Source organism: Dipodomys merriami, unplaced genomic scaffold (assembly GCF_024711535.1).
Source record: "Dipodomys merriami isolate MVZ:Mamm:240054 unplaced genomic scaffold, mDipMer1.0.p SCAF_421, whole genome shotgun sequence".
Classification (NCBI taxonomy): Eukaryota; Metazoa; Chordata; class Mammalia; order Rodentia; family Heteromyidae; genus Dipodomys; species Dipodomys merriami.
In genome coordinates, this window is record NW_027205838.1 from 776823 (window position 1) to 895156 (window position 118334).

Here is a 118334-nt window from a genome sequence, read left to right on the forward strand (position 1 = left end):
TCCAGGTGGGGCAATCTCCACAGCAGCCGGGCACGCAGAGTGCCCTCTGCCATGGGTGCTCAGGGCGTCCAGGTGCTGAGGGTTCCCCGGGCACCTGCAGGGAAGGTGTGGCCCGTGGCCTGCACTGTTCCCGCTCAGGCTGCACTTGATATCCACAAGATGGCCCTGTCCTTCAGCCACTCCACGCAGAGAACCTCCCAGGCCCCAGCCTGGCTCAGCTGGCAAACCAGGGCTGCCGAATGGCCTTGCTGTACCGCCAGGCTGCTGGCTCCTCCTGGGAGGGTACTTGGTGTCCAGATGCTCTAGGCCTCTTGGCCTCTGGAGAGAATCAGCCCTCCTTCCCAAGACTCAGTGAGTCTGAAGTGGACCCTGAGATGGGGCCCAAGCTGGTCTGATTCCATTTTGAGCTTTGCCTTTGTTTTAGGGATTTTTGACTCAATGAACCTAGTTCCCAGAATGAAAAAACTGCACCTGGTCCCCCTCCCCTGAACAACCTAACCCACCCCTGATTGTTCAGTTAAAGACTGACCCATAAAACAGGTTGTAATTTGGCTCAAACTGGGACACCACAGTGCTTACAGTAAACCCTGGTTTTTGCACATGCTTACGGGTAAACTCAGCCTTTTTGCCCACCAAAAGGTAGATCTCGCCTTACCTGCTAAATTTGTGTGCCATTGTAAACCAAGGTGATAAGCCAGTTTAAACAGCCATTACAGACAAACTGTAACCTCATTGGCCACCTGCGTGTGGTCTGGTATGACTGTGCAATCTTTTCTGTGTGTTACAATCCCATTGGTCACCTGCATGTGACGAGGCTCGACTTCATGGATTTTGCCTTTAAAAACCAAAGAATGGGGACCACTCAGGGTCACAGTATCAGCTCCCCAGCCTGAGCTGTGGCCCTGGCCAGTTAGTATAGGAACTTTTTCAATAAAGTTTCTTCTTTGTTAACAACTGCTGTGGTGGGCTCTGTCACTCTGGACGACTAGGTGGGCTTGCCTGTCTGAGTAGGAGTCTTTCTTATTACGAGCCTGCCTGTGAAATGGACATGGCTCAATCAACACCTACCTTCCCTCCCTCCTTCCTTCCTTCCTTCCTTCCTTCTCTCCCTCTCTCCCTCCCTCCCTCTCCCTCCCTCCTTCCTTCCTTCGTTCCTTCCCTCCCTCACTCCCTCCCTCCTTCCCTCCCTCCCTCCCTCCTTCCTTCCTTCCTTCCTTCTCTCCCTCCCTCCTTCCTTCCTTCGTTCCTTCCCTCCTTCCCTCCCTCCCTCCCTCCTTCCCTCCCTCCTTCCCTCCCTCCCTCCCTCCCTCCTTCCTTCCTTCCTTCCTTCCCTCTCCTCCTTCCTTCCTTCCCTCCCTTCCTTTCTTCCTTCCTTCCCTCCCTCCCTCCCTCCCTTCTTCCTTCCTTCCCTCCCTCCCTCCCTTCTTCCTTCCTTCCCTCCCTCCCTCCTTCCTTCCTTCCTTCCTTCCCTCTCCTCCTTCCTTCCTTCCTTTCTTTCTTTCTCTATTTTTGTGCCAGTCCTAGGGCTTGAACTCAGGCCTGGGGCATTGTCCTTAAGCTTTTGAACTCAAGGCTGGAGCTCTACTACTTTAAGCCACAGCTCTACTTCTTGGTGGTTCATTTGGAGATAAGACTCTCATAGACTTTCCTTCCCCAGGCTGGCTTTGAACCATGATCCTCAAATCTCAGCCTCCTGAGTAGCTAGGATTACAGACGTGAGCCATGCCATCCAGCCAGCCACAGACATATTAACAACCCCAAGGTTCCAGGCCAGCTGGTCCACATAGCAAGACAGGGTTGGTGTGTGGCTTAGTAGTTATCACTTTTCTGGCAGGCACAAGACCCTGGTTCTAGTCTGGTGTTGGTGGCTCACGCCAAAGCTAGCCCAGACAGCAAAGTCCATGGGACTCATCTCTAATTAACTACCAGAAAACTGGAAGTGACGCTGTAGCACAAGAGTGCTAGCCTTGAGCAAAAAAGCTGAAGGACAGTGCACAGGCCCTGAGTTCAAGACCCATAACCAACAAAAGAAAACAAGCTAAGGGACAATGTCCAGGCCCTGAGTTCAAGCCCCAAGACCAGCATATATACACTTATAAGAAAAAGAAAGAAGCCAGGCGCCGGTGGTTCACGCCTGTAATCCTAGCTACTCAGGAGGCTGAGATCTGAGGATCTCGGTTCAAAGCCAGCCCGGGCAGGAAAGTCCGTGAGACTCTTTTTTTTTTTTTTTAAACTATTTTTTTTCGACTTTTCTTTCTTGCTACTGGGGATCGAACCCAGGACGTTGCACTTGGTAGGTAAGCGCTTTGCCACTGAGCTACATCCCAGCCCATATCCGTGAGACTCTTATCTCAATAAACCACTCAAAAACTAGAAGTGGCTCTGTGGCTCAGCAGTAGAACACTGGCCTTGAGCTGAGGAGCGCAGGGACAGCGCCCAGGCCCAGAGTTCAAACCCATGACCAACCAAAAAAAAAAAAAGAAAGAGGGGCTGGGAAGATGGCTCAGTGGTAGAGCGCTTGCCTTGCATGCATGGGGCCCTGGATTCAATTCCTCAGCACCATATACGCAGAAAAAGCTGGAAGTGGCACTGTGGCTCAAGTGGTAGAGAGCTAGCCTTCAGGCCCCACGACCAACAAAAAGAAAGAAAGAAAGAAAGAAAGAAAGAAAGAAAGAAAGAAAGAAAGAAAGAAAGAAAGAAAGAAAGAAAGAAAGAAAGAGAGAAAGAGAGAAAGAGAAAGAGAGAAAGAGAGAAAGAGAGAAAGAGAGAGAGAAAGAAAGAAAGAAAGAAAAAGAAAGAAAGAAAGAAAGAAAGAAAGAAAGAAAGAAAGAAAGAAAGAAAGAAAGAAAGAGAAAGGAAGGAAGGAAGGAAGGAAGGAAGGAAGGAAGGAAGGAAGGAAGGAAGGAAGGAAAAGAATTTAAAGCCAGGCACTGGTGGCTCACACCTATAATCCCAGCTACTCAGGTGGCTGAGATCTGAGATCTGAGGATCACAGTTTGAAGCCAGCCCAGTCAGGAAAGTCCATGAGACTCTTATCTCCAATTAACCATCAGAAAACCAAAAATGGAGCTGTGGCTCAAGTGGTAGAGCGTCAGCCTTGCACAAAAAAGCTCAAGGACAGCGCCCAGGCCCTGCGATAAAGCCCCAGGACTGTCACACACACACACACACACACACACACAAATTTTTAAGGCTAGTCTAAAGAGACAGAGGGGGTGAGGCTGATACAGAGGGCCTAGATGGAATTCTATCCTGGGGCACCCTCTGAGGCCCTGAATCCCCCAATCCACAGGTTGTACTGGTGGGAGAAATGGAAAACGGGTTAGCTGTAGCAGCAACAGTAGCACCCAGCCAGAGGACCCCATTCCTGGGGTCTGGGGGCCCAGGCTCCAAGCTGCGGCCCCTCCTCTCCCAGCCCTGTGTACACTTCCTGCCACAGTGTTCCTCCCCCATCCCCCGCGGTTGTGACACTGGAGGGGGAGGGTAGAGGCTGACATCCGGTGTTCCAGGTTGTTTGCGGTGTGGTGGGTGGGGGGTGCTCACTTCCTGCCACCCCGTGCCTCAGTTTCCCCAAAGTGGTGTACATCTGAAAAGCAGAGGTGTGTCTGTCAAGCAGAGTCATCTCACAGATTTGACATTGTTCTGGAAGTTTCTAAAGGAACATAAGGGGTCTGAGGTGGGGACACAGGGGAGAAGAGGAGGGTGGGAACAGCCCCTCCATTATGAACTTCCCAAAGTCATTTTTTCGCTTGTGTATTTGTTGCATCAAGAGATTTTACTCTGGTATTTCAGATGTGCAAATACTTTGCTAATAATCTTTTTCTGTGGCTTTCATGCTTCATTTTTTTTTTCTGTGTGTGTGTGGGGGGAAGCTGGGTGCTGTCCCTGAGCTTCTTTCTTCAAGGCTGGTGCTCTACCACTTGAACCCACACCTCTAGTTCTGGCATTTTGGTAGTCTATTGGAGACAAGAGTCTCACAAATTTTCCTGCCCAGGCTGGGTCCCTTGACCCTCAGATCTCAGCCTCCGAAGTAGCTGGAATGACAGGTATGAGCCACTAGCATTCAGCTGCAGGCTGGTTTTGAATTGACGCTCTCAGATCTTACATTTCTCAATAGCTGGGATTACAGGCATGAGCCACTAGCGGTGGCCACATTTTTCTTTTCTGTACTCCGGGAGCAAGCCTGGGGGTTTTGCACATTATCAAGGGGCCACACTACAATATGAAGATGGATTTCAGGGACAGTTTGGCTCCTCTAGGTGCTAGTCTGTCCTCTCCTGTCTCTTAGGGAGAAGTATAGGGGCCCCACTGAGCATCCCTGGGGGCTTCAAGATCCCCCCCCCAGCCTTGCAAGGCCTTATCTCAGGGCTAGAAGGTCAGAAGCAGGAGGAAGAAGCTGTTAGCAGGCCTAGAGACCTCAGTGTGTCCCAGCCAACCGCACACTGCCTGCTTCCTCACTCAGAGCTGAGAAAGCCCTGAGTCTGTCACACAGCGGTGTCTCTGAGCCCAGGGAGGTCCCCGTGGTGGCGCTGTGTCTCCACAACCTCCCTGCCTCCCCTTTGCCCCCTCTTGCCTGTCTTCATACTTTCCCAAGCTCCGCCCTCCCCTCCCCCTAGCCAGAAAAGCCATTAGGAACCTGTCAGATTGGTAGGGGAAATAGAATGGCCATAGACACCCTATTACCCTGTAGAACCTGAACTGTGAAGAGGTTTCTTTAGGGGAGAGTCTTGGGCTTTGTGGGATGTGCAAGAGTTTGGTTGCATCATAAAAAGGAAAAAAAAAAGGGCTGGAATGTGGTTTAGTGGTAGAGTGCTTTGCCTAGTATGCATGAAGCCCTGGGTTCCATTCCTCAGTACCACATAATAGAAAAAGCCAGAAGTGGTGCTGTGGCTCAAATCGTAGAGTGTTATCCTGGAGTAATAGAAGCTCAGGGACAGTATCCAGGCCTTGAGTTCAACCCTCAGGACTGGAAAAAAAGAAAAAAGAAAAAGAAAAAAAAGGAGAAGTAGGGGACAGTCTGGGGCTTTGTGGATGTGCAGGAGTTTGGTTGTGTCTTAAGAAGAAAAGAGAACTTTGGAGGGTGGATGCCTGCTTTGATGAAGTCTGTGGCTTCTCAGTGAGTCATCAAGGGCCAGACCTTGGGAGTTGGCATCTTGGATCCCCGTTAGAATAGCAAAGGAGCCGGCGCTGATGGCTCACGCCTAGAATCCTAGCTAGTCAGGAGGTTGATCTGAGGATCATGGTTCAAAGCCAGCCCAGGCAGGAAAGTCTATGAGATTCTTATCTCCAATAAACCACCAGAAAACCGGAAGTGGCGCTGTGGCTCAAGGGGTAGGGCGCTCAGCTGAAGAGCTCAGGGACAGCGCCCAGGCCCAGAATTCAGGCCCCACGACCGACCAAAAAATAAAATAGCAAAGGGAAAAGGGTTGTGAGCGAGAAAGCGGGGAGACTGCGGTCTGGGAGGACTAAGGGTGACCTTTCAGGTTATGCAGCAGGGCCGGGAGTCAAACCCATTCCCAGGCTCTGGAATCCAGGAGTTGGACTACAATTCCCAGAATGCTGCGGGAGCGCGCGCCTGCGCAGTGCGGGCAGTGATGGAGCGCTGACCGGGGGGCGCGGCGGCGGGCGAAGGCGGTGGCGAGGGCTCAGCGGGGGCCATTGGCTCCCGGGCAGCGGCAAAGGCAGCTTGAGGGGGAACTCCTGAAGCGCGTGGGGCCCGCAGGCCGGGCCGGGGTGACCCAGGCTGCAACCATGGAAGACCAAAGGGTAGGACGGGGTGTGGGCATAGGGTGGGGACCAGGTGATGCCGCAGCCCCCCCCCCGCCATGCTGCGGCGCTCCCCCACCTCAATGCACGGCTCCCCCACCCCCATGCACGGCGCCCTCCCCCGTGCACGGCTCCCCCGTTTGCATGCAGTCACCCTCCCTCTCCTGGGTGCCCCCCCCATCTCTAGGTCCCAGCCCTGACCCCATCCCCCACGCCTACCATCCTAGACTTGAGGACCCCCCGCCCCTCCCCGCGTAATCTGCTCCATTATACTGACCTTAGCGACCTCTTAGTCCTGGGTTGGGGGGGGGGGTCAGGACAGAAGCAGGAATTGCTGGCTGGCCTTCCTTCCTGTCCCTGCAGCCTCCCTTCCCCCTCCCCTCTTACCTGGGCTCTCTGAAGGCTCCTTCTTTTGTCCAGGTTATCTCTTTCTGGTTAATTCCTTTTCTCAGGCTCACCTCAGCTCCTGGGGCCAGGCTCCTTGGCTAGCCTTTAGCCCAGGCTACCCCAGTTCCCCTGTGGGTGTACTGACCACAGGTAGCCCTTTCCCCAGGCTAACCCATTTTCCTTCTGGGAGTTTCTTTGCCCAGGCTAGCCCTTCCAACCAGTTCATGGGCAACCTTCAAGATGTAGGTATTAGGTTGAAGATTTGGTGCTCATGCAGACTTGCTTCTGGTCTGCTCCTCTGTGAAGAGGCTCATCCTGGGCCTCAGTTTCCTCCCATGTAAATTGGGGGTTGCTCACAAGTGGCCACCACCTAAGTGAGTTCTATAGAGAGCCAGAGGGCCCCATAGCTCCTCCCTGAATTCCTGAGGGCAGAGCAGGGGGTCAGGCCACGTGAAGTGTGTGTGTGTGTGTGTGTGTGTGTGTGTGTGTGTGTGATACTTGTGGTCTGGTGGGACAGGAGGCTCTTCGGAAGATCATCACAACGCTAGCGATGAAGAATGAAGAAATCCAGAGCTTTATCTACTCACTCAAGCAAATGCTGCTGAATGTAGAGGTAAGGGAGGTACAGGAGGCGGGGAGTGGAGAGGGGAAGGGGAAAGGGCAGGGGGTGTCTGCCATTGGAACTGGCTTCTTATTGCAAAGCCCAGGAAGTGGCCGGGTCTGGCTGATCGCTTGGCCTCAGTTTCTTCAGCTGGACACAGATGTTAACGCATCCCTGCCATTCCAACCCAGGCAAACTCAACCAAGGTACAGGAGGACTTAGAAGCCGAGTTCCAGTCCTTGCTGTCCGTCCTGGAAGAGCTGAAGGAGGGCATGCTCATGAAGATTAAACAGGACCGTGCCAGCCGCACCTATGAGCTTCAGGTGGGGGGTCAGGTGTCCCCCTCCGCCCGCCTCCAGAGGCAGAGAGCCTAGTGATGGTGGACTCTAACGTCTGCCCCCTAGTCTCTCACCCGTTCCCTATCTCCATCAAACCCCCTTGGACTCCTCCTTGGACTACGGAGCTCAGGAGAAATCAGCCTGGGCACGTGTAGTTTTGGGTTTTCTTGTGTGCCCAAATTAAGGCTTGAACTCAGAGCCCTCTGGATTGGCTTTCTTGGTCACAGCTATCCTCCTATCAACTTGAGCCATGCCTCAGTCTGGCATTTTGCTAGTTAATCAGAGATAGAGTCTCAGGGGGCATGCCTGCCCAGGCTGATTTCAAATCTGGATCTTCCAGAGTGGCTAAGATTACATGCATAAGCCACTGGAGCCTGGCTCTGGGCATGTGTTTTCCAGGGAGGGGTTCCCAGGGGAGGGGGGGTGGGAGGGAAGAGGCTGTGGCCAGGTACTCCAGGCACCAGCCTCCCTTTCCCAGCTGGAGTTCAGAAGGCTGTGGGTCCTGAAGGTGGCGGGCAGATGCCTGGGAGGTGAAGCTGTATGGTGAGCTGTGGATTGATTGGTGCCATGCTCCCCTCAGAACCAACTGGCCGCCTGCACGCGGGCCCTGGAGAGCTCTGAGGAGCTGCTGGAGACGGCCAACCAGACTCTACAGACCATGGACAGCGATGACTTCCCTCAGGTGGGTGTCTCTGGGGCAGGACCCAGGTAGTTTTCAGTGTGTAACCCACTCATGCAACATTAAGCCCAGGTCCTGAATTCAAATCTCAGCACCAGCATGTAAAGGAAAGGAAGAAAGAGAAAGAAAGAAAGAAAGAAAGAAAGAAAGAAAGAAAGAAAGAAAGAAAGAAAGAAAGAAAGAAAGAAAGAAAGAAAGAAAGAAAGAAAGAGAAAGAAAGAAAAAAAGAAAGAAAGAAAGAAGAGAGAAAGAGAGAGAGAGAGAGAGAGAGAAAGCAAGTAAGCTGGACACTGGTAGCTCATGCCTGTAATCCTAGATTACTCAGGAGGCTGAGATCTGAGGATCGTGGTTTGAAGCCAGCCTAATAGGAAAGTGTATGAGATTCTTTTCTCCAATAAACAACTCAGAAAAAAAGCCAGAGGTGGCACTGGAGCTCAAGTGGTAGAGCTCTACCCTTGAGCAAAAAGAAGCTCAGGAACAGTGCCCAGGCCCAAAGTTCAAGTCCTAGAACTGGCAAAAAAAAAAAAAAGATTGGAGCCGAGCACTGGTGGCTCACACCTGTAATCCTAGCTACTCAGAAGGTTGTGATCTAAGGATTGTGGATCCAAGACAACCCAGATAGAGAAGCCTGTGAGACTCTTTTTTTTTTTTTTGTCAGTCGTGGGGCTTGAACTCTGGGCCTGGGCGTTGTCCCTCAGCTCTTCAGCTCAAGGCAAGCGCTCTACCACTTGAGCTACAGCACCACTTCCGGTTTTCTGGTGGTTTATTGGAGATAGGAGTCTCACGGTCTCTCCTGCCCGGGCTGGCTTTGAACCGCGATCCTCAGATCTCAGCCTCCTGAGTAGCTAGGATTACAGGCGTGAGCCACCAGCGCCCGGCTTCTTTTTTCTTTTTTTTTTGTGCTGGTCCTGGGACTTGAATTCAGAGCCTGGGTGTGCTCAAGGCTAGCACTCTACCGCTTTAGCCACAACACCACTTCCAGCTTTTTTCTTGTTTATTGGAGATAAGAGGCTCATGGATGTGTCTGCCCAGGCTGTCTTCAAACCATGAATTCTATTAGAGATGAGCCGATCTCTGAATTCTGTTCCATCCCTCTTTCTAGGCTGCCAAACAAGTCAAAGATGGGTAAGATGCTGGATCCGGTCCCTGCCCTGTGTCTCCCCATGGTGTAATGGTGGGGGACACCCAGGTTTGGGTGCTGGACCCAGAACATTGGGTCTGGGGAGACACCTGCCCCTCCTCACAATCAGGAGCCTGGAAAACCTCCTTCCCTGCAGGGTGACAATGGCCCCTGCCTTCCGGTTGTCACTGAAAGCCAAGGTCAGCGATAACATGAGTCATCTCATGGTGGACTTTGCACAGGAGCGGCAGATGCTGCAGGCCCTGAAGTTCCTGCCTGGTGAGAGGGGGTCTCATTGGAGGGATTTGGGGGAAAACGGTGTAGACTTCGAAACACCTAGAAAGGTCCTGGCGTGAGGCCAACCAACAGGTGCCTGAATCCCAGCAAGGCCCAGAGGGTGGAGTCAATGCAAGCCCCGCCCATATGTAGGTGGAGCACTGGGAAGGCCCGCCTATCTGTGCATGGAGCCTTCCAATGACCTGTCTTGTGCTAGTGGAGCGCTAGGGACTCCCATTTGTGGATGGATGCCTGGAAGCCACGCCCAATGTGGGTGGTGCCAGGGAAGCCACACCCATGCGTGGGTGGGGCCCTGGTTGAGTATCAGGAGGGAGCCCATATGGAACAGACCTAAAGGTGAAGCCTAGAGGAAGTCCCATTCACTAAGCAGTTGGGTTCTGGAAAAACTGTTCCCAGTGTCAGTCCTCTGTGGGCTGAACCCTGAGCCTGCTCTGGCTTCTCTCCTGGCTGGCTGGAAGCCTGAGGGGGCTCCAGCCCCAGGTGGTTTACCCCCAACACAGGCCATCATGCAGTGGACCGGGCTCCCGGGCTCCTGGCACATCCCCTGTGGACACAGAACCCTGATGTCTCCTCTAACTCTGTCCTGCTCAGTACCCAGCGCCCCTGTGATCGACCTGGCCGAGTCTCTGGTGGCAGATAACTGTGTGACCCTGGTGTGGCGCATGCCGGATGAGGACAGCAAGATCGACCACTACGTGCTGGAGTATCGAAGGACCAACTTCGAGGGCCCACCCCGCCTCAAGGAGGACCAGCCCTGGATGGTCATCGAGGGCATCCGACAGACAGAATACACCTTGACAGGTGAGGGGAGCAGGTGAGGGTAATACGCCAGAACTGGTAAAGGAACATACTTGCACAGATAAGAGAGATACCCGGGTAGGTAAGAGAAGCACACCTGGGCAGCTTAGGTAAGGGGACACACCTGGACAGGTAAGGGCAATACATCTGGACAGATGAAGAAACACCTGGACAGGTAAGACACACACACCTGGGTAGGTAAGAGAGCACACTTGGTCAGCTAAGGGTAATAACACCAGGACTGGTAAAAGAACATACTTGGATGGGTAAGGCACACATACACCCTGGACAGGTGAGGGGGGGCTACCTGGACAGGTAAAGGTAATACACCTGGACAAGTAAGAGACATAGATCTGGGCAGCTAAAGTAAGGGGAGCACACCTGGACAGGTAAAGGAGCACACCTGGACAGAGGGAATATACCTGGGAAGGTAAGGGAGTATCCTTGGGCAGCTTAGGTAAGGACTGCACACCTGAATACCTGGACAGGTAAGTCAGTACACCTAGGCAGATAAAGGAGTATACCTGGGGCAAATCATGTCTAGTCCAGTCTAGTTACTTATCTTCCCCGAATACCTCAGCCTCTGCAGGTGTCCATGGAGCTATTAAATCATCCAGAGACTACTGACCTCCTCCAAAGTCCATATATAGCAGGCTGGCCGTGCATCACATCTGACAGGGAAGGGAACTGAGGAACAGGAAGGGAGGCCACCCTGTCGCTCCCCCTTCTCTCTCCAGCAGCCACGGACTGGCGCTCTCATAGATCTAAGTTATCAGCACCCACACCGTGCCAAGATCCCCAAGCCCATTTAGCCTGCTGGAGCTGGGGATTGGGAGAGTTCCTCAGCACTTACAAGAAACAGAAAAGCCAGGGGACCCACCCAGCTGGAGGGGGGGAGGATCAGAAGGCGGGAAATATCGGGGTTCCCTAATGAGTTTTAAAAAGCTGCCTTGAGCGGGGAAGACCTCGTCTGCAGACGTGACATTCACTCCCTCACCCAGGGGCTGTAATCAGCCGCTAGTTATCTGTAATTAGCATACATGCTTAATCATGAGCATGCTAATTGCTATGGAGAGAAGCCACCAGCCAGCCTGGGAGCCTGAGAAGCTATTGGTGTCTCCTCTGCATGGGAATGAAAACAAACACACCGCCTCTTAAAAATAGGCACCCACAGTGCTCACCTCCAGACCGTTCTGCTTTTTATTTTTATTTTATTGTGACTTTCTGTTGTGGAGTAATTACAGATGTACAGCAAGCTGCAAAATAATAATATGATAATGAGATAGTGCTGGGGGGGGGACTTTCCCTGCAGCCGGGGCAGCTTAGGTCAGAAGTGTAGTCCAGTGTCAGACTGGGGAGCTGATGGGGTGTGATTCGGGTAGCCTGACACTGGGTTCCATGTGCTGTACCCCCCAAAAAAACAAAACTAACAGGCCTCATGCCCCTGGGTTCCATTTCTAGCAATGCATGATGATGATGATGACGATGATGATGATGATGATAGCAAGTAGGGGCATTGGTGACTCACATCTGTAATCCTAGCTAGTCAGGAGGATCGAGTTTCAAAGCCAGCCCAGGCAGGAAAGTCCATGAGACTCTTATTTCCAATGAACCACCAGAAAACTGGAAGTGGCGCTGTGGCTCAAAGTGGTAGAGGGCTAACTTTGAGCAAAAGAGCTCGGAGACACTGCCCAGGCCCTGAGTTCAAGCCCCACAACCAATAAAATAAAATTTAATAATAATAATAATAATAATAATAATAATAATAATAATAATAATAATAATAATAATGAGAGAGGCTTAGAAAACAAACCAAGAGATTGTCTGTGAAGGGGGCTCATAGTAACAAAGTTGCAAGGCAGGCTCTGATTGGTCTGGTTGGGTCATGTGCCTATTTCTGAGCCAATCACTGACAAGGGCCATAAAGTCTTTTCATTGGCTGCTCTGGTTTGGAGGTGGGGTCAAGAGTTGGGATACAGAATTGCTTGTAAGGTGTTCCTTATTGTGGCAGCCATGGGATCATGGAGGAGAGTGATAGGTGTTACCAAATACCTCTGATGTCTCTTACATCCATCCAGGTCTCAAGTTTGACATGAAATACATGAACTTTCGGGTGAAGGCCTGTAACAAGGCAGTTGCAGGTGAATTCTCTGAGCCAGTGACCTTGGAGACAGCAGGTGACCAGCTGCCCTCCTCCCCCCATCCCTATCTCTGACTACATACCCCCTCCCTCCCAGTGCTCTGGGGTTGTGTGTCTCAGTCATACTCTAATAATGGGTCTGTGGGCCTTGTTGCCTTGGCCGCTAGGAAGCTCATACCTGAGTCCACAGTGGCATTCTTAGCTTGAATGGATACCATTCTATTCCACTTTTCCTTTTTTTTTTTTTTTTTTTCCTCATGGACTTGCTCAGGTTTTTCACTCCCAGCTGATGCTCTACCAATTGAGCCATGCCTTCAGTTCTAGATTTTTGCAATAAATGTCGAGTCTCCCAGGTTAGCTTTGAGCCATGATTCTTATATCTCAGTCTCCTGAGTAGCTAGGATTATAGGCATAAAATACCAGTGCCCAGCTCAATTAAACAAAAAAGAGAAAGAGAGAGGCTCACTTTTTGCCTGGGCTGAATTTTGTATTGTTTGAGATGGAGTCTGACTAACTTTTTGCCAAAATTGACCTTGAACCATGGATTTCTGTTTCAGCTTCCTGATTAGCTAGGATTACAGGCATGAACCGTGGTGCCTTCTTACCATGCTGTTTTTCTTTTATCTTGGAATATATATATACATACACATGGCCGGGCGCCTGTAATCCTAGCCACTCAGGAGGCTGAGATCAGAGGATCGCTGTTCAAAGCCAGCCCGGGCAGGAGAGACCGTGAGACTCCTATCTCCAATGAACCACCAGAAAACCGGAAGTGGCGCTGTAGCTCAAGTGGTAGAGCGCTCGCCTTGAGCTGAAGAGCTGAGGGACAGCGCCCAGGCCCAGAGTTCAAGCCCCACAACCGACCAAAAAAAAAATTTAAATTTAAATTTATACACACACACACACACACACACACACACACACACACACACACACACACATATACACATATACATATATACACACATATATATATATATGCCTTCAATATCAGATTCACCAGGTCTCCCATGTTGATTTGCATATCTCACTGGGAAGTTCCTTTGCTCTCTCACTTCCGTCCTGCTGTAACTCCACCCCTGTCTTGGAGGTGAAAAATCAGGGAAGAACAATTGTCTTGAAAAAGGCCCTTACTAGGATCAGGGGCATGATTCTAGTGGTAGAGCACCTGCCTAGCAAGGCCAGACCTTGAGTTCAAACCCCAGTATTGAAAAAGAGGGGAAAGAAAGTTCTCATAGACTTTAGAAACAGTTGGGCCGCAACCCCAGACCTCCCTTGGGCTCTTCCCTTGGGTTCTTCCTTTCCTATCTTGTACCTCCTGGTGTCTTTCTGCCTGTCTGCTTGTCTCCTGTCTGTCCCTGTGGCGGTCTGTCTTGGTCACTGCCTGCCCGCCCGTGTCTCTGTGTCTCTCTGGGTTTTCCCGTCTCTGTGACTCCCTGGTCTCCCCGGCCCCAGCATTCATGTTCCGCCTGGACGCCTCCACGTCCCACCAGAACCTGCGGGTGGACAACCTCTCTGTGGAATGGGACGCCATGGGCGGGAAGGTGCAGGACATCAAGGCCCGAGAGAAAGATGGCAAGGGGCGGACAGCTTCTCCTGTCAACTCCCCAGCCAGGTACCTGCCCCTCCTCCCCTCCCGCCCTCCCTCCCCCACTCCCCTTCCCAAGGTGGTGGGGAACACACACACACACACACACACACACACACACACACACACACACACACACACCGCCCAATGGGATCAGGACAGGGAGGAGAAGCAGAAGGCTAGGGAGCAGCTGTGCTGGAGGAAGCCGGCTGCTTCCTTCTACCATGAATGGGGAGGTGGGGGGGTGGGAGGGGAGGAGGGATTATAAGTAGGGTTTGGCTTATGCCTGTCATCCTAGCATCTCAGGAGGCTGAGTGAGATCTGCGGATCGCAGTTCAAAGCCAGCCTGGGCAGGAAAGTCTGGGAGACTCTTTATTTCCAATGAACCACCAGAAAACTGGAAGTGGAGCTGTGGCTCAAGTGTTAGAGTGCTCGCCTTGAGCAAAAAAGCTCAGGGACAGAGCCTGGGCACTGTTCAAGCTCCACAACTGACCAAAAAAATAAAAAATATAAAAAAATGTTTTCTAGCCAGGCGCCAGTGGCTCACACCTGTCATCCTAGCTACTCAGGAGCCTGAGATCTGAGGATCCTGGTTTGGAGCCAGTCTGGGCAGGAAAGTCTTGTCTTCAATTACTAAAAAGTCAGAAGTGGAGCTGTGACTCAAGTGGTAGAGCACTAGCCTTGAGCCCAGTATTATCAGGGACGAATGGAGCAGGCCGTGCCTGGAATGGTCCAGGGAGGCCTCCTGTGTGGAAAGTGAGGCCTGGACCAAGCTTCTCCCCTTTTCCCCAGAGGTACTCCATCTCCAAAGAGGGCGCCCTCCAGCCGTGGGGGCCGGGACCGCTTCACCGCCGAGTCCTACACAGTGCTGGGTAAGAATGGGATCGGGGTCCGGGCAGGACCCTGGTGGTGGTGGTGGTGTGTGTGTGTGGAGCAGGGGACCTGGATGAGATCTGGATTCAGAGATCAACAGGAAGGAGCCTCTGAGTCCAGGGAAGGATCTGGGACAGGAAAAGCAGTGGGATATCCAGACTCCAGGTGGACTGTGGGCCCATGGGGAACTGTGGGCAGGAGCCAGAGTATGGGGAGGAGAGGACCACTTTCTGGGGGGAATTAAGGGACATCTGGACATGAATTGGAGGTAGTTCCTATGGCTTGGCTTTGGTAAGTATGTACAGGATGTTTACCAAGCCTGAGGAGTAGCTGGGACCCTGGGAGTAGCTGGCAGGAGTAGCTGGGACCCTGGGAGTAGCTGGCAGGAGTCGCTAGGACCTTGGAAGTAGCTGGGGCTCCTGTAGAAGTCCACAAGGCCCTGGTTTTACCCAGTGTCCCTCTGTCCTCTCCCCCCCACCCACCCCAGGGGACACGATGATCGATGGCGGGGAGCATTACTGGGAGGTGCGCTATGAGCCAGACAGCAAGGCATTTGGTGTGGGCGTGGCCTACCGCAGCCTGGGCCGCTTTGAGCAGCTGGGCAAGACGGCAGCGTCCTGGTGTCTCCACGTCAACAACTGGCTGCAGGTCAGCTTCACCGCCAAGCACGCCAACAAGGTCAAGGTGCTGGATGCCCCCGTGCCCGACTGCCTGGGTGTGCACTGTGACTTCCATCAAGGTGACCCCAAGACTCCAGCCACCTCTGCCCTCCCACCCCGCCCCCATGCCTGAGCCTCAGCCCGGGACATCACCCACCCCGTGACCCCTCCCGCTGCCCCCTCCTCCCCGCCCAGGTCTCCTGTCTTTCTACAACGCCCGCACTAAACAGTTGCTGCACACGTTCAAGGCCAAGTTCACACAGCCGCTGCTGCCCGCCTTCACGGTGAGCCGCCTTCTGGCTGCCCAGGGGGAGTGCAGGACGGAGAAGGGGGTGGGAAGGGTGGGTGGGTGCAGGGCTCCCCTGATCTCCCTCCTCTCCCCCCCTCCCAGGTGTGGTGTGGCAGCTTCCAGGTGACCACCGGTCTGCAGGTCCCCAGCTCCGTGCGCTGTCTACAGAAGCGGGGCAGTGCCACCAGCAGCTCCAACACCAGTCTTACCTAGAGACACAAACCGGTTGGGTGCTTTGGGGGTGAAGGGGGAAGCTGCCAGAGGCATTGGGTGGTTCAACTGGACCAAGCCCTCTCATGTGCTGCTTGGAGCCTTAACTCTGGATAGTGAGGGGTGGGGGTCCCCAACAAGGTGTGGACACCGGGGTGACCCTCTCCCCTCACTTGCAAATAAAGGTCAAACACTGGCCAGGCTGTGGGGTTGGTTCTTTGGTGTGGCCTCAGGACCTTGAGCTTCTCCCCACCCTAATCGCTATGATATGCACATCTCTGTGGGTCAGGCAAGTAGGCTTGTGGAGTTCAGGTAATGGAGGCAACTGTGCACAAACATTGTGGGGCCCCTGTCCCCCCCCCCCCAGTGTCCCAAGCATGCCAAACACATAAGCCTGCTTTTGTTTTTTGTTTTTTTTTTTTTTTTGTCGGTCATGAGTTTTGAACTCTGGGCCTGGGTGCTGTCCCTCACCTCTTCAGCTCAAGGCTAGCTCTCTATCACTTGAGCCACAGCATCACTTCTGGTTTTCTGGTGGTTTATTGCAGATAAGAGTCTCAAGGACTTTACTGCTCAGGCTGGCTTTGAACCACAATCCTCAGATCTCAGCCTCCTGAGTAGCTAGGATGACAGGTGTGAGCCACCAGTGCGCAGCAAGCCTGCTCTGTGTGTATGTGGGGGAGTCTGTTGAGTTTTAATTCTGGGCAATTGAAGGTCAGCCGCTGGTCCCCAGCATGGCGGTGACTCAGTGCTCCAGTGCTCGTCTCTTCTGCAGCTTCTCCTCCAACTCTGCCGTCACATCCCCTAGCCCTGTGTTGGGGTCAGGACCTCAGCTTCAGATGAGCCAGAAATTCCCCAGTCATGACAACCTCTCCCCCCCAATCTATAGAGTCCCGTGCAGACACAAATGGAAACAGGCTGAAAGGCATCATCCTACCCACAACATGCTCCCTTGTCTTACCTCTCAGAGTAGGGCAAAATTCACCCTGCATCCACCCCCACAGTCCCCTTACTTGTGGCGAGGAAGAGAGCCTGGGCCGAGCTGCCTATAAGCTTCCTGGCAGGGACGCTGTTGATAGCCTTGGGTTCTGGTGGGGTGAGGGGGAGCAGAGGTGGGCTCAGGCCTCAGCCCTCCCAGAGTGCATTGTGGGAGGAAAGCGCTCTAGCTACCTGGCTTGGGGCTGATGGGTGGCTTTGGAGGCTTTACTGGAAGCTTTCCCAGTTTCTTGGGCTTCAGGACGGCTGGCTGGCTACCGGAAATCACTGCATACACAAATATGGGGGTGGTCATGTGACACCATTGCCTTCCTGCACCCCACCCCAGTTTCTGCAGCCCTCACCCACCATCCTGATTGACGTAATCCACAGATGGGGTGTCTTCAATGGGGGTGATGTAGTTCTCATCCTCGATTGGGAGTGGGGGCAGGGGAGGGAGAGGGGGCAGTTTGTCCTGGCTGGACGCAGGCACAGGAGGTGGCAGCTTCGGGACACTTGCAGGGGTTACAGAATCTGATGGAGAAAAGGGGGTTCGCTGTCAAGGCCCAGGTGGTCCTGACACCTCTAGTCTGTCTGTCTGCATACCTGGATACAGCATGGCGCTGTGTACATACAAGGATGCAAGTGTGTTTGTATCCTCAGGTAATAGAGACACACGTGGGCCTGCATTTGCATAATTTGAGTTTATGCAAAACCGCTCATGCATATGCTGTTGTGCCACTTTGGCAGCAGAGGTAGTGTGTGTGCACGTATCTATGAATGACTGCACCATGGAGCAATGAGTTTACATATGTTGGCTGCTTCCGAGGGACACACGTGCCACATAGCATGTAGTCCTGATGGGACAACGCTTGTGTCCTCAGGCTCAGACCTGAGGATTGAGGTTCAGAGCCAGCCCAGGAAGATAAATCCAAGAGACTCTTCTCTCCAATGAACCATCAAAAAAGCTGGAAGTGGAGCAGTGGCTCAAGTAGTAGAGCACCAGTCTTGTGCAAGGAAAAAAAACAAAACAAAAAAAAACCCCACAAAGCTCAGGGACCGTGTCCAGTTCAAACTCCAGGACCAGCCCTAAAGTAAATAGGTAAATAAATTCCTTCCGGGTCGTCAGTAAACACCATATCTCCCATGAACCCTTCTCTGCCTTGTCCCCTTCCTCCCCGATCTAGGGGAACCCTAGACTTAGCCAGCCTACCAGATTTCTTCTCCCGCCCCCCCCCCCAGTCCCACTCTTCTCCCATCCTCTAGGGTCCTAAATCTGGGGTCACTTCTCTTCCTGAGGTCTGGGTATGTGCTAGCTGAGGGGGTGGGTTCAGGGTCCCTCCCTCTCTGCCCCAGCAGCAGCCTCGGGGTGGGGGCGTCACCTGGGCCCGGGGCGGAGGGCGCCACCCACAAACTCTCGCCGTTCTCTTTATCCGCTTCCACGTAGCCTGGAACAGAGAGGGCGACCTGGAGGAGGCGCGGCGGCCAGAGGCTGTCCCTTTCCTCTGGACGATGGGGACATGAGAAGGGGAAGACTGGGCCCCCCTCGGCTCCCCCCGCCCGAAGGCGCACCCACCTAGCACCTTCTCGTAGTCCTCCTCCAGCAGGAAGGGCACCAGCGCCCTCTTGGTGTGCGACACGAAATAGTTGACCACCGCATCCAGCGAGGCGCAGGGGAACTGGGGTGGGGGGGGTGGAGGGGGAATGGGAGACCGCGGTCAGGGAGACGGGGGGAGGGCGCGGACCCCACCACCAGCGCGCATCTCGGGACCCCGGGACCGATGCTCACCGGGTCCTCCACGTCGATCACGTACTTGGCGCCCTCGGGCTTCACCTTGTAGTGCCGGACCACGGGCGCCCTGCGCGGAGAACGCGCTGAGGAACGGGTTCTGCCTGGCTCCGCCCCCGCGAAACCACGCCCCCTCCCCGAGCTGGGCCGGCCCTATTGGAGGATCGCCTCCCACTGACCACGCCTTCCCATGATCCGTCCCTCCCCGGCCCCGCCCTCCGAGTTTGCCTGGGCCCGCCCGATTGGAGGATTACCTCCCAAGTGGCCACGCCCCTAAACAGCCCGCCCCCTCCCTGGCCCCGCCTCCAGGTTTGACTCCACCCTGTGTACTGAGATCTGATTACACCCTTGGAGGGTTCAGGGCGATGCCCAGGCTCTGTCAGCCCTCAGATCGACCCCTGAACGGGACTCCATGACCTCTGCCCCCTGCCCTATCCCGTTCAAAGGCCCATTCTCGCTGGGCTTGACCTTGTTTTTTGTTTTTTGTTTTGGTAGCTCCTCGGGCTTGAACCGGGCCTGGGCGCTGTCCCTGAACGCTTCTGCTTTACTCCCGGTTTTCTAGTGGTTACTGGAGGTAAGTTTCTCGGACTGCCTAGCCCCAGGCTGGCTTTGAACTTCGCTCCTCAGATCTCAGCCTGAGTAGCTAGGATTACGGGCGTGAGCCACCAGCGCCGGGCTTTGATTGACAGGCCTGCCCAGGTCGGCCTGCTCATCTTGACTGGCCGGAGGAGCGCAGTCTAACTCTCAGGCACTGAGCCCCGCGCCGGTGTGCCGCCCCTGCCCCCAAAGCCGGCCCCGCCCCTAGGCGAACTTGATTTCAGGGGTGGCTCCGCCCCAACCTCTGACCCACAACCCTCACCCCCACCGCGGAGGGCTCCGAGTCGCGCATGCGCACCCGTTGAGCATCTGTCTGGTAGTGACAGACACGCCACCTTCTGTGCCATCCCCGCTGGGCCGCAAGAGCAGGTTCCCGCACTCAGGGTAGCGCTCCAGGAGCAGCTGTGCCTCCAGCCGGCTGACCTTCATAAAGCACCTAAAACCAAACCACAGCAACTGGGAACAGCTCCGCCCCCAGGGGGCGCAGGTTCCGCTATTCCTAACATGACCCCGGGGGCGCAGGCCCCGCCCTTCCCGGCATAATCCGCGCCAGGCCCCGCCCCCAACATAGCCACGCCTCAGAGCAGAGGCCATAGCCCCGCCCAGACCAAGGCTCCACCCTTCCAACACATGCCTACCCCACCAAGGCCCCGCCCCTCCACACATAACCCCGCCCCACATCAAGACCCCGCCCTCTCATCATAGCCCCGCCCCAGAGCTCAGGCCACGCCCTCCCCCTATCACCTGCCCCTAGAGTCCTAGCTCTGCTCTGCCCCCTGACCCCCCACCCCTAACAGACCTGCACCCCATGCCGACAGACTCAGCTCGCTGCCCACCATCAGCCACACCTGCTCTGCCCATTCCCACCTTGGAACCCCTGAGCCAGGGGTCCCCAAGACTTACGAGGGCACCTCGCTTGCGCGGCGAGCCTCCTCCTTGGCCAGGACTTCAGCCATCATGTACAGATGTCCAGGCAGCAGGGTCAGGTTGAAGGGGACACGGAGCTGACAGGGGATGGGGGCCCCGGGAAGGCACAGGCGGTGAGGGGACGGCCAGCTATGCCCAGAGCACAGGCAGGCATGGGGGCTCAAACAAACTTATACTTCGGGACAAGGGGCTGGAAAAGTCTCAAGCAGCCCACAAGTGCCAAACAGGGGGAAAACACTTGTAATCTTAGCTACTGGGGAGGCTGAGATCTGAGGATGGAGGTTTGAAGCCAGCCGGGGCAGGAAAAGTCTACGAGATTCTCACCAAAAAGCCAGAACAGGAGATGTGACTCCAGTAGAGAATGCTAGCCTTGAGTGAAAAAGCCAAGCACGAGGCCCGGAGTTCAAGCAGAAATACCCACACAGAAAAAGGAAAAAGGAAGTCATAGGGAAAAGAAGCAGGAAGGTAGACCACTGGGTTTAAGTCATGGCAAGCTAACTTTAGAATTTGAAGCACTATTGGGAACACAGAAGATGGGCCCTGGGTCTCCAGGTCCAGCCCAGTGTGGGGTGGGGGGAAGAGAGGGCGTGAGGGAGGTCTGGGGTCTGGGAGACATGAATAGAAGATGCCCACACTCGAGAGCTGGGAAGGTGGCTTAGTGGTAGAGCGCTTGCCTAGCGTGCATGAAGCCATGGGTTCCATTCCTCAGTAGCACATAAATAGGAAAAGCTGGAAGTGGTGCTGTGCCTCATGTGGTAGAGTGCTAGCCTTGAGCAAAAGAAGCTCAGGGACAGTGCCCTGGCCCTGAGTTCAAGCCCCAGGACTGGCAAAAAGAAAGAAAGAGCCAGGTGCCAGTGGCTCACGACTGTCATCCTAGATACTCAGGAGGCTGAGATCTGAGGATCTCAGTTCAAACCAGCCCCGGGCAAGAAAGTCCGTGAGACTCTTATCTCCAATTTACCAGAAAACCAGAGGTGGCGCTGTGGCTCATGTGGTAGAGCACTTGCCTTGAGCTGGAGAGCTGAGGGACAGCACCCCGGCTCAGCGTTCAAGCCCCACTACTGACCAAAAGAAAGAAAGAAAAAAATGCCCACACTCACCTCCACTACGGTCAAAATAAAGCCTTTCCACATCTCCCGGGACTCCAGGCTCTCTACCTAGGGAGAGAAAGAGGGAAAAGTAAGAGACACTAACTCCAAGAGCAGCTTTGAAGATGGTATTTGGGGGGGTGATCTATGACTTACAAATAAGGGGTTGCTTAACACACCCCAGCCCTTTTTGTGTGTGTGTGTGGGGGGGGGGTTGTGGGGCTTGAACTCAGGGCCTGGTTGCTATCCCTGAGCTCTGTCACTCAAGGCTAGATAGAGCTCTACTACTTTGAGCCACAGCTCTACTTCTGGTTTTCTGTTGTTCGTTGGAGATAAGTCTCACAGACTTTCCTGCCTAGGCTGGCTTTGAACCATGATCCTCAGATCTCAGCCTTCTGAGTAACTAAGATTACAGTCCTGAGCCACCAGCATCCGGCTTTAGTTACTTTTGAGTTTGAGTTTTGGTTTCACCCAGAGTGGCCTAGACCAATATCATATTTAAGCTTACTATTGTAGCTCAGATGACAACCATACACCACCATGCCCAACTGTCCAGCTGAAAGGGTGGGTTACATCCCCTGCACCTCTGATGCTCTAAATTCTTTCATCCCAGCTTCCTTTGGGTAGAAGCTCAATGTATCCCCACAGCCCACATGCCATGCACGACCTGCCTCTTGTCCTCTCTCCTACTCTGCTTTCTTTGCTCCCTCTGGTCCAGCCACACAGGCCTCCGTGCTGTTCCTATAATAATACATCAGGCTCAGACCTGCCCCAGGGCCTTTGCACTGCCTGTGTCTGCTGCAGGCCATCTTAGGGACTACATGTTTGTTTGTTTGTTTGCATGAATGGAAGAGATCTTTCCCATTCACCCCATCCACCTACCTTGAACTTGACCTCTTGGGTCCTGAGGACCAGAGTGAGGTGGATACCAGAATCACGGGAGCTTAGTTGGGGAATGCTGTCTGTGAGCTTCACAAATGTTCTCAGGTCCAGCTTCTCCAGTGGCTATGGCAGAGAACACAAAAACAAGGAGGTGTGACAGCCCCAAGCCTCTTGGAGAATGTAGCTGTTCCTGTGACAGTGGGGCACACTTCCTGTGCATGATCTGTGGGGGTCAAGGGCGGGCTAGGTCCTGCTCCCCATTCTCAGGCTTACCTGGAAGTCTCGATTGCTGTTGTAGAAGCAGATGGTGAGACCCTGGAGGCCTGCCCAGAACTTCTTGTAACCCTAAGAAGTGGAGGGCGAGCAATGAGGAAGTCAACGAGGGAGCTCCAGTAACCTACTTCTGCCCTGATCAGGGCCTTTGCACAGGCTGTTGGTTTCCTAGACCTGGATATGCTTGCCCCACATCTTCACAAAGCTAACTGCTTCGGTTTTCTGGTCAAATATTGTCTTCAGGGAGGTCCCGCTCTATGCATCGTGACTCACATTCTGGGATCTGCTGTTCTCATCAAGAAAGGACAAAAGAAGCCCAGCACTGGTGGCTCACGCCTGTAATCAATCCTAGCTACTCAAGAGGCTGAGATCTGAGGGTCACAGTTCAAAGCCAGCCCGGGCAGGATAGTCCATGAGACTCTTATCTCCAAGTAACCACCAGAAAACTGGAAGTGGCGCTGTGGCTCCAGTGGTAGAGCACTAACCTTGAGCTGAAGAACTGAAGGACAGCGCCCAGGCCCAGAGTTCAAGCCCCGCAACTGATGGGGGGGGAGGGGGGAAGGGCAAAAGAGACCCTTGGGCTTGAGTGTAGCTCTAAGTAGAACCCTTGCCTAACACACCCTAGGTCCTGGGTTCCATTCCAGGCCCTGAAACAACAAACCAAAGCAACTGGACCCATTGCAGCCTCACAATTTGTGGAGGAGGCTCTCTAGGATTAAGAACATCTCACTGCTTCATAGTATGCCGTCCATATCCACCCACCCACCTACCCACCCATTCATCCCCTATCTATTCTTTCATCTGTCTGCCTATCCATCCATCAACCCACCATCCATCAGTTCACCTATCCATCCATTCCTCCATCCATCCATCAACCCATCCGTTGACTCATAATCCATCCATCCATCCATACACCCACCCACCCATCCACCCATCATTCATTTACCCACCAACTCATCCATTCATCCACCTATCCATTCATTCATATTTGCCTCTCCATCCATCAATCCACCATCCACCAATTCACCTATCCATCCATTCATCCACTCATCCATCTACCACCCACCCATCCACCATCCATCCAACAACCTACCCATCCATCAACCCACTCATCCATCCATCCATCCATCCACCCAACCATCCACCTATCTGTTCATCCATCAACCCACCCATCCACCCATCTGTCCATCCATCCATCCATCCATCTATCCATCCATCCACCAACCCATCCACCCATCTGTCCATCCATCCACTCATCCAGCCAGCCACCTACCTGTCTACCCACCCATCCATCCTCCCTGGATCCACACATTTATCTGCCTCGCGCTTAGTGAGGATCTACCATGTGCTAGCTACTCAGAATGGAGCAGTGTATAGTCAAACTCCGTGTGGTATTCGGAGGTTCAGCTGGACGTGACCTCAGCCATCTTGAGTTGTGGTAGCTTTTATTACATTAGTCCATTTTTCCTGCACAAATTCTCAGCAAACTATAAAAGAATAAAAACAACTGGCTACTGGTGATTCATACCTGCAATCCTAGCTACTTAGGAAGAGAATCATGGTTCTAAGTTGGCATAGGCAGATAAATCTGAGAGACTCTTATAGCCAATTAACCACCAAAAATCAGAAGTGGGGCTGTGGCTCAAGTGGTAAAGTGCCAGCCTTCAGGAAAAATGTCAAGGGACAGTGTGTGGGCCCAGAGTTTCAGGCCCCAGTACACACATGATTCATGCACATGAGAGAGAGGGAGAGAGAGAGAGAGGCAGAGAGAGGTGGAGAACAAAACAATTGGAGTACTTGGAACTTCACACCTGGCCCATGGGAGTACTGTACCCAACACTTTGACCTTAGCTTAAGACAAACCAGGTGAACTATGAATTTAGGAGAGCCATTTTTATTTATTCATTTTTTTTGTGCCAGTCCTGGGGCTCGTACTCAGGGCCTGGGCATAGTCCCTGAGCTTTTGCACTCAAGGCTGGATAGGGCTCTACTACTTGAGCCACAGCTCCACTTGTGGCTTTTTGGTGGCTCATTGAAGATCAGAATCTCACAGGCTTTTCTGCTTGGGCTGGCTTTGAACTGCGATCCTCAGATCTCAGCCTCCTGAGTAGCTAGGGTCACAGGTGTGAGCCATCGGTGCCCAGCTCCCTCTACCCCTTTCACTGGAGGTAAAACTGAGGCCCTAGAGGAGTCAGGGACAGCAAGGAGGCTTCCAGTAGGGGTTTGTGCCTGGTTCCCTAAACTCTAGAGGAGTGGGTAGTGGGGAGGTGGAGGGAAGGCCAAGGTCACCTTGAGGAAAACCCCAGGGGCAATGGCAGGGATGCCTGGAGCGAGGAGCAGAGAGGGCTGGCTCAGAGTCTTCATAGGGTGTGTGCGGAGGGAGAGCTGGGGGGCCTCGGGGAAACTGAGGAAGACACAGGTGTGCATGCACACATACAGACATGTCCTGTCCGATATGGCCGGACATCTGCTCTCAATGTCCCTGACTGTCACCTGTCCAGGATTTGACCCCTAAAGCCCCAGTGAGAACAGGCTGGGGAAGAGAGAGGGAAGAAGAGAGGTGTGGGAGTCAGAGGGCTTTTCATTTCCTGGAGGAAGTTCCAGTCTTGTTTGTATCCAAAGGATCAAAAAAGAGACAGATGGAAAGACTGACAGACAAACCCACAGACCGACCGACAGACCGACTGAACGACAGAGACACATAGAGAAAAAGAATCAAGTAGAGAAATACAAGGACAGACAGAGATAGACACAGACAGACACACATACCTAGAACCCTTGACAGCCCCCAGTACCAGTCCAGCCACATTCAGCCACCCCGTGGGGAAACTGAGGCCCCGAAACACAATCCACCTCTGCCCCGGCTCCAGAGCTATGCTGAGCTTCCCATCAACCCTTACCTGATCTCGGGGCCCCTTTTTCTCTAGAAAGCTCTCATAGTAGTGTGAAGGCGCAACTCCTTTGGGCTTGGGGACCCGGGGTGGGCCCAGGGCAGAGGCCATTTGGGGCCCAGGGGGTCCTGGCCCTGCCGCTCCTTCCAGGGGCGTCCCTCCACAGCTGGGCCAGGAAGCTGAGAAACTGGTTCCAGGGGAATTTCCTCTGGCTGTCAGCAATCACCTCCCTCTCCCTGCCCGTACTGGGCGGGGGCTGGGCCGGGGCAGATCCAGGAACCCAGGGCAAGTCCCAGCCTCTCTGGGCTCAAAAGATAGGAGTGTGAGTGAGCATGCGTGGGGTAAGGTGCCATCCAAGGGTCAGGGGAATGGGGGAGGAGAGAGAAGAACGCAGGCACAGGGCAAATGCCCCTTAGACACAACTCCAAGGCTCCTCACAGCCAGCTCCTGTGTTCTCTCTGTGGACAGAATCTCTGGGATTCCGATAGGGACGGCTCTAAGTGTGCTGATCAATTTGGGCCTATTGATCCCATTCTCTTGAGGTGCTGGGGACGGAACTCGGGGCCTTGTGCAGGCTAGGCAAGCACACTACCACTGAGCTAACACCCCAATTCTATATGCGTATAGTTTGTTCACTGCTGTCTAAGCAGTTCACTATCTATCTATCTATCTATCTATCTATCTATCTATCTATCTATCTATCTATCTATCTATCTATCTTATTTGTTTGTTTGTTTATTTGTCGGTTGTGGGGCCTGAACTCTGGGCCTGGGCGCGGTCCCTTAGCTCCTCAGCTCAAGGCTAGCACTCTACCACTTGAGCCACAGCGCCACTTTCGGCTTTTTCTGCTTATGTGGTTCTGAGGAATCGAACCAGGGCCTCATGCATGCAAGGCAAGCGCTCCACCACTGAGCCACCTTCCCAGCCCCAGCAGTTCACTTTTTAAAGTAATCATAAAAGGTGCACTTAAACTGGGCACTGGTGGCTCACACCTGTAAGCCTAGCTATTCAGGAGGCTGAGATCTGAGGACTGTGGTTGGAAGCCAGCCCAGGCAGGAATGTCTGTGAGACTCTTATCTCCGATAAATTACTCAGAAAAAGGCAGAAGTGGCACTGTGGCTCAAGCAAAAGAAGCTTTGGACCAGTGCCCAGGCCCAGAGTTCAAGCCCCAGGACTGGCAATAAGTAAGTAAATAAATAAATGGTACATTTAGTCATTAGTTTATTTTGGTATGTGCTTATCCTGGGGCTTAGATTCAGGACCTAGATACTGTCCCTGAGTTTTTTGTTTTTGTTTTTTCATTCAAAATAGCTCTCTACCACTTGAACCATAGCTCTGCTTCCAACCTTTTCCTGGTTAATTGGAAATCATAGTCTCCTAGATTTTCTTTCCTGGGCTGGCTTTGAACTGTGATGCTTGGATTTCAGCCTCCTGAGTAGCCAAGGTTACAAGCATGAGACACCTGCTTCCTGGAATGGGACCAGGAGACTTGCTCAGCAAATTCTGTGCCACTTAATGATACTCTTGGCTTTTGGACTTCTCTGATTTTTATGTTTTGGTATCAACATAATAACACTAGCTCCATGAACTGAGCTGGGATATGTTCTAACTTCTGATTTCTAGGATAGATTATGCAAATTGGTATTACTTTATTTGTCCCTCTTTTCTTTGAAACGGTTTTTTTTTTTTTGTGAAATTCTACGGGCCTGGATATTTTTTTGTTTTGCATTTAAAAATACTTTTTATTGGGCTGGGATGTAGCTCAGTGGCAAAGCGCTTGCCTAGCAAGTGCAACGTCCTGGGTTCGATCCCCAGTACCAAAAAAGAAAAGACAAAAAAAATACAGTTAAAAAAATACTTTTTATTGTAAAGATACTGTACAGAGGGGTTACAGTTACATGAGTAAGGTGATGAGTACATTTCCTATGGAGCATTGTTACCCCCTCCTTTGTTTTTCCCCTACCATCCCTTCTCTCCCCACTTCCCCAACTTCTCCCTCCCCCCCAAGTTGTAAAGTTCCTTTCCAACATAGTGTCTTGTACATCTCATTGCTACAATAGGTCAATCTGTATCCTTGTTTCAGCATTTTGTTATTTCCCTTCCCCTCCCGAAATTAGAAAAATATGTATATATAAGATGCAAGGTGGGGCTGGGAAGGTGGCTCAGTGGTAGAGCGCTTGCCTTGCATGCCTGAGGCCCTGGGTTTGATTCCTCAGCACCACAGAAGCAAAAAGAAAAAAGCTGGAAGTGGCGCTGTGGCTCAAGTGGTAGGGCGCTAGCCTTGAGCTGAAGAGCTGAGGGACAGCGCCCAGGCCCAGAGTTCAGGCCCCACGACCGGACCCAAAAAAAAAAAAAAAAAAAAAGATGCAAGGCACCAGAATCAAACACAGTGAAAACAGGAGTTATGCCATGGGGAAAGAACATACAAAAGAAACAAAAAATTACATAGTACATTTTAAGTACATTAAAAACAATTGCAACAAAGATAAAACCTCTTGTGGGTTTTTTTTTTTTTTTTTGAGAAATTCTAAAATCACAGATTCAGCTAGGTGCTTGTTGGCACACTCCTGTAATTAATCTTCCTTATTCAGGAGGCTGAGCTCTAAAGATCAAGGTTTCAAGCCAGCCTAAGAAGGAAAGTCCTTGCTGTTGTTGGCAGTGGTTGTGGAGTCTGAACTCTGGGCCTGGGTGCTGTTTCTCAGCAATTCAGCTCAAGGCTAGCGCTTTACCACTTGAGCCACAGGGCCACTTCCGGCTTTTTTTCCCTGTTTATGTGGTGCTGAAGAATCAAACCCAGGGCCTGATGCATACAAGCCAAGCACTCTACCATTGAGCCACCTTCCCAGCCCCTGTGAGACTCTTATCTCCAGTTAACCAGCAAAAAGCCAGAAGTGGATCTGTGGCTCAAGTGATACAGCACCAGCCTTGAGTATAAAAGCTCAGGGACAGCACCCAGGCCCTGAGTTCACATCCAAGTACTGGCATGTATGCATGCATGCACACACACACACAAGTACACACACACAAGAAATTCAGGCTAGTTTGATATTGCTTACTTCGCCTGGAGTTAGAGGAAACCTGGGCCGCAGAGTGGCTCTCTTAAAAGGAGGCCTGGCCTAGAGAATACAACCAGTAATAATAATAATAATAAACATTACATTAATATTTGATAAACACGATAATTTAATCAACATTATTAATAACCTATTAATATATCCATCATTGATGACATTTGATAAGAGTAACTAGCATCGCCTAATGACAACATAATTGTTAATAATAGTCAATGATAAGCATCATAGTTAATAAGCGATAATATCTATCACAGTGTATTAATATTTATTATCATAATACTTGTTATTGTTATCGTTATGATTATTCCAAGAAATCCGGGCCAGGCCCAGTGTCCTTTTCCCTCCCGGCCTGCAAGGCGCGCTCGGAGCGCCTCTCAACTCCACCGCTCTCGGGGAGCCCAGAGTTGGGCCTGGGAGAGAAGGTCCGAAACAGGAACAAAGGACAGACAAAGGGACAAAGGACAGACACAGGGACAAAGGCCGAGGCCGCAAGGTCCGGGCGGGAGCCCAGCTGAGCCCCGCCTCTAAACTCCCGGGCTTCAGCCCCACGGGAGGGGAGAGGGCGCTGCTTTTAACTTAAGAGCTGATTGGTTGCCCGTGAACTAGAGTCGACAATTTTGATTGGATGATTGTAATGATTGACCGCGCCTGTTCCTGGATATGCTCATTGGCTGATTCCGACTTTGAGTGGAACCAGCAGCTTAATCCTGATTGGCTGTCCCGGAATCCTGCAGCGGCTGCTGAGTGGTGGAAGGGGAAAGGTAAGGCTCGGTGGGCGGGCTCTCCTTTAGGTCGAGCGGAGACCGTGCCCCGGGGCGCGGGCGAGTTAACCCTTCGGGGACTGACGCGGCGCTTCGGGCGCTTTCCCTCCGGGTCCCCCCCGGGGCTGCTTCTCCACCTGCCGCCTGAGGGTTTCCCCGGGCCTCAGTTTCTCCTCTGTTCCTAACTACGGAGCGCACTGCGTCCTTGTAGAGCTGGAGGCCGTGGTCCTCAGTTTCCCCGCGGGTTCCAGCAGCCCTGACCACCGTCCCCTCCGCACCCCGCAATCGCCAGGATGCAGCCCCACAGGCCGTGCGGCCACTAGGCAGGTCCGGGGCCTCAGTTTCCTCGGCCGGACGATCACGCTCTCTGGCTTCCGTTTCCCCAAATGATCCGGGAGGATTGATCTTTTTTCCTGACTCTCTCGCGCGCGGCCTCAGTTTCCCCGCCAGTCCGCCGCAGGGGCCCTCCCCCTCCCCTCCGCCCCCCAACCCCGCGGCGGCGGCCCCGGGAGGCGGGGCCGGGTCACGTGCGGGAAGAAAGCGCGGGCGCGGCCATGGCAGGTAGGTGGGCCGGGCTTGGGGCGCGGGGTGTCGGGGCGCGGTGGGGCCGGGCCTCGGGGTGCGGGGCCGCTGCAGCCTGTCGCTGCCCCTCCCCCTCATCCCGCAGCCCCGGAGCCGCTGTCCCCCGCGGGCGGCGCGGGCGAGGAGGCCCCGGATGAGGACGAGGACGAGGCGGAGGCCGAGGACCCCGAGCGGCCGGCGGGGACCGGCGGGGGGCGCGGCGGCGGCGGCGGCGGCGGCGGGGCCGGGCCGGGGGTCTGCGGCGGGCTGGGGGGCGCGCTCACCCGGCGCGCCGTCACGCTGCGGGTGCTGCTCAAAGACGCGCTGCTGGAGCCCGGCGCCGGGGTGCTGTCCATCTACTATCTGGTGAGCGTCCCCAGCCCATCCCTGCTCCTGCACGACGGGGAAACTGAGGCCCAGGACTCCCTGGACGTGCCCGACTGTGGGGGAGGGGAATCGGAGGCAGTAGCCCCCCCCCCCCCAGGAGTAGTATAGTGACATCTAGAATCTAGGAGGATTTTGCTGTCCTTGAATTACTGTAGATACTGCTGAGCTATATATCCCTAGTCCTCTTAGTTTTTCTGTTTGTGCGTTTGATTGCCTTTTTTGGGGGGGAGAGGAGGGGTGGTTGTGTCAGAACTGGGGCTTGAACTCAGGGCCTGTCCTTAACTTTTTCACTCAAGGATGGCCTCTACCACTTGAGCCGTCACACCTCCGCTTCCAGCTTTTAGCGGGTTCTTTGGGGATAGGAGTCTCCTGGAATCCCTGCCAGGGGCTGGCTTCAAATGCCCGATCCTCAGATCTCAGCCTCTTGAGTAGCTGGGATGACAGGCGTGAGCCACCAGCTCCTGGCTGCTTTTTTAAGACAGGATCTTGCCAGGTAGCCTATGTGTGGAAGTGACAACCACAAACTACCATGTCTGGACTCTCTAGGACCTGCTGGGAGCCAGGCTGTGTGTGGTTGTCATGGATACAGCAGTGATGGAGATTGACATTTCCCCTTACCTGTAGGCGCTCTCGCAGTTCAAAGGCAGAGGTTGGCCTGGGAGGGTTCACTGTAGTTAGTGGAGAGTGTCTGGCAAACTCCAGGGAGCATGTGTTTAGGAGGACTTCCATGAGGGACTCTGCTGCCCGCATTCAGCCAACCCGTTTGCTGCTACAGGGGAAGAAGTTCCTGGGGGACTTGCAGCCGGATGGAAGGATCGTGTGGCAAGAAACTGGGCAGGTTTTCAATTCCCCCAGTGCCTGGGCTACCCACTGCAAGAAGCTGGTCAACCCAGCCAAGAAGTCCGGCTGCGGCTGGGCCTCCGTCAAATACAAGGGCCAGAAACTGGACAAGTACAAGGCCACCTGGCTCCGACGACATCAGCTTCACATGGCGGTAGCTGCCGTGGATGAGGTAAAGTCCTTCCCAATGCGCTGTTTGGTGAGGAGGGTTCAAGCTGGGTTAAAGGGAGGGCACCATCAGAGCACGGAACAGAAAGAGAGGGAGCTGGTGCCTGAAAGACTCTGGGACAGACTGTGTTGGAGAAACAGTTAGAAAGGCCCTGTGTGGCAGGAGCAGAGGGATCAAGGAACCGAGAGACCGGGGAGAGGTAGGGAGGGGACAGGGTGGGCTGTGCAGGGCCTTGGGGCAGGACTTGGGGCTTTGACCCTGAGCGAAAGGGATTTCACACTCATGGGTTCCTCTGGTGGATATTGTGGGAGAACAGGCTGTGGGATGTGGGTAGGAGCTGGAGACCCCGCTAAAGCTATTGAAGTGGTCTTGCAAAGTGGAATCTGGCCGCTATCAAGTGGTAGAGTGGGCAAGTTCTGGTTTGTTTGTCTTCCACGAATAGATCTGATAGGATTTATCAATGAGCTGCCCTGGTGTGGGCATTCCATGCCTCTATTCACTCTCGACCCCTAGTGGTCAGTCTAGATAACGACAACTACAGCTACAGTCTGCTGATGGGGAGGGAGGTGGGTGAGGGAGGGGGGCAGTCCATTGACAGGGTCACTCTCCCACACACATTCTGCCAGAGCCCCGCCAGCGAAGGGGAGGAGGAGGAGCTGCTGATGGAAGATGAGGATGAGGAGGTGGTGGCGGGGGTCTCAGTGGAGGATAAGAACCGGAGACCTCAGGGGAAGGGCCTCTCGGAGCCTGCACACTCAGGTGAGGGCAAGCAGAAGCAGGAAATCAGGATGGGGGACGAGACTGGGGTGGGGGTGGGGTGTTGATCTTCCCTAGCACCCCACCACCAGATTTCGCTCTGCCTGAGTTCTGAAGCTCTGATGCTGGATTTGGCAACCTTCTCCCTTATTATGGGTTCCTGAATTCACTTGACTGTGTGTGTGTGTGTGTGTGTGTATACCCAGCCTGGTGCTTGAACTCAGGGCCCTGCAGTCTCACTTGGCTTTACTTCTTTTTCCTTTTTTTGACGCCAAGCTCCTGGGTCTTAGAACGCATGGACTTTGCACTGTCTCTTAAGATTTTTGTCACTCAAGGCTGGTGCTCTACCACTTGAGCCACAGCTCCACTTTTGTCTTTGTGGTTTATTGGAGATAAAAATCTCATGGATTTTCCTTCCCTGGCTGGCTATGAACTGTGATCCTCAGATCTCAGCCTCCTGAGTAGCTAGGATGACAGGCGTGAGCCACCAGTGCCTGGTCTGATTTTAAAAATCTTTATATATTTTTAACAAATCTCACGTGTCTCTGCTACCTTTCTGCCTGATTTTCCAGCCTAGTGCTGTTTGTTTTTTCTTGAGTTGCCCCTTGTTGTATACCCAGACTGGGGTGCAGCGTGGTTGACATTTCTTCTCTCCTGTCTCCAGAGGCCATGCCCCCTGGGAAGCGGGTGGAGAGCAAGCTGCGGGTGCCCGTGCGCTACTGCATGCTGGGCAGTCGTGACTCTGCCAGGTCAGATGCCCCCCCCCCCCCCGGAGGCAGCCCAACCCTCAGCTTACACGGAATCCTTGTTTGGTGTGGGGGAATGCCAGGGCAGGGTGGGCAGGTGAGGGAAAACATGGGCTTCCTGAGACCATGGGACCCTCCTGGCTACTCCAGGAACCCCCACACCCTGGTGGAAGTAACTTCCTTCGCAGCCATCAACAAGTTCCAGCCGTTCAACGTGGCCATTTCCAGCAACGTGCTCTTTCTGCTGGTGTGTGACCAAGCTCCCAACTCATCACTTAGTGAGCAGGGCCAGGGGCTATGGGCCTGGACCAGCCAGGAGGGGAAGGGGTTCAAAATGTCCACTCGAAGACCAGTGTTGTGTTTGCTGCTCATAAACAGTAGGTGCTCAATAAATGTTTGCTACTGGTAATCAGTGAGTGAAAAATAAATGTTTGTTTCTGTAATTAAGAAGTGGGGGAGGGGGTAGTGGGGCTACTCAGGAAGCTGAGATTTGAGGATCACCATTCAAATCCAGCCCAGGCAGGAAAGTCTGTAACATTCTTACCCCCAATAAACCAGAAGTGGCGCTGTGGCTGAGTGGTAGAGCGCTCGCCTTGAGCAAAAGAGCTCAGGAACAGCTCCCAGGCCCTGAGTTCAAGCCCCAAAACCAACACACAAAAAAAATAAAGGGGTGGGGGGAGGTGGCTGGCTCAAGTTGGGGCAGGAGCCCCAGCCTCTGCCTTTCCTCCCAGGACTTCCACAGTCACCTGACACGGAGTGAGGTTGTGGGCTACCTCGGGGGCCGCTGGGACATCAACAACCAAAGTGAGTATTGGGGACCCGGTGGGTAGGGGGCATGGAGACCAGGGTCACTATTTGGGGCTTCCCTGTCACCCCGCAGTGCTTACCGTGCTGAGAGCCTTCCCATGCAGGAGCCGGCTTGGGGACCCTGACACTGCGGCCAGCATTGAAGAGGAGGTGAGGGGATCACTGGGGGGGGGGGGGGGGGGAGGAGAGGAGGGGAGAGACACAGCTGTCCCGGCCTCAGGTTTTGTTTTGGTGCTAGGAGCCCTCTACGGAGCTGCACCCTAACCTTGCTGGGGAAGATTGTCTCCCCCACAAACAGACTTTTTCTCCTATCTGCAAACAGCTTTGTCCTTGTGTTAAATCAAGAGAATGTGGGGTACAGCAGGCCGAGTGTAGATTCTGAGCACTCTTCATTTTTGTGTCAGAGCTTGAACTCTGGGCCTGGCTCTGTCCCTGATTGTCTCCACTCAAGGCTAGCGCTGTACCGCTTTGGCCACAGCTCTACTTGCAGCCTTGTGCTGGTTCATTTGAGACAGGAGTCTCATCCTCAGATCTCAGGCTCCTGAGTAGCTGGGATGACAAGGCGTGAGCCACTGGCCTATTATGGTGGGTGTAGTGAAGGTGTGCCCAGGGCCCCAGGCCTGGCACATAGCAGGCCCTGGCCCCTGAGCTCCCTGGCTTAGCCTTGGCTGTGCCTCTGCCTGCAGATCTACCAGAGCCTGTTTCTGCGGGGGCTGTCGCTGGTGGGCTGGTACCACAGCCACCCGCACAGCCCGGCGCTGCCCACACTGCAGGACATCGATGCGCAGATGGAGTACCAGCTGCGGCTGCAGGGCTCCAGCAATGGCTTCCAGCCCTGCCTGGCCCTGCTCTGCTGTGAGACCTGGGGTGGAGGGTGTGGGGTGTGGGGAGCAGCCTAGACCAACTTACCCAGCACACGCTGTCTCTTCCCCCAGCCCCGTACTATCCAGGCAACCCGGGCCCTGAGTCTAACATCTCCCCCTTCTGGGTGATGCCGCCCCCTGAGGTAGGCTGGCCTCTGGGGGAGGCTGGGGGCCAGGGAGGGAGGTTGTGTGGGTGACAGACAAGCCAGGGCTGAGGTGGGGGCACCGTTTGTCACCTGTTTGTCGCTTCTCTGAAACGGGGACATGATGGCCACTCACTGAGCTTTCAGTGAGCGCTTCCTGAGCCGGGTCTTGTTCCATGCCCCCTCCCACTCCGGGGCAGAGGTCAGAGTCAGTGGGGGCCTCTCTGACCATGCGTGTCCCTCCCAGCAAAGGCCCAGTGACTACGGCATCCCCATGGATGTGGAGATGGCTTATGTCCAGGACAGTTTCCTGACCAATGACATCCTGCATGAGATGGTAAGCTCCCTCCCGGCCCGTGCTGCCGTGTGTGTGTGTGTGTGTGTTGTACATTGGAAAAGTTTGCACTGAAATCCTAGCTCCGTGGGAGCCTGAGATCTGAGGATGGAGGTTTGAAGCCAGCCCAGGCAAATAAATCCGACTCTTTATCTCTAAATAACCAGCCAAGAAGTGGAGTCAAGCATGGCTCACAGGGGAGAGCCCCTGCTGTCAGCAAAAAAGCCAAGTGAAAGCACAAGGCTCTTCTTAATTCAAGCCCTGGTACTCTTTTTTTTAAACGAAAATGCCAAAAGTTGAACGTGGTCCGTCCCAATGGCTCCCATCCCCGCTACTCAGGAAGTGCAGATTAGGAGAGGAGAGGAGGCCAGCCAGGCAAAGTATTAGTGAGATTCCTCAACCTACAAGCAGGGCATGATAGTATATGTCTATCATCCATCCACCCATCCCCACTATGTGGGAAGTGTAAACAGGAACACCAAAGTCCAGGCTTGCTGCAGCAAAAAGAAAAAAAAAAAAAGGAAAAGAAAACCGAGACCCTAACAACAACAAAAAGGGCTGGGGCTGGGGCTCAAGGGGTAGAGCGTCTGCCTTGCAAGTACGAAGCCCTGAGTTCAGAGCCTGTAAAAACCGAAGTGGGAGGTGCTCACCGCCTCTTCCCTGTCACCAGTGCCACTGATGTTAGGAGCCAGGCTCTGGGCTGTCCTGGCTTAGGCAGGCGTGAGTGGCGGTCCAGCCTGGTGCCTGTCCTTCTGTCTGCTGGGTCTGGACTCTCCTTCGTGGTGCCCGAGTTGGGAGGTGGAGGGAGGAAGGCGGGAGGCCCACTGGAGAGAGGCAGGTGCGTGACCTGTCTGCAGATGCTGCTGGTGGAGTTCTACAAGGGCGCCCCGGACCTCGTGAGCTTCCAGGAGCCCTGGAGCCAGGAGCACAGCTACCTGGACAAGCTCAAGGTGAGATGCGCAGAGAAGGCCGGTGCTCTGCTTCAAGGCCCTGAGACCCCTGGGTGGTTGGACATACCACCACTTGGGACGCGGCTGCCTGCTCCCAAGGTGAGCCCAGACTGGGGCTTCTCCAGCCTGTGGGCTTCCTTCCCACCACCTTCTCAGGGCAGCAGGGTGAGGTCCAGCCTGTAAAATGCAATGCAGGCACCCCGGGAGGACCTGGGGACACAGCACCGCCTGAGCAGCCTGCCCTGGGGTTTCAGATCTCCCTGGCCAGCAGGACGCCCAAGGACCAGGGTGTGGGCCACGTGCTGGAGCAGGTCTGCGGTATCCTCAAGCAGGCCGGCTGCCCCTCGTCCCTGTGACTCAGGCTTGGATAATAAAGCGCAAGCAGCTGGCAGCCATGAGCATCGCTTTGGTGTGGGTGGTGTGGGCAGGCCAGCAGCTCCCCACTCCCCTGGCACCCAGTGAATCCCCTGGGGCTTAAATCCTCACCCTCATCTGGCCACAGGCTGAGGTCTCCACCCCCCCACCCCGTGCTCCAAGATGGGGCTGTGTCAGCTCTGTGTGTGTGTGGTAGGGGAGAGGACACGGAGGCTGTAGAAAGACGTTTAATACTTTGTAAAAATGAGGAGTACATGGCTTTGCCTGGACCCGGAGCAAGTTGAACTTCCTGTGGTCAGGGTGCCCCCCAGAGGGGCCGGGCTGGGGGGGACTGCAAACCTGGACCCCGGCCCCCACTCAGCCAGTGCCTTGGTTCAGTGAGGGGAGGAAAAGCTGGGCTGTGGCCCGGCGGCGGGGGGTGGGGGTGCGCACTGGCAGCTGTCTATGGGGGTGATGCAGGGGTCACCACACACAGCGGTGGGGCGGGGCGGCTCAGGCAGGGGACATTCTCTTGGAAGCCTGTGCCTGGTCCCGTGGGAGGGGTGCTCAGCTGGTGGCCGCGGCTTGTGCCAGAGCAACCCCTCGTGTGATCCGCCGAGGCCCGGGCTCAGGCTGGCAGGCGGGTACTGCTGGAGGGGTGAGGACCCCGGCACCCAGCAAGTACCTGGGATGTGTGCAAGATGGGGGTGAGGTGCCCCGAGCCGCCTGGAGTGAGTGGGGGGGGGCAAGGCCCATCGCCAGCAACGGGCGGGAGGGGATTACAAACTGGGGTGTGGAATGGCCAGGGGGCCACACCCAGTTAGGCTGTGGGCTGGGCCTTGTGAGTCAAGGACAGTGGACCTGGGGAAGGGGCTGGAGGGTCCCCTTGGAGTTGCCGCCCGTGGAGGGGCAAGAGGAACGTTAGTGTTTCTAGAGCACCTTAGTGTTAGCCCCACGTGGAAGGAGCTCCACACACCGCCTGCTGCTGCTGAGCCACGGTGCCCACGTAAACAGGAGCTCACCTGCCCGGAGGTGGGAGCTGAGCCGCCTCGTGGAATGCGATCGCCCGGGTGGGGCCGGTGGGGCTGGGCGGCGTCACTGAGGCAGGGGCACGAGCACCTCCACGTAGCTGAGCGGGAAGAAGCCCGACTGGCCGTGCAGCATGCCCTCGTACCAGTTCTCGTCGATCTGGTTGGTGAGCGTGATGAGGTCGCCCTCACGGAAGCCCAGCTCGCCGTCGTTCTCAGGCTCGAAGTCATACAGGGCCTTGCAGCTCGGCTGGTCCAGGGGCGCTGTGGGATGGGGTGCCAGGTGCTTTGCTCTAAAGTCAGCCCCCCCCCCCCGCCCCATGCTATGGCCCTGGCCGCCCCACCCCTTCCTCCAGTGCTCTCTGGAGTCATCACAAGAGGCCACTCACGCATGCTCCTGCTGGGCGTCTGGATGGGCTTCTCGGAAGATCGGAAAGACGATGAAACTCCTGGAGGACAAAGGGGAGTGAGCCTGGCCCAGGACCACAGTGCAGAGGGCGGGTGCCCCCCCCCATGGCTCCCAGGGGTGGCCCGCATCACCTGTGGTCTTGGGCGCGGCGCAGGGGAGGCCCCCGTTGGACTGCTCAGGCTCCCCTAGGTCAAAGGACTCCCGGGGCCTGGGCTTGTACTCACGCCTGGGGCGCGAGGAGGCGTCCCGCACCCTGTGGGGAGTCGAGTGCTGGGCACTGGCCAAGGCACAGCCACACCCACCCAGTGCCTGCCCGGGACCGGTCTGGGGTGGGGAGGGCCTCCGTAGCATGACGTGAGGCACAGGGCACCCACAGGCCCTGGCTGAACCTCAACGAAGGCTCTGGACCAGTGCCCCAGTGTCGGGCACCTCCAGAGGCTGTCCACTGTCCTGTCCCCCCCCACCCCCGTGCACCCACAAGCCACCATGCCCTCACAGGGCTGGGCCCGGCCAGCCAGCAGGAAGGAAGGCACAGAGGTGTCCTGGGCCAGCGGCTGGGGTGACCCCAGCTGAGTCACTGACTGAGGGTGACCGCTGGTTTCCTCTGTGGTCTCCATGGGGTGGGGGTGGAGAGGGAGGATGAATCGAGCAGGCCTTGCTACCTTCAGGGATCCCTCAACACGCCCAGGGCTGAGACAGCATTGGATTCACACCAGGGCTGCCTAGGACGAGTGCAGTGCCTGCTTCCACAGGCAGAGGGCGCAGGCAGCCCGGGAGCCTCTGTGCGTGCATGGTGGGGGGTGGTGGTGGCATCAGGGCTTCAGGAGCAGTGGAGGGGCTTACCGGCGCTTTAGCTTGCTGGCCAGCTCTTCGAGGATCTGCACAGCCTGCCGGTGGTAGTCCAGCTGTGCATCCACCAGTGCTGAGAGCTGGCTCACCTGCTCGATCTGCGGGAGCAGCAAGGCTGAGGCCACCCTGCACAGCCACCCTCTGGAGGTCCAGAGTCCGCCCTCCCCGCCCCCCCCCCCCCCCCCCCGCAGTGGCTAGGCTGCTGCCCCACACACGTCAGTCTCCAGGAGGTTGTGCATGCTGGTCTCTGCCACCTCCTTGGACTCCTCGAACTTCTCCAGAGCCTGGCGCAGCTCCTCGTCTGGGATCTTGCCCTGACGCTTCTTCTTGTAGTCAAAGTCCAGCCGGCGGCCCTCCAGCTTCTTCAGGTGGTGCTGTGGGCAGCGGGGCAAAGTCAGCAAGCGGCCAGGCCCGGTCACCCTGCACTACTGGCCTGGGTGGGGGACAGGGCTGCCGCAGGTGGCACACCTGGATCTCCTTCAGGTCCTTGTCGCACAGGTTCTGCAGCGGGTCGATGAAGTTCTGCTTGACCTCTATGTCCAGGGAGTCCTTCACCTCAGCCAGGCGCTTCATGGACTCTCCTGCGTCCAGCAGGGCATCTCCTGCGGGGAGGGGAGGCTGTCACGGGGGGCTGCCACCCCTGGCGGCGCAGTGCTCCACAGCCCAACACGGAGCAGGTGGGACTAGAAGCCAAGACCCCCCCTGCCTCCCACCTTGCCTTCATGGCACTGGGCTGAGGGATGGCCGGCTGCGCAGCCCCTCTGTCCCCACATGGAAGGTGGTTACTGAGCCCTGTCCTAGGACAGTGCCTGGCAGACAGCAGTGTCCATCTGCACTGGGACACGTGGACCCTGTGGGTCCCCCAGGTCCCCCCGGCCCTGGGATGCCCCGCTCTCACCGAAGTTGGACTCGCCGCCCAGCTCCTTCCCGTGGCGGATCATACACTCGCCCAGCAGCCCCTCTGACTGTGGGTAGCCAGGGTTCTTCACCTGGCCCCGGATCTTGGACACCGTGTTGAGCATCGTCAGCTTGGCCCGGGAGGCTGCGAGGGGAAATGGCGGGTCACACCCACCTCCCAGGGAGGACGGCAGAGGCTCCTTCCTGTCCCTGGTCAAGGTGGGTGGGGGAGTGTTGCCCCAGCGACTGCAGGCCAGCAGAGGAAGTGGTGCTGGCCACACACCGGCACAGCCTCTGGGGCTCTGGTTCAGCCAGGCCTCCAGCCTGCCCATAGTGGGCACGGCAGCTACAGCCCACTCATCCCATTTCAGAAGATTCCTGGGTGACAGGAGGGCAGACCTGGGGGTGGGGGGCAGTCGGGCAGGCTGGCCCCCTACCTGGGTTGGGCTGTAGGTACTCGATGGTTCTGACCAGCACTTCTGTCACCGCCTTGCTGGTGACATCCACCTTCTGTGGAGAGAAGCAGAAGGTGGTGGGGGCTCCGGCCCGACGCCTCTCCCCGTCCCTCGCCCACACTAGACAACATGGGGGAGGGAGGGGCTGTCACTCCTGGAGTCCACTGATGGAACTCCAGCAACCCCCCACACCACTGCGGTCTGTTGGCACATCCACGGATGCCAACTGTGGGCGTGGTGTCTCACAGCTCCGCTGCCTCACCTTCTCCATCTCTTTGAAGTCATCGTCCAGCTTGGTCCCCTCAGCCCCGCCGACCTTCTCGCTGACCAGCTTGAAACAAAAGAGAAAGCTCATTAGCCAACCACATCCGAGTGAAAACCAGCAGTGCGGGTGGGGCCGGGCAGTGCTGTGACACCAAAGCCAGGGACCCACCAAAGGCCCCTGGCGAGGGCCACACAGCCCCGGCGCTACTGAAACACACTGCAGTGGTGGCTCCAGCCTGCTGAGGGACCAACATTAAAAATCCAACTTGCAGCTGGGCACCTGTGGCTCGTGGCTGAGATCTGAGGTTGGCAGTCTCAGGGCAGCCCACAGAGGCATCTCTACCTCTAAGGCACTGTGCTGGGTGTGGTGCGGTGCTGTCATCCAGAAACCATGTGGGGCCAACAAGCAGCCAGTCACTGAATGGCAACCAGGCAGGCGCGAGACAGTGGCTTAAAAATAACCACTGCAGGGGCTGGGAAGGGGCTCAGTGGTAGAGCGCTTGCCTTGCATGCCTGAGGCCCTGAGTTTGATTCCTCAGCACCACATAAGCAGAAAAAGCCGGAAGTGGCGCTATGGCTCAAGGGGTACAGAGCTAACCTTGAGCTGAAGAGCTGAGGGACAGTGCCCAGGCCCAGAGTTCAGGCCCCATGACTGACAAAAAACAAAATAAAAGCCGGGCGCTGGTGGCTCACGCCTGTAATCCTAGCTACTCAGGAGGCTGAGATCTGAGGATCGCGGTTCAAAGCCAGCCCAGGCAGGAAAGACCGTGAGACTCCTATCTCCAATAAACCACCAGAAAACCAGAAGTGGCGCTGTAGCTCAAGTGGCAGAGCGCTCGCCTTGAGCTGAAGAGCTGAGGGACAGCGCCCAGGCCCAGAGTTCAAGCCCCACGACCAACAAAAAAATAAAAAAAATAAATAAATAAAACACTGCAAAAAGGATCGGAGGGGTGGCTCAGCAGTAGAGCCCCTGCCTGATTACTTAAAGGCTAAGTTCAGACCCTGATACTGAAAAGAGGGAAACCAGCGCATTGACACTTAGGCTGGACCGCAGTGCAGAGGCTAGCACAGCCTCCCAGGTGCAGACCAGGGGCACGTCCCTAACCACACGGTTGCAGAGGGCCCTCCACAGGCAGGGACCGTGAGGATGCCCAACAAGGACAGGCACTCAGGGATGGCAATGAATGGGACCCGACCCTCTGGGGACAGAAGGGCCCTGGGAGTGTAGCTGGCACCAGGTGTGGCTGCTCAAGTACCTCCTGCAGGGGACCTGGGGGCTGCCCACCCTTCTTCCTGTGTCTCAATGGTGACCAGTTGTGACTCTTCTAAAATACGCCAGGACTAGAGAAGGGATGACCAGGCCCGCCCATGGGGACGGAAAGGTCAAAAGCACTGAACGGGGCATTTCCAGTGACACCTGCCTAGGCACTGTCTGCCACTGGCTCCACAATGGAGCGGAGACACCCCCAACCAGGAGCGTACAGCTGGGCAGCGCTGCAGTCCTCTATCTCCAGGCTGAGGGGTTCCTAGGCCCCTGATTTCCCCCCATCAAAGGATCTGGCCTCCAGGATGGAGTCTCACCGCCTGCCTGGCCCAGCACTTCCAGATGCATCATCCTGGTCTTGAAGCCAGGAAAGATCTTTCTAGCCATCGGGGTTCATGTGACGTGGTGGTCTGTGCCCCCTGGCCTGGGAGGGTCTTCTGGGCTCCTGGCTCTCAGGCCCTGTCCACTAGGGGTGGCTGTCAGGAAGCTGGCAGTCACGGGGGATACTGAACATCTGGGGTCTGGTCTCACATACGCATGCATGCACGCACGCACGCTTCCGCAGGCTTGAGATCAGAGCAGCAGAAGGCACAGATGGTAACCACACTGGGTCCACTGAGTCTCCTGACTCAACTGCTGTGAGGCGCAGGCTGGGCACTGTGCAGACCCAGAATGCAGGCAGTGCTACACACACAAATGCACAAACATGCACGCATGAGGGGACGGTGAGGGCCTCAGCTCTCAGAGTCATCTCCTTGTCCACGCCCAGCAGAAGTCTGGGCTGGGGACAGGAACAGGAGCCCACACAGGGGAGACCCCGTCTTTCACAGTCTTTCTGTATCAGCTCTGTTCCCAGGGCAGTTTCAGTTCTCTTGGTTGGGTGACAGGATGTCCTGAGAGCCAGGTGACAGGGGGAAATAGGCCAGTAATGTGAGAGCAGTGAAGGCAGGCGGCGGGCCTCGAGGCCACTTCCCCTCCACAGAGCTCCTGGAAGCGAGCCTGCTGATCCCCTGCATGGAGCTGCTGGCCACACACAGGTGGCACTGCGTGATAATGAAGGCTGGGGTGCTGCTCAGCGCCTTATGTGCTGGGCCCTAGATTCCATTCCCAGCACTGCAAACAGAATGAAAAATAACAAAAAGGCCTTGCAAAATGCACACAGTTATAACCCCAGGTACTCACGGAGGTGGAGACTCTATTCAAGGCTCAGCAAAAGCTACATCCCATCTTAGCCAATGAGCTGAGAGTAGAAGTGCGATCCCAGCTACCGGGCAGGCCAGTCCTGGGCCAAAGTTCTACACCTGACCATAAAAATGTGAGCTCTCCGATCATGTAAAATACTTATCAAAATGAACTTTAGGGGCTGGGAAGGTGGCTTAGTAGTAGAGTGCTTGCCTAGCATGCATGAAGCCCTGGGTTCCATTCTTCAGTACCTCATAAATAGAAAAAAGCTGGAAGTGGTGCTGTGGCTCAAGTGGTAGAACACTAGCCTTGAGCAAAAAAAACGCTCAGGGACAATGCCTAGGCCTTGAGTTCAAGCCCAGGACTGGCAGAAACAAACAAAAGAAAAATGAAATAAGTATGTAAGCAAGCCAGGCAGTGGTAGCTCACACCTGTAATCCTAACTACTCAGGAGGCTGAAATCTGAGGATCACAGTTCAAAACCCAGGCAGAGCAGAAAAGTCCTTAAGACTCTAGCAAGGGCTGGGAAGGTGGCTCAGTGGTAGAGCGCTTGTCTTGCATGAATGAGGCCCTGAGTTGGATTCCTCAGAACCACATAAGCAGAAAAAAAAAAAAAAGCCGGAAGTGGTGCTATGGCTCAAGTGGTAGCGTGCTAGCCTTGAGCTGAAGAGCTGAGGGACAGTGCCCAGGCCCAGAGTTCAGGCCCCACGACTGGACCCCTCCCCCCAAAAAAAAGACTCTAGCAAAAAGCCAGACAGGAGGGAGTGGCTCAAGTGGTAGAGTGTCACCCAAGAAAGAAAGCTGAGCTCAAGGCTCTGAGTTCAGACCCAGGTATTGGTAAAAACCAACAATAACAATGAAAGGCAAGGGTATGTTCTTAGTGGCAGAACACCTACTTAGAGTGTGGGGCTTGAGTTCCATGCCACCCCAGTAAAAAGACTTTTTTTTTTTTTTTTAAAGGAGCAAATCAGACAAAGCAACATTCTTTCAAAGGCTGGCATTACCCAGAGTGCTGGACTTGTAGCCACCACATAAGCATGAGGAAGGTGAGGAGGAGGTGCTGGAGACACAGACCCAGCATGTCCGGAAGATGTGCCAGGCCTGATCAGGGGGCTGTGAGGGGCAAGCCAGGTGGGGTGTGGGACTTCTCTCCAGGCAGGTGCCTTTGGTACTCTGCCAGCCGCCTGTGGCGTCCACTTGGCGGTGTCCCAGGGAGCAATTCCAATCCTGCCTGGTTTGGCTAAAACCAGTGGAAAGCCTGGCTACTTAATCATCTTGGCAGGGAAACCCGATCAATAAGACATGGAAAATAAGTGGGCCAGTCTGCGCGCTTGGTGCCAGGGGCAAGTCAGCATCGACGACGAGGAGTTAAGGGAGAGGCACACAGTGGCCAGGAGGCTGGGGTTTGTGAGGAGGCCAGGGCTTCCCAGGGCTCCTGTGGAACCACATAGGGCAAAGATAAGGACAGCACCACGGTGGGTGAGGGGTCCTCCCTCCATCCTCCAGCCTGACTGCTGTCCACAGATGGCCTGCCTCATGTCCACCACAACCATGGGCTGGTACTAGCCCATCTTCATGACTGACTGTGTCCATGGATACCGTGAGCCTCTGTCTTGGCCTTGAGGTTTCCCCTGGGCAGATGGAGGAAAGAACACAAGGCAGAAGAGTGACACGGAAGAGGTGGCAGGGACCATGGCCCTGGATGCACAGGGAAGACAAGAGCACCACCTCAGGGGGGCCATGCAGGGCCCAGGCATTGACTGTGCTACCCGTCATACCTACTTCACCGTGCCCCATTTACAGAAAGATGGGAGAACTCAAAGGGAGCTCCGAACAGCGGCTGACGCCTCTAGCCCCAGCTCTTGGGAGGTGGGGATTGAGAGGATCACAGTTCAAGTCTAAGCCAGGCAAAAAGACCCCATATCTCAACCAACAAGCCAGAGGTGGCGCTGCACACCTGTGATCCCAGTTCTGTGGGAGGCATGACTAGGAGGATCATGGTCCAGGCATAAACTCAAGCCCTTCCATGAAAAATAACTAAAAACCTAAAAGGCTTGGAGGTGTGGCTAAAACAAAACCACCACAAGCGCCCCCAAAGGCCCTAGAGCTCTAGACTGCAGGTGAACAGCCCCCAGGCGTGAGGACGAGAGCTATGCGCACAGGGGAGCTGGGGCATGCAGTAGCACCATCGCAAGGGAGCAGGCATTAGATGGCTAAGCATGGGCATAATGGAGCCGAGCCGAGGGAGGCCCCCAGACCATCCCTGGCGGGGATGAGGGGGTGGGAAGGGAGGAAGGGAGCGTGGATCCATTCCTCGACTCCTGAGTGCTGCCTCCCTACTTCCTATGACAATCATTGCCCGCTGAACACCAAGCCCCAGCAGCGGTCAGCCCTGCTTGTGCCCCAGCTCCTGACTCAAGGACACCGGGCAGGATATCACAGGTGTCCACTGGCGGCGTGCTGGGCTCTCAGAAGGGAGCTGAGCTCTGCTGAGGAGCCTGCCAGTGCCCCCAGTGCCACCCAGAGGATGTGCAGAGCCAGGCCCTCACGTGGGGCTCCACCAGGACATGCCTGCCTCAGGGGCAGCGCTGGCACTGGGTGGCCTTGAGCTTCCACGTGACGGAACTGCAGAGATTCTGGTTGCTGTAGCCTGGAATGTCTCCTAAATGGAGCAGCACCAGGGTGTGTGTGTGTGTGTGTGTGTGTGTGTGTGTGTGTGTGTGTGTGTGTGTGTGTGTGTGTGTGTGTGTGTGTGTGTGTGTGTGTGTGTGTGTGTGTGTGTGTGTGTGTGTGTGTGTGTGTGTGTGTGTGTGTGTGTGTGTGTGTGTGTGTGTGTCTGTGTGTGTGTGTCTGTGTGTGTGTGTCTGTGTGTGTGTGTGTGTGTCTGTGTGTGTGTGTCTGTGTGTGTGTGTGTCTGTGTGTGTCTGTGTGTGTCTGTGTCTGTGTCTGTGTCTGTGTCTGTGTGTCTGTGTCTGTGTGTCTGTGTCTGTGTGTGTGTACAAGGCCCTGGAATACCACGGTGGTGGTGGGTCAGGCTGGAAGCAGGGTGATCAGAACAACTGCGCATCACCAGCTCTTTTAAGTATTTGGGGTGCTGATGCCTGGAGATGCTCCTCTTTTGAAATAGGGGAGGTAATGCCCTGCCAAGATGGAACCCCAGGGCAGGAGCCCACATGTCCCTGATGTGCTGGAGCCCACTGGAGTTCCATTGTGGGGGAATGGAGCTCCTTCCTGTGGGGACTCCTGACCAGGCGCTGCTAGTGCTACTTGGTTAGGTCCCGGGCGAGCCCTCCATGGCTTCTGAAGGTGTCTGTGGACCCAAACACTGGTGGTGAGAGTAGGACAGGACACTGCAGGCCCAGGGTGTTCTCTTGGTGGGAGAGGCAGCAGTCCCCTGGGCCTGGGCTGGCGGCCTACTGGCGTGGGTCCTGAGAGCCTAGGTCCCTCACACCCCCTAGACTGAAAGCACACACCAGCTGTGGAAGCCTGGCACCGCTGGGGCTGATCTCCAGCCTGAGGACATCATCTGCCATGCTGCGGCTTCCTGGTGGGTGCCAGATGGCCTGAAGCTCCTCTCCTGGCTGCTTGGGATCAAGGAGCCTGTCAGGCTGTCTTCCTGCTGCCCGGGCCTCGCCCCACCAGCAGCGACATGGAACAATCCCCCCCGGGGCCCAGTGTCTCAACAGCTTCACCCTTGCCCCCTGACCTCAGACGGCCCTCAGCACTGCTTCTTGGTCTCACCAGCCTTGCACCCCTGCCTCACACCCAGCTCTCTCCTGTGCCCATACTGTGCACTGGGTGGCAGGGCGCCCGTGGCTCTGGTTTCTGCCATCACCTGCACAGTGTAGGCACCCCTCAGGGCCCCAAAGCACCTGGCCCACGGGGTGTTACCTGGCAGTTAAGAGCTGATAGCTGGCAGGGACCAGCTCCCCTTCTTGCTGCCCACAGGAGCAAGCACTGGAGTGAGCCGGACAGGTGTGGCAAGGGCCCTTTCCTGATGGCCAGTCCCTGCCGTAACCAAGCTGGGTGCAGGCACTGGCCAATGCTCCTCCCTTGGAGGTGACTCTGCAGTCCCAGAAATAGGGAGGTGAGGCTGCCCACCCGCCTGGCCTGTCCCCTGTGCTGGTGGAGGATAGGGCAGGCTGAGCAACTCAACCCAGAAGGGGCCCTGGGCAGCTGTCCTCCCAAAGCCCAGGACCTGGTCCATGGGCTGTCCTCACACTGTGCTGGGGTGTGGCATCAGCAGGCCCATGGTTCACTGCTCCTGGGGACTTTTGTGGGGAACCTGCTCCCTATCTACATGAGCTTGGCTGAGGTCCAGCTCCAATGCGAGCCATTCCTGGGGTTTCCACTGAAACCACAGGGATTGCCCAGAAGGCAGAAGTACCAAGCCACAGCAACTCTGGCACTCCTGGCCAGCCAGACACTGGCTCTGAGGGTGCCAGGGCTGGTCCGGCAGACCATGCAAGAGACCGCACTCCTTTCCACCTACAGAAAGGGCCCAGCCCAGGAACACCTATGCTCGCCACACAGGGGAGCAGATTTGCAGGCAGGCGCCGGCCCTCCATCCCTGCACCCCAGGGACACAGGGACAATATCCAGAGGGGCTGCTATGGCAGGGCAGGCCTGGAGCTCCAGTCCCCAGCATGTGGGGCCCACGTGGCAGCTCAGGCCAGCAACAGCACAGGCAGAGGCAGGTCTCACCAGATACCCCCAACCTGGGAAGGTGGCTCGGCCCAGGACACGGCCGGCCAGGTAAAGAGGGCAAAGCTCCGGGTCCTGTGAAGAACACAGGCGCCTCAGCAGAGCTGGCCCTGGCCTCACAGAGACACTGAGGAGACACAGCTCTTGGCCTCAAGACCCAGCTGAGCTTGAGGTGCAGTGGCTGCCAGAGAAGCTTCTCCTAGAAACAAGCTGCATCTGGAATGTTCTCCAGAGCAACAATGCCCAGACAGAAATCAGCTGGGTGCACTTAAGTTTTTCAACCTGGGGTTAAGGCAGGAAGGCTGTGGGTCAAATGCTGGTAAAAAATCAATGTCAGACGAAAAGTTCTAAAAGGAGAAACTGAAGCCACAAACAAATGAAGCCATGAATCCCTGGGGGCCCTGCCAGGCATGAGCGCCGTGAGCACCTGCTGGGGACTGCAAGGTACAATGCTGTCCCCGCATGCGCAGGGAGGATGAGGTGTGTCCCAGAACAGATCTTTCATCGATGGCGGGCTGATGCAGAAGGCTCTTCAGGAGAGCCTGGAAATGGGGCCTGGCCATCCCAGGGGACTGCAGAGCTGGGGAAAGTGCCACCCACACCACCTGCATTAAACCCTGGGAGGAGGCAGACGGGCACAGGTGGGGGGGGGGGTCCCACCAAGGGTCAGGTGCTCCCTTCAGGACTAGAAAGCCAGGTGGCAGATCAAGGCCCAGAGCCCCTCGCCAGTGCGAACACAGATAATACCTCTCCAAGCCTAAGACCCTTCTACCTTTGTGTACGTGTCAGTCCTGGGGCTTGAACTCAAGGCTTGGGCGCTATCCCTGAGCTTCCCTGCTTAAGGCTAGCCCTCAACCACTTGAGTCACAGCTCCACTTCCGGGTTTTTGGTGGTTAGTGGGAGATAAGAGACTCACTGCTGGGCTTGTTTCAAACCTTGAGCCTCAGATTTGAGTCGCCTAAGTAGCTAGGGTTATAGGCTTGAGCCACCAGCGCCCAGCTCCTTCTACTTTTAAAGACCTAATTAAAGAGAAACCTGGTCTGAATCTCTCCTGAATGACTAGCCCCTGCCTCCTCGCTGGAGGAGGGACTTGGCCACTGCTGCACCCCACACACAGTCTTTGCCCTGCGGTTCTGAGAGTGTGACCCCCCTGCTGGGGACTTGTGCCCTGCTCACAGAGGCTGTTCCAGCCCCTGCCCATCTCCCACTGCTGTAATTCCATTCTCAAGTCAGCACAGCCTCCAACGCAAGGAAGCGCTCCCTGAGAACCTAGCACCCAGTGATGATGGGATATCTAGGGGAACGCAATGTACCCCAGCTCTGGGCAGCCCAGAGGACAGGACTCCTCCTCCAAGGCCCCTCCTGTGGGCCCGAGAAGCTGGCTCTAGCTGAGGTCATCTATCCATCACAGTGGGCTGTCACAGCCCCAGGACAGTGTGGGGTAAGAGGAGGGTGAGGGGAGGGAAGTACCCTGCAATCAGCACCACCCCGCCCTGCCCCCACTGGGGTCTGCCATCCAGCCCCAGTCCCTGGACATCGGCCCCAGGCAAAGGGTCATGGTGCTCCCACTAATGCTGCCCTTTAACCTAGTGAGTCAGGCCTGAAAGCCTGGCTGGGGGAAACTCAGAAAGGAGACGCCCTGGGCAGAGGAGGGAGCTAGCTGTGGGCTGCTCTGCCCTTCCACTCACCCTGGGGGTGGCCTTCCTTTCCACAAAGCTGCCCCTTGTGCCCTAGGAGGGATGCCTGCGCACACCAACCCAGGAGGCTCCGGGTGGGCAGGGGCTATTCCCTTCTAAGAGAGCCTTAAAGGCCACAGAGAGAAAGGCACCCCAGGACTTCCTTACCACGGCCAATGTGCATTTGAGTAACACCCACATGGAGCCCACCCGAACGGGTGCTTCCAGCCAGCAGGGTGGGCGCCTGGCAGGGCTGGTGGACATAGCTCCACACCCAGTAAGGGCTCGGGCAAAGCATATTGGTTGGAATCATATTTGTTGAGACAGTAAGTGAACAGCTTTGCCCTTGGGCGGGCTATCAGCAACAGGTCAAAACAGCAGTGTAGCCATGAGGCAAGGGCAGGTGGCAGGCAGGTGGCTGGCCTGGTAGCTCTACCACAGGCTATGCTTGGCACTGCCAGTCAGTCTAAGCAGAGTGCAAACTTGGGGGCAGTAGATCACTTGCCTGGTATGCATGAGGAGGCCCTGGGTTCCAGCCCCAGCATCACATCAACACACACACACACACACACACACACACAAACACTATACAACCCTACCAACTCTGGCCGCTCTCCGCTGAGCTGAGTGTCAGCTGGGGGAGTCTGTCCTGAGGGTAGAGTGAGGAGGGGCTTTAGCCCTGTCACATGGCTGCTGTGAAGAGGCTTCATGGCGACCCTTCTTTCCTTTTTTGCTCACACAGGGCTTTGGCCTCAAGGTCTTGTACACTTGACTGTCTTGCTTGCTGATTGCGGATGCTCCACCATTTAAGCTTTTTGTTGGTTAACTGGAGGCAGTCTCCTCCACTTTGCTTCCCCAGGCTGGCTTCCTAAGTAGCTTAGTTATAGGCATGAGCCAGCACTGCTTGACCCTTCTGTTTCAGGCTGGCTTGGAACTCTTGATCCTCCTGCCTCCTCTGCCTCCCAAGTACAGGCATTACAGGGGTACACGACCCCACCAGCCCCAGGTCAGGGAGTGAAGCTGCCAGAACTCCCAGAACCAGTGCAACACAGCAAGGCTCATGCCCCAGACACATGTGGTGCTGGCTGGGGGAGCACCTGTGAAGTGGCAACAAGGAATGTGCACCAAGACCAGTGGAGGCTGGCAGAAAAGCCCCCCCCCCATCCCGGGCATAAGCAGAGGGCAGCTCGGGCCTCCCCAGGAGCCTGGAGAGATGCCAGGACAGGGTGCGTGCCATCCTGGCGACAGCTCCCTCCTCCTCATTCCTTCCTACATCCATTTCCAGCTGTCCTCCAACGCTGCGTCCTGTGTGTCATCCCGGTGTCCTTCCCACACAGAAGGGCGCCTCCCCCCAGGGCTGTTTGTCATCAGTCTGAGCCATCACCACGCACATCTGGAACAGCTCCTGCCCTGGGCTGACAGTCAGGGTCAAAGTCAGCTGGTCAGGTCCAACCTTCCTTCCTGTTCACGCAACAGCTATTTGTTATTTTTCCATGCCAGGTGAAGGAGAGGAAGAAAGGTGAGTATGTGGAACTTGAGTGTACACATGAATGCCAGGAAGAGTGAGTGCAGGAGGGAGGCCCTGCGTGCTTGCAGGAGGAGGGCAGGGCTGGGGACAGAAAGGCAGGAAAAAGGAAACATGGGGCTGCCCTGGAAGCATGGCTGTACGATTTAACCGGAGTGTGGCTGGGGCCTGTAGGCTCAAGGGTAGGAGAGCATTGTGGAGCTTGGAGGTGCCCACCACCCTTTCCACAGTTTGGGCTTTTAACACAATGGCCAGGACCCTGTTGTAGGGCTTCAGAGCCACAGGGTTACCTGAACATTCTAGTTAAACGGCAATGGCTGAGGGAGTGCTGGGTCTGCTGGTCCCTACGGTGGGACTCCAGGGCCCCTGGGGCCAACTTCTGTGGAGCTGAAGAGCTGAGGGAAGTCAGAGGAAGCACCACTCTTGGCAATGTCACCTACGTTGGTGGTCAGCGCTGGGTCCTAACCTTGCTCACTTTGGCACACACACCACTGCTGGGCTGTGTGGAGTGGCCCCGCGAGGCCTGGGCACTGAGGGGTGGCACTGTCAGGGGGTGGTGAAACATAAAGGGATGGCCCTGGGGAGGCCTTTAGGGTGGACCTGCAAGGGGATGGGGGGCCCCAGCCCTTCTCCTTTTTGTTTGCTCTGCCACACACTGCTGCCGTGGTGAGCAGCCACCCCACAGGTCTGCCACCTGTAGCTCTGTCACCCACCATGGCCTAATGGCCTCAGGTCTTCTGTGACAGAAGCGCAAAGCTGACGCACAGCTGGCCCTCACCCTCGGGGAAGCACAGGGCCAGGGCTCCGTGAGGCTCTGGACACAATGCTTTCATCAGGGGTCAGTACGTGGCCTTGCTCTGTGCATAGGGAAGAACCCCTTTTATTTCCTCACAGAGCAAAGGTTCTCTGATACTTTTTCTCTGTGATGCTAGTCACAGCCTTGGTGCCTTAGGAACACTAGATGGTGCGTGAGTCCCAAACAGCAAAATCACCAACCAAACACACAAGAGTATGAGAAGTGTGGCACTAAATAGACTGCGGAAAAGATGCCCTGGGGTGCAGGTAGGCCCTTGGCCTGGCAAGGTCAAGTCTAACCCTAGCCCTGAAAAAGAAAGGTGCCACCGTATAGCTAGCTCAGAGCTGGGGCAAGCGACCAGCTGCCCTTTCACCCAGGCCCTCGCTGCTGTGAGCTCATGCTGCTGGCACTACAAGTAAATCTCAGAAAGTATTTGCAAGCTGGGCGCTGGTGGTTCATGCCTGCAATCCTAGCTACTCAGGAAGCTGAGACCTAAGGGTTGTGGTTCAAAGCCAGTTTGGGCAGCCTCATAGTTTGTGAGACTTACCTTCTCGTAGGTGGACCTGTGGCTCAAAGTGGCAGAGCACTAATCTTGAGCAAAAAAGCTCAAGGACGGCGCCCAGGCCCTGAGTTCAAGCTCCACGACCAACAACAAAAAAAAGTATTTGCAAATGCTAAGTCCTGGGGAGCCCAGGAGACCTAGGAGGAGAGGATTTTAGGGGACTCAGCCTCTGAGTGAACAAACTGAAAATAGAGGTTCTTGCGGGATTTCACAGGCCAAACTGAGGTCTCAGAGCAGGGAATGGCATGGTTGCCCTCAGTTCCCCCAGATGTGAGGCCACACGGTGCAGACCCTGGCTTCGAACGCCCCCCTACCTTGCTGGCCAGGAGCCCAGGCACAAACAGCACAGGGCAGCTGAAATATCACACCTTACAAGTACCCATACACCTGACACCCCGCAGCTCTGGGGCCAAAGTTTTAGGTCACACAAGTCAGATGAGCTGTATTGTTTCCAGGCTAGGACTCCTAAAGGCCTGCATGGTTACATAAAGGCAGGCAGGCTCTTAACCTGACACAGGCCCCAGGCTCCTCCTCCCGCCCACTGGGGAACGAGGGAAAGCTCTTCTGAGCATCTCCCCCATATCACCCCATATGTGGCTGCAGGAGGAAGGATGCACAGTGGTTGTGCAAGGGCCTGAGAGAAAGCCACAGAGCAGCTAAGTGCACCGGGTCAGAGTGCCACCAACTCAGCCCCTGCAGCCCACCAACAGCACCCAGCCAGAGAAGCAATTCCAAAGAACCAGCCAACCATACAGCCCATTTCAGTGAGGTGCAGACCAGACATAGTACTGCCTCCTTCCTGCTCACAGGGCGGCATGATGCTTGTGGTTCATTTATACTGGGTGGTGGGCACGGACTATGGCTGTCATCCCTTTGGTGCCTCTTGAGGTGGGAAACACCTCATGACACACACTTAGCAAGGAAGGGACATGCCCTTGTGGTATGTGGGCTGAGTGTAACTGGCTCAGTGGAGGGTACTCCCCACACCTGGGGCTCCCAATTCCTCCCAGCACCCTCCAGCTCCACAGCTTCTCCTGGGAACCTACAACGTTCTAGCAGGTGAGCTCCAAAGCTCACAGCCCAGAGTGTGCCAGGATAGAGCTTCCCAGAGGGCCTGGGGAAAACAGCCCTAACACCAGGCAAAAATGACATCAGACCATCATATCAGCCCCACCCAGGGGGGCCCACAGCGACTCCTGTTTCTTCTTGGGGGTGAGACTCAGGGCTGATGGAGTGGCAGGAAGGGGGAAAGCAAGAAGCACTAGACTAACTCAAAGTGTTTTGTTATGATGTCTCCAAATCTTCTTAAAATGACAGCAAGGAAGAGTTTCACCCCCAGGGAAAAGGAAAGATGGGAACCAGGCCAGAGTGGGTCAGGATGGAGAGATTGTACCCAGGGTGTCCCCAAACAGAAAGCACTTGTAAGTAGAAGCCTGGGTGTTAACTGCTATGTGCAGGGTGAGGAGAGGGGCAGGGGGGACATGAGTGGGAAACTGATATGCAGGGTCCTTGTAGGGTCCTCCAGGGAACAAGTTAAGCCCCCCAAAATGACAGAATTGCCCTGCTTAAAGGAAGCAGGACTATTAAGGAATCTATACACACAGAAAAATGAATGCAGGTGGGAAAATATGGGTAAGAATCAATCTTGGGAATGTAAATCAGCGAAGCCACTAATGAAATCAATATGGAAGTTCCCCAAGAAACTAAGCAGAGCCACCACCACATGGTCCTGTTCTGCAGCTCTTGAGTGCACAGCAGAGAAACGTCAGCAACATGCAAGAAGACACTGCACACCATGTTACAGTGGCACTATTCACCACAGTGCACCAACAACCAACAACCAGGTAAAGAAAATGTATTAGCCAAAAAGAAGAATGAAATTACAACTGGAACTGGAGGGTTTGGGGAGGTTTTCTTTTTGACATATTAGAGTTTGAATTCAGGGCCTTGTGCTTGCTTGGGCCAACTCCACCAGCCCAAAGAGGATCATCAAAGTAAGTCAACTTAGCTGGATGCCGCTGGCTCACGCCTGTCATCTTAGCTACTCAGGAGGCTGAGATCTGAGGATCACGTATCAAAATCGGCCCAGGCAACACCACCCAAAAACCAGATGTGGAGCAGTGGTTCAAAGTAGTAGAGTGCTAGCCTTGAGTGAAAAAGCTCAGGGACAGCGCCTAGGCCCTGAGTTCAAGCCCCATGGCTAATAAAAACAAGTAAGATAAACCAAGGTTAGAAAGACGAGCAACCATGTTTCCACTCATATGTGGCATGTAGACCTAAAAAAAAAAATATGGCATGACTGTAAAACAGTACTGGAGTGGGGGGTGGATGGATAGGTGGGGAGGGAGAAAGGAGAGGATAAGAGGAACGTGTGTGAATATTACAGAAGTAAACTACAGCTATAGGTAAGTAAATGTAACATAACCCAGTAAACCTCTTTAGAAGGGTGAGAGGTCAAGAAAGAGCAATAGTGAATTTGATCAAAGCACTTTATATGCTTTGATATCACAGTGAACCCCCTTTGTACAATTAATTACATTAATAAGGAAAAGGCTGGGACTCACAACTATTATATCTTGGGTTTGATCCCCCGTACCATAGAAGACAACACACACACACACACACACACACACACACACACACACACACACACACACACACACACACACACACACACACACACACACACACACACACACACACACACACACACACACAAAACAACCAAACCAACAAGGAGAAAACAGGGCTGGACTGTGGCTTACTAGCCAAAGCCATGGAATAATATATAGGAATATCAGTATGGCAACACCCAGCCAGCCAGGCCTGACTCAAGGTCTCACAGGGATCTGGCTGTCACCAAGTTACCTGACCTACAGCTGTCAGCTGAGGGGAAGCAGTCTGCAGGACCCCCTGATATAGGGTTGGAGTTGACATGGGAAAAGACACACAAAACGCACTGCATATACTGCAGAATGTAAGTTACCCTTACCACAATGATTTTGAAGATGCTTTCAGCCAGGAGAAATGGGGGGTCGGGAGGCCGGATTCCTAACAAGACAATGAGCTCTAGTACAGGATACATCTGAGGACTCAACCTCTGTTTATCCTCTGTTTAGGTCCACTGCTCTTACTGCCCCACTGGCTGTGACTGACAGGGAAGAAGACAAGGCTCTCCCTCTTTGTTTTGTGGGGCTGGGAATCCAGAGACTCATGGCTACTGGGCAGGGTTTTCACCCAATGGCCATAATGCAGCCAGACTTTTCTAAACTGTTTTAGTAGGTGAGCTTATCACAAAGGAAAAGAGCTCACCCATGAGACGTATGGAGTCACAGAGCATGCAGCATGTACCCAAAGTGCTGGCAGTGAGTGATGGCACTGGGTGGACTGCTACCTGCAGGCTGGACAGACACCTGTGAGGTGGGAGCCAGGGGAGTGGAGGCATGTGGACACAGGCTGGAAGGTGGGTATAAAGATGTGGTGGGAAGCAGGAGGCCCACAGACAGGACCCGAGATCCCCAAAGAGAACCAGGACAACAGGCAGGAGGCGTCCACAGAAGGAGTCTGACAGGACCCTGGTGTGGATGCCAGGCTCGGGTGAGGCTCAAGAGAGGGAAGTAGAAGCCAGGCCAACTGGACCTGGGGAGCAGGTTCTGGGGAACAGGGAGTAGTCCGGTTTGGAACAAGTAGGCCAGCCTGTACGTGCAAACCTGGTGTGTTTGAGCCCCTTCGAGGAGAAGGAAATACACCTACTGTGTATCCTGGGCCTGCTATGGCCCTGTGTTAAACTTGGACCCTCGGGCCCTGTCAGTGCACTCCTGGTCATAGCCCCCCAAGGGCTCAAGGCACATCCTAAGCTAAAAGGCCGTCTGGTCTTTGACTTTCTGATCTCCTTTGTAGACCAGTTAGACCTGTTGCAACCAAGTTCTCAAAGGTCTCGTTGGCAACCCAATTCCCTGGACTCCCTGGAGCCCAACTCAGGCAGACCTGATGCCAGCCATCCACAGACCACACTGAGGGGCAGCCCCTCTCACTCTGAGGAAGGTTCCAGAAAGCAGAACTTCTTGTCAGTGTCTCTGTCCCTCCCCTCTCTACCCCCCCTCTTTATGCCCCCCATCCCATGGCTTGAACTCAGGGCCTTGGGTTCTGTCCCTTAACTCTTTTTGTCCAATGTTCTCTACCATTTAAGCCACAGTATATTTTCTGTCTTTTTGGTGGTTAATTGGTAATAAAAGTCTCATGGTAAGACTTTCCTGCCTGGGCTGATTTTGAACTTCAATCCTCAGATCCAGCTTCTTGAGTCACTACCAGCACCTGGTGCACTCACGCTCCCCCACCCCCTCCCTCTCTCCTTTGGTGCCAGTTTTGGGCATGACTTGGGGCCTGGGTACTGTCTCTGAGCTTTTGTGCTCAAGGCTAGTGTTCTACCACTTGAGCCACAGCTTCACTTCCAGTTTTCCTTGTGGTTAACTAGAGAGAAGATTCCATGAACTTTCCTGCTCGGGCTGGCTTTGAACCATGATCCCGAGATCTTAGCCTCCTGAGGATTACAGGCATAAGCCCCCTCCTCCCCCTGTCAGTCCTGGGACTTGACCTCAGGGCCTGCACACTGTCCCTGAGCTTCTTTTGCTCAAGGTTAGCATTCTACAACTGAAAGCCACAACACCACTTCTGGCTTTTTCTATGTGGTACTGAGGAATCCAACCCAGGGCTTCATGAATGCTAGGCAAGCACTCTACCACGAAGCCACATTACCCCCCCCCCCAAGTCAGTCATGGGGCTCAAACTCCGGGCTTAGATGCTGTCTTTCAGCTCTTCAGGCTCTACATGAGCCAAAGCACCACTTCTGGTTTTCTGGTGGTTTATTGGAGATAAGTCTCATGGACTTTCCTACCTGGGGTGGCTTGAATCATGATCCTCAGATCTTGGCCTCCTTGGTAGCTAGTATTACAGGTGTGAGCCACCAGCACCCCATGCCTCTCTCTTTTTGTTTTTGTTTTTTTTTTTTTTTTTGGTTCTGGTCATGTGGCCTGAACTCTGGGGCCTGGGCACTGTCCCTCGGCTCTTCAGCTCAAGGTTAGCTCTCTACCACTTGAGCCACAGCGCCACTTCCAGCTTTTTTCTTTTTGCTTATGTGGTGCTGAGGAATCGAACCCAGGGCCTCAGGCATGCAAGGCAAGCCCTCTACCACTGAGCCACCTTCCCAGCCCCGCCTCTCTCTTTTTAAGACAAGGTCTTATTATGTAGCCTAGGCTGGCCTGGATCTCCTGCCTCTGCCTCTTGAGTGCTGGGACTACAGATGTGTGTCACCAAACTCAGCCTGCCGATATTCTTCTGACCCAGCACGTTGGATGTAAGCCACCAATGCTTAGAGGGTGAAGGACCCACTTTAAGCAGTGGTCCTCCGATGATGCTGAGGACAAAGGAGGAGGCAGGCAGGGAGGTGGGAAGCAGAGAAGACAGGGTTAGGGAGGTAAGAGGCACGGGAAGAACAGAGTACAGGACACGGGAAGGGCCCTGAGCAGAGCAGAACAGAGCAGACTGGTTTGACTTAGGTGCATTACATGTAGGGCCAGGATGGGATTTAAGGGTGGGACCAGGGTTTAGGAACCAAGGATCCTCTCAATGGGGAGGGGAGGGAGGAAGGAGTGCTGGGACTTCCCTCCAGGTGAGGGGGAGGGGGCATTCTTCTCTTCTTCCCGCTAGGGTCTACTTTCACAAGGTCATTGCTATCTGCCTTTCAGGGAGTAGTGGGATGGGTCAAGGACCAGGCTTAACAGATACAGCACTGAATAGAAATACAGTCCCTGATGATGGACATGAATGTGAAACTTTGAGTGGGATATCCACCATTTGGGGGTCCAGGAAGACAGTGGGGTGGAGGCAGAGGTGACAGGGAAGGGCAAGCCCCTACCCTGCCACTCCCTGCCTGGGTACTTAACACTATATGTAGATGTTCGCACCCAAGGTATTAGCACACAGCATGAACCCCCAGTTCACCCCGTAACCACTGTCCAGGGAGTCCTTTCCCAAGTGACCAGCGGCAGTGCTGCATCAGGGCCAGGAAGGAAACAGTGCGTCTGTCTTCCTGCCTCCTGCCCGGCGGGTTGGGAAGTTTGCGTGGCCCCTGCAAGGGGCCTAGTCAGCAGGTTTTTCTAGGAGCTGAATGGAAAAGAAGGAAGAAGCCTGTGGGGGCTGGAGACTGCCCAATGGAAAACAGGAGCAGAAAGGCACCCAAAATGCAGTGCCAGGAACGCGCCTGTGGAACCCAGCCCTGCGGAAGACCAGGGACTGGGGGGAGGGAAGGGGGAGGGAAGGGAGAGAGAGACCAGCTGCTGCTGCGGAAGCTTGTGCATTCTTCCCTCCAGCTTTCCAGGGACAGCTCTGAAAAGGGGCCAGCAGAGCACCCCATACTCCATCAGGCACATGAAAAAGTGACTAAGACTGGACTTGGAGCCCTGGGGCTTCTGCCTGCCCTCCAGCCCAGGAAAGGAGAAACACAGGACCGCCTTCCCTTCCTCCCACCCCCCACCTGGCCAAGGTGGGGAAGTTGGCTACAAGCTCTAAATGAAAACAAACAAACACGAAGTTTCCCCAATGTGGCTGGTTTCAGATATTGGCAACATGGAAGAGGAACACAGGCCTGAGGCACAAAGGAGGAAGGACACAACTGTGCTCCCCATTCCTGGGACAAAGGCCACTGGACACACACACAAAGAACAATGGGAGGGCAGGTCTGCGTTGGACAAGCCAGACCTGAAAGTTGTCCTCTGAGGAATGGGGCGGACCAATGTGTATGACACATACACAGATACTTAGGGGTGCTTGGGCCCCAGATGCAATCCATGCTTCGAGGGTGGCTAAGCTGGAGGGGTAGGGACATTGCTGGGTTTGGTAGTCTCAAAACCAAACCAAAACTAGTGCCCCCAGCTTCTCAAGTGGAACAGGGAGGAACTGTGACCCTCACCCTGCAGGCGGTGATGAGGTGGCACTTGGACTGTAATTAAGCATGGCAGGGCCTGGTACTCACACACCCAGATAAGCAGGGCGATTAGCTCCCACGGAGCCCCAACTGGTCTTTAGAAAACACAGGAGTCTGAGTCAGAAGCGAACTTTTGGCTCTGTGCTTATACATGGCCTAATAATGTACAACAGTCACACGTGGCAGAAATTCGAGAAAGGGGCCAGGGGTGGGGCTCTATGTTGGAGCCCTTGCCCACATTGTGCAAGGCCCTAGGCTCCAGCCCTAGTACTGCAAAGGGAAAGAATCAAGGAAAAACAATACTTGCTCCAGGCACAGTCCTGGTTTACAGAGCAGATGGTACTTGAGGGCCTTCTAAGATGCCAGCCATGTCTCCAGGTACTGCTTACTCTGCCTCCTGCCTTTCCCATGAGATGGGGCCAGGGGTCCCCAGCATCTGATCCTCCCCTATTCCTACTATGCTTCTCATAGGAAGAGTGAGCCTTCTTTCCAAACCCAGAACCTGGACAGGGAAACAGCAGGAGAGGAAGGGAGGCATGGCTCGGTGATAGAGAGCTTGCCTAGCATGCAAGAGGCGCTGGGTTCCATCCCCAGCAACCATTAAAAAAAAGAAAAAGAGAGAGGTGGTGGTTGTGAATTTTCCCCCTCACTCAGGTCTGCCAAGTTTTTCCCTTTCAAACCTTCTCCCTCCTTTCAGGCAAAAAAAGAAAAGAAAAAGGTCAGTTCAGCATTCCAGACAGCTGTCAGTGCTAGCCTTAGTTACTCTTTCCAATCTGCATGTGGTCAGGCCACAAGAGCGATCAGGAAACCAGGCAAGTGGCTGGGGCTGGAAGTCACGTCCCCAAACACACGTGTGCAGTGGGACATAAACTGAGTCTGCATCCTGCTAGGGGGTTTTCTTCGTGTATAAATTTCCTTAGATCCCCCAAAATACTCTCACTCCCACCCCTTCTAGATGGGCACATATCTAGAGTGGATTACAAGGGCATGAGCCAGGGAGGCTGTACCACCAGGCTCTGTACTGAGCTGACTTCCCTGGCCAGGAAGAGAAGTAAAAGCTCACATACTTCCGGCCCTCGTTCCACCTGACAGGCTATGCTGGTGATGGCTGTGTGGAGAGGGTGCAGGCCCATCTCAGGAGGCTGCAGCTCTCCTCTCACAGCCTCACCTGCTGGGATCCAGCTCCCCTCTCCACCTGGCTTGTTTCTCAATTTAGAAGCAACACTTTGGCAAGTCTTTGGAATATAGAGCCTGTCTTAGAGTGGGAATTCTCAAGCTCAGTGGGCAAAACTGCTGATATCTGGGAAGGAAGATGCTTGAGCTAACTAGTGAACTGAAAGGCAGGACCCCTGGCTCTACCATCAGCTCCTTCTCTGTAGCCTGTGACAACCCAACAAGGTCTCAGACTCTGCCGGATGAAGGGTGGATGAGGAGTCAAAGTGAGATGACAGGAAAAGAAAGGGCACAAGCTTCTGCCATTTCAAAAATACCAGAACCATAGGACTGGGAAGGTGGCTCAGGGGTAGAGCGCTTGCCTCGCATGCATGAGGCCCTGAGTTTGATTTCTTAGCACCACATAAGCAGAAAAAGCCAGAAGTAGTATTGTGGCTTAAGTGATAGAGTGCTGGCCCTGAGCTGAAGAGCTGAGGGACAGCGTCCAGGCCCAGAGTTCAAGCCCTATAACCAACAACAACAACAAAAAAAAACCAGGCAGGGGTGGTAACTACTCAGGAGGTTGAGATCTGAAGATCATGGTTCAAGACCAGCCCTGGCAAAAAAAAAAAAATCCAAGAGATTCCATCTCCAATTAACCAGCTAAAAGCCAGACTGGAGGCATGGCTCAAGTGGTAGAATACCAGCCATGTGTAAGAAAGCCAAGTAAAAAGGGAAGGCAAGCATGCAGGCATGAGCACACAAACACACACACTCCCCCCTCACACTGCCACCACTAAAACCAAAAGACCTGACAGAGCAGACACAGAGATCTGGATGTTGAGTTTTACATAGTATCCACCAAGATATATTAGGCTACCTTTGGGTTGGGCACTGGAAGATTCGGGAGCTACCCTAAAAATAGCCCGCCATGATTCTCTGGCTTCTAGTTTAATTATCCTCATTTCCATCAGACCTTAAAGCAGGGACCCTCCCCCCAGCTCCTCGCTGTGGACAGTTGGAGCCAGGTCATTCTTGGGGTGTGGGTCTGCTCTACTCATGGTGATACTCAGCAGTGTTCCTAGCTTCCTTCTACTGCTTACTAGATGCCAGCAGCACCTGCTGAGTTGTGACCAAACATGTCCTTGGGTGCTGTCAAAAAGCCCTGCAGGGCCGAACTGGCCCTGGGTGAGATCACCGTCCTACAGGAAGAGGGAAAATGCCCCTGCGTAAAGAGGGCAGTGCATTTATTGCAGTTGAGTCTACTGGCTGAGTGGCTGGAGAGGGCTGAGGAGAAAAGCCACATGGACATCCTCAGCCAGATGAACAAGTAGGAGGGTGGGGAGTGCACACAGTCTTGTGGAAGGGAATGGAATTCAGCCTGGGTCATTCTCCACAGCTTGGACATCACAGAGTCCATTGGCAGGACCACTGGCAGTCCTTGCCGGGACAGGCCTCGGAATTCAGAAACAGTAAATGGATCCTTACACAAGTAAGTAAGGCCAAGCTGCCCCATGTACACTTCATAGTTCCAACCACAAGCCCAAAGACAGAAGGCTCTGGTGGCTGGCCCACAAGGCTGAGCAGGTGCCTCTGGCAGAGTGCAAGCAATGTGGACCACCAGTAGGCTCTCACAGCTAGGGGTGGGGAGGGGAAGGTCCTCAGACATCACTCTGAGGTGACTTCATGGTGCAGGAATTCTTCTACGATCACCACAATCATCTGCCCTGTGGGAGAGACCTCATTGGACCAGCAAGTCACATTTCTAAGGACTTCCACGGGCACATGGGCTCCTACCTGCTGGCCAAGGCCTTGCCCACTTAATTCCATCCTGCTGGAGCAATGGGGCAGTGCTGTGTTGAACAGCCTTCAAATTCCTCTGTATTAAATCTCTCTTCCTCTACGGTTTAGCAATCACCTGCCATCTAGAGATGACACCTAATCCTTTCTTCTTAGACAACTATTAGTCATTGCTTTTTTTCCTCCAGGGACAAAAGACACCAGCTGTCTGTCGGTGGACATTCATTTCTCTTCCTTCTCATTGGGCCCCTTCAAACTGTGGGGAGACCCTGCTCACCAGCACGGCCCAAACAATTCCCAATGGGTTGCTCATCCTCTGTGGAGTCCATCTGCCCAAACTCCACATCCAATGCTCTTAATCTGCACTGATGCACAGTCCAGCATGAATCAAGGTACTCAGGGCTTCTTGGCTTTGAAATTGTAAACACAACTGTCATCAGGCACAAGTGGCTTATGCTTGCAATCCCAGCTACTTGGGAAGCAGGCAGCAGAAGGGTTGTTGTTCCATCTCAACATATAAGTTGGACATAGTGGCATATGCAACTGTGGTCCCAGCTACGCAGGATACTTAAATAGAAGGGTAATGGTACAGGATGGCTAATGAGAGATACAGACCTTATCTGAAAAAAACAACTGAAGCAAAAAGGGCTGGGGGTGTGGCTCAAGTGATAGTTTCTGTAAGTATAAGGCCCTGAGTGCAAAAAAACAAAAACAAAAACAAAAAAACCAACTACCTGGGTGGCCAATGTCAGGAGGATCACAGTTCCAGGAGAGCCAGGGCAGAAAAGTTCAAGAAACTAGTTTCTGGAAGCAATGAGTGGAGCTATGAAGGGAAGCCTAATGTAGCAGATCATGGCTCAGGCACATGCCTGGGCAAACAGGGAGACCCTATCTCAAAAGTTACCAGGAAGGGGCTGGGAAGGTGTCTCAGTGGTAGAGCACTTGCCTTGCATGCCTAAGGCCCTGGGTTCGATTTCTCAGCACCACATAAGCAAAAAGAAAAAAGCCAGAAGTGGCGCTGTGACTCAAGTGGTAGAGCGCTAGCCTTGAGCTGAAGAGCTGAAGGACAGTGCCCAGGCCCAGAGTTCAGGCCCCACGACTGGACCCAAAAAAAAAAAAAAAAAAAGTTACCAGGAAAAAAACAGGGTTAGAGATGTAAGCCAGCCTACTGAACCACATATATATCCAGCATTTTGCAGAGTAAACTGCAGCTTTGCCCAGATTTAAGAGCAGCAGGTCCTGGACTTTACGAAAGTTCTCTAGACCTGTCACAGGTAAAATGCATGTAGTCTTGAATTTAGTATTCAACTTCTGGGAATTTTTCCTACAAAATCATTCTCACCTGGGTGCCAAGATGTTCACTGGCTATTCACTGTGGTGTAGCAGAAGGTTTCAGAAACAATATGAATATCTATCAAAGATATAAAGCAGGAGCTGGTGGTTCATGCCTGTAACCCTGGAGGAAGCTGAGATCTGAGAATCTACGTTTGAAACCAGCCAGGGCAGAAAAGTCTGTAAGACACTTCTCTCCAATTAACCAGCAAAAAGCTAAAATTGGATCAGTGGCTCACAAATTGTAGAGCACCAGTCTTCAGTGAAAAAGCTCAGGGACAGAGCCCAGGCCCTGAGTTCAAGTCCCAGTACACACACGTACACACACACACGGATTAAAAAAAAAACAAGATGCAAACTAGCACCTGCCTGACAATCTAGCTATTGAGAAACTGAGGCAGTATAACCCCTTGAGCTTAGGAATTTGTGGCCACCTGTCTCAAAAATCAATCAAACAACCCAAGAAACTAGGAGTTTGCTTTAGTGCAGATGGTCTAGAAGGAAGCCTGGTATGTGCCTGTCAGGAGACTACAATTAAACCCAAGAGTTCGAGGCCAGTCTGGCCAACACTATGAGACCCTGCCTCAAAACAAAACAAAATAAAAAGGGATGGGGTGGGGGGGAATCAGAGAAGGGAGGCAAATTCTGCCTTTAGGAGTGACATTACAATGATGTCTAAGGACATTTTGAGTGGTAAGACTGAAGGGCACTGCTGCCATGGAGTGGGTGGAGGCCAGGGACACAGCTACACCATCCTGTAGGGCTCAGGACGCCCACTCCAGAGAACAAACCATTTCCCAGCATCAACAAAGCCCCAGCTGGAGAATTCCACCTCCAGTAGGATCTCCAAGATGCATTTTATAAAACATCTAGGATCATCCAAAATACACTCACGTTATGTGCATGGTTTTTTGAAAACGAAATAAGAATGAAAGGGCTTTTTAAGGAACTGGCAACAATCCCAAAAGCCTGAAGGTTGTGGTTGACGGGGAAGTGGCTTCTGACTACCCTTTCAACTTGGTCCTGTGTCCAAAATGAGAGACTTCTGCAAAGAATCACTCCAAATAGAAAACTTCCTTGCCCAAGGCTGTCTAGCTTGGAGCAAAAGCCTGGGGACTTCATTGCTTCTGCATCTAGAATTTGGGGGAGAAGGTGCCTGGCGCCCCTGAGCCACGAGGCTCAGGCCTGTAATCCTGGCAGTTATTCAGGAGGCTGAGACTCGAGGGTTGTGACTCAAAGCCAGCCTGGACAAGAACAATCTGTGAGACCCTTATCTCCAATGAACCACCCAAAGGCCAGAAGTAGAGCTGTGGCTCCATGGTACAGCGCCAGTCTTGGGGGCGCGCGGGGGGTGAGGGGGAAGCTCAGGAATAGAGAGCCCAGGACATGAGTTCAAGCCCCAGGAGCAGTACACACACACACACACACACACACACACACACACACACACACACACACACACACACACACACACACACACACATTTTTAAGGGGAGGGCTTTTTTTTTTTGTTTTTTTTTGATGGGTGGCACGTTCCGGGTCAGCCTGTCGGGCATCTCTGCTCTTCCGAGGGGCTCAGCCGACCCTTCCCGAGGAGGCTGGAGCTCCCCCAGGGCCCGCCGCACCCACCCCCACCCCCGTCCGTCCGCGGCCCTCCACCCCCCCCACCCGCGGGGACACGCGCCAACGCGGCCACTTTGGTCCCGAGAGTCCCCTCCCGTACTGCGGTGCCCCCCTCTCCCGCTACACACGCACTCCAGGAAGCGGGGACCCCCAACGTCGGCCGGCACACCCCCAAACAAACCCGGCCTGCGCTCACCTGGCTCGCCTTGTAGAACTGTTTCTTCAGCCCCGCCACCGACATGCTGCTGCCCTCCGCAGGCCTGGACCCAGCGAACCGCCCGTCCCGTGCAAACTTACAGGAAGCCGGGCGCTGCTGACCCTCTCTCGCGCCTCAACTGCTTCCCCCCACCCCACCTACCCCCCGAGTCGGCACCGCCTCCGCCACTCGGCGCTCGCCACTTCCACACCCGCCCCGGCGCCGCCTCAGCCACTCGCGCGCTCGCGCGGCCAGGATATTACATGGCAACCACACACTTCCGGTGCCGGCACCCGCCCGCCCGCCAGCGCGCGCGTGCGCGTGCGCGTGTCGGAGGGCGCGCCACAGGCACACGCGTCTGCGCACGCGCGCCCTCTGTCGGCGGCCGAGCGCACGCGCATTCCGTCCGCAGAGGATGGTGGGAGCAGGGTAGACCCGCTCCAACCAACGAGTGTGGTTTTTTTTTTTGTCGTAGCCTAGAGAGGCCATGGTGGCTGCAGCGCCCCTTGGAGAGCAGGAGGTGAAGCTAAGTCTCAAGGAAGTTGCTTATCTATAATCCATTTCGAAAAGGGATCTAGGAAAGGGGAGGGGAAGCTCAGGTTTAACAATTCTTCTAGGCAGACAGGCTCAAGTGGCTTTCGGCAATAAACTCTACTCTGGGAGCTGAGATATGAAGATCACGGTTCAAAACCGTCTGGGCAGGAAAGTCCATGAGACTCTTACTCCAGTTAACCATGATTATATTATTATTTTAGAGTTCTCACCTTCAAGTTTCCCTCCAGTTTGTCATCAGGAAACTCAAATTAAATGGTACACTCCCATCTTCCTAACACTTGCCACAAACGCTGCCCGGGCAAGTCCACTGATGCTTTTCTCTGATCTGGTTTCTTATGAGATGTGTAATCTTACTTGCTCTTTTGAACGTTCTTCCCCAATCTTGTCTCCATCTTTTGAGCCCAACAAGGACTCCTCTTAGAATGCTACCTTGTTCAAGAATCTCCCAAGGTCGATACATTTTAACTAATAGTGAACTTTAAATCAATTGTTCTGGATTTTAAGTGTTCAGAATGAATGGGGAATAAATAATTAACTGAAGAGTAAATGAATAAAAAATAGGAACAAGAAAATGGCTACAACGGAAATGCTTGAAATGAAACATGAGTGATGAAACTGCAGACAGTTTGGGATGATTTTCTGAAGTAGAAAACTGCTGGATGTTTCCTAATGATTCACTAGAAAGTAGTGGAGTAGTTGGTCAAAGGTTTGGTTCATAATACAAACGCCCCAACCTCACTTTTTTTTTTTTTTTTGCCGGTCATGGGGCCTGAACTCTGGGTCTGGGCGTTGTCCCTCAGCTCTTCAGCTCAAGGCTAGCGCTCTACCACTGGAGCCACAGCACCACTTCTGGCTTTTTCTGTTTATGTGGTACTGAGGAATCGAACCCAGGGCCTCATGCTTGCAAGGCATGCACTCTACCGCTGAGCTACCTTCCCAGCCCCCCAACCTACTTTTTAAGATATCAATGTATCTATTATTAATAGTTTGAATTATGAAGTTTTTTCCCCCATTTTTTTTGTGTGTGTACCAGTACTGGGGCTTGAACTCAGAGCCTGGGTGCTGTTCTTGAGTTTGTTATTTTTTTCCTGAAGGCCAGTGTTCTACCACTTGAACTACAGCTCCACTTTGGTTTTTGGTGGTTAACTGGATCTAAGAGTTTCATAGACTTTCCTACCAAGGCTGACTTCCAATCGTGATCCTCAGATCTGAGCCTCCCGAGCTGAGTCACTGGGATTACAGGCATTAGCCACCAGTGCCCGTGATCTACACAACTTCATCAAATTATATTTGTGCATTCACACAAATATTTTTTGAACTTCCTTGGCTCAGTGACTGCCTCAGTAACTGACAGATCCTGGTGATGACTGGTTTTTGTCTTCATGAATGACAAACATAAACTGCCTAGTCATAAGAAAGAAGTGTGCAAATACTTTTTGTCGTTGAAGGTGGAGGAATTTTCTCAATGTCGATTTATCTGAAAATCGGTAGAAATAAAAAACAACAAAAAGCTTCTTGCAGAAGAAATACACATGTCTGAAAGTCTTGAATTTAAAATGTAAGTCTGATTCATTCATTCCCTCTGAATGTATTTAAAGCTCTATCCAGACTAGTGTAGTGGGTCCAGGCAGGGCAATTCACTTCTGCAATCCCAGTTAACCCCCGTGGTAGAGTGCCTACCTAGGAAGAGCTACACTGTCCAATCTCAATACTGCCCAAAGGAATGCATTATTCTGATTGCAATAGTTACATTCAGCCAATATCTAATTAGGAGAAACTCAAAACTTCAAAGTTCTCACCTAAACCAGTTTTGCGTCACTCCTGACGCAAAAAGCATGGCCCTCCTCCCTTTAATCCCACGCGCTCAGCCAATCGCAGTTCCGAACTCTCAGATAAGACATCTTTTACCCCCAATCGGAGGGCTTATCCTCTCAGCCAATGACTAGCCGACGAAAGCCTTTGCTCCCGCCCCCATCCCACCCCCGCCCGCGAAAATATCAATAGAGGAGCCGACGGAGGACTGAAAAGCACAGCTCTCGCGAGGTTGCTTCCGGCGGTACTCTGAACCCGAGACGCGCTGTCACGTGACGCGGCCTCGCCCAATCGGCGCCCGGGCTGCGAGGGTCGCCACGGTTCCCGCCAAATACGAGCGCGGCGGCCGCGGCCACAGCGGCGCGGGCGGGAGGGCGAGCAGCAGCGGCCGCCACAGTGGAGCCCGCGCCTCCGCCGCTTGAGGAGTGCTCGAACCCCCGCCGCAACGATGCTGGAGGAGCCGGAGTGCGGGGCGCCGGGCCCCGGGACAGCGGCCACAGGTCGGTTCCGGCCAGGACTGAAGGGGAAGGGGCGGCGCGGCCTGTGCGGACCCGGGGTGGCGGTTGGGGTTGATCGAGTGTCCGGGCCTGCTGTTCCGTGCCGGGCGTTCCATGCCCGGAGCCAGAGGCTCCGCGCGACCCGCAGGGCCCCCTCCCTGGCGTCATTGTTGTAGCCGCGACCACTTACGCCCAAATGTATGCATATATATGCGTATTTCCTTTTTTTTTAATTCCTGCACATTTGCGTCCCTTCGTTTTTTCCGGAGCTTTCTGGTGGTTGACGGATTGGTGGGGCCGAGAAGGGAAACTGAGTGTTATTTGTGTCCCCAGAGAATCTTGGACCTTGCAGCAGGAGCGGAAACTGTGAAGCCCGAGGTCTCCTGGTCTCAGGGGTCAGGACAAGGCCAAATGAGAGTTTTGGGGGGAGCTGGGGAATGGCCAGGGAGCTAGGACTCCGTATTCTTGTTCCCGTCTGATACACATGGTGTCTTTCTCCTCTCTGCATCTTGCAGGAGAGGGGAGTCTTTTCTAACACCCCTAGAATGTGAGGTGGCGGACCAAAGAAATCCAGACCGTTCCCCATCTTCGACTCCGCATTGTCCGCCCCTTCCCCGTCCCCTTCCTCCCCCACTTCCCCGAGCTTGGCGCATTTTTTGGTACCTACCTAATCATATGTGTGCTGGTTGAGTGGATGGAAGTGACTTCAAAGCATCCAGGCTTCCTCAGTCTCAGCACTACTGACATTTGCGGTTGGATTTGGCCCTTTCGGGTGCTGAGTTGCATCCCTGACCACCACCCTGTCTCCATGCCAGTAGCAACCCCATCCTCTACAGTTGCAATAGACCAAAATGTCCCCCAGATGTGGCCAAGTGTCCCTGGAGGTGGCTGGGGGATACTTGGCCCTCCCCCTTTGAGAACCAATACTTGAGTTTTACAGATATATAATTAATAGAAATAAATCGGGAAGACGTGCTTTCATGGAGCTGGGATACAAGATGTGGAATTAAAAATTAGAAAAGGCAATCACCACTCACTCTGACCATCCAGTCATAAAAAAGAGGTTTTAGTGTTCCTGTTGGGAAGGGTGTGATCTCAGAATGAAGAACACTTGATAATTCTATTCCTACCAGTGTCATATGCACGTAGCTACATACACATACACACATATGTATATATGTGTGTGTGTATATACATGTATATACACATATATACTTTTTACTTCAAGGAGTTCCTTATTTATATCAGATCTGGAGCTCCACTTAGGGTCTCAGGTCTTATCTGTTTCCCTTGTATGAACACCTAGAACCATGCAAATAAGTTCTTGTTGGTTCTGAAGTTGAGTTTTATTATTTTTTTAAAATTTTATTGTCAAGGTGATGTACAGAGGGGTTACAGTTACATACATAAGGTAGTGAGTACATTTCTTGTCAAACATTGTTACCCCCTCCCTCATTTTTCCCCCACATTTCTTCCTCCCAATCCCTCTGAAGATGTTTTTAAATGGCTAAAGCCTACAGAGTAAATGATGATTTTGCCGGGGGGGGGGGGGAATCCTTATTTTTTTATAACTGAAAACTTGGAAATTAAACATCTTCCTTTCATGAAAAGAGTAGAAAGGAAATGTGAACCAAGATTCTTTTCTTACTTTCCAAGCTTGGAGCTGAGGGAGAGGGTAATTTCAGCTACAGACAGCTGAGTTTTATTTTTTTTTTTTAAATGGAAGCTCAAGTCTGATTTTCATGTAGCTTTTAGAAAATATATGCACAATCCTCTTAAAATAACCAACCTAGATTTTTCTAAAACAGATCGCCTAGCAGGTGTGAGCTTCTAAATTTACTCTAACTAAAAAATATTTATCCAAAGATTCGATTCTATTTATGGTCAGCTCTGCATCAACCTTAGTATTATTAGATGCTTTTCTTGAGATTTTTATATTATGGTGCAAGATGATATTCTCCCTTACTATATCTTGACAGCAAGAACCTTAGAGAACAGCTGATGTTATGTGCTTTTCATGCACTTCTTTAAATAAGCAAAATGAATCCTTTTCTGATTTTGTAGATTTGGTGGTAATATATGGGAGGGGATTGAGTTGAAGGAGAGTGTTTTGAGGTGTCTTATTATTTGTGAAAATAGTAATTGGATGTCTTCTCTAAGCTCCACCTTTCCTCATTCCACTTATTGTCCTTGTTACTTACCGTATCACTCATTGGCTTCCTAGTGAATTCCAAAACTTGAGCCTACAGCTCTAAGTACAGTGTGGAGCTACTTGACAAAGAGCTGGCTTTATGGGCCGGGGCACAAGCAACAATAAAAGAAACATTTCAAAGTGAATGCCATAAGGAAAATGAATCAAGGTATGGTTATATTTAGGGGTCAACCTATCAACATTTTTTTTTTTGTCAGTCATGGGGCTTGAACTCTGGGCCTGGGCGCTGTCCCTTAGCTCTTCAGCTCAAGGCAAATGCTCTACCACTTGAGCTACAGCGCCACTTCCGGTTTTCTAGTGGTTTATTGGAGATAGGAGTCTCACGGTCTTTCCTGCCCGGGCTGGCTTTGAACCGCGATTCTCAGATCTCAGCCTCCTGAGTAGCTAGGATTACAGGTGTGAGCCACCGGCGCCCGGCCCTATCAACATTTTTGAGACAAATAGTTCTTTGTGGGGTGGGGTGCTAACCTGTTTACTTCTTCCAACTGGAGATGAGTAGTGTCCCTGGAGCCTCCTGCCATCATGACAACCAAACCAGCAGACATTGCCAGATACTCTTCTTGGGACAGGGAAAGGTGGCAAAATCATTCCTACCTAAGAATCCTGGCAGGTAGTTGGACCTTTATGTAACATTTCTATCCCTTAGTAACTTAACTTTCACATCTTTATTTATAGCCATGGATTGCAAAGACAGACCAACTTTTCCAGTTAAGAAGTTAATACAAGGTAACTTAACTCTCATGTTGTTCCTAACTCATGCCCTTCATTTATTTTCTCCTGTGGGAGTTCTTAGTAGAAGCATTGGGGTTGGGGTGGGGGTGGGGGAGCTTGAAGGGGACAGCCAGAGTGCTTCTGTAGCACTTAAAAAATTTAGCTTTTTTTTTTTTTTTTGTTGGTCATGGGGCTTGAACTCTGGGCCTGGGCGCTGCTCTCAGCTCTTCAGCTCAAGTCAAGCGCTCTACCACTTGAGCTACAGCGCCACTTCCGGTTTTCTGGTGGTTTATTGGAGATAGGAGTCTCAAGGTCTTTCCTGCCCAGGCTGGCTTTGAACCGCAATTCTCCTGAGTAGCTAGGATTACAGGTGTGAGCCACCAGCGCCCAGCTAGCATTTATTTGTTTTTGTTTTGTTTTGTTTTGTTTTGTTTTGTTTTGTTTTCTTTTTTTTTGCTTATGTGGTGCTGAGGAATCGAACCCAGGGCCTCGAGCTTACAAGGCAAGCGCTCTACCACTAGGCCACCTTCCCAGCCCCAGCTAGCATTTATTTGTGTATACAGTACCTTAGAGCTAGAACCTGACTTTAAATGTGAAATTTGTTTATATGTACCCTATCTAACCTGAAGGTAATTTTGTTCTAAACAAAAATTTTTTTGGGGGGGGGGTCCGGTCGTGGGCCTGAACTCTGGGCCTGGGCACTGTCCCTCAGCTCTTCAGCTCAAGGCTAGCACTCTACCACTTGAGCCACAGCGCCACTTCTGGCTTTTTTTTCTTTTTGCTTATGTGGTGCTGAGGAATCGAAACCAGGGCCTCATGCATGCAAGGCAAGTGCTCTATCACTGAGCCACCTTCCCAGCCCCAACAAAAATTTCTTTGTGTTAATACTACAGCTTGAACCCTGCCTGGGTACTACTGTCCCTGATCTTTTTTGCTCAAGGCTGGTTCTCTACCACTTGAGTCAGAGCTCCACTTCTAGCTTTTTGCTGCTTTGATTAGAGATTTGAGGAGTTAGAATTACAGATATGGGCCACCAGTGCCAGGCAAATCTGTATTTGTTGTAGTTTATATATTTGCAGTGCTGGGAATGGAACACAGAGCCTCATACAGGACAGACAACCACAATTGGTTAAGTTTTATTGTTGTTGATGGAGATGGTAGTAGTTTTAATATATTTAGGGGCACTAGAGGTGAAGCATAGAAAGCACTATACTGCTGAGCACACCCCCAGTCTCCTATGGCTCCATTTCAAAGCTGCAAAACCTTTATCCTCAGCCAGTTACTGGTGGCTCATGCTTGTAATCCTAGCTACTCAGGATCATGGTTCAAAGCAAGCCTGGGCAGGAAAGTCTGTGAGATTGGTTTTTTGTTTGTTTGTTTGTTTGTTTTGCTTTGTTTTTGGTCAGTCGTGGGGCTTGAACTCTGCCTGGGCTTGAACTCGGCCTCGGCGCTGTCTCTCAGCTCTTCAGCTCAAGGCTAGCGCTCTAGTGCTTGAGCCACAGTGCCACTTGTAGCTTTTTCTGTTTATGTGGGTCTGAGGAATTGAACCCAGGGCCTCATGCACACAAAGCAAGCACTCTACCACTGAGTCACCTTCCCAGCACATCTGTGAGACTCCTATCTCCAATTAACCACCTGAAAATGAGAAGTGGCATTGTGGCTCAAGTGGTAGAGTACTAGCCTTGAGCAAAAAGAGCTTAGGAACAGGGCTCAAGCCCTGAGTTCAAGCCCCAGAATGAGTGGGGGAAAATAAAATTCCCCCAAAGCCCAACAAAATGGGTAATATCCAGCATACAGATTACTCAATATTATTACTCAATTATTCTCTCACACTTTCACTGAAAAGTCTTTTTTTTCCCTGTTGGATTCAGCCCGCCTGCCATTCAAACGCCTGAATCTTGTGCCCAAGGAGAAAGCCGAGGATGAGCCTGATGACCTAAGACACCCTCAGAGCATTTCTGTGGATGGCAAGGTCCCCCATCTGGAACGCTCCTTGGTTAACTTGGAGAGCGACTGTCATGTGGTTTCTGACCTAGACTTCAGACCCAAACTGGTCAATGGGAAGGGTCCTTTAGATAACTTCTTAAGAAATAGAATCAAAACCAGCATTGCCCAGAATGTGGTCATCATCGATCTGACAGAGGATTCAAATGACCCGACAGACAATGCCATGGATCACAGTAAACTCCCTCCTGAAGCCTCCTTCCCCAAGGAGGCTGTTAATGGGATCAGAGAAGGCAGAGATGAGCAGAGGCCATCAGAGGTAAACGCGCTTTGTGAGGAGGCAGTGTTTCCTGAAAAGCCCCTTTCAGACAGTCCTTGTAAAATAAAGGAGCCTGCTAGACCAGGAGGCCTAGAGGGAAAAGGCAGCTCCCAGGAAGTCTTACTACAGAGCTCAACCAAGCTGACAGAGGATCTGCCACCGTGCCCTCCGCAGGAGTCAGACGGCTGGAGTGAGGCCAAGGGCATCCTGTTCAAGGGGAAGATGCCCCTGGTGATCTTACAGGACATCTTGGCTTTGAAACCTCCTCCATCCACCTCTCCTCCCACTACCCCCCTGGATAAGAGCAGAATCTCAGAGAGTGATGTGTTGGAATCCTGCCCTGAAGACGACTCTGTCCTCAGTCACTCATCTCTGAGCTCGTCCTCTCCCACCAGCTCTCCCGAGGGCCCGGTCGCTCCTGAGAAACAACATGGCATCAGGACCAGTCCTTCCACACCGTCCACCTGCAGAGTAAGTATCCCACAGAACATCCACTCACACACTGATAGGTCTCGGTACCTTCCTTTCTAACCAGGTCGCTCACATGGTCAGTGCACACAGCAGAGCCACAGAGGGATGACTTTGTAACAACACAGATGTCTTTCTGAGGAAGTTGGAGTGTGGCTCAAATGGTAGAGCTCCTGACTTGAATGAAGAGGCCAAGCAAGAGTGTGAGGCCCTGAGTTCAAGCCCCACTACTGGCACACAAAGAGTAAGATACCAGAAGTCTTTCTGAGATCACATGCCATAAAGTAAGCCAGATGTGGTGTTGCACACCTACAGTTCCAGCAGTTGGGAGGTAAAAGCAGAAGGAGCTCTAGTCAGGAGTCAGCCTGAGTTACACATCAAGACCCCATTTCAAAAGCAAGAACTGAGGGCTGGGAAGGTGGCTCAGTGGTAGAGCACTTGCCTTGCATGCCTGAGGCCCTGGGTTTGATTCCTCAGCACCACATAAGCAAAAAGATAAAAGCCGGAAGTGGCACTGTGGCTCAAGTGGTAGTGCACTAGCCTTGAGCTGAAGAGCTGAGGGACAGTGCCCAGGCCCAGAGTTCAGGCCCCACGACCAGATCCAAAAAAAAAAACAAACAAAAGCAAGAACTGAGGACTGGGAATGTGACTTAGAGGTAGAGTGCTTGCCCAGCATGCATGAAATCCTTGGTTCCATTCCTCAGTACCATATAATAAGAAAAAGCTGGAAGTGATGCTGTGGCTCAAATGGTAGAGTGCTAGCCTTGAGCAAGAGAAGCTCAGGGACAGTACCCAGGCCCAGAGTTCAAGCCCCAGGACTGGCAAAAAACCAACAAGAACTGTAAATGCAGTTGTGTGTAGAGTGATGGGGAGGGCCTTGGTTATTCTACAGGGGGCTGAATATCTTCAGGGAGGGATTCTGTAAACTTCATCGACTCCTAATGAATAGTGATTGCCAACATAGCCCTTTGGGAGAATAAGAACTGCCAGCCTGGCCCCGTCACCCTCACTTCACCCGGTGCCTACCCACATCCCCATATAGATGGGTTAGGGAGTCCGTGGTGAAGCAACAACACAGAAGGGTAAAAGGGACTACTGTGTAATTGGCCTTGTATCGTGGCCACCATCTCATAACCTCCCCTGAGGGACTGGAGCAATAGAATGAGAAACCTGGAGCCATTGTAAAAGACCCAAGGAGGCTGACATTTAAATGATGTGCTTTTGGCTGGGTGTGGTGGTACACATGTGTAATCTCAGCATTCTGGAGCCATCATGGGAGAATTGCCAGCCTGAGTGACACAGCAAGGTCCTGGCCCAAAAAGCCAGATGCTGGAGGCTCATGCTCCTCAGGAGGCAGCGATTGCAGGTCAAGCAAAAGCGTTCAACTCAACAGAAAAGGCTGGGCAAGGTGGAGTGCACCTGTCATCCTACCTACAGCAGGAAGTATAAATAGAACACAGTTCAAGCCAGCCGAGACAAAAAGCCAGATAGATCATATCTCAGAAAATAACTGGAGCACCTTGCCCTTGGATGGCTAATATATGCAAACAAATGAAACCAGAGCAAAAGGAGGCAGAATGGTTGCTTCAAGCAGGAGAGTACCTGCCTAGTAAGCACAAAGCCTTGAATTTTTTTTTTAAAAAACTCTTGTACAACCAAGCAACAATAAAATTGTTTCTGTCGTTCTACCAGGATCCCTTAGCCAAAATACTCGGGGACCAGAAGTGTTTAGGATTTTGGAATATTTGTATGTATACAATGAAATATCTTGAAGATAATCTCAAGCCAAAACACATGTTGGGGAATGGGTGTGGGCATACTAGTACTAGAGCTTGAACTGGGATCCTGGACACCATTCATTAGCTAATTCCCTCCTCCATCTCCCCCCACACACACACACCCCAGTCATGGGGCTTGAACTCTGGGCCTGGGTGCTATCCCTGAGCTCCTCAGCTCAAGGTGAGCACTCTACCACTTGAGCCACAGGTACCACTTCTGCTTTTCAGTGGTTAACCGGAGATAAGCGTCTCACAGACTTTCCTTCCCAGCCTGGCTTTGAACTGTGATCCTCAGATCTCAGCCTCCTGAGTAGCTAGGACTCAGGTATGAGCCACCAGCACCCCACCATTCCTTAGATTTTTTTTGGCTCAAGATTAATGCTCTAGGGGCTGGGAAGGTGGGTCAGTGGTAGAGCGCTTGCCTTGCATGCGTGAGGCCCTGGGTTCAATTCTTCAGCACCACTTAAGCAAAAAGAAAAAAGCCAGAAGTGGCGCTGTGGCTCAAGTGGTAGAGCACTGTCCTTGAGCTGAAGAGCTGAGGGACAGCGCCCAGGCCCAGAGTTCAGGCCCCACGACCTGACTCCCCCCCCCCCCCAAAAAAAAAAAAATTAGTGTTCTAACACTTTGTACAACACCATTTCTGGCTTTTTGATAGTTAATTGGAAGTAAAGAGTTTCACAGAATTTCCTGGCAGAGCTGACTGCAAACCTCCATCCTCAGATCTCAGCTTCTTGAGTAGCTATATACTTGCCAGCCACCAACACCCAGCTAAGCACATATGGAGCCACTAGATGCTTCTAGAGCCCAAGTCCTCATATCTGCTAGGCCAGGGCTCACTAGTCCGCCCCAGTGCCTCCTGTACACTGTGTAAACATCACCTGAAGGTAATTTTATACATGCCCACGCACCTGCTCTTTGGCTGAGATCTGTCACGATCAAATGTGGAATCTTCCACTTGTACAATCATCTTGGTTGCTAGAAATTCTCAGATTTTGGACGATTTTATGTTTTTGATGGTGGGTCAACGAAGCTCAGAGTTTGTTGGTAGCTGACCAGCACAGCGGTGAACATCAACTCTCATTTGGCTTTAGGGTCTCATGGGTGAAACTTGAGCAGTCCAGAATCCTAAAGCATATTGTTTGGTTTTATAGGTTCTGTTTGTTCACCTTTAGTTTGTTTTGTATATTTTGGTTTGCAGTTTGGGGAGTTGATCCCAGGAATTTGTGCATATGAAGGGAGTGTTCTGTCTACCACTTAGCCTTTGCTCTGCCCTTGTTCAGGGGTGGGGGGTACCTGTATGTAAACATCAGACCTTGAGGTGGGTCTTTTAATCTGTACTTTTCCTGATTAATCAGATCATAAACCAACAACCTTGATTGTTTTGTGAATTCTAATCTGTTCAGGACTACTTAGTTTTCTCAGTGATTTCTATCTTTTTACCTCCTGGGCTTATTTATAAACTATCAGTCAAGACTAGAAAATCCTCTTCTCCCCTCCCCTTCTGCTTTGCTCTCTTTTCAGAGGTCTCCCACTTTTTTTCCTCCTTAAGACAGGATCTCACTAAAATAGTCCTGCTTCATCCTCTCTGGTGCTGGGATTACAGATGTGCTGTACCACACGGCGCACTTACGAAGTTTAAATACATCAGACTGGGGTATATAATATATATATATTTTTTTTTTTTTTTTTTTTTTTTGTCAGTCTTGGAGCCTGAACTCTGGGCCTGGGCACTGTTCCTCAGCTCTTCAGCTCAAGGCTAGCACTTTACCACTTGAGCCACAGCACCACTTCCGGTTTTCTAGTGGTTATTGGAGATAAGAATCTCACAGAGGGGCTGGGAAGGTGGCTCAGTGGTAGAGCGCTTGCCTTGCATGCCTGAGCCCCTGGGTATGATTCCTCAGCACCACATAAGTAAAAAGAAAAACAAGCTGGAAGTGGTGCTGTGGCTCAAGTGGTAGAGCGCTAGCCTTGAGCTGAAGAGCTGAGGGACAGCGCCCAGGCCCAGAGTTCAGGCCCCACGACCTGGGCTGGCTTTGAACCGTGATCCTCAGATCTCAGCCTCCTGAGTAGCTAGGATTACAGGCGTGAGCCACCGGCGCCCGGCCACCAAATGTTTTAAATTTAGGAAATCTTACATTTAAGGTGGTATGCCTTAATATGAATAAATTCTCAAAGAAGATTTAAGAATGCCCTATAAGGCAATATTATCACAACTCTTTGAGTAACTTACAAATACTGTAGGTGGCTTCAGCACCCCAGAGAGCCTTGGCAGGAAACTACCAGCCACCCAGTAGACCTGGCTGCTAAGGGTGGATGCTCTACCCCCTGATGTTGGGTGTCCCAAAGAATGAGAAGGAAGAAGGAAGTAGTTGCCAGGCTTCTGGATGATGTGGAATCAAGAGCAGGAGAGCCTCTGGTCATGTTCAATCACACACACACCTCTTAAGATGCAGTCATCTTGCAGTATCCTAGATTTTGAAACCACAGGTGTACAAGTCCTTTATATAATATGGTACAGTAGTAGTTCCATGGGGCCCACGTGCGTGCTCCTGAGCATTTAAATCCTTTTTTGAGACACAATATCCAGTGCAGTGTGACTGCTGTGTAAGTCCTTAGATAAGTGGCCTAGGGAATTATGACAGGAAAAAGTTTGTATGGCAGGTGCTGGTGGCTCACGCCTACAATTCTGGCTACTCAGGAGGCACTAAGATCTAAGGATCGCAGTTCAAAGCCAGCTGAGGCTGGAAAGGCTATGACACTCTTTTTTTTTTTTTTGGGTCCGGTCGTGGAGCCTGAACTCTGGGCCTGGGTGCTGTCCCTCAGCTCTTCAGCTCAAGGCTAGCGCTCTACCACTTGAGCCACAGCGCCACTTCCAGCTTGTTTTTCTTTTTACTTAGGTGGTGCTGAGGAATCATACCCAGGGGCTCAGGCATGCAAGGCAAGCGCTCTACCACTGAGCCACCTTCCCAGCCCGGCTATGACACTCTTATCTCTGATTAACCACTGGAAAACCAGAAGTGGCGTTGTGGCTCAAGTGGTAGAGCACACTAGCCTTGAGTAAAAGAGCTCAGGGACAGTGCCCAGGCTCCCAGTTCAAGCCCCATGACCAACAATAACAACAAACAACAAAGTTTGAATAGTACAAACACAGTATTTCTCCCCCCAAATATTTATAACTACCAATGATTAAATTTGAACTTGTGGAACCTGTGGATATGTGTGACCAATGGTATTGAGTGTGTGTGCGTGTGAGCGCGCACTTGTGGGCTTGTGTGTTTGTATGTGTGTACATGAGTGCGCATGCATGCATGCGAAGAATCTCATTGACTTTCCTACCTGAGCTAGCATTGAACCACAATCCTCAGATCTTAACTTCCTGGGTAATTAGGATTACAGGCCTGAATCACCAGTGTCTAGCAATTGTCTTTATTTTATTTTAAAGACAGTCTTTCTATGTAGTTCAGATGGTTGCACGCTTGCAGTCTTCTTCCCTCTGCATCTCAAATGCTGGGATTACATGTGTGCACCACCAGACCTAGCAGTGAAGTTTTTGTTTGTCCACATCATAGTTGGCACCTAACTCTTAATATCTTTCCCAGCCATGGGATCCCCCTTGGGGAATACTTCATTTTTATTCTCTACTTTCCTCCTGTCTGCCTTCTTCCTAGGTAGGGATGTGTTGGACATTGTAGGCTGTGTACATTGGTGAAAGATGTGACACTCACAGGGCTGGTCCTCCTTTGCTTATATCCTCTTTCACTGAGCATCCTTGTGCTTATTGGTGCTCTTGCTTTACTTTTTCTTGTATTACAAGGCAATAGGAGTACTAGGAAGGTGGTTCAGTGGTAGAGCACTTGCCTTGCATGCATGAGGTCCTGGGTTCATTTCCTCAGCACCACATAAGCAGGAAAAAAAAAAAAAAAACGGAAGTGGTGCTATGGCTTAAGTGGTAGGGTGCTAGCCTTGAGCTGAAGAGCTGAGGGACAGCGCCCAGGCCTGGAGTTCAGGCCCCATGACCGGACCCAAAAATACAAGGAAATAGGAGTTTTGTGGTTTGTTTTGTTTTATTAAAAAAAAAAAAAAAAAAGCATGTCCCATGCCAGATACCTGTACCTCACACCTATAATCCTAGCCTCTCAGGAGGCTGAGATCTGAGGAAATGCAGTTTGAAACCAACCCAGACAGAAAAATCCTTAAGACTCATATCTCTAATCAATCACCAAAAAGCCAGAAGTAGAGCTGTGGCTCAAGTGGTAAGAGTACGAGCCTTGAGCAGAAAAGTTTAGGCCTTGCCTTAGTTTAAGCCCCAAGACTGGCACCCAAAAAAAAGCATTTCTTGCCATCCCTTCCCACAGATCTGAGGGCTTGTTTTAATGAAGTTATTGTTTCCCCCTTATCTATTGGTCCACCTGTTTGTAATCAGCCAACCTTGGGTCACAAATAAAGTGTGTCCTGAATACAAACATGTACAGACATTCCCTTAGGTCATTCCCTACAGTGTTACAATGCTGCATGGGGCCTACATTGTATCAGCATTTACATCAGTAGGATTCTGTACAAAAGTCAAATTGGGTGTCTGTGAGAGGTCACATGTTAGCTAATCTATGCTATGTAAACATGAGGACATTTTGTTTATTTTTTTTCAGAGGGAATACAAAGTATTCACATGTTGAAAATAATTGGTTACGGATGTAGCTCTCTGGCTCAAGTGGTAGAGCGCTAGCCTTGAGCTGAAATGCTGAAGGACAGTGCCCAGGCCCAGAGCTCAAGCCCCAGAGGAAAAAAAATAGTTACATAATAAATTAGTTTAAAAAAAAAAGTCAAGTACTGTATTTAAAGTGACAGTGCAATACAGAAAAGCAGTGGTTTTGATGACTAAACTGGGAGAAGAATCACATACAAGAAGCTAGAAGGATTTCTGTTAGGAGTTTATACAGAAGGCTGGACATCCTGCTTCCTCCAGCGTCATATGATGCTGAGGCAGGAGCATATAAACCCAGATGTGTCAGGCTAGCCTGGACATCGTACTGACACGCACACACACACACATCTCGAGGGAGGAAAAAACATGTAAGTTGTTACTCTACCATTTTTTTCCAGGTATAATTTCAGAATTTGAGCTCTAATTCATACCACTTTTTTTTGGGGGGGGGGCGGACATGGGGCCTGCACTCTGGGCCTGGGCGCTGTCCCTCAGCTCTTCAGCTCAAAGCTAGCGCTCTACCACTTGAGCCACAGCGCCACTTCTGGCTTTTTTTCTTTTTGCTTATGTGGTGCTGAGGAATCAAACCCAGAGCCTCAGGCATGCAAGGCAAGCGAGCCACCTTCCCAGCCCCATCTTGAGGGCATTTTAAATAAGACAGGATGAGCATTGTTTGGGTTTTGCTGTCTTATAGGGACCCTGGAGCAGTGCTCTAAGACACTAAGTAATCCTAGCTGCTTTAGGAGGTTGAACTCTAAGGATCACAGTTCAAAGCCAGTCTGCAAAAAAAAAAGTCTGGGACACTCATATCTCCCATTAACCATCAAAAGGCCTAAAGTGGAGCTTTGACTCAAGTGGTAGAGTGCCAGCCTTGAGTGAAAAAATTAAGGGACTGCACCCAGGCCCTGAATTCAAGCCCTAGGACTGGTACACCCGAAAACAATAAATAACAGGGTGCCAGTGGCTCACATCTATTATCCAACCTAGTCAGGGAGCCTGGGATTTGAGAGTTGCAGATCAAAGCTATCCATGAGACTCTTATCTCCAGTTAACCACTAAAAAGCCAGAAGCGGAGCTGTGGCTCAGTGAAAGAGTGCCAGCCTTTTTTTGTGGGGGGGAGAGTCCAGGTGTGGGGCCTGAACTCTGGGCCTGGGCGCTGTCCCTCAGCCTTTCAGCTCAAGGCTAGCTCTCTACCACTTGAACCACAGCGCCACTTCTGGCTTTTTTCTTTTTGCTGAGGAATCGAACCCAGGGCCTCATGCCTGCATCCCACTGAGCCACCTTCCCAGCCCAGGAGTGCCAACCTTGAGCACAAAAGTTGAAGGTCAGCACCTAAGCCCTGAGTTCAAGTCCAAGGACTGGTATAAATAAATATATCAGCTGATTTTTTTTTAAATGTTCTAAGCATAGTGGTATATATCTAGTCTCACCCTCCCTCAGCACTCTAGAGGCTTAGAGCAGAGAAGGATCCTTGAGTCCAGGAGTTTGAGATTAAGACACTAAGTGACACATTTCTTTCTCTTTTTGTTGGTCGTGAGACTTGAACTCTGGGCCTGGGTGCTGTCCCTCAGCTCTTCAGCTCAAGGCTAGCACCCTACCACTTGAGCCACTGCGCCACTTCCGACTTTTTTTCTGCTTATGTGGTGCTGAGGAATCGAACCCAGGGCCTCATGCATGCAAGGCAAGCGCTCTACCACTGAGCCACCTTCCCAGCCCTGCACAACCCCATTTCAAAGATAAAGTAATGAAAGTATTACAACTCCCTTTGGCTCCTTCTGTGTCCCCTGAAAGTACAATCTAATGTTTTCTGCATCTTGGCCTGGGGTATACATTGTATTCTTTTGTTTCTATGCATGTGACATAATTAGATGCAGGTTTCTCCTTCACTCAATGTATCCAGCATTTGGTGTGGGGTTGGGGGATGGGGGTGAAGGACGCTTCTGCTTTAACTGCTCTGCAGCATTCATGTGGCAGGAGGCCCTGCAGCTCGCTTGCTAGTGGGTGTCCTGTTGTCCCCATGCTCCCCCTGACAACATGACAATTGTTGTGCCTGCCTTCTGCAGGCTGACGTGGGCTGTTAGAAGAGCAAGCTCCTCCTGCCTCAAAGAAACATGCATTCATTTCTGCCCCCTCACACTCCAGTAAGGTTGGACCAGTCTCTACTGTTATGTTCTCTCAAGTGAGGCTGCCCTAGCAACCATTCCCCCCTCCCCCCTCCCCTGCGGCTCCCTGCCTAGACTTGGAAATGAGGTACCCTGGGGTTAGAGTCGGAGCCAGCCTGCAGGAATCTCAGTGCCCTGGCACCATGAAGCCCATCTTGCCACCCCACCTGGGGCGGCTGCCTCTTACGTGTGAGCTTCTTCCTGGGCTCCTGGATCTGGCCCTGGGCAGATGGTTGCTGTTTGGCCCTGCTCCAGCTGGCTAAGGTGGATTGCGCATTGGTTTGGGAGCCAGCTCTAAAACTGGGCCCTGTTTCAGACAGATACTATTTCTTAGACAAGGTCACGTGACCATCAGGGAAGTGGTAGCCATGCTGTGATGGGGAAGCCTGGGCGCCTCCTCCGCCTAAAGCTCCAGGGCTCCTGGACCATGGTGAGTCCTGGGTGCAGAGGCAACAGAGACATCATGGAGGGCCTTGCACGGCAGCTGATGCCCAGCAGGTGTGGGCAAACCTGGCCTCTAGGAAATTGCCATCTGGGTCCCGCACAAAGCACAGCAACAGAAAGGGCGTACATATTCTGCCCAGAAGGCCTTCAATGTAGCCATGGCCATTACATCAGGGACTTGGCAGGCACCTTACGGTCCAGGTTCCCCAAACATTTGCCAGCATTTGAGACTGCCTGGGGCTGGCATTGGTGTCACCACGCCCCAGCAGAGATGGAGCAGTGACGATGTGTTCTTGCCAACTCTTGGGGGGGAGCGGGAAGCACAGGGGGCCTTGTTCATGTCTAGGCCTGGCCCCTCCCCTAAAGCTAAGGCTAAGTCCCAAAACTGCTTGGCTTCACGGCTGCCTTTGGGGTGTGGTAATCTGGAAGTTCCATTCGGGCTAAAGACCAGCCCCAAGGGGGCTCGGCACCAGATGAAAACATCTGCAACTTCATCCCCCTCCACAAGACAGGGCCTTTTGCAACTCACGTCCTTCTCAAGTCAGGTCCAGCCCCTCTCTCACAGCCTCTTTCCATCTAAGGGAATGGGGAGCTCTGTTCTTTCAGTTTTCACCTTTTCCCTCATTGTTCTTCACCCAAGCAGTTTGGCTGTCAGGAGTGTAGACTTGCTGGGACGGTAGTTAGGTAACAGTCAATTCCTCTGGGCGTCTTTGCACCTGAGCCCTTCAGGCGACAGGAGCCTGTGGAGCCCCAGGTCCTTGTAGCCTGTGCCTGGTTCAAAGCTAGTCAGCGGAGAACCTGGAGACCCTTATGCCCCAAAACACAGCTTCGCAGCAGCTTTCTGCCCCTGGCAAAGGGGAGCTTTTCTCACTCTCCAAACTCTCAAAAGCAAACAATGGGCTGGGTACAGCTGGCTGGTAAACACTCGCCTAGTCCACAGAAGGCTCTGGGCTCCATCCCCAGTACCACCAAGAAAGGAAAGAAGTGAAGTTGTGGTAGGCAACGTTGACCAGAGACCACAGGGCCCCACCCCAGATACATCTTGTATGACTGACCCTGTGGTACCCCTTATTCCTAGGAACATGGCAAGGTCAGCTGAGGGCCCTGGTTCCTGTCCTAGCACTGTTGCCTCCAGGCAGGCAGGTTGGTCCAGTGCTACAAATCCCACCCTGCCCTGTGACCCTTGGCTTTTAGTCCTGAGCTGACCTGGCTTCTGGAGGGCTTGGCACTGAGCTTCTGTCGTTCTTTATCTGCCTTCCCAGATTCCCTCTTATCTGGGCATATATGTGCACATTTATCAAGTCCCTGGCCCCACTGTGGCATTTGAGTTTGTCTATGGACAAACAAGTTACTGAGAAAGGCTGTAATGTTTCTTGTTTTATAAAGGTGTTCTTTTTGTTTGGGGAATGAATCCAGGGTCTTAGTATGCTAGGCAAGTGCTCATGACTGAGCTGTGTGTGTGTGTGTGTGTGTGTGTGTGTGTGTGTGTGTGTGTGTGTGTGTGTGTGTGTGTGTCTGTCTGTCTGTCTGTCTGTCTGTCTGTCTGTCTGTCTGTCTGTCTGTCTGTCTGTCTGTCTGTCTGTCTGTCTGTGGATCCTAGGGCTTGAAGTCAGCCTGGGCACTATCCCCAAGCTTCTTTTGCTCAAGGCTGGTGTTCTACCCCTTGAACCACAGCTCTACTTCTAGCTTTTTTTGTGTGTGGTTTATTGTCTCATAAACTTTCTTGCCTGGGTTGGCTTCAAACCATGATCCTCAGATCTCAGTCTCCTGAGTATCTGGGATAATAGGTATGAACCACTGGTGCCAGAGACATTCTTAGCAAGCTCCTCCCAGACCTTTCCTCTCCCCTAGGACTTATAGCCCGAATCCCTGGGGAGAAAGTGACTGAAACCATCCACAGTTAAAAATAAATGTCTTGGGGGAAGTGGCCCTGTGGCTCAAGCAGTAGAGCACTCGCCTTGAGCTGAAGAGCACAGGGACAGGGCCCAAGCCCAGAGTTCAAGTCCCACGACTGACACACACACACACCCCCCCAAAAAAAAAAAATACTAAAAATAAATGTCTTAGGGCTGGGAAGGTGGCTCAGTGGTAGAGTGCTTGCCTTGCATGCATGAGGCCCTGGGTTCGATTCTTCAGTATCACATAAGCAGAAAAAGCTAGAAGTGGCTCTGTGATAAAGTGCTAGCCTTGAGCTGAAGAGCTGAGAGAGAGTTCAGGCCCTACAACCGGACAAAAATAAATAAATAGATGTCTTAGCTGGGCACAGGTAGCTCATGCCTGTCAACCTAGCTACTTGGGACCAGCAGGAAAAGCTGTGAAACCCTTACCTCCAATAAACCACCAGAAAACCAGAAGTGGCACTGTGGCTCAAGTGGTAGAGTGCTAGCCTTGAGCTGAAGAGCTGAGGGACAGTGCTCAGGCTCATGGTTCAAAGAAATAAAAAAATAAATGTCTTTCATTTCAGATAACCAAGAAATTCGTCAAGGGCTCTACAGAGAAGAACAAGATGAGACTACAAAGAGTAAGGCGTGTTCACACACACACGCACACATGCACACTCCATGTACTTCTCTTTCTGTAGGGAACAGAGTCCCTGGCCCCTCCCTGCCCATCTCCCCTTTGCCACAGCCACAGCCATGTTCTATATAACAGGGCCACGCAGCTTCAGGGTTGCCTCCTCTGCTTTGCCAAGCCCTCAGGTTTAGCTCAGAGCCTTGTCTAAGCTTTTATTATTAGCAATAGTATTGTTACTACTGCCTCAATGCCCTGGCTTCCCTTAATTTGAAATCGCCTCAGAAAGGGCTGGAGTATTCACCTGCCAACTCCCGAGTTGGGTGTCCAGGAGGGGAAAAGACTCAAGATGGCTACAGTGGTGTGATGTTCATCTTTGCAGCTTCCCGCCCTGCAGCTAAGCCCAGTGCCTCATTATCCTTCAGGCCTGTCCCCTCTCCCCCCCTGCCCTAGGGTGTCTTCCATGTCCAGGAATGACTTGCAACATTTTTGGCAAGATAAAGCAATCGACCAGCCCTCTTTCTCAACACAGTGACCAGAGGTCTGTCAGGGCAGATTTATAATGTTATTTTACACATGGGGCCTGTGGTATCACACCAGATGCCCAAACTGAGTAGTCAGTTCATGGGGTGCCGTTCTGAGGGGCACTGCCATGTGAGAAACACATCAGCAGCGCAGGCAGGTGAGCTCACCTGACACTTAGGATTTGGTAACTCCTGGGACCTAGGTTTTGTTTCATGTCCCATCCCTGCCACATCAGGAACTAAGTGATAAAATGAAAATCACCCACCTCAGAGACATCAAAGAAGCCGTTTTAATGAGACGATGCCAGTACAGCCATTTAGGCGGCTCTTTGACTTCACTTTTTCCAGAGCTGAGGAAACGGTTTTAAAGAGAAATTTTGCCATGTGCTGGTGACTCACACCTGTGATCCCAGTTACTCAGGAAGCTAAGATCAAACAATTGTGGTTTGAAGCCAGCTTGAGCAGAAATGACCATGACACTCTTATCTCTAATTAACCGCCAAAAAGCTGTAGCTTTTGTGGTAGAGCATCAGCCTTGAGCAAAAAGCTTAAGGATAGCATCCAGGTTCTGAGTTCAAACCCCCCTAGGGTTGAAATCAGGATCCATTTGAGACCAGCCTGGGTAAAAGTTCACAAGACCCTATCTTAAGCAGTAGCTGAGAACCGTGGTAAACTCCTGTCATCACAGCTAAGTGAAAAACATAAGTAGGATCACAGTCAAGCTTGGTCCAGGCAAAAAATAAGCCCTATCTCCGAGATACACCAGAGCAAAAAGGACTAGAGATGAAGTTCCATGGAGTAATAGCACCTGTCTAAGAAGTATAAAGCCCCCAGTGCATCTGGGCAAGGTGGCACGTGCCTATAATCCATGGTACATTGCATTGGTAGAGATGAAGGGATCACAGGCCAGCCTGGGCAAAACGTGACTCCATCTCAACCAATGGGTGGGTGTAGTAGCACATGCCTAGTAAGACTTCAGCAGTAAAACAGGATTACAGACAGGCCTTGAAAAAAATCTTGAAAAAAAAAATAACAGAAAAAATACAAGGGGCAGAGCCACCTGTCTAGCAAGCTGGAGGCCTTGAGTTTAATCCCAAGCATTACCACCCCAAAACAACAACAAAAACACCCTAAAAATCTGGTACCAAAAGAAATGGGAAGGGTGAAGGATATCTTGCAACGGTGGGGAGCTGGGGGTGCACCCAGGGCTTCACATACTAGCCACAGGTTACACTCCTTTGGACTTTGCCCAAAGTCTTGTAGAGTTTGCTCCCCTCCATCTGTCTGTGTTGGGTCTGCCCCTGGTGCTTGTGCAAGGCCAGTATTGACTTGTGTCATAGGATAAAGAGCAGTTGAAGGAAGAGAAGGAAAAGCTGAAGGAAGAGGCCCGTCGGGCCAAGGAAGAAGCCAAGAAGAAGAAGGAAGAAGAAAAAGAGCTGAAAGAAAAGGAACGGCGTGAGAAACGGGAGAAGGATGAGAAGGAGAAAGCAGAAAAGCAGCGGATCAAGGAAGAGAGGCGCAAAGAGAGACAGGAAGCTCTGGAGTGAGTTCCCCAAGCCAAGCATGGCCACCGTGCCTCCCCAGCTACTGGGCTTGACCCTTACCTCTTTGCTATTGTACTGAGAAGGCAAAACAGTGGCCTCCAGTCCATTTGCCCTCATGGGCTGCTGGGTGGGGTAATGGTGGGTAAGTTGGGGCTAATGTTGCCCCTGTTCCCGTCCCCATGACAAGCTTCTACAGATCCCTTTTTCAGATTTCCTTCAAATGTGGGTATTGTCTGTGCTGGTGGCTCTCTGGCTAGTTGAGACTTGTTTATTTCGCTGTGTTCCAATTCCCATTAAAATTTTGTATTGAAGCCAGGCACTGGTGGCTCACACCTGCAATCCTAGCTATTTAGGCTGAGTTCTGAAGATTATGGTTTGAAGTCTCTCTAGAGCAGGGAAGTCTGTAAGACTTATTTCCAATTAATCACAGAAAAAGCCACCGGTGGTGCTGTGGCTCAAGTGGTAGATTGCTAGCCTCGAATAAAAGGAGTTTAGGAACAGCGCCCAGGCATTGAGTTCAAGCCTTGGGACTGGCACACACACACAAAAAAAGAATTCATATTGAACTAGACACTGCTGGACTCACTCTTATAATCCTATCTACTTAGGAAGTTGGACTCTTGAGAATCTCTGTTCAAGACCAGCCTACTCAGAAAAGTCTACAAGACTCATTATTTAACCACCAAGAAGCCCAGCTGCAGGCAAGGCTCAAGTGGTAGAGAACTAAGTGAGAGTACAAGGCCCTGAGTTGAAGTCCCAATTGTCCCTCCCCTAGAATAATTCATACTGAGAGGGAGTATAGTGATGCACAACTGTAACCCCAGCATTTTAGAAGGCCAGGACTGGAAGGTTGCAGTTCCAGCCCAGCCTGTGCTCTGTAGTGAAACCCTGTCTCACAAAATTTAACTCTAGCTGGGAGGTGGCATGCATGAGGCCCTGGGTTCGATTCCTCAGCACCACATTTACAGAAAAAGCTGCAGTGGGTGTTGGGGCTCGAGTGGTAGAGCACTAACCTTGAGCTGAAGAGCTGAGAGACAGTGCCCAGGCCCAGAGTTCAGGCCCTACAACCAACCAAAATCAAACAAAACACAAAATTTAATTGTAGCTGGGTGCTGGTGGCTCACACCTTTAATCCTACCTACTCAGGAAACTGAGATCTGAGGATCTTGGTTCAAAGCAAGCCCAGACAGGAAAGTCCGTGAGACTCTTATCTCCAGTTGTAAACCACTAGAAAACCGGAAGTGCCGCTGTGGCTCAAGCAGTAGAGTGCTTGCCTTCAGCTGAAGAGCTGAGGGATAGCGCCCAGGCCAAGAGTTTAAGCCCCACGACCAAAAGAAAACAAATTCTGATTTTCATTTTTCCTTGTTTATACTCATTACATACTTTGAAGGTGGACATCAAGCCAACTTCTAGCCACTGGAGACAGAGCACTGCGTCCCAATCAGCACACCCAACACTTCCTACCAGAACCCCAGCCCAAGGGTGGCTCAAACCTCATTTGCTCTCTCATAGGGCTAAGCTTGAGGAGAAGAGGAAAAAAGAGGAGGAGAAACGGTTACGAGAAGAAGAAAAGGTAAATTGGCTCACTCCCCCACTCCCGAGAGCCGCTGTCCCGAAAGGGTGCTTTTACCTTCTTTGTCACCCCCTATCCTGCCTTGGGGAACCAGGGGACATCCGCAGCAGCTGCCGAGTGCTGGCCCATCACACCTCCCCGGCTGCCCGTGGGATGGCGCTGGCATCCCACCAGCCTCCCTCTAGCCAGTGGCAATGTGTTGCTCGTCCACACTCCTGGGGTTCTCTTTTGGAGGATTAGACTGTGATCGAAAACTGCTCCTGTCTCCCCATCCTCTGCTCTGTCCCAGCGCATCAAGGCTGAGAAGGCTGAAATCACCAGATTCTTCCAGAAACCAAAGACTCCGCAGGCCCCCAAGGTGCGTAGCTTCCCCCTTTCCCTTCCCCCACACCCGATCTGGAGGTTCAATTATTGGTCTTCTCGTTTGTCCCAAAGAGGAAAAGGGGGTCCTTTTGAATGTGCTGTTTTCAGAGGCCGCCTTGGCAGGCCATGCAGGGGTGAAGGGGTGAGAGCCACCACCTGGCCTTACCTAAGAATGCGATACCACTGGGGCCAGCTCCATCCCAGCGTGGGGCCACCCTCGCAGCCCTCACCTCCCAACTGACACTGCTTCCCTCACCCCTCCAGTGCAAGGGTGGCCATGGGTCCTTTGCTGCTCATAGATATCCGCACAGGCTGCTGTTCACATGCAGGCCACTTGGTGGGTCTGTAGTCACTCTTGTTACAACTTGGACTTCGTGTGCTTGGTTCATTTGATCATTCACATAAACTTGGAAACATTGTGGTTCTTGTGTAAAACTACGTGCTTGGACACAGTTGTCTTTTCACTTGACTGAGCTTTTTCACTCAAGACTGTGGTGCTTGCCAGGCACCAGTGGCTCATGCCTATATTCCTAGCTACTCAGAAGGCTAAGATCTGAGGATCACAGTTCAAAGCCAGCCTGGGCAGGAAAATCTGTGGCATTCTCTATCTCCAGTTAACTACCAGAAAACTAGAAGTGGCACTGTGGTTCAAGTGGTAGAGCGCCTAGGTCTAGAGTTCAAGCCCCACAACCACCACTCCCCCACCCCCCGCACCCCAAAAAAAGACTGTGGTACTCTACCACTTTTGAGCCACATCTTTGCTTCTGGCTGTTTGCTTATTAATTAAAGATAAGGGTCTCACAGACTTTCTTGCCTGGGTTGGCTTTGAACCATGATCCTCAGATCTCAGTCTCCTGAGTAGCTAGGATTATAGGTATGAGCCTCTTTGACACTTGTGAGCATGGTTTTGGACTATCGGTGGCCCAAACCCACCTATGCACCCACACATCCTTTCCTTCACCCAGAAGTGACCTTGCTCAGCAGAGGACACCCACATGGGCAGAACTGTTGGCTCCCAGGCCAGGGTGTACACTGTCCCAGGAACCTTCCTACTCAGTTCCTCGTGCCATGGAGCAGCTGGCCTGAGAAACTCAAAAGAAAGGTTTACATTGGCTTCCATCATGGTGGAGCAGAATAGCTCACCTTACAACTAGGGAAAGGGGGGGGGGCGGTGCTGAGGTCTCACCATCCTGTTACACCGCATCCAGTGGCACGTGCTTTCAGGGAGGCTCAGTCTAGACATTAATCCTTTGTGGTGTCCACGGCCAGGGCTTGCACCGTCCTGGGTCTTGCTGAAGGCGAGTACTCTACCACTTGAGCTACAGCACCACTGCCAGCTTTTTCTGCTTATGTGGTGCTAAGGGATCGAACCCAGGGCCTCATGCATGCAAGGCAAGCACTCTACACAAAGCCACCTTCCCAGCCCAGTGTTTTGTTTCTCATGTCACCGTTTTTATTCTTTAACAACAACTGGCTGTGTTCTGTTGTTGTAAATACATTCTCTTAATTTTTTCTATTTTCTTTTTAAAAAAAACAAAACTTAATTTTTGTTTTGACATTTGGCTTGGTATCACCAGAATGTGTGGTACCCGGGGCGTGGCCCTCACCTGTCCACTGTGCTGACCATGTCCCAGGGCCTCTGTCATGAAGACCTCTGCTGGTGCTGGGCTCAGATCCGCTCATTCTGTGGGTGCCTGGCCCCCACCATTTCCCAGGCGTTCTATGGGTATCGCCGCCAATGAGGTCTACTTTTCTCCTGAGCCTGTGTACATCCCAGCAGTGGCCTTTCCTCTTGTCCCCCAGCAGTCTTCCATTGCTTGGTACCACAGCTAATGGGGTCAGAAAGAAGGGTTCAGATCACCCCAACACTGAGGTGAGACTGAGAAATGAGACCTGATGTATAATCATCCTATTTGACCTTGACCACTCTGCTCAGGTCTTTGCTGCACATTCACTCAGCCAGGAGAAATGGAGGAATAATTTATCCATAGCGTCTTCCTGTGCCGTCCAGCCTAGCTCGGGACTCCCGAGCTTCGGCTTTCACTGCTGACTGCTGGGTTGACGAGTGTACGCGCCTGCCCAGTGGAGCCATCGCTATTGACCTCCACGCCTGGCCATGTCTCTGTGCCCTGCCAGGTTCTCCTGGTGCGTCCGGGCCCTTCATGCCCACTCAGCCTTTGTGTTTCAGACCCTGGCTGGCTACTGTGGGAAGTTTGCCCCCTTTGAGATTAAAGAGCACATGATCCTTGCCCCTCGGTGCCGGGCTGCCTTCGACCCGGACCTCTGCGATCGGTTAGACCAGCTCCTCCAGCAGCAGAGCGGAGACTTCTCCTTCCTGAAAGAGCTGAAAGGCCGCCAGCCCCTCAGGTCGGGACCCACTCGAGCCCACAGCCACAACGAGGACTCTGACTCGTTCAGCAGGTTAGAGCCTCTTCCAGAGGAGAGTCAGTCCCAGGGAGCGGAGCTGAGACCCTAACCCTCACCCCACACCTCCCCCATGGCCCAATCCTGGTTCTGCTCTGCTGTTGCCAGACTCTGGCTCATGAATCGTGGGGTTTCCTGCCTCTCCTTGCTGGCCCCGTTCTTCATGCTGCACCCTCACAGCTTGGCTATGTGCCTTATGTAAAAGCCCCCCACCATGCTTTGGGGACAGTGGTGCTTCTGTGTAGGGCACCCCATCCATCCAGCTCTTGCTGCAGCCTGTGGGCAGAGTGGGCAGCAAGGGCAGAGTGGGTGGCGGAGGAGGCACATTCCTGAGCTCAGCTCGCCCTCAGTGATGTCATGATCGTGGAGAGCAGCAAAGTCGATGGTGTGCCTGAGCGAAGCAAGTTTGGCCGAATGAAGCTCCTGCAGTTCTCTGAGAACCACCGGCCAGCGTACTGGGGCACGTGGAATAAGAAGACAGCAGTCATTCGGCCACGGGATCCCTGGGCCCAAGACAAGGTGAGCCCTTGCAGGTCTCTTCCTTTGCCCAGCTTTCCTCACACTCCAGTTCCTTGGACGTGCTGGCTTCACCCTTCCTTTGTAACCCACATTGCACCACTCTTTGCAGAAGCTCCTGGACTATGAGGTGGACAGTGATGATGAGTGGGAGGAGGAGGAGCCCGGGGAGTCCCTGTCCCACAGCGAAGGGGTAAGGATGGGCCACAAGCCCAGGTTCCCACTCTCCTTGTACCCCCAGGCTACACGTGTCTGCTTCTGCCCAACCCTGTGGCCCCATAGGATTCTTGCTGCCCTGTGGCAGTGTCACAGACTGCACCTGCTTCCTTCCTTTCCTTCTGTGCTCTGGCTGGGAACCCAGGGCCTCGCTGGGCAGCTCCTCCGGGGAGCCGCACCCAGCCCAGCACACTCAGATGTGTGTTCATGGTGAAGCCCCCTTTGCCGTTCCCACACATGTTCAGTTACTTCCTTTCCTCTCAAGGATGATGACGATGAAGTGGGCGAAGATGAAGATGAGGATGATGGCTTTTTTGTGCCCCACGGGTACCTGTCTGAAGACGAGGGTGTGACTGAGGTGAGGATGGCAGAGGGCAGAGTACTGACCTGGGAGCGGGTGCTCTGGCCTCTGACCTCTAACCTCCTGACAGTGGTCCTGATCCCCACTGCAGCCCGGGAGAGTGGCAGGATGCACCTAGTAGAAGCTTCTGAGCAAAGAGGTGTATGTGCAGAAAGCGGGGGGTGGGAGGGGAACGCAACATTCTTAGGTGCCATCAACCTGCACTTCAACCTATACACCTCAGTCTTTTTTTTGCTCATGGGGCCTGAACTCTGGGCCTGGGCGCTGCCCCTCAGCTCCAGCTCAAGGCTAGCACTCTACCACTTGAGCCACAGCACCACTTCCAGCTTTTTCTGCTCATGTGGTGCTGAGGAATTGAACCCAAGGCCTCATGCATGCGAGGCAAGCACTACCACTGAACCACCTTCCCAGACCCACAAGACAGTTGCCTCCTTGTTGCTGCACCCAATGACTTTCAAAGCCGTGTCTCTGATACTAGAAAGCAATGGGTGGTGAGACCACTGTGGGACCCAGGGAGTCTTCTGGGGTGATGGGATAGTTTATCTCCAGTGGGAGTTTCACCAACAACAGACATAGCCAATGGTTAACCCCAGCTTGTTAGGAGGCAGAGACAGAAAGACAGAAGTTGGAGGCCAAATCAGGCCCCTCCCTCCCCCCAAAGTTAGTGAGATCCTATCTCAATGAACTCAACAAAGCTGGGTATGGTAGTACATACCTATGATCCTAGCTACTCTGGATGGAGTGGTAGAAGGATCTCCTCACGCCTGGCCCAAGCAAAAATATGAGCTTGTATCTGTGTCTTTTTTGGTGTTGTGTGTTGATCCTGGGGTTTGAACTCAGGGACTGGGCGATGTCCCTGATCTTTTGCTCAAAACTAGTGCTCTATCACTTGCCCCTAATTCTACTTTCCTGAATTCTTACCTGAGAAACAACTAAAACACAAAGGACTGGGGAACTGGTTCAAATGGGCAGAGCATCTGTAGATGCTAATAAGTGCAAGGCCCTGAGTTCAAACCCTAGCACAAAAAAAACAAAATAAAGAAACCTCACATTAGTGGAAGACTGAGGTGTTAGGCTGGGAAGGTGGCTCAGTGGTAGAGTGCTTGCCAGGCCCAGAGGTAAGGCCCCATGAGTGACCAAAAAAAAAAAAAAAAACGTCGTGGGGTCAGATTTAAAGGTCAGAATGTCCTGCTGTGCCCTAGATGGCCCTTGCTTGAAGAGTGGTCCCAAGGTGGCCTTGCTTGGTGGGGTGCATTAGCCAGAGAGGCAGGAAGGGGCTTGAATGGAAATACCTGGTCAGGTGCACACCAGACCGTCTAGAAATGGGGATGCCGGACAAACTTGTCTGCCACCTGCAGGAATGCGCCGACCCGGAGAACCACAAGGTGCGGCAGAAGCTGAAGGCCAAGGAGTGGGACGAGTACCTGGCCAAGGGCAAGCGGTTCCGTGTCCTGCAGCCCGTCAAGGTGGGCTGCGTGTGGGCCGCTGACAGCGCTTGCGCGAGCGCTGAGCTGAAGCTGCTGCAGCAATTCACGGTGTGCCTGCTGGACACCGCGCCCCCCGAGGAAGAGCGGACACCCAAGGTTTCCAAGCGAGAGAAGAGAGACCAGCAGAGTGAGTCAGGCCTCAGGTGTCTGGGGTGGATGGGCAGGCTCACCTGAGCTGACCCGGCCACAGCACTGAGGGTAGGCCCTGCAAATCCCACTCCCGGGCTGGTTTTATATCCTGAGGATGGAACCCAGGGCCTTGGCTGTACTGATAAGCATGGCTACTGCCACTGAGCTGCACCCCAGTCTTAGGAGACAAGGTCTTGCTCTGCAGCCCACCTGGCCTCAGACTTGGATCCTCCCACACGGGGCCTCTGGAGTGTTGGGGTGACCGGCCATGCCACACCCCACTCTTAGTGCGGTCTTGTTCCTGGTGGTTTTCACCACCAACCAGAGTGCTTGCTACAATGAGGGGGTGACACCTCCCTGCCTCACCTCTGAGCTTTTCGAGTGCCCGGCAACTAGTGGCTGAGCAAGAGCCCGCGGTGGTGTTGATGGCAGCTGAGGTGCCTGTGGCAGCTCGCCGGTGCTGGCCGGGGCTGCTGGGCACACATGGCCAACCTGGCTGTGTGACCCCACAGCCTCCAGGCTGGGGCATGTTTTCCCAAGTGTCTCAAGTCCTCCCTGTTCCCCCTGTCCCGCCAGTCCTGGCCCAGCTGCTCCCGCTGCTGCACGGCAACGTAAACGGGAGCAAAGTGATCATCCGGGAGTTCCAGGAGCACTGCCGCCGCGGCCTGCTGAGCCCCGGGAGCGCCCCCAGTCCCCCCAGCCCCACCTCCTCCCGCCCTCCGAGCCCCAGCTCCATCGAGGAGGCCGCCACCGTGCCCTCCAAAGCCCGGCTCAAGCGGCTCATCTCCGAGAACTCGGTGTACGAGAAGAGGCCGGACTTCCGGATGTGCTGGTACGTCCACGCACAGGTGCTGAAGAGCTTCGACCAGGAGCACCTGCCCGTGCCCTGTCAGTGGAGCTACGTCACCATGGAGCCCGCGGCGCCCCGGGAGGACAGTGGCAGCGTCCCGGGCCCGCCTGTGACGCTGAAGCGGAAGTCTGCGGGCAGCATGTGCATCACGCAGTTCATGAAGAAGCGCAGGCATGATGGCCAGGTGAGCCGCCAGGGAGCCTCCACACTGAGCGCACACACCCGCCCTAGTCATCTGAGGTGGAGAAGCAGCACCCACGCAGGTCCTGCCCAGTCACGTGCGCTTCCACCAGAGTTAGGGCTCGCTCTTGGGGCCCAGCTGCATGGTGACCAGCCCTCCGGTGGCCCTGCGGGGCTGCTCGTGCTTGCTGTCCCTTAGCACAGTCAGTGGCAGGGTCCCCGTCTGTGTAGGAAGCGTGTGCACGGGACACCCAAGCGATCACGGCACAGGAGAGGCGCTCAGAGGACGCACCTCTGCTCACCGTGGCCGGGCTCTGCCGTGTGAACACCACCGCCCTACCTGGGCCTGGTGTCCTGTGGCTTTCTAGAAGCCTGCAGGGGGGCAAGATGCACATGCCTCTCCCCACAGGAGTGGGGATAGGAGGCTGTGTGCCGTGTTTACTTGGCAACAGTAGAATTAAGTGCTCCGAGACATGGTGAAGAAATAGTTCCACGGAGGTGCCTGGCACCTTGCTGCTGCCCATGGCACATGGGTTAGGCACCATGAGCCTCCCTGCCACCGGATTTGGAGGAAACCTCTCAAGCTTGGTGACATGAGGTGGACCCCAGCACCTCTGGCCTGTGCACACAGTGTCCCCTAGCTTAAGAACCTTGTTAGCCAGATGCCAGGGTCTCACGCCAGTAATCCTAGCTACTTAGGAGACTAAGATCTGAAGATTACGGCTCAAAGCCAGCCCAGGCAGGAAAATCCATGAGACTCTTACCTCCAATGAACCACCAGAAAACCGTTAGTGGTGCTGTGGCTCAAAAGGACCTCCTCATTAGCATTTCCCCAATCTTAGACTGTGTCCAGCCGTTGCCTGGGTAGGGCTAAGCTAGGGGCCACTCAAAGTCATGATTGTGCTTAGCATTCAAGCAGGGTGTCGCCTTTGCACCCTCAGGCTTGCCCTGGGGCAGGCGCCACTTGTTGGGAGTGATCTAGAGGCCCCTTCTCCTCCCAGGGTGCGGTGAGTGCTGGTAGAGACTGTGAGGTGCTTTCCACCTCTTCCAACCTCCAGGGAAGGAAATTCTGCCACTGCTAGAACAAGTCACCAGCTGGCCTGTGAGGAGTCCAGGCTCGGGTGACAGGGACATGAGGGGTCTCAGATGGGCTTCACAGGGCCCTCAGATGGGCACAGTAGTGCGCAGGGCCTAAGTGAAAGCCACGCGGTGCCCGCCCAGCGTGGGCTCATCTTTGCCCTGGGGCTGGCAATGGTAATGGGCATCAGCAGGACCTGGGGCTGCCACCTGCTTTGTAAAAAGACCCAGCACAGGATTCTGTGCAGAGAAACAAAGCCAGACACTGCACGGACAGCACCGCCACATAGTCCTCGGATGTCCCAGGAGACATCTGTGTCCTGTGCCTTCCTAGAGACCCTGGTCTGAGAATGCCACGCACACCGGCGCTGCCCGCTGTGTAGCCTCTGTCCTCCGCTAGGCGTCCACAGAGATTGTCTCGTGTGCATGTTTGTGGGCTGAGCTTCTCCATTTCTATGTTTTCCTTTACCTCTCAGTCCAGCTTCCAGCCCTGAGGTGCCTCCAGTGATCCCGTGACACACACAGGACCTCAAGGGCAGAGCACCTGACTAGCCAAGCGCAAGACCCCAAGTTCCAGCCCCAGTACCTTGCAAAAAAAGAAAAGGAAAAGGGCAGGCCAGTATAGTGGCAGGCATCTGTGGTCCCAGCCTTCTAGAGGCAAAAGGATTACAGGAGCGTAGGACTTCTGAAGCCAGCCCTGGTAACAGACCGTATGTCAAAAACAAAGGAAGACAACACTAGACATTAGTCCCATTGCTTTCTTGACCACCGTGTTTCTACTTGGGCAGGGACAGTGGTGATGGGGAAGTGACAGTTACAGCCTGTGACTTCAACACAGGGTGCGTACTGCATAAGCGCGCACCGAACCCGGTGCCCAGTGGAGGCAGGACGGTGATTTTCCTCCATCAGAGGAAAATGTCCACTTCCACCAGCTCTTCCTTCGGACACCACAGCAGCTCTTCTACTGGTCTGCCTTGGCCCCTCCAGAATTAGTGGCTGATGGGCACAATGAGACGCTGTGGGCATTGTCCTGGAGGTGGGTGCCTGGAAAAAGGGGGCACCACCTCTTCCCAAGGCAGGGTTGCCTCTACCCAGAGCCGATGTGGGACCGCCCCCTGAGTGCTGACAGGCCACGGGCGGGAAGCCTGCCTGAGAGGCCGGGAAGCCTGTCATTTGTTGGCTATTGCTGATTTTGTTCTTTGTGTTTGTTGTTTGGTGGCACTGGGACTTTAACTCAAGTCCTTGTGCTTTGCCACTTGAACCATGCCCCCAGTCCTGTTTGTCTTAGTTGTTTTTCAGCTAGGGTCTTAAACGTGTGCCTAGTCTGGCCTGGACTGTGGTCTTCCAGCTCAGGCTTCTGACATAACAGGCATGACAGGAGTCACCAGACCCAGTTTTGATTGGTTGAAATGGCTGAGATGTTTGTTTTTACCCGGGCTAGCTTCAAATCTCACATGATTCCAGTGTCTCAGCCTCCCAACGAGCTAAGATTCCAAGCACTCACCACAAGGATCCCCCTCTTAGGCAAACATTTGTGTGGAAGAATTTTAAAAGTGGTCTGAGACCCAGGTGCCCATGGCTCACACCTATAATCCCTTGCTATTCAGGAGGCTGAGACCTGAGGGTCATGGTTCAAAGCCAGCCTAGGCAAGAAAGTGCATGAGACTCTTATCTCCAATTGACCAGAAAAAGCTGGAAGTGGAGCTCTGGATCGAGTGGTAGAGCACCCGTCTTGAGCACAAAAGTTAGGAACAACCCCCACAGTTCAAGTTCTAGGATGAGCAAAAAAAAAAAAGGTCTGAGAGAAAGCTGCCCTCTAGAGTAAGCCTAGCTCTGTCCTTGGATGGTCCTTGCTATGGACTGGTTGCAGAAGCACCGTGATTTCCCTCCTGCCCTGCCACGGATGCATCCCGTCCTTGCTGGGACAGAGGCCGACAATCAGAACTCTGAGACCTCTGCAGTTGCCCTGTGGCACCCCAGGCACAGCTGGTCTGGCCGGAGATCTGGGCAGCGAGCTGGGCCACTAGGGGCTTGCAAAAAGCAGGTGCTGAGAAGATGTTTCATCAGTTCCTCTTCAAGCAGAAACCCAGAACTGTGTCTTTGGAATTCAAAGATTTCGTCTCCTCCTTACCTAGCCTCCAGTTTTGTCCCAGCAACAAGTCCTCAGGTGGTTTTTGTAGTGAGGTGGACAGTGGTGTAAAGGAGAGTTCTGGAAGATGGAAGTATGGCTCGTTTTTTTAGGGGACTTCCCCCCGCCTCCAGGCTTTCCCTGGCCATAGGGCTCACGTATGGAGACTGAACTGTCAAATTGGGCTGAACTGGGTTTTCTGCCCTGTGTGCAAGGAGGGAGAGGAGGCCCCAGCAGGGGTCCACCCTTCCTGTGACGGCCTGTGGTTTCTCTGTGCAGGCAGGAGCTGGGGACATGGATGGGTTCCAGGCAGACACGGAGGAGGAGGAGGAAGAGGACAGCGACTGCATGATAGTGGACATCCCCGATGTTGGTAAGGAGGGCAGAGCCGCAGGTACAGAGGGATCACGAGCTGGGCAGAAGGAATTTCAGGGGCCCAGCCATGGGCACACCCATCAGCTGGTCACCAGAGAGGAGGCAGGGCCGGTGAGTGGGCCCCAGTACCTCCCCCCTCCCACCAGATGCACCCCCAAGAAGGTTCTTCCCCGGGGCGGGGGACCTACCTTGAGGGATACAGCTGCGCAAAGACCCTCCTCTCTGCCTCCCTCAGAAGCCCAACAGCCGTGCAGAGTCACTTCTGGAGCTGAGGGCACCGTGGGGCTGGGCACTGGCGAGAGCCTGCTGCCCGCAAACCCGCTCGGTGCCTCGTGAGGGCCCAGCACCGCTGGGCGCCCCACCGCTGACCGGATACTTGAACTTTCTACTTGGACTCCTGTAAAGAGCACTTTGTCCTGCTTCGCTGGCCTCACCGAGGCCTGGAGAGTTTTTATATAGGATGCTTGATTCCTTTCCTTTAGACACGTGTAAAAATTTCCCAGAAAAGCTGCATATAATCTGTCCTTTAATAAAGCATTATTGCAAGGTGGTGACTCCTCCCGGCCGCCTGCTGCCCCCCACCCTACCCTCAGGCCCTGAGGTACCCGAGAGGGCAGGTGCCGGGGTCAAACGCCTGTAAATGAATTGAAGCAACAGGGATGCTGGGGCCTGGAGGCCAGTGCCTGGACTGATATGGAAGTGTATAAACTTATTCTCTAGCCCTGAACTGTCTTGTGTCAGATGCATCATTTCTTTGGTGAGTTGTCTAGCTGCGGCCCAGTATGGTCTGCTCTGCTGGGAAAGCGTTGCCCCAGGTGTATAGTCCTTAATTCCTCAGCTTCCCCGGCTGCCCTGGCACAGGTGTTTCTGCCGCTCAGTCAAGTGTGTGTTCCTGAGTTCACTCATGCTCCTCCCCCCAACTCTGTGCACATGCCTGGGCACTGCCCTGAGCTTTTTTGCTCAAGGCTGGTACTCTCCCACTTGAGCCACAGCTCCGCTTCCAACTTTTTGCTGGTTCATTGGTGATAAGAGTCTCATGGAACCAGGGTTGGTGACTTACACCTGTAACCCTAGCTATTCAGGAGGCTGAGATCTGAGGATCATGGTTCAAAGCCAGCCAGGGCAGGAAAGTCCATGAGACTCTTATCTCCAGAAAACCGGAAGTGACACTGTGGCTCAAATGTTAGAGCATTAGCCTTAAGCTGACGGTGCTAGCCTTGAGCTAAGGGACAGCGCCCAGGCCCAGAGTTCCAAGCCCCACAACCCATTTTTTTCTTTTTTTTGGGGGGGAGGGTCCGGTTGTGGGGCCTGAACTCTGGGCAAGGGCACTGTACCTCAACTCTTCAGCTCAAGGCTAGCGCTCTACCATTTGAGCCACAGCACCACTTCCGGCTTTTTTTCTTTTTGCTTATGTGGTGCTGAGGAATCGAACCCAGGGCCTCAGGCATGCAAGGCAAGCGCTCTACCACTGAGCCATCTTTCCAGCCCCCAATTTTTTTTTTAAAGCCTATGGACTTAACTGCCTGGGTTGGCTTTGAACCATGTTGCTCATGATCCTCAGATCCTCTTGAGTAGCTAGGGTTCTAGCTGTGCACCACCAGTACCTGGCCCCCATCTCTTTTCCTACAGCCTACCACCCTAGTTCCAGATGGGGTCCAGTTCAAGCCCTCGGCCAAAAATATCAACCAGATGGGGTCCAACCAGGCCCTTCTACTGGGGAATAGGGACACATGCAGTCCTTAGACCATATTACTAGGGCACCTGGCAACTTGGAATCCTGGGAACAGGTAGGCAGGTGGAAGACAGGCCACCCACAGCCAGCCAGGGTGAAGATACCCAGGTACGCTTGTGCAGTTCAGCGCAGTGCTGACAATGCTGCTAGTGGCCACAGAGGGAACTAATAGTGACACATTTTTGCTTATTTCTCACTAGGAAATGAAGGACCTTAAAACTTGAAGTCTTGGGGGCTGGGAAGGTAGCTCGGTGGTAGAATGCTTGCTTTGCATGCATGAGGCCCTGGGTTTGATTCCTCAGCACCACGTAAGCAGAAAAGGCCAGAAGTTCTGTGGCTCAAGTGGTAGAGCGCTCACCTTGAGCTGAGGGACAGCTCCCAGGCCAAACTCAGGCCCCACAACCGACCAAAAAAAGAACTTTTAGTCTGTCAGAGGTGACTGGTCAGAGGACCAGCACCAGCAACCACAGCCCCCTCATGGGCTGGCATGAAGGGTTTGAGCCAGGTGGCTCAGATCCCACCTTGAGTCAGCCTGGAGTGGGAATGGGCTCTATATGGACAGATCAAGTCACTGGTCTCCGGACACACTCTCAGCCCTAGGCGTCTAGCCTCCCGTGTCCACTAGAACAAGCCAGAAATGGTGCAGGTTTATCTCACATTTAGAGGCCCAAGGCCCAACGCCAGCCTCCCTGCTGCAGGGGTGGGGGTTCCAGGGAGATTCCATGCTGGCCAGTCCCATCCCTTGACTCCTGGACCTATCCTCTCTATCCCAGTGCACTTTCTCCCAGTCTGTTTCAGCCTCCTATGAGGATCCTGTGAAAAGGATGGGTCTTGAATAGTTCAGGATGATCCCAGCTCTGGGCCTGTCACTTGATCCCATGTGCCCTAAAGACCCTTCTGACACAGGAGGGACAGTCAGGTCCTGAGAATTTTGGCCATGTGTGAACAAATGGGAACCTCAGGCCACAGGTGTGGCCTGGATGTGGTGTCGCCCACAGTTCAAGAGGTAGAACCTCTAAGGCACAGCCCTAGGGAGATGATAACTAGGTCATTACCCTCAAAAGAGATTCAGGAGTTGGTGGCTCAAGCTGTTATCCGAGCTGCTCAGGAGGCGGAGGCAGCCAGCCTGTCCATAGGAAGCCATCACCAACTAACCAGCAAAATGCCAGACAGGAGCTGTGGCTCAAGTGGTAGAGCACCAGCATGAGCAAGCATGCTGAGAGGGAGTGGGCCCTGGTACTTACACATGCATGCACCCAGATAGTTGTGAAGAACACGCTGTTGCAAAAGAGGTGGCCCTGCCCCTCCACTGGCTTCCTTTCACCTTGTGACCCTGGCCTCTCCCAGGCCCCCCCATCATGCCATCTACCACCAAAACAGCTACACAATCATACTTCAGCCAGCCTTGGCCATCTTGTTACAGCAACATAAAACAGCACTCACTCAGGGCTGGGCATTGTGGGTACAGGTATCTTCTCCATTTCTGGGGCTATGGCCTGGCCAGACATAAGCCCCTGAGAGCAGGGAGCCGTGTCTAGGGCCCCAACAAAACACCAGGAAGCTATAGTTAAATATCCTATTTTATTTAGGTTCATAATTTAGAAATTACACATCTATGTGCTGCCTCGGTCCACAGCTTGTGGCCCTGTCCTCAAGCCTCAGATCTGCTAGACCCAGGGAGAGGCCCACCTGGGAGCACCCTAGGCTCCACAGGACAGGGGCTGGGGAGGCCTTAGATGCAGTGCTGTCCCTAGTGGGCTCCAGTGCATGTCTGTAGCACCCCTGCCTGGGACGAAGTCTCTGGAATGGGCCCCTTACACAGCAACACAGCCAGCCAGCACCCTTGTAAGGCCAGGGGCTCTGGGGCAAGGCGGCAGGGCAGCTCCAGGGAGGGACGGATGGGGAGAGCATGAAACAGAGCCGCAGGCCGAGCCAACCCTGCTTTTATTTCAGGAGAGCTTCTCCATGGCCTCCAGGAGCTCCGGTTTCAGCACCGAGGAGTCCAGATCTGTCCCTGCAGCCCTGATGTCCTCCAGCACAGCAGCATCCCACGCGAAAGTCAGGAGAGCAGAGGGTACCTACAGTGGGACATCAAAGGTCACCTTGTCTCTGTGTGACCTCACAACAGGACAGTCAAGTGGAGTTGGCCACTCCTACAGCAGACTCCTCTGAAGGGGGACCTGGGCTCAGAGACTTGAACCCAGCCAAAGCCACTGGATGCAAACAAAGTCTGAGGTTCCCACATGTCTGCCCACACTGTCCGGCCTGTGGCCTCCCACAAGGTCCCTGTGTCTTAATCTCATTCCAAGACTCAGAAAACCTCCACCCTGCCCAGCGCCTGTGGCTCATGCCTGCAATCGTAGCTACTCAAGTGGCTGAGATCTGAGGATCATGGTTCAAAGCCAGCTCAGAGGGGGAAAAGTCTGTGAGACTCTGATCGCCAATGAACCACCAGAAAACCAGAGGTGGTGCTGTGGCTCAAGTGGTAGAGCACTAGCCTTGAGCTGAAGGGCTGAGGGACAGCGCCCAGGCCCAGAGTTCAAGCCCCATGATGGACAAAAAAAAAAGACCTCCACCCCCCCCCCTTTAAGAAAGGAGAGCAGCTGAGCCACCAGGAAGTTACAAGTCATTCAGGGTCATGCTAGTCATAAGGTAGACCCTGCTCCTAGGCCCTGTCCCACATCAAGACAGATCCTCCTGAGTCCATGGCAGCAGGGACCCACGGGGAGCCCTAGCCCGGCCTCCCCCTCACCCCCCCCCCCCGCGGCTTCAGGCCCCGCCTTCCTCCCCCTCACCCCGCCCCCGCGGCTTCAGGCCCCGCCTTCCTCCCCCTCACCCCGCCCCCGCGGCTTCAGGCCCCGCCTTCCTCCCCCTCACTCCCCCCTCCCGCGGCTTCAGGCCCCGCCTTCCTCCCCCTCACCCCCCCTCCCCCCCGCTTCAGGCCCCGCCTTCCTCCCCTCCCCCCGTTCAGGCCCCGCCTTCCTCCCCTCCCCCCCTTCAGGCCCCGCCCAGGCGCGGCACCCAGCGGGACCTCACTCACCAGCCCGCACTCGTTGAAGGCCTGGTTCTCTTCCTCCACCAACTTGTGCCCTCCGGATGCCAGCAGCTCAAAAGGCAGCCAGTCGCTCTGCAGGGACTCGCGCACGAACTGGTACAGCGCCGACAGCCGCTCCCGGGCGTAGAAGGTGCCTGGAGACGGGCGAGGGGGCGGGGCCGGAAGGGCGGCGGTCAGACACACACCCCCTGCCTGGGAGAAGGCGGGACGGCCCCCCACCCTCACCCTGCGGGAGGCAGCCGTCGGGCAGGGCCCCCCACCCTCCCCCTGCGGGAGGCAGCCGTCGGGCAGGGCCCCCCACACCCCCCTCACCCTGCAGGAGGCAGCCGTCCGGCAGGCCTCCCCACGCCCCCCCCTCACCCTGCAGGAGGCAGCCGTGGGGCAGGGCCCCCCACGCCCCCCCCTCCCCCTGCAGGAGGCAGCCGTCGGGCAGGGCCTCCCCACGCCCCCCTCCCCCACACCCTGCAGGAGGCAGCCGTCGGGCAGGGCCCCCCACGCCCCCCCTCCCCCTCCCCCTGCAGGAGGCAGCCGTCGGGCAGGGCCCCCCACGCCCCCCCTCCCCCTCACCCTGCAGGAGGCAGCCGTCGGGCAGGGCCCCCCTCACCCTCACCCTGCAGGAGGCAGCCGTCGGGCAGGGCTCCCCACGCCCCCCCTCCCCCTCACCCTGCAGGAGGCAGCCGTCGGGCAGGCCTCCCCACGCCCCCCCTCCCCCTCACCCTGCAGGAGGCAGCCGTCGGGCAGGGCCCCCCTCACCCTCACCCTGCAGGAGGCAGCCGTCGGGCAGGGCCCCCCACGCCCCCCTCCCCCTCACCCTGCAGGAGGCAGCCGTCGGGCAGGCGCACGCGCAGCAGCGTGTAGGTGTACTTGCGCAGCTCCCGCTGCTCCTCCTTCTCCCGCATGGCCTTGGTCCGCAGCGTGCTCAGCCGCTCCACCGCCTCCGACCTGCGGGCCGCAGCGGCTCAGGCCTCGCCCTCCTCCCCAGGCGGCCCCCCCGACCGAGGCGGCCGCGGCGCCCCCACCTGAGCCTCTGCTCACGCTTGAGCTCCTCGGCCGAGAGGTTGAAGAAGTCGGCGGGGAGGTCGAACTGCGCGGCCCGGGCCGAGGGCCGGAAGACGCGGCGCTGGCGGTCCAGCTGCGCCCGCACCGGCTCGGCGCCCACCAGCCGCTCCTTGTGGCGCTCCAGGCTCTCGGGCTGCGCCAGCGCCGCCTCGCTCAGCACGTAGAACTCCTCGGCGGCCTCTGTGCCAAGGCCACGCGGTGTCAGCGGCGGCCGGGGCCGGGGCCTGGGTCAGCCCCGCCGCCCGCCCGCCCGCCCGCGCCGGCCCCGCCAGGCCCCCCGCACCCTGGTCCGCGACGGGCAGCAGCACCCGCTGGAACCCGATGGCCTCCAGGAACTCGTGCGTTCCCTCCAGGCAGTTGATGCGCTCCTGGGGAGAGGGGGGGCAAGGGTCACACAAAGCCCCACCCCGGCAGGAGCCCCAGACCTGTGCTGAACGGGGAGCACTGTATACAGATATACAGACAGAGCCCACTTGCAGTTCCCACCAGCACCTTTACAGCCTGCGGGCCGCGGCCACCCAGCGCTGGGGTGGAGAAGGGGTCTAAAGCCCCAAACGACTGGCGGCGGAGGGCGCCCAAGGTGGGGAGTAGGGTGAGTGGGCCCAGTGGGGTGGCATCTGTGACCAGGGGGGACCCAAACCCTAGCTTTCCAGAGAAGCCTCGAGTCTGCTAGTTTGAAAAATCCTTAGCAGTGTGCCCCAAAGAATTGGATCTTCAGGGTCCCAATCCCGCAGGGCCCTGCCCTGCCTCTGGCCAAGCCCCCCACTGCATGCTGTTGCAGGAGACCAGGTCAGGGCCAAGGGTCGGGGTAGGGCCCACCTGGAACACCTTGTTCTGTAGCTTGATCTTCCGGTACTTCTCCTCCTCAGGGTGCAGGTGGATGTTGTCTAGGTACCTGAGGGGAGCGTGGCCAGCCGCAAGGAGGAGCCCCCGCAGTCAGGGTGGAGTTTGTGGTCACAGTCACCCCACAGACGCGGCAGAGCCCATGCCTACTGGGCAGGAGCCTGAGGCCACTGGAGGGCCTTGCTCTGGGATACCCGCGAGCCACAGCAGTGGCAGAGTTGACAGCTAGAATGAGGGACCACCAAGCCAGGGGACCACAGCACTGCTGCAGGTCCCAGGGAGTTCACCAGCCCAGGTGATGGGGTGGTGACCAATGGACAGACTCAAGCCCTCCCCAGTTTGCCCAGCCCAACACCAGGAGTGGGCTCCGGCTCTGTCTCCATCCCCCAAAGGAAGCAGCAATGTGGAATCTGGCCCAAGACCCCCAAGACACCCTCATATAGGTGAGGGTGGCCCAGCCCTTCCAAGGCCTGCGTGGTTCACTCACTTGGCAATGGTGTCCACTCCCAGCTTCACCCGGTCACGGTCTCTGTTGAATGTGTGGATCTTCATGATGGAGGCGGCCACGGGGTCTGTGGTGAAGTGCTGGGGGAGAGGAGGGCATGGTGAGGACATGTGCCATGCACAATGCTGTCCACTCCCATGATCCTCTGTAGCCCCAAGCCACCAGCAGTGGCCTAGAGAACTGGAGGTGCTCAGGAGATTAGAGGGGGCAGTAGCCCCACCAGGGCCTGCCCAGCTCTCCTAGAGCTCCTGGAAGGCAGGTACAGGCCTCAATGACTGACATCCTTACATTTCCTCAAGGACACAGGGAATCCTGGGCAGCTGCTGGGGTCACACAGATGGCAGACAGCTCCAAAGCTTCTTGCCTCCTTCAAAGCAGGCAGCAGGGCTGCCAGGGAAAGTGTTGGGACTGGGAGGTGAGCACACTGTGCACAGGACAGTGGCGTTACTGGGACCAATAGGCAGGGGACAGGCACCCCCCCCACACACATCTAAGGAAGAGCCACAATGCCAAAGAGGGACACTGGCACTGCCTCAGCTAAGGGACAAGGGACGAAGGAAGGGCACATGCAGCAGGAAGCCATGTCCACAGGGGAAGAAGGCTGGACAGCACAAGCGGGAGCCATGATGGTTTTCCTTCATTGGAGCTGCATGTGCTCTGGGAGGAAATAAATCAACTCTAAGCTCCAACCATTCAGGTAAGACCACGAAGGAGGATATAAGAACGCACCGGTACCACCACACCGGGTGTATGCAGCATGGAGCCCATAAAGGCCTCCAGTCTATCAGCCAATCCCAGAAACACATTTAAGCGCCTATGGGCCAAGCAATAGAGCCAACATGTAAACTGGGGGGAGACAGCTGCAGCCACACCACAGGCTGCCAAACTTCATTAGCACAGAATCAGTAAGAAAAGCAGCCAGGCACTGCCATCACGCCTACAACACCAGCACTCGGGAGAATGTCCTTCTCCTAAGGGGAGGGAAGCTTGGCTCAGTGGTAGAATACCAGCCATGAACAAGAAAGCCAAGTGAATGGGAGGCCCTGAGTTCAAGTCCCAGCACTTCCAAAAAATAAAAATAATTTAAATGTCCACTAAGTTCATCAACAGCAGGTGGGTTAATGAGTTCCAGAATAACTTACAGTGGAGACACAGAGCAGAAGAATGGCTCAAAGACACAAAATGCCCTCCAGCCCTCTGGATTGGCCCTGGAAAGCCCAGACTCCTGCCCCTGGAACTGTGGGAGTGTAGGCATGTTTAGGTCTGCAGCTTATAATCATTTGTTATAATAGCCAGCACAAATTCATATCATGTCTTTAAGTATGAGGCTACCTGCAAATACAGGAGCCACAAGAAGCTGCTCCGGCCAGGTGCCAGGGGCTCACACCTATAAACCTAACTACTTAGGAGGCTGAGATCTGAGGATCATGGTTCCAAGCCAGCCTGGGAAGGAAAGTCTGTGAGACTCATCACCAATAAACCACCAGAAAACCACAAGTGGCGCTGTGGCTCAAGTGGTAGAGCGCTCACCTTGAGCTGAAGAGCTCAGGGACAGCTCTTCAGCCCCAGGCCCAGAGTTCAAAACTCACAACCAACAACAACAACAACAACAGAAAAGAAGCTGCACCAGTGGCTCATGTCTGTAGTCCTGGCACTTGGGAAGCTGAGAAGGGAGAGATCAATGCCAGGAGGGTCAATGCCAGCTTGGGCTGAAAAGTTCTCAAGACCCTATCTCAAAATAACTGGAAAGATGGGGCTGCAGGTCTTTTCAAGTGGAGGTATGGCTCAAGTGGTAGAATGCCAGGCGAGCAAGTTCCAGCCCCAATACTGACAAGGACCAAAAGTACTGAGGGAATTCTTTCCATTCCCTGAAGTTAATGCTGAACATGAGCGAGCGGCAGGCGACTTTCTAGAGGACAGAGAATGGCAAGGGGACAGACAGGAAACACACAGTGGGGCCACACACAGTGTGTCTGAGAAGGGACCCAGAGCTCCCAGCTCCTTGCGGATGCGGGTGGCAGGAGAAGTGGAGGCCAGGCGCTTGGACTCAGGGATGAGGTGACCTCCTTACAGAGGTGGAACACAGCACAGCAGGTAAAAGCCCAGCCAGGCTGTGAGCGGCTCTACGCCCAGGAACCCCAGGGCCACTCACCGACATAATGGCCTCTCTGATGCGGGCGTCCCGCTGGTCCCTCCGCAGGGTGGCCCCCGTGAGCGGACAGGTGAAGTACACGCCGTTCACAGCCAGGTGGCCTGAGCCTTCCTCTTTGGTCTCAGGCATCTGGGGGCAAAAGTGTCTGGATCCGACTATGGCCAGAGATCACCCTGAGCCACAGAACAGAGAGGTTGCTCCTGGGGCCAGATACCCACACCACAAAAATGCTCTCTTTACTGGGACACCTAGCGATGACTAAACCTCTCGGGGTTCCTGGTGTGGGAAACATCCCTGCTCAAGGATGAGGGAGGAGCCGGGCGCTGGTGGCTCACGCCTGTAATCCTAGCTACTCAGGAGGCTGAGATCTGAGGATCACGGTTCAAAGCCAGCCCGGGCAGGAGAGACCGTGAGACTCCTATCTCCAATAAACCACCAGAAAACCGGAAGTGGCGCTGTAGCTCAAGTGGTAGAGCGCTCGCCTTGAGCTGAAGAGCTGAGGGACAGCGCCCAAGCCCAGAGTTCAAGCCCCACGACCGACAAAAAAAAAAAAAAAAAAAAAAAAAAAAAAGGATGAGGGAGGGCAGAAGCCAGAGCAGACTCCTGGGGCGAGAGCTTGGGGTGTTCCTATGTCTGGACAGAGCTTGGGGTACCGCCCCCCTAAAGAGGAGCTTGAGTTGGGGTCCGGCACCCACCCACGGGCTGCAGAATCCCCAGCTCTCTGCACTGTAAGCCCTGGACATGGCTAGGGATCTTGCCTTCTGGGAATCATCGAGACCTGGGGCTCTGCTGCCTGGGACACCTTTGGGCCAAGTTCTCCTGAGGGCTGAGCCCGACCCCCCCCCCCCCCCCCGCAGCTGTACCTTCTCCATGGGGGGGGCAGGGGAGGGGGGGCAGGGGAGGGGGGGCAGGGGAGGCTGCTTCTAGCACTGTTAGTTACCGACTTGGTCCCAGGAGCATCCGGGCTGCTGCTGCTGGTTGCCTCGGCTTGCAGCTCCTTTCTCACTGGGAGGGCAGAGGGAAAGGCAGGGGGGGAAGAGCCAAGACCCCTGCCCAGGGCCCCAAGACCCTCCCCTCCCACACATCCCCAGCAAGTCCAGTCCTGGACTCCACCAAATGCCTCATCCTTTCCACAAGGGAGTATCCCGCCACCCTGCCCCTAGGGCCCAAGTGTCCTGTGGGTGCTTCCCAAGAGTTATATATATAATCATGTCCCTGCTTACCCTGATTCCTGATGGAGTCCTGTGACGTAGGACCCCGGGACCTGGGCTGCTTCTGCTCCAGCCGCGCCAGAGCTGCTGCGGCCGCCATCTGCGCCTCATCTGTGGGTCCCTGGCGGGGCTGCCGGAGGGCTGGCTGCTGGGACTTTTCTCTGGGAGCCTTCTCTCTGGGCAGAGATGGGGGGGCGGGGTTTGAGACTGACACAGCTTCCAATGGAAGAGCATCTGCTATTGGTCCCATCAGACAACCCTGTCCTGGCCTGCATAGGGTTCCGGGCTTCCCAGGGCCCCCACGTGGGGTGACAGGGGAAGCTGCTTCAACTCTGCCCCTTTGGGGGCCTTGGCCAGGTCCTGGCATCTCCAAGTGCCAACAAGACCAGCACATTCCTGTACCAAGGTTTCCTGATGACCCAGGAATGCAGAAAACTTGCTATGGTGACATGACCCTGCTTCCTACCCTTCTTCCAGTGCCTGGCCACGCTGGGGGGGGGGGACTGCAGCTGAGCCTAGGGGGCTCCCAATAACGTTTCCCTCCGTGGCACCTGGCTCGCAATGAGTCCTACCTTACCCTAGGCATCTCCCAGCCCACTAAGATCACTCCCACAGTATGGAGGGAGCTGGCGGTGAGGTTTCCACCAATACACTCTGACTAACCACAAGGCCTTCTTTTGCCCTCAACGACCCCCACTCCCACCCCCAAGTCCAAGTGTTCAAGCCACACACACTCTAGGTCCACAGACCCTCCACAAGATGGTAGCTAGGTTCTCATTAAGAACCCTCATTCCCCTTCCTCACCCCTTCTCTCTGGGTAGAACAGATGATGCATGCATCACCCCCTCATGATTCATCTCCCCCTCCCTCCCCTGCATCCCTACCTTCTCCACCTCTGCCCCACCCAGTATGTTTCTGGTAGGCAAAGCAAAAGCCCAAAGTCACTTCACTGTCTGCACTGGGCTCCCACAGCTTTCTACATGCCAAGCAAGTGGGTTCCCAAAGAAGTCCCTAGAATGTTCCGTCTGGGACAGGGTGAGGACAGGGGATCTGGGAAGGGTTCTACAGGGAGAGATGAAGAGGCTGATTCAACAAATGACCCAGTGCCAGCTCAAGCGTCACCTTCTCAGAGACAGTATGATACCCACCTCGTTGGTGGATCAGTCATCTGCACCCTCAGGAGGGCACACCCTAATGCACTGGGCCCCCGGCAGCCCTTGCTGAGACCTGAGGCAGGAGACCTACCTGTCCTGCCCTCTAAGGCTGCAGGCTTGTTCCTGGACCATTCCTCAATTCCTTCTCCTTCCTAGGCTCCTGGTCCAAGGTAACCATCAGCTCCCATGTCCCTCTGTCATATACAAGCCCTGCTGACCCACCTCTTTCCCCAGCCACCCCCTCAAGTGGGGAGGGACCTGGATGAACGTCCCTCCTTCCCAGTCCTGCCAACCTCCCTCCTTAATTTCCCATTACTCCTGCACACCTTGTCCTTGGCTACAGGCTGTCTTGGTCCCCACCATCCTTCTGTCTCTACAAGGACCCTAACCTCCCCAAGCTCTGTTCTGTCATCCATCCACCAGCCTAAGGGCTGTCACAGAACCCTGATGCCACAATCCCCCCTCCTCCATGCCCAGACCTCCCTGTGTCCCATCCCATGCTCCCAGACTTCTCAGGCCTTACAGTGTCTCCCCCGCCCCTCCCCAATCCCTCCATAACAGCAGGCTTTATAGCTCCTCAACCGGCCCTCCAGAACCAGAGCCCAGATCTGTGTTTCCACAGATGCCAAATCTCACTTAAAACTCCAGGACCTCTTGTACTTGTCAGCTTCAAGTCGCTGGTCACCAAGATAGACCCAAACCGTGTGGGCTGCTATAGGGGCGCAGTCCCACGATCGTCCAGGCCTCTCCCTTACCACCCACTTCTAAGGGATCCCACTGACCTCCTGCAACTCCAGCCCCCCCCCAATACCCTCCACCAGCTCCACACCATCCTCCTGGGACTCACTGGAGTCCAACCCTCCGGCCTCGCACCCCCCCCCCGGCCCCCCACAGCTCTCCCCTCTCCCAGGCTCCACCCCCCCGCCCCGCCCCCGGACTCTCCACACTCCCAAGTTCCGCCCCAGACCCTCCCCAAGGTCTGTCGGGGCCCCCCGTCCCCGCCCCGTCCCCACGGCTCCCCTCCGATCTCCTCCGCACGCCCCGCCCCGCCCCGATTCCCGCCCCCGAGGCCCACTCCGCGGGGTCCCGCCGCCCCGCCCAGGCCGCCGCCCAGGCGCTCCAGCGCTCCGACGCTCTCGCGTGCGACCCGCCCCGGCCGGCCCCGGAGCGCTCACGCACCCCACGGAGTCTGTGAGTTTCTGACCGGGCCCTGCGCTCTTGAACTTGATGTCAGCTTTAATCTCCTGGAAGAACTTCTTCATGGTGGCGGCAGCCCGGCGTCGGGGGGCCGCGGGCGGAGGGGGGGCCCGCGGGGGGAGGGGGCGCGCGGCCCAACCGGGGAGGAGCCGGCCAGGCCTCCAACCGGAAAAAAAAAAAAAAAGAAAAGAGCGCCCCACCGGAAGTCCCGCCTTCGCGCGGCCGGGCACGTGACAATCGGCCCGACGCGCCTCTCTAGCACGCCGCAGCTCGCTGGTGAGGAGCGACCGCTCTGCACGTTGGCGACGCGTCTCGATGGTGCTTCCGGACTCCGTTGCCAAGGCGACAAGGGCGCTTGCAGTTTGAAGGCCTGGCCTGGCGTTCTTCGAGGAGCACAGGCGACGGGAGGGTTGGCCACAGGTCTAAAGGACCCGCATGGAGGAAGCCCTGGGCCCGGCCTTTGCCCTGCTCGAGAGCTTTCCCCGGCTCTCCAACGCTTATGTAAAAAAATCCCTGCAGCTCCCCAGGCCATGAGGTGGGAGACGTTCTGGTGTTGCACAAAGCTGGGGACCATTTGGACAGTCAGGATGCAGAGAAAGGCCACAGGGGCAAGTGTACCGAGATGTACAGACATTTGGAGAGAGACTGGCAGATACTGGGGAGCAGGAGATTCCCCATACATACACACCACAGCAGCAACCTGCTCCAACCCTGGAGGAGAAGAATATCCTGGGCTTTCTCTAGGAAATGCAAAGGACCAGTGAGGATGCGAGGAGGGGTGATGGGGGTAGATCCGGAATCTGACCCTAGGAGGCTTCAACAGTGACCTCACACCTGGAATCCTAGCTATTCAGGAGGCTGAGATCTGAGGATTGTGGTTCGAAGCCAGCCAGCGCAGAAAAGTCTCTTGAGACTCTTCTCTCCAATTAATCAGAAAATAAAAGACCAAAAGTAAAGGTGTGACTCAAATAGCTTTGAGTGCAAAAACTAAGGGAGAACAACCAGGCCCTGAGTTCAAGTCCTAGTATTGACAAAATAAAAATAAAAATATTGGGCTGGGAAGGTGGCTCAGTGGTAGAGTGCTTGCCTAGTATGAATGAAGCCCTGGGTTTGATTCCTCAGTACCAAAGAAACAGAAAAAGCCAGAAGTAGCAGCTGTGGCTCAAGTGGTAGAGGGCTAGCCTTGAGTACAAGAAGCTCAGGGACTGTGCCCAGGCCCTGGATTGGCAAAAAAAAACATCTCTTGGGCAGGGCTGGGAAGGTGGCTCAGTGGTAGAGTGCTTGCCTTGCATATATAAGGTCCTGAGTTTGATTGCTCAGCACCACATAAACAGAAAAAGCTGGAAGTGGGGCTGAGGACAGCACCCAGACCCAGAGTTCAAGCACGACCACCACCAACAACAACAAAAAAATCTCATAGCCTTTCCTGCCCAAGCTGGCTTTGAACAGCCATCCTCAGATTACAGCCTCTTGAGTAGCTAGGAAACACCAGTTCCTGGCTTGGTAGTGGGGTTTGAATTCAGGACTTCAACTTGCTAAACAGGCGTTCTACTATCTGACCCATGGATCAAATCCATTTTGCTCTGGATTTTGTTGGTCAGGGAGCTTGAAACAGGGTCTGGGTGCTCCCTGTCGCTGAGCTTTTTTGCTTTTTTGTTTTTGTTGATCTGGGGCTTGAACTCTGGGCCTGAGTGCTGAACTCTTTAGCTCAAGGCAAACACTCTACCACTTGAGCCACAGTACTAGTTGTGATTTTCTGGTGGTTAATTTGAGATAAGAGTCTCATGAACTTTCCTGCCCAGGCTGGCTTTGAACTGTGATGCTCAGATCTTAGTCTCTTCAGTAGCTAGGATTACAGGCATGAGCCACAAGCACCTGACTCCCTGAGCTCATTTGCTGAAAGCTAGCCCTCTACCACTTTGGGCCACAGAGCACTTCCAGTTTGCTGGTGGTTCATTGGACATAAGAGTCTCACTCTCAGGCTGGGAAGTTGGCTCAGTGGTAGAGTGCTTGCCTCGCATGCATGAGGCTGTGGGTTCGATTCCTCAGCACCACATAAGCAGAAAAAAAAGCCGGAAGTGGCGCTGTTGCTCAAGTGGTAAAGCACTAGCCTTGAGCTGAAGAGCTGAGGGACCGCGCCCAGACCCAGAGTTCAACCCACACGACTGGATTAAAAAAAAAAAAAAAAGAGTCTCACTCTCCTGGGGACTTTTCTGCCATGGCTGACTTCCAACTGTGATTTTCAGATCTCATCCTCCTAAGTAGAATTATATGAAAGAGCCACCAGCTTTCAGCTTGCTCTGGTTATTTATTTATTTATTTTGCCAGTCCTAGGGCTTGAACCCAGGGCCTGGGCACTGTCCCTGAGCTTCTTGTGCTCAAGGCTAGCACTCTACCACTTGAGCCACAGTTGCTACTTCTGGCTTTTTCTGTTTATGTGGTACTGAGGAATTGAACCCAGGGTTTCATGCATGCTAGGCATTGCTCTGGTTATTTTTCTTTTATTTTTTCGGTTGTGGGTCTTGAACTCTGGGCCTGGGCGCTGTCCCTCAGCTCTTCAACTCAAGGCTAGCACTCCACCACTTGAGCCACAATGCCATTTCCAGTTTTCTGGTGGTTAATTGTAGAGTGTCACAGACTTTCCTGCCAGGGCTGGCTTTGAACTGCGATCCTCAGATCTCAGCCTCCTGAGTAGCTAGGATTACAGATATGGACCACCAGTGCCCAGCTGCCCTGGTTATTTTTCTTTTTTTTCTTTTTTTTTTTTTTTTCCCAGAGCTGAGGACCAAACTCAGGGCCTTGTACTCACCAGGAAGGCTCTCTTCAGCTGAGCTAAACCCCCAGCCTCTAGCTCTGGTTATTTTTGAGAGAGGGTTTCTGTTTTTTCTAAGATCAACCTGGATCATGATGCTTATTTTTTTGTTTTTGTCTATCCTAGGGCTTGAACTCGGGGCTTGGGCTCTGTCCCTGAGTTTTTTGTTGTTGTTTTTTTTTTAAGCTCAACTCTAGTGCTCTACCACTTGAACTACAGCTCTAGTTCTAGCTTTTTAGTTGCTAATTGGATATCAGAGTCTCATGGATTTTCCCGCTCAGCCTGGCTTCAAACCATAATCCTCAGCTCTTAGCCTCCTGAATAGTTTGGATCACAGGTGTGAGCCACCAGCGCCCAGCTTGATCCTCCTATTTATATTACCTATGTAGTTGGCTGGGGTGGCATGTACACAACATCATAGCTAGCTTTTTTTGTTTTATTTAGATCTCTTGAATATTTTGTCAAGGCTAACTTGGATCTGCATTCCTCCTGATGTCAGTGTCTCCTGTAGCTGGAATGACAGACATAATCGATTACACCCAGCTATTGGTTGAGATCGGAGCTGGGGGCAGGGAGAATCTCATGAACTTTTTCTTTCCCCAGGCTGGTCTGAATAGGTTACAGGAGATTTTACACTTCTGTGTTTCATAGTAAGGTCCAGCCCTTCACCCTGACACATTAAATAAAAGATGATGAATTGAATAAACATGAAGGGCAGAAAAAACAATTTTAGGGGTTGGGAATGTAGCTCAGTGGTAGAGCGCTTGCCTTGCATGCATGAGGCCCTGGGTTTGATTCCTCAGCACCACATAAGCAAAAAGAAAAAAGCCAGAATTGGCGCTTTGGCTCAGCACTAGCCTTGAGCTGAAGAGCTGTGGGACAGCGCCCAGGCCTAGAGTTCAGGCCCCATGACTGAACCCCAAAAAAAATTAAAAAGAAAAAAATTTTAAGCCGGGCGCTGGTGGCTCACGCCTGTAATCCTAGCTACTCAGGAGGCTGAGATCTGAGGATCGAGGTTCAAAGCCAGCCCGGGCAGGAGAGACCGTGAGACTCCTATCTCCAATAAACCACCAGAAAACCGGAAGTGGTGCTGTGGCTCAAGAGGTAGAGCGCTCACCTTGAGCTGAAGAGCTGAGGGACAGCGCCCAGGCCCAGAGTTCAAGCCCCACGACCGACCAAAAAAAAAAAAAAGAAAAAAATTTTATACTTCATAGGCAGCTGCAAAGAAGAAGTACTTCCACAAAACAAAACAAAAAAACTTTGCTGTGGCTTGTGATGGAACAGAGAACAGAATAAGAGGTTTGAATGATGAATAGTTCCGGTCACAGGTGTGTTCTGAAAGCAGAGGTGGGAAAAGCGGTCACAGGTGGTCTGCCAATACAACGTCTCAGTCATTAACACCTGGCAAATGATCCGGCCTCCCATTTGCTTCCTCTTAACTTCCAAGACAGCTGTAAAGTGACTGTCAGAGACAGTGGCTCAGGGCACAAGATTCAAAGGTATAATAGAGCCTGGGAGGCCAAGTTTTTTCTAGCTTTTAATTAATTTATGGATCCAAGCCAAGGAGTTAGAGCTCCTCAGCAAAAGCAACCTCTAAGCACTTGTTACAGAACTGTGATCCTCTTCATAATCATCTGAGTAGCTAAGGTATCGTGTATGAACCATGGGGTGTAGCCTACCTATAAGGGCTATCTTAGCATCTTGGGAACAGCTACCTTTTCCCTGTGTCCTTATATGGCAGAGCATGCTCTGGTGTCTCTGCTTCTAAGAGAAATATTGCAAGGGGTTCTGCTCTCCACATGATTACCATCACCATCATTTGACCTTAAATCTTTTTGGAGCTTAGGTACTGGTTGCTCATGCTTGTTTTTTTTTTTTTTTTTTTTTTTTTTGTTGGTCGTGGGGCTTGAACTCTGGGCCTGGGCGCTGTCCCTCAGCTCTTCAGCTCAAGGCGAGCACTCTACCACTTGAGCTACAGCGCCACTTCCAGTTTTCTGGTGGTTTATTGGAGATAGGAGTCTCACGGTCTCTCCTGCCCGGGCTGGCTTTGAACCGCGATCCTCAGATCTCAGCCTCCTGTGTAGCTAGGATTACAGGCGTGAGCCACCAGCGCCCGGCTTAGGTTGCTCATGCTTGTAATCCTAGCTACTTAGCTGGTTGAGATGTAAGGACCACAGTTCAAAGGCAGTCCAGACAGACAAATCACAGAGACTTTATTTCTCTAATTGACTGGAAAGTAGCTAGGCTAAAGCCTGGCTCAAGTAGTAAAGTGGCAGTCTTGAGTATAAAAGTCAAGCAAAAGGCTGGACCTATAAATCCTAACTAGAAGCTGAGATCTGTGGATGGTGGTTTGAAGTCAGCCCAAGCAAGAAAGTCCATGAGACTCTTATCTGCAATTAACCACCAAGAAACAAAGTGGAAGTAGAGCTATGGCTCAAGTGCGCAAGAGCTCAAGAGCTTTGAGCTAGCAGCACCCTGATTTCAAACCCCTAGGCTGGCACCAAAAAATACAAAAAAGAACCTTATCCCCAAGTACAATTAAGTGGGGTTTCACTTACATGTTCAACATAAGACTTCAAGGGTGGACATAAAGAATTGCATAGCACCTAGAATGGAATTTCTGGATTATATGGTGAGACTGTGTTTAACTTTTTTTTTTGGAGGGGGGTCCGGTCCTGGGCCTGAACTCTGGGCCTGGGTGCTGTCCCTCAGCTCTTCAGCTCAAGGCTAGTGCTCTACCACTTGAGCCACAGTGCCACTTCTGGCTTTTTTTTTCTGCTTATGTGGTGATGAGGAATCGAACCCAAGGCCTCAGTATGCAAGGCAAGCACTCTACCACTGAGCCACTTTCCCAGCCCTGTGTTTAACTTTTTTGTGGGTGCTGGTGCTGGGATGGAACCCAGGGCCTGATGCAGGCTAGGCCATGCTCTACCACAGAACTGCACACCAGCCTCAGCAAAGTCAAACTAGAAGCTAAACTTCCATGCTCATGCCTGCAGGTCATGAGTACCATTCTCCACTCAGTCATCCAGTTTGCATTTTGTCTCCTGTCTCCCTCACCTTCCTAATACTTTTGTCGCCATATTGTCCAATTCTTTGTTTTGTTTTGTACCATTCCTGGGGCTTGAATTCAAGGCATCAGCCCTGTCCTTTAGCTTTTTGTGCTCATAGCTAGCATTTTAACAACTTGAGCCACAACTCTACTTCTGGCTATTTTAGTGGTTGAGATGAGGCTTACAGACTTTCTTGCTTGGGCTGGCTTCAAACAATGATTCTCAGATTTTAGCTCCCTGAATAGCTAGGAATACAGGTGTGAGCCACTGGGGTCCAGTCATGGGGCCTGAACTCTGGGCCTGGGCGCTGTCCCTCAGCTCTTAGCTCAAGGGCTAGCACTCTACCACTTGAGCCACAGCACCATTTCCGGCTTTTTTCTTTTTGCTTATGTGGTGCTGAGGACTCTAACCCAGGGCCTCAGGCATGCAAGGCAAGCGCTCTACCACTGAGCCACCTTCCCAACCCCAGATTGTCCATTTCTAATGGTGCAATTCTCATGTTTGAAAGTCCTCAGAGGTCCCACAGGAGAGTAAGCTGTCTCTTGGGCCTGGCCTCTGTCCCTGAGCTTTTGTTTTTATTGCTCAAGGCTAGCGCTCTACCACTTTGAGACACAGCACAACTTCCAGTTTTCTGGTGGTTCATTGGAGGTCAGAGTCTCATGGACTTTCCTTCCTGCCAAGGCTGGCTTCAAACCATGGTTCTCAGATCTCAGCCTGCTGAATAGGATTATAGTCCTGGGCCAGCAGCACCTGATCATAATATGCATATTAACAATATAATCAGTATATATAATATGTACCTCATACATAAATGTATATTGGATATTATGACCTAAAGTATTGCAGTATGCTAACTTAGATGTTATGCATATAGACACCTAGGTGTAATGTATGTTAACATGTATGGTCCGCATTTTCCTGTGGCCCCAGACCATAGCGGGTGCTTAATCACATTTTATAACTCCTAGCATAAGCCTGCTCAGCCTGGCATTGGCTCCTCCCTGTTTAAATTGAGCCTCTTTATGTTAGCCAATGGAAGACTGGCTACTAAGTCCCACCTCCTGTAATAGCCAATACCCTACTTCCCTGCATTT

At 53.5% G+C, this 118334-nt stretch overlaps 6 protein-coding genes across 13 annotated transcripts; 3 read left to right on the top strand and 3 right to left on the bottom strand.

Annotated features, from left to right (window-relative positions):
- Positions 1-5624: 5624 nt before the first annotated feature.
- On the top strand, positions 5625-15935 carry LOC138807616 (fibronectin type III and SPRY domain-containing protein 1). 2 transcript variants are annotated; one of them, XM_069993398.1, is made up of 13 exons: positions 5625-5766; positions 6671-6766; positions 6946-7077; positions 7673-7774; positions 8874-8896; positions 9049-9170; positions 9780-9989; positions 12065-12163; positions 13582-13741; positions 14507-14586; positions 15075-15326; positions 15442-15530; positions 15638-15935. In XM_069993398.1, the coding sequence occupies exons 1-13, from the start codon at positions 5752-5754 to the stop codon at positions 15746-15748; spliced, it is 1491 nt and encodes a 496-aa protein (XP_069849499.1). In that variant the 5' UTR covers positions 5625-5751; the 3' UTR covers positions 15749-15935. The 2 variants fall into 2 exon arrangements, with proteins under 2 accessions (XP_069849499.1, XP_069849500.1); XM_069993399.1 differs by having other exon boundaries at positions 15075-15235; positions 15638-15744.
- A 220-nt stretch (positions 15936-16155) lies between these two features.
- LOC138807617 (signal-transducing adaptor protein 2-like) lies at positions 16156-25385 on the bottom strand. Of its 3 annotated transcripts, XM_069993400.1 has the most exons (13): positions 25174-25379; positions 22274-22345; positions 21997-22123; positions 21131-21183; positions 20007-20107; positions 19402-19539; positions 18507-18576; positions 18294-18396; positions 18100-18165; positions 17087-17251; positions 16913-17005; positions 16756-16830; positions 16156-16552 (listed from the first exon to the last, which is right to left on the bottom strand). In XM_069993400.1, the coding sequence occupies exons 1-13, from the start codon at positions 25273-25275 to the stop codon at positions 16488-16490; spliced, it is 1230 nt and encodes a 409-aa protein (XP_069849501.1). In that variant the 5' UTR covers positions 25276-25379; the 3' UTR covers positions 16156-16487. The 3 variants fall into 3 exon arrangements, with proteins under 3 accessions (XP_069849501.1, XP_069849502.1, XP_069849503.1); XM_069993401.1 differs by lacking the exon at positions 18100-18165 and having other exon boundaries at positions 25174-25381; XM_069993402.1 differs by lacking the exons at positions 16156-16552; positions 16756-16830; positions 16913-17005; positions 17087-17251 and adding an exon at positions 17276-17806 and having other exon boundaries at positions 25174-25385.
- A 3645-nt stretch (positions 25386-29030) lies between these two features.
- On the top strand, positions 29031-35953 carry LOC138807595 (MPN domain-containing protein). Its single transcript, XM_069993372.1, has 13 exons — positions 29031-29560; positions 29667-29926; positions 30723-30959; positions 31583-31715; positions 32377-32461; positions 32609-32705; positions 33190-33262; positions 33339-33415; positions 33952-34120; positions 34201-34271; positions 34519-34608; positions 35463-35555; positions 35810-35953. Exons 1-13 carry the CDS (start codon positions 29554-29556, stop codon positions 35909-35911), a joined length of 1494 nt encoding a protein of 497 aa, XP_069849473.1. The 5' UTR covers positions 29031-29553; the 3' UTR covers positions 35912-35953.
- A 197-nt stretch (positions 35954-36150) lies between these two features.
- Positions 36151-64803, bottom strand: LOC138807596 (endophilin-A2). Its single transcript, XM_069993373.1, has 10 exons — positions 64606-64803; positions 39810-39878; positions 39530-39602; positions 39094-39237; positions 38664-38797; positions 38411-38569; positions 38190-38293; positions 37478-37599; positions 37327-37386; positions 36151-37201 (listed from the first exon to the last, which is right to left on the bottom strand). The coding sequence occupies exons 1-10, from the start codon at positions 64648-64650 to the stop codon at positions 37005-37007; spliced, it is 1107 nt and encodes a 368-aa protein (XP_069849474.1). The 5' UTR covers positions 64651-64803; the 3' UTR covers positions 36151-37004.
- Positions 64804-67292: 2489 nt separating this feature from the next.
- LOC138807597 (chromatin assembly factor 1 subunit A-like) lies at positions 67293-99194 on the top strand. Of its 2 annotated transcripts, none has more exons than XM_069993374.1 (15): positions 67293-67472; positions 70357-70407; positions 72264-73126; positions 84674-84730; positions 86585-86787; positions 88301-88361; positions 88651-88719; positions 90913-91145; positions 91499-91667; positions 91777-91857; positions 92146-92238; positions 93600-93855; positions 94434-94891; positions 98372-98465; positions 98703-99194. In XM_069993374.1, exons 1-15 carry the CDS (start codon positions 67421-67423, stop codon positions 98801-98803), a joined length of 2841 nt encoding a protein of 946 aa, XP_069849475.1. In that variant the 5' UTR covers positions 67293-67420; the 3' UTR covers positions 98804-99194. The 2 variants fall into 2 exon arrangements, with proteins under 2 accessions (XP_069849475.1, XP_069849476.1); XM_069993375.1 differs by lacking the exon at positions 67293-67472 and adding an exon at positions 69724-69829.
- A 2567-nt stretch (positions 99195-101761) lies between these two features.
- LOC138807598 (UBX domain-containing protein 6) lies at positions 101762-111567 on the bottom strand. 4 transcript variants are annotated; one of them, XM_069993379.1, is made up of 12 exons: positions 110830-110964; positions 110270-110338; positions 109037-109200; positions 108754-108818; positions 107814-107942; positions 105644-105741; positions 105133-105208; positions 104597-104681; positions 104274-104493; positions 104066-104196; positions 103240-103388; positions 101762-102277 (listed from the first exon to the last, which is right to left on the bottom strand). In XM_069993379.1, exons 2-12 carry the CDS (start codon positions 110308-110310, stop codon positions 102149-102151), a joined length of 1287 nt encoding a protein of 428 aa, XP_069849480.1. In that variant the 5' UTR covers positions 110311-110338; positions 110830-110964; the 3' UTR covers positions 101762-102148. The 4 variants fall into 4 exon arrangements, with proteins under 4 accessions (XP_069849480.1, XP_069849479.1, XP_069849477.1 ...); XM_069993378.1 differs by having other exon boundaries at positions 110815-110964; XM_069993376.1 differs by lacking the exons at positions 110270-110338; positions 110830-110964 and adding an exon at positions 111358-111567.
- Between the last annotated feature and the right edge of the window lie 6767 nt (positions 111568-118334).

Bases quoted from the DNA above. Each gene is read 5' to 3' on its own strand.
- LOC138807616 (XM_069993398.1), top strand. The intron at 8,897-9,048 runs GTAAGATGCTGG...CCTTCCCTGCAG, and splicing joins GCCAAACAAGTCAAAGATGG to GGTGACAATGGCCCCTGCCT. The intron at 15,327-15,441 runs GTGACCCCAAGA...CTCCCCGCCCAG, and splicing joins GCACTGTGACTTCCATCAAG to GTCTCCTGTCTTTCTACAAC.
- LOC138807617 (XM_069993400.1), bottom strand. From the start codon at position 25,275: ATGGCCTCTGCCCTGGGCCCACCCCGGGTCCCCAAGCCCAAAGGAGTT. The intron at 21,184-21,996 runs GTGGATGGGGTG...CTCCCTAGGTAG, and splicing joins AGAGGTCAAGTTCAAGGTAG to AGAGCCTGGAGTCCCGGGAG. The intron at 17,006-17,086 runs GTGGGTGAGGGC...TTGTGTATGCAG, and splicing joins GGATTACGTCAATCAGGATG to TGATTTCCGGTAGCCAGCCA.
- LOC138807595 (XM_069993372.1), top strand. The intron at 31,716-32,376 runs GTGAGGGCAAGC...TCCTGTCTCCAG, and splicing joins CTCGGAGCCTGCACACTCAG to AGGCCATGCCCCCTGGGAAG. The intron at 32,462-32,608 runs GTCAGATGCCCC...TGGCTACTCCAG, and splicing joins GGCAGTCGTGACTCTGCCAG to GAACCCCCACACCCTGGTGG.
- LOC138807596 (XM_069993373.1), bottom strand. From the start codon at position 64,650: ATGTCGGTGGCGGGGCTGAAGAAACAGTTCTACAAGGCGAGCCAG. The intron at 38,294-38,410 runs GTGTGTGGGGCA...CTGCTCCCGCAG, and splicing joins ACAACCTCCTGGAGACTGAC to ATCGAGCAGGTGAGCCAGCT. The intron at 37,600-38,189 runs GTAAGCCCCTCC...GACTCCCCACAG, and splicing joins GCCAGCAAGCTAAAGCGCCG to GGTGCGGGACGCCTCCTCGC.
- LOC138807597 (XM_069993374.1), top strand. From the start codon at position 67,421: ATGCTGGAGGAGCCGGAGTGCGGGGCGCCGGGCCCCGGGACAGCGGCC. The intron at 67,473-70,356 runs GTCGGTTCCGGC...CTTTATTTATAG, and splicing joins CCCCGGGACAGCGGCCACAG to CCATGGATTGCAAAGACAGA. The intron at 86,788-88,300 runs GTGAGTTCCCCA...GCTCTCTCATAG, and splicing joins GAGAGACAGGAAGCTCTGGA to GGCTAAGCTTGAGGAGAAGA.
- LOC138807598 (XM_069993376.1), bottom strand. From the start codon at position 111,440: ATGAAGAAGTTCTTCCAGGAGATTAAAGCTGACATCAAGTTCAAGAGC. The intron at 105,742-107,813 runs GTGAGTGGCCCT...CCTCTCCCCCAG, and splicing joins TCAGAGAGGCCATTATGTCG to CACTTCACCACAGACCCCGT. The intron at 104,494-104,596 runs GTGCGGGGGGCC...GCCTTGGCACAG, and splicing joins GCTGCCCGTCGCGGACCAGG to AGGCCGCCGAGGAGTTCTAC.